Source organism: Sphaerodactylus townsendi, linkage group LG02 (genome assembly GCF_021028975.2).
Source record: "Sphaerodactylus townsendi isolate TG3544 linkage group LG02, MPM_Stown_v2.3, whole genome shotgun sequence".
Classification (NCBI taxonomy): domain Eukaryota; kingdom Metazoa; phylum Chordata; class Lepidosauria; order Squamata; family Sphaerodactylidae; genus Sphaerodactylus; species Sphaerodactylus townsendi.
The window spans coordinates 55,663,910-55,774,793 of NC_059426.1; the positions used below are offsets into that span (position 1 = coordinate 55,663,910).

General features: G+C 49.6%; 3 protein-coding genes across 3 annotated transcripts; 2 read left to right on the forward strand and 1 right to left on the reverse strand.

Annotated features, from left to right (window-relative positions):
* The first annotated feature begins 5,295 nt into the window (after window positions 1-5,295).
* TMEM37 (transmembrane protein 37) lies at window positions 5,296-13,841 on the forward strand. The gene is made up of 2 exons (XM_048483489.1): window positions 5,296-5,558; window positions 12,498-13,841. Exons 1-2 carry the CDS (start codon window positions 5,502-5,504, stop codon window positions 13,065-13,067), a joined length of 627 nt encoding a protein of 208 aa, XP_048339446.1. The 5' UTR covers window positions 5,296-5,501; the 3' UTR covers window positions 13,068-13,841.
* Window positions 13,842-41,784: 27,943 nt separating this feature from the next.
* On the reverse strand, window positions 41,785-65,852 carry SCTR (secretin receptor). The gene is made up of 8 exons (XM_048485773.1): window positions 65,544-65,852; window positions 57,996-58,125; window positions 52,123-52,233; window positions 46,603-46,721; window positions 44,221-44,318; window positions 42,567-42,702; window positions 42,037-42,190; window positions 41,785-41,938 (listed from the first exon to the last, which is right to left on the reverse strand). The coding sequence occupies exons 1-8, from the start codon at window positions 65,586-65,588 to the stop codon at window positions 41,874-41,876; spliced, it is 858 nt and encodes a 285-aa protein (XP_048341730.1). The 5' UTR covers window positions 65,589-65,852; the 3' UTR covers window positions 41,785-41,873.
* A 1,951-nt stretch (window positions 65,853-67,803) lies between these two features.
* Window positions 67,804-102,090, forward strand: CFAP221 (cilia and flagella associated protein 221). Its single transcript, XM_048486881.1, has 25 exons — window positions 67,804-67,933; window positions 71,063-71,247; window positions 72,717-72,817; window positions 73,009-73,095; window positions 73,208-73,303; window positions 75,154-75,254; window positions 79,145-79,248; window positions 80,394-80,553; window positions 82,018-82,144; window positions 82,241-82,352; window positions 84,549-84,660; window positions 88,980-89,067; window positions 89,757-89,846; window positions 90,313-90,408; window positions 90,846-90,945; window positions 91,408-91,538; window positions 92,980-93,060; window positions 93,951-94,058; window positions 94,464-94,625; window positions 95,248-95,406; window positions 95,525-95,625; window positions 96,776-96,868; window positions 97,235-97,345; window positions 98,334-98,399; window positions 101,543-102,090. The coding sequence occupies exons 2-25, from the start codon at window positions 71,109-71,111 to the stop codon at window positions 101,664-101,666; spliced, it is 2,649 nt and encodes an 882-aa protein (XP_048342838.1). The 5' UTR covers window positions 67,804-67,933; window positions 71,063-71,108; the 3' UTR covers window positions 101,667-102,090.
* The last annotated feature ends 8,794 nt before the right edge of the window (window positions 102,091-110,884 follow it).

The following is a 110,884-nucleotide window of genomic DNA, read 5'->3' on the forward strand; positions in this document are numbered from 1 at the left end:
ACTTTCACTGGACTTCCTGGAGTTTTTCCCCAATTACTGCCTCTTCCACAACAAACCCATTTTACAGCTACAAATTGAAGCAAAACAGGGAGTCTTGTCCAATTGAGCAAAAAAAAAAAGTTTGTCTTTTGCATGTTCTTCAGTTGATTCCTTCTGTGGCCTAGAGAGCAAGTCTGATATTCTCTGTCTCCATTCCCCCCAGATAAAACTGTGAACCCTTAAGCCTTCTTTATCTTATCTGCTTAGGTTGTGATAAGTGCATTCTAACAGCTATAGAATCTAAAAGCTGCAAATCTTACTTCAGACATGAACTTCTTTCCCAACCCATCCTATAACCAGAGACCCTGGGACCTTGTACGTGCCAAGCATATGACCTTATCACTCACCTATGACTTAATATACCATATGATAACAGCCCCTGCCTACATGAACAAGTAATACCAGATTATCCCTCTCAGTGCTCTTACTGGCACCCTTAAGCCTAAGCTGCTGTATCTGCAGGGCAAACTTTGGACTTTGGAAGCAACAAAACGGCATGGCCTGATAAGGAAGAATGTTTTTCTTTAAGATTTGCATGCCATCACACCTTTTGTTTGAAGGAGTGGCTACTTTATGAAATGATGAGAGCATGCAACAGCTGACTATCATAATTTGAGCAGTGCTTTTTTGTGATATATCAGACTGAAGAAGAAAAGTTGGTTTTTATACCTCACTTTTTCTCTATGTTTAATTAGTCTCAAAGTGGCTTTCCGTTCCACCTATTACAACAGGCACCTTCTGAGGTAGGTGGGGCTGAGGAGAGTTCCGCGAAAGAACTGTGGGCCTCTCCCCACTTTTCCTTCTACCACCGTCGCTGCGCGCTACTCACTGCACGTGTCATTTCTGGCGCGCGCTTGGGCTTCCCCACGACCCCGCGCTCTGTGCGGGGTCATCAAAAGGCGCCGTTTTCTCCAGCGCCAGGAATGACGTGCGGTGAGGGAATGCGACAGCAGCAGCGTCAGGGCAGCTGCGATGTCGCCGCCCCTGTAGTGGGGAGTGCCACTGGACCTCGCGCTACTTGACCCGAGTAGCGCGCAGAAGAAGGTAAGTAGGGAAAGGCCCTGTGACAAGTCAAGAGTCATCCAGCAGGTTTCACGTGGAAGAGTGGGAAATCAAACCTGGTTCTCCAGATTAGACTCTGCTGCTCATGTGAAGGAGCAGGGAATCAAACCCAGTTCCCCAGATTACAGTGCACCCTTCTTAACTACTACACCATACCAAAAGTAAATAAATAGTCAAAAACATTTGGGAATTTTTGCATATTCCCTGAACTGTATAAAACTGTATATAGCATCCCTCAAATATACTCTTAGAAGATCACCTTAATTGTTTCTGTTGATTCTGATAACTAGTTTATTTCAGAGATGTAATAATTTCCAATTTGTTGTACAGTGCTAAAAGAACGTAGAAAGATTGTTTAAAATAGTCATTCAACACTACATCCAAAGTGAGTCAGATGCCTCTGAACTTTGCAGTGGCATACCTAGGGCGGCATGAGGGGGCCTGACCCCCAAGTGCACTCACCTGGGTCACAGGGGGGCACATTTGGCCCCTCCCTCCCCCCAGGCCAGGAAGGCAGCTCAAGGCATCACAGCCTGTTTCTCACTGCCTGCCGCCAACACATCTTCCTGTGCCCCCTGCCCACCAGTCTCTGCCCGCCCCTGCAGTCCCTGCCTGCTTGCTCATCCCCCCACTTGCTCACCACCCACCTGCTTGCTTGTTCATTACCCACACACTTGTTCACTCACCACCTGTTTGCTTCCTACGCACTTGCTCACTTGCCATACCTCCTGCTTGCAGATGATGACCTTCTTGGGTTTGCAGGGGTTCTGTTTGCTGGCCCCTGTGCAAGGAGCTGGGACACTCCAGGCTGCGCTCAGCTGCCAAGCCCGGGGGCAGCTACCAACAAGGAGAAACCGACCTGCTCTTCCATCAGCTCCACCCCATCCATGCTGCTTTGAAGATGACATAGTCAAGAGGTTAAGGACACCCTTTCCTTTTGCCCCACTCCAGAGGTGCAAATTTAGCGGCTCACAATTTCAATACTTGACCCAGGCACCATTTTCTATAGGTACCCTCTAGAAATTTTCTTCAAGTCATATGGAAGAGGAAAAATAGAAAGGTCACTAAGCTGAAATGTGGAAATGGGATAATCTGAATAAATAACATAAATTATTGATTAAAAAGACTAATATTTCATCAAACTGGTTATGAGAAAATGAAGATTATGCCAACACTTAGAAGACAGAAAAGATAGATTTTTATTATACTGAAAAAACTATTTCGGAACAACAAAAGTGGGGAGATAAGCCAGCTCGAATGAAGATGGCAGCACCAAGAAATTGTTAGAATGTAATGAAAAGAGATTTTAAATCAAGATTTTAAAGCTCAAGTATGTGGAATTTAAATTAAATATGGCAACATTTCCAGTGTTCCAAAAAGTAATGTTTTGGAAAAGGAATGCTGCTAAAGAAGAAAAATGACTATTACAGAACTTGGGGGGCGTTTGTGTGTGTGTGTGTGTGTGTGTGTGTGTGTGTGTGTGTGTGTGTGTGTGTGAGCATGAAACTATGCAATCTTCCATTTTGTTCAAAATTTTACCTGTGAAAATAACAAACACAGATAAAATAGTGTATAAAATGTTATTAAGTTCATCAAAAATGAATGACATGTTCCAGTTGTCTTGCAAATGCAACCCCCCTCCCCCCTCCCCCCTCCCCCCCCCCCCGCAAAATGGAAGAATCTCTAATGCCACAAAAATGATGCTTGGGCTTAAATACTTTACACAACATGTCCTCAACAGTGAATAAAAGTAAATAGGCTTCATTATTTGAGTGGGGGAGAAGAACTAGCCTTAAATATCTCTCCTAATGTGCACATGAAGTTTGTCAGATTGGCCTGAACAGGACATTTAGCTTATGATGAACATCTGGTTTCAGGTGTGACAAATCTGAACTCATGATAGCAGGTCAAATGTCTTTGTCAGCACTATGCATGTGGCATGAAACAGGGTGCCTTTAACAACACAGGCAAACAAGTAAAGCTTCCTTAAAAACAAAATTAAAAATCAGAGCACTGCCAGAACAGTTCACTGGTGAATGAACATATGCATGTATGAAAAAAGAAACAAATACTCCTGATAAAAAGAGCTCCTGATAAAAAGAGTCTAATAAAAACTGCTCTGGTAACAGAAACTGATCAAGTAGAAAATGGGTAGGCACTCTGACTTTCTTTCAAATCTCAAACTATGCTATGGAAGGCACATAAGTGCCAGGGACAGAGTTTACCACTGCTTTTCCATACTTATCTCAATCTGATCAATCAAACATGAGCCACATGTTGGGCTTGCCTTAGATTCAAAAGACATAGATCTTCCACATGAAAATTGCAGGCAGCAGTGAAGAGGAAATGAATTCAAAAGTTTGCTCATTCTCTTGTGATTTTGTTTGTTTGTTTGTAACAACAATGGTCTTCAACTATTTTCTCAATTCATAAAGAAGTGGAGGGGAAAGTAATGATAGAATCTGTCCTGAGGATGAATGGGCACAGTTTGGCTCCCTTACATGTATGTTTTTGCAGATTTTTTTTTCCCAGAGCAAGACTATGGCAGCTGTCCGGTTTGGATTTTTTTTGTAGCACACACATTCTACATGGGCATCTGTCATCCATTGACATTTGCTATATTTTGCTTAAATGCAATTTAAAATTTGGTTATATTCAATTGGAAGAGAAACTGACTCTGTGCTGAACCAATCACAGCTCACTTTACCAGAGCACATTTTCTAGGTATGTGAACACAATCCTAAAAAGACAGATGATTCCCACTAAGGACTGAGAGACTAAAAGAGCTACAAGTATTGGGGAAATTAGGCCCCTATATCATCAGCCAAAAGCTATGGACTTCTGTACTTTTGCCTTTCAATTTTCATTTATTCGTACATACATATAAAACCTGAAGAACATTACAGATGAACTTTGAAGTTATCTCACTATTTTGAAACTTTTTCATTGGTCTTAATTTTTGTTGCCATTTAATTTTTTCCCCAAATGGACTGTGACTGCCAGCATTTTTCCTATAAGTGATGGGATTGCATAGGATTGTAGCCCAGCCTGGAGCCACATTCAGCAGTACATGAAGGGCCTGTGTTGGCTACTTTTTGCAACTTGAAAGCAGGGTGGGAGGTTTACCGCCACACTGTGCCATTTATCTGATTTGAATTGCTGTCTCTCCCATCCACATGCCTAAGGGGCAATTTCAGGGGAGATCTAAACTGAGAAAACAGTGTATGGAAAAGTGCTAATGCCCTTGTCCCCACATACGGAAGTGTGTGAGGGTCCCTTTTATGGATGCAAATGCAATCATTCCAAAACAGACTCTGGCTGGCAGTTGCAATTCTAAAGATGCTTTCCTGGGTGTAAGTCCCACTGTATAATACGGAACTTCCTTTTGAGTACACCTGCTTAGTCTGTGCTTCACAGCAGCATACAAAAAGGTTTCATCAGCTATAACATGACCTCCTCTATGTATAGCACACATGATTAAACATTATACCACCTGAGAAACGGTAGTGGGATTGGGTCTTAAGGCTTGGTTTTGTTTTTTGGCTTACACAAATCACAGCTGACTTGGCTTTTCAAGGCAAGGCAAGTCTTGACTACAAAAGCCTAAATCAGAAGTAGCCAACCCCTGCCACAAACAGCAACACACCAGAACCTTTTGCTTGGCACTCTGGGCCAGTTCTTCACTCAAGCAACTGAAGCCACCCTCTGATGTGCTGGCAGCCTGGCAATGCTGGAGAAGGCAACTGGCATGGCTTATCCCCATTGTTGCTTTCTGGACCCATGCAGCCACCTGTCAGATCCAAAGCCAGCCCCTGAGTTGCTGCCAGCAAATACAGAGCATCTAGCCAGCAAAATCATCATCACCGGAAAGAAGGAGACAAGAGAGACCCTCCTTGTCTCCCTCCTGCCTTTTGCCTACTGGCACGCAGACACGGTCACAGGTAGATGTGGCATTGAGGTGCTCCTGTCAGTGAACAATTGCAAAGCCTCTTGAAGTTGGCTTGCGTCCCAGCCAAACTCTTTCCCTCATCTGTGCACCTCTCCCCGCCGTTTGCTTTGGTACAAACTGATGGCAGCAGAAGAGCCAGCTCAGCTGCACTTGGCTGATGCCGTAATTCCCCCGAGCCCCACCGCCACCCCGCCTCTCTCTTCCCCCTCCTCCAGTTGCCAGCTCCAGCTCCAGCCACTGTTGCCTGCCCGCCTGCCTTCTCCTCCCCTGAGCTGCTGGGCTGCTGACTCAGCCAGAGGGAAAACTCAAAGGGCACCCAGCGGCCCTGCCTCAGCTCTTGCAGGATGTAGCCAGAGCGGCCGCTGCCTGCAGGACTCCTGGCTGGCCCTTCTGGCCCTGGAGTGGAGGGGTGGGGAACGAGACTTTCCTGTCCGCGCCACAAACAAAGCAAATGCTCAGTTCCTCTCTGGAAGGAGCAGAAGTCAGCATGACAGCAATAGCAGTGCAGGTAACTGGGGGCTAGGACGGAGAGCCAAGGAGCGGGGGGAAATCTCTGTTATTGGGAGCGAGAGATGGAGGTGGCTTTTTTCCCTTTTTTTTGCAATCCTCCAAGCTTGGAGCTGCGGTCCTTTGTTCTTCCATTGTAAGCAGCCTGTACATGTTTACTATTCGCCCTACAGGCAGAGCGGCTCCTCGCAGCCAGTTATTCTGGCTTCTCCCCACCTGTTGCTCTTTGTATTTTTTTTTTTTTGTGCTTAAAAAAAAGTTCTTCCAAATGCCAACGATAAATCCTTCTTGCTTTGGCTTTTCTTTTAAGCAGGCTTTCCATATAGGGACATGTTATCGAGGGTTAAAAAGAATGGAAAGCAGAAAGAGGCCCTTTTACCTTGCAAATGTCAGTCCTCTCCCCCCCCCCCGCACCCCCGCCCAGAAATCAGAGTTTGATTGCCTAATTCCTGAGCTTTATTGAAATCCATGCAATGGTGATAAGAATCAAGCGTTCATTAATTAGAAGACAAAAGGTAATTTTTTGAAACAGAGGAGATAGTTGAGAAATATTTTAGGATCTGGAAAAAATACACGAATGTCTGCAAAAATGCCTTGCTCCACTCTTTCACTGTGCGGGTTTTGTCAACAAAGAATTCAGATAGTGTGTTTTCCTTTCTGTCTTGGAATGCACTGAGTTGTTTACAGAGATCTGATTCCTGGCAGGCAGTTAGTGATGTTTCAGCGAAACTGACTCTCTTGCTTTCTTCCTCTGGCTCTTGGAAGGGTTTTGTACAAAAGCCTTGTATTTCAAAATACAATGTGTTGCAGGTGTAGCAGTTAAGAGAATGGGTAATGTAGGGTGATGGGCAAGAAAGGCATACTGAAAATAAACTGTTAGGCTGCAATTTGAAAAATGGAAATAGCATGGCGTCATCTGAGGGGCTGGCAAAATCATGTGCCTTGTTTGTAATGTGATAATGTTTGGCATGTATATAACACTTCAGACTCTTGAAAGTACTTGTTAGTACCATGATATCTAAAGTTCTTCAAAAAGTGTACTACACCCAAGTGCTGCATAAATGCTGAACGTTACATTATTACATGTTCTGTTGAAGATTTTGTTGAAAGTCCGATGATGGCTTGCTATTTCTATTACACATTAGATTAGTTGACAGGGTAACAGAATGTATAGGGAACATCTTATTTTTGTCTTACTTTTGTTTTTCCTCTTTCCTTAACTTCATATCTCTACAACAACCCCCATAAACAGCCCAGGATTTATTAGTGCAGTTAAAAGACCAAACGCTGAGGCGAAGGGGGCTTGCCCAAGGCCATCTAGTGAGCTCTTAACTGAGTTGCATTTTGAACTGCTGGCTTCACAGCTCAGTTACTGCACCAGGGAATTATATCTACCTATATGTGCATTACTGTTGTATTGGCAGCAGAGATGCTTGACTGCATTTAGACTAACTTCCTCCCTTGTGGAATGTCAACACATTCATTTAAGTACCATCAGCTGTTTTGTGTTGAATTCCTAATAGACCACAGAACCACTAGGAGGTAGTAATACTTACCCATTGAGAGAAGAAGATATAAGAGTTTGGATTTATATCCCCCCCCCTTTCTCTCCTGTAAGGGGCTTACAATCTTTCACTTCCCCTCCACAACAAACACCCTATGAGGTGGGTGGAGCTGAGAGAGCTATAAAGAGCTGTAACTAGCCCAGGGTCACCCAACTAGCATGTGTTAGAAGAGTGCACAGGCTAATCTATTTCCCCAGATAAGCCTCCACAGCTCAAGTGGCAGAGCGCGGAATCAAACCCAGTTCTCCAGATCAGAGTGCACCTGCCCTTAACCGCTATGCCACTGCTGCTCCTTTTGCCTATCCAGTTTGAAGTGGATTTTGTGTGACTGAAGCACTGCTGGACTGGTTTGTGCTGATGTGTGGGAAACAGATTCATAGGATGTGTTAGGGGACCCCTGGTTTAAATTATTGCTCAACCATAAAGTTGTTGAATGCCCTGAGGCAAACCGCTACCTGTTATCTTTTTGCCTTAACTTTCCCACCTGTATTGTGAGCATAATCATGCCAGCATTCTTTATAATGTGGTTGTGAGGATTACTGAAATTATTATTCAACATCTGCTTCAAGCGTTTAGGAAATGAATTGTATAAATACAAAATATGGGATTTTTATTATCAGACTGCAATTTCACTTATGCTTATTGTTCAGTTATGTAGTAAATATGAACCAAATCATAAAATTCTGGCAAAAGCCATCATGCATCAGCTGTTTAGCTACAATCATTCATTGGTTCACTGTATGAATCTTTTTGTTTTAATTACGGTAACCCATGCTAAGGGATTGTTCATGCAGGCTCTTGCTATGAACATAACACACTTGCTGGGTTTCAGAAATGAGGCTGTGGTTCCTGATCTCCTTCATGCACAAACACATCCCATTGCAGACAAAAAACCATAGGTTATCCAGGGCATGTTTATTTATACAACTCCAGTATAGTCAGTGCTCCTTGCAGAAGTTGTTCCACAGTTATGGAGTCTTGGACAGAATGAGGTAATTCTGTGGGTGCCAGCTGAGAGATAAATGTGCATTCCAAAGATATCATTCAAGACAGTGGCAGATGGAGTGCAGTACTCATGTAAAATAGTCACCCACTTTGCATTTGACAATCACATCAATATAAGGATCCAGATCTTCCTGGAGTTCTACTCATAGAAGAGTGAGAAGGGGCAATCTCACCTTATTCACATCCTTATTATTCACAACCCCTTACTTGCATGTTGTTTTTTGTCTGCAAGGTTCCCCTCCAGCCCCCAGCAATTCTTTTACAGGAATCACAAGGGGCTGCTGGGGAGAAGGGAAAGGCAGGAAGATCTGTTTCCATCAGCAGAATGTTTATCAGATTGCAACCCAATAAAATATGACTATTACGGTGAGGAGGGAATACTGGATATTTCCCCAATGCAGAGAAACTAGAAATTTGGTCTGCTTGTTTTCCCTGAAACAAGTACAGAATTGGAATACTTTGCCTCTGTTATTTGAGGGCATAACTGCAAGCAGCGATCCTGCAAAGAACAGGCAAAGACAGAACAGGATATATCAGAGAGTAGGGGTTGTAGTAACAGTCAGAAACACCATGCATGCATTGGACTTCTTCGTACACGATCCTTTAAAAACCCTGAGATGTGCACGTGGGGGTGGAATCTTAGTGGCAGTCCGGAAAATGACTATGCCTGCTAAATAAAAACTGTGACTAATTGTGTGAGAAAAACATGATGCCCCATTGCTGCTTTAAGTAGCTGTCAGCCAGGACACCATATACCAAAATCCAAAGAATGATGTAACATTAAAGTATAGCACTCTTGCGTTCAGTTGAATAGTTGGATTCAAATATTTAAGCATCCTTCTTCTTCTTTGGCCCCTTTCAGGAAACCAGGACCTCATTAAAATGTTGAGTGCTTCCTCCCACTTGGTAGCACAAAACAACTAAGACAGGAAAAAGTACAATGTGACAAGCTTCAGATGTTGAGGCATTCATCATTTAATCTCCCTCTCTCTCTTTATTCCAATATAATTTTATTTCATTGCTTACAGGCTTTTAAAATCACAACTCTTCATTCTTGCTAACTATCCATTCTATTTTAGTCAATTGCATAGAGAATTCTCACAGGACAGGATTCACACCTTTTTTGCCTCAACTCTGTCCTTTTCCCTTTACATAGAGAAGCTACACTTGCAAGACTGCACCTCAACTCCTAGTGCTAATTGGAGGGGCATGACAAATGATTGATGGGGCACTGCCCCCTTTTGCCCCACCACGCATACAGATCTGCTCCTTTTCCCTGCAAAACTTTCCCAGCAGGTTCAAAACCAACACTTCAGATCTTTAACTGCTGCTATCTGGAAATTCTGAATAAAACATATACATATTCTGATGTTGACAAATTGAATGAGACAGTTTGTAATATCTTAGAGCAGTGGTGGCGAACCTATGGCACGGGTGCCAGAGGTGGCACTCAGAGCCCTCTCTGTGGGCATGCACAAACAGAGTGGCCCCCCCCATCTAGGCTGGCCTGGGCTGCTGGGCTCAATTATTAGCATTGAACCTAAGACCTAGTTTTGGGGAAGCAGTGTAGGTAACCCTGTTAAGTGCTGTTAAACCCCACTGATTTTCATGCAAAGAATTAAAGCGTGATCCTTTACCTGGGAGTAAGCTCAGTTGCTGGCAATGGGAGCTTCTGAGTAAACCCTCCTAGGGTCGTGATTCACCCGTTCAAAGAGTTGCACAGTTGATTCAAAGCAAAGCCACCGACTACCACCAAGCTTATTCCTGAGTAACGCATGCCTCAGAGCCAACCATGCCTCGGAGCCAAGTTTTCTAAACTTAAACCTCAATATTCAGGTTAAATTGCCATGTTGGCACTTTGCGATATATAAGTGGGTTTTGGGTTGCAATTTGAGCACTTGGTCTCGAAAAGGTTCACCATCGCTGTCTTAGAAGGCACAGCAAGCACATACCGGTACTTAAATTTTAATTCCATTGATTCCAATGGTGAAGAAAATGCTGAACATTGTTATCAATAGAGTTTTTAAATGTGCAAACACAATCAGGACTTCCTCTTCATAAATTGAGCTTGAAGGTTGGCGCTCTGATCATGGTTCTGAGAAACCTCAAACTATGCAATGGAACAGGGCTATTAGTTAAAGAGCTAAAACCCCAATTTGATTATTGCAGAAGTATTAACCAGTTCAGCATCTGGGGAAATGGTTTTTATTCCATGAACTGAGCTTGCACCTACTAATACTGACATTCCATCTACCTTAAGAAGACAATTGCCTCTAAAGCTTGCCTTTGCTATGACCATTAGTACATTTCAAGGTCAAACACTGAAGGAAGTAGGTATCTACCTTCGTAAATTAGTCTTCAGCAATGAACAACTTTATGTTGCATTGTCAAGAGTCCAACAATTTGCAGATGTAAAAGTTTTAATTGTCCATGGGCCAGAGCAAGGCAAATTACTTCCCAATTCTGACAAAATCTTTACAAAAAATATTGTATAGAAAGAAATTTTTCAACATTGATGACTTCTCTGGAGAGATTCTGGCTCTGGCTACCACTAACAGTTTTTTAGAGCCTGTTGTGTTGTTTTGCACAATTTCTAGTAATGTAAATGAATTAAATGGAGTCCACAGTAGAGTAGACATCTGCCAATAATGATAATGGTTTTAGCTCAGAAGACGGTTGGCATAACTTTTAACTCCTTCAACCAGATAAGAGTTACAGAGCCATCATGTGACAGCACAATTGGATCACATTCATAAATTTTATCTATATCAGTTACACAGACATTTGTATAAAACAAATAATGTAATTTCCCTTCAGGTATGCAAATTAGATTATTTGCCTTTGCAAGTCCTCTACTTTTTTTGCTGTGCCATTTTCTGCTATGCGGTGGCTGCTTTATTTTCTTTCTTTTTAAAAGCATTATATGTTTTACTTACTCCTTAGAACACTACAAAATAGATATCACAATTCTCAAAACTGTCTTATCTGGAGAAAGTTGTAGCATTTGTTCTTGTGTCGTTTAGATATGTTAAAATTTTACCACTTTAATTCTTTTTTTTCTTCTTTCCTGTGTCAACATGCTCAAAATTGTATATAAACCTCAGGCATAGTTAATTGATTCTAAAGACCATTGTTGTTTTTTAATATTTTTTTCTAATCAGCCTTAGCCATTCTTGTGATCTGTTTGGGACCCATGGCAATGTGCACCCCCTTCACCTATAATTCTTCAGGCTGGGGAACCTTGCTGACCAGGCTTGTCAGATTTTCCCACCTTTTTCCCTTCAGGGACTGAGATGCTTCAGAAATGGTAGTGTTTGGTGACAGAAGCACGTTCCTTCAACCCTATTATAATTCCCAGAAAGCGGAGAATGTCTATTGACTTTTTATTCCTTTTCAGACACTCCCCTTGTTAGGCACACTAAAATAAATATACTGAGGTAAACTTAAACAGTAACTCAGATTTATTTAACAGACAGGGGAGATGGTAAAGGAAGGAGTATTACGGTAACTTGGAAATGGATGGATGAGGCAAATAAGGCAGGAGGCAAAGGGAATATATATTTACACTAATTATACAAAACTTGACACGGGTTAAAAAATTTTAAAAAATTGATTTCTTCAACACAGCACTTTTCTCAGTTATAGTTCAGCTTAGATGTTGATTTCATAGATGTTCTTCTGATAGTACAGTTACTTAGATTATACAATTCCTCTTATTTCAGGTGTTCTCTGGCTAATGGATTTCCCTCATACTCAGGGTCTAATTCAGGCTGACACTCAACACAGTGCCCTCATAAGCCTAACACAGTTAGATAACCCTAAAAATAAACATGAAACACTCGGAGGAACACCAAGCAAAACTCCATAGAGCAGACTATCTGGTCTTTAAGATTCTGCTTCCCTCCCTTCAAGATATATCCCTCACACTGAACTCTTCAATAACCTAACTACCAGATCCCCTGCTCAGGGTATATTTGCTTTCACCACAGCACACAGGGCTGTCACCACAATAGGGCAGGACACAATCTCACACTAACTGCTGCTACTTTCCTCAGAGAGGTAATGTTCTTTTTCTGCAAAGACAGATAGCTGTTCCAGTCCGGAACTCAAAACTTTCAGATTGAATTCACAAGGGAGATAATCTCCTCCTTCCTCTTCATCACACTGTTACTTGCCCAATCAGAGTGCAAGAGGCCAGCCAATCAGGTGACCTCTCCTGTTCCTAGGCTTCCTGTGCCACAGTCTGAAGGTAAACAATTCTTCTTAGACAGCAGTTTAAAATTACACTTTCCCTTGCAGTCCAGCATACCAATATATCTTTCTTTGAAATGTAAACAGCATGTTTAACTTGTTTTTCCTTTCTCTTTAAGGCGCAGCAGTTATTCCACAGACAACCCAAGAGATCATTCTTTGAGACGTTTATTAGGAGCCTAATTATCCTGTGTGTTGCAATAGCAATAGTCCTGTCATCCATTTCAGTGTGTGATGGTCACTGGCTACTTACCAAAGGAAAACTCTTTGGATTGTGGTATTTTTGTACCATTGGGAACAATAGTGCCCTTCAATGTACCACCGATTTTACACTGGCCAACATCAATGGACTCAGTGTTGGAATGATTCTTGCAAGAAGTATGGTGTCTTTTGCTGTTGTAGTAGCAATCTTTGGTCTGGAGCTTCTCATGGTCTCTCAAGTGTGCGATGACATCAGTTCAAGAAAGAAGTGGTCAATGGGATCAGTCCTCATTCTTCTCTCATTTCTGCTCTCATCCAGTGGAGTTTTGAGCTTCTTGATCCTTGTAAGAGACTACATCACCTTCATGGGCTTTACGTTATCCTACTGGTGCGAGTTCATTGCTACTTTCCTTTTCTTCCTCAATGGAACCAGTGGGCTTCACCTTAACACCATAACATTTCCTTGGAACAGGATGAGAAAAAATTAAGGATGTTGGATGTCAGGTCTGTTAAATACAGGATGTCAGGACTCTGTAGTGCTCAAAAATGACACCAGAGTTTTTAGAGCACGCACCAAACATTTTGCAGCTGCATGCTACATTCAGAAGACATGTCCAAGATTAGATGATAATGGATATTTAACCCTGGGAAGTTGGATATTAAAACCAGCTTGTGCGGAAGGGGGGTGGTTTAAACGATGTAACTGTCAATGTAATGAAACAACAAATGAATGATTTACTTAATTTAAAGCTCAGTGCATAAGCTGAAGAAAGCTAAGCCAGCTACTATAAACCATAAGTAGTATGGGGTCATGACCACTTTGGGGGTCGAATGACCCTTTCACAGGGGTCGCCTAAGACCATCGGAAAACAGTCTTTATATTTTATATATACTAATTTTATGGTTGGGGGTCACCACAACATGAGGAACTGTATTAAAGGGTTGCGGCATTAGGAAGGTTGAGAACCACTGGACTAGAGTAACGGTGCTCAGGGTTGTACTCTTAAGTTCTGTTGAAAATAATGTGATATTTCTATGATAAACAAATATCATTACTTTCAGTGAGACTTAAGTTACAACTATTTTTGTAAGCAGTCGGACCCCTTCACCCACTAACAGGTGCCACAAAGGGCTGAAGACTAGCAAGACACTGCTCCCCACAAAATGGATTCTTCTCAGAGGCCGTTTCCGCATGAAGGCGGAAGCGGCCGGGTCCCTGATATTTTACAACGCGCGTGCGACAACTGGCGGCAACTGGAGACCCGTCCCGCTTGCGGACCCGGTCCATGGAAACTTTAACCGGGCAGCCAGCGTAGCACAGAGCGCCTTGACACCCGGCCAACCAATATGTCCCGGGCCTCCGTGGCGTCGCCGAGGCCTGGGGACCGCGCCCCTGGCCCTGCTTGGCAGCCTGCTCCAGCGAAAGCGCATGGCAGGAGGCATGTCCCAGACACTGCGGCGGCCGTGCGGAGGCCCGAGGGACAAAGGTAAGTGCCAGGTGGGGGGGCGTCAGGCTGGTAAAGCGCCGCTGCCGTTAAACCGGCAGCGGCCGAGCTGGTAACTTCCCCAAAAAGAGCGCTTCCAAGCGGCTCTGCAGGGGAAACAGCTGGCCTGCTCCATGACGGGTGGAAGCGGCGCTGAGGCGGTAGCGGCTGCGATGCAGCTGCGCCCCCTGTGCAAATGGCAGCCTGGAGACGGCGTTTTTACCATCTCCAGGCCGCCATTAATTGCCCGTGCGGAAACGGCCAGAGAGTTTTGGGATCCATCTTATGGTCCAGCCTAGACAGGAAGGTAGTTGGCTATTGAACTTTTCCCCTGGTCCTAGCTAATCCCAATTGTGTTAGACTAAGATGATTTAATCAGTCTCCGAGCAGACAATTTCTGACCTTATGTGCACCCATCCCAGCAATAAATCTGTGTTCAAGAGACTAGTCCAGGCATTCTCTTGGGTCCTAATGACTCATCAGTCTTTTTGTTCAAATCCTGGAAAAGCAATCAATTCTTTGTCTCTGTCTTTCCTCCTAGCTTATTTCAGGACCCATTTTGGGGTATAAATACTGGTCTTTTGCCCATTCATAGTGTGTGTTCTGGATCCGTGTGTGCACCCCTGGTTTAATGTGGACCCTTCCTTTTGTTCCTGGAAATTCTGGTTGTTTTCCTCTTTAGCCCTCCTTTCCCTGGATGTAATTAACAGCCAACCCTGAAACCATATCCAACTTCCTGCCTTTTCTCTTAGTCAGCTCGTGTATACTTTGTGTACTTCTGTTCTTTGCTTAAATATATATTTGTTTTACTATTTTTATTCTTTAATAAAACAATGTTTTAATTGTACAACTGTGCTCATTTGAAAGTTTTCACCTAGGACTATCGTGGTATACATAGATTATCACTCTCAGTTACTTATCTCACTCTCCATGAGCTGATTCCCTCAACCAAAGTGAAGACTCCCTTGCTTAGGATAACCCTTTAAGATGTTTACACAAATTCAGTACAGCATCGGAGTAAGACCCCAATTGTATACATTTGTTTTATTCTTTTCCAAAATTTTGGTTTCTTTATTCCCGCATTGCTGTAGTTAGAACTGGAATAAACATTTTGCAAGGCAGAGTATAGGATAGCACAAACCGATAAACCTAGATATTTTGCATTTTAGCCTGGTCTACATTAAAATATTAGTTGAGCTTTGCTCCTCGTCAGTTCCTTCATGACAGTATAAAAACTTCATAAACGATAACCAGTACCCTATCATACCAATGATATGATTTTATAACACACTATATTTTGGGACTGTTTCTTCAACTGAGGTTTTCACAATGGCAATGTTATTCCACTTAATGTGGAGATGGTCTCATCTCTTGTCACCTTCTATGACTCCTTGATGGTCATTCCCTTCTTTATAGACTAACTTATTCTCAGCCATTAGCTATTGCTTCTGTTTTCTTCAGAATAGTCTGCAGAGAGAACTGTGTTTCTAAAAAGAACCAGAGGGAAAAAAGCATTCTAGAAGGTTGGGTTTAGTCATGACAAAGCTATTGCACTAATTTTAATTGTGACAGTAGCTTCAGTCTAATAATATCTGTAGACATGCCTGCGCTATGAAATACTATGGAATACTGTACATTTAAGTATGTACTATTTGGTTGTGTATATGTAATTGTACAAGGACACCTTTGAACTCCCATCTTTATTTTCATATAATTCTGGTTGATGAGACAGAAATCCATACAGTCCAATCAAAACATTTTCATTGGTTTCCATCAGTCCCCTACAGAACCAGATTGTGTGCTGTAGGTTCCTATATTGTCAATCTGATTATTTCTTTTGGTGATAAAAATAATTAATGGACCAGATCCACTTCTGACCTAGGAAAGGAAACTCCTCCAAGACAGCCCCTGGAAGCAGCCACTGTATATGCAGTTCTGACAGGAGACTGAAGAAAGATGTACTGAAAACTTTGTTAGTGTCTCTTCCTTGCTATAAAAAGCATAAGAAGTTCCTGTTTCCTGTCAAAGGACAACTATAACAATTTGAATCGGTAATATCAGTCCAAATCTTCCTCAATGTTTTTGTTAAACATGAAAGTTCATTCAAGAATGCTTGGAAAAAAATTAGTCAAGGTTCCAGGAGTGATATGTTTATTTTCTACTAGCAGGATTTTATCTCTGAGATTCATTTAAATATATCTTTTTTTCTCCATAGTCCTGTGTGTATCATTGGTAAAGCAACAACCATAATACCCCAAGGAGCAGCAGTGGCGTAGCAGGTTAAGAGCTCATGTATCTAATCTGGAGGAACCGGGTTTGATTCCCAGCTCTGCCACCTGAACTGTGGAGGCTTATCTGGGGAATTCAGATTAGCCTGTACACTCCCACACACGCCAGCTGGGTGACCTTGGGCTAGTCACAGCTTCTCGGAGCTCTCTCAGCCCCACCTACCTCCCAGGGTGTTTGTTGTGAGAGGGAAAGGGCAAGGAGATTGTAAGCCCCTTTGAGTCTCCTACAGGAGAGAAAGGGGGGATATAAATCCAAACTCTTCTTCTTCTTCTTTTGTTTTTCAGTGTTTACATTTACTTATTTTGAGTATATTGTAAGATTGTATCATTTCACAAGGCCAAGATCCACACAAGACTGACTAATGTGAGGTGGTTCAAGGGTGCAGATTTCATGTCATGTGAATTCATTCAAGACATAAAGAACACTGTCAAAAGGCTGGCTGGCTGACAGGCATTTATGCATGATTATTTTGCATAAATCTCAAGCAATCACCAACAAATGTTGCAAATATTCTGGATTTGGGGTCCAGTGAGAGAAAGTAATAGCATGTGTGAATCATGTGACCAGAAGCCCACAATACGCAGAAAAGTTTTCAGCAATTCAGGGGACAGTGACAGGGTCAGTTTAAAAGTAGCCATCAGTTGTTGTGTTTGCATGTTTCTGGCAGAAGGAGGAAACAGACTCCTAACTGTTAATTTGAAAAGCCAGCTGTAACTATTCAAGAATGCACTCAAAAACACTTTCCTTTTCCCCCTGTCTCTTACAGCCAAATAAATTTTAAATCCAATTTTAAACATGTTTATGTCTGTTAGAAGTTTGTCCTTCAGTGTTTCATAGAAGCCTTGTGTCCTTCAATAAGTGTGGCTTTATATTGTGTTTTATTATGGCAATAATGCAGTGTACTGGGAGGGGATATTCTTTCAGCATGGTGCAGGAGAATATTTGTAGTGCCATTATTTGTAAAAGCACAGCTATGCTTGGGAATCTTGGGCATCCCATGCTTTTCAGCAAGAAATTGGGGATTCACCAAACATGTAGACAGTAGTTCTAAATTGCCTGTAAAGGTATTGCAAATTTCTTTAGGGTGCAGTTTGAAGTCACAAGAATGTGGTTGTTCCTTTAAAAGTACAAGGTGGCTGTGACCTTGTGTACTTTTGTGTGTGTGTGAGGTGGTATCAAGTCGCAGCTGACTTTATAGCAACCAAAGGGTTTTCAAGGCCAGAGACAGGTTGTTTGTCATTGCCTGCATCCACATCACAACCTTGGCATTCCTTGGCAGTCTCCCATCCATATACTAGCCAGGACCAACCCTGTTTAGTTTTTGTGATGGGATGCCTGGTCCAACTAGAGTGTGTGGTCTTAACTCATTCCAACAATTTTTTAACCACATGTGTGTTTTCAGTGGCAGATACAAGGCAATCCTGAACTCTTGGACAAACTTTTTGTTCATTGTATTCCCTTCTTCCATCTGAAGGATACTATAAGAAAGCAATCTTTTACAATAATGACTAGGAATATGAAAGTGCCTGCCATACACAGAAGACTCCACTTACAGTCAGGGAACCTTATGGTCCCACCCAGTGTGCCTAGAAAGTATGTGATTGGGTAGCCCATTGGTTGTTGCAAATTTTGGCAGTAAAAGTATGCTTCCACACCATACTGAAGGAACCGTGCAAGTTGGCATTGCAAGTGCATCAACTAATATCCACAACTCTTCTCCATTCTTGTCTTTTGTAGACAGTTCTCCGCCCTCCTCTCAATAACTATTTATGAATGAGTCAACTTCAAACAGTTATAAAAAAGAATATGTTCTCAACTATTGCTGTAATTGCAATTAAGATCCTTTTGCAATAGAGCAGTGGTTCTCAACCTGTGGGTTGGGACCCTTTTGAGGGTTGAACAACCCTTTCACAGGGGGCGCCTAGGACTCTCTGCATCAGTGTTCTTCATCTGTAAAATGGATAAATGTTAGGGTTGGGGGTCACCACAACATGAAGAACTGTATTACAGGGTTGCGGTATTAGGAAGGTTGAGAACCACTGCAATAGAGATACCCTACATTTGACAAATTAATGTCTATTATTTGGACCCAAGGTAGAGGATGGTTTTGATTTTTGACTGTTGCTCGTTCTGGTATATGCCATTTTTGTGTGTTAAATGCCATCAAGTCACTTCCAAATCTTGGTGATCCTATGAATTAATGGCTGCTGAAGTCTTGCAAACTGAGGGCCATGGCTTCTTTTGTAGAGTCAGTCCATCTTATGTTGGTTCTTCCTCTTTTCCTGTTGCCTTCAACTTTCCCAGCATTTTTTACATTTCCAGTGACTGAGGCTCATTCCGCACACGCAGAATAATGCACTTTCAAACTGCTTTCAGTGCTCTTTGAAGCTGTGCGGAATAGCAAAATCCACTTGCAAACAGTTGTGAAAGTGGTTTGAAAATGCATTATTTTGTGTGTGCGGAAGGGGCCATAGTCTTCTAAAATAAAAGATGGGGGGGATTTTGATCTTTTAGAGCTGTAATGTTCTTCTATCAAGGGCAGCCCTTTAAAGTAATGGAGAACTGACAAATGGAAACCGTGTGATAGCACACTGTTAATTTTATCCAAGGGCAGCCCTAAATATGCCCAAGAAAAAATGATATACTAGGGCAATTGTGCAAAGATATGTTTGCTAAGGACCTATCCAACTGTTTTCCTCACAACACAACACTGGGACTGGGAGACCTGGCAGCCAGCTCATTTTTTTGCCTCCGGCCAGAGGTGCAAAGCTGAGCAGGCCACCAGGTCTCCCAGTTCTGCCTTCCTTGACTGGGTGTACAAAGAGTATAAGTGTATAAAGTGTTAGTTCTAACATAACATGACACTATAGTTTATTTTAATTATGGTTAGTGAAGCCAGGATTCAGCTCACAGATGGTGCCTCAAGGAATTTGTCTTGTTACACTGCATTTCTCTCCGAAGCCTTAAGAGGGCATTGCCAAAGAACAAATCATGATTAAATCATTATTCGGGTGAGGGCTTTGCTGTCAAGTCACAGCTGCTTTATGGTAACAAGAGAAAATTGTTGCTATGTGACCCGTTATTTGGTCCATGTCTCCGCCATTCTAGTGCTTTTATATTTTAGCATCTCAGCAAGAGAACAAGTGGTCACAGAACAAATGGTGTTGATCCAGGAGAAAAGTCAGGATGGTTCGTGTGCATTCTGACTATACATAATGAACAAAATTGCTATTTCCATTTTACTTTGCTTGTGAGATTCTCAGGGGCCTAAATTTGGCCTGTGCTAAAGACAAAATGCTGTACTAAATAGTCTAAACACTAGGTAGGCAGTTCTTAAGTTCTAAAACACCTGTTTGGCTAAAAGCAGTAGCATGTTGCATCAGCTTAGTCAGGAAGGGATAATCTCAGAAAAGATCTTTCCTTCCTACACACAGCTGGATTCAGCACAAGTTTGTGTGCCTGGAGTTCAGCCAGGCATACAAAATCTCTGCCATATGCCAGACCACATGCTGTTGGGCAGCCTTCTCAACTTGGGGAGGGGGGGAAATGCCAATGTTGGCTTGAATCTTGTTGGAAATTAATCTAACTTGTTGATTAGCAGAGTGCGGAATAAGAGACCATAAGACAGTTGCTGTGATTATAAAAATGAGTTTACTTACTAATAAGGGGGAAAAGGGTTACATGGAATAAAAACAAAAGAACAACTTTCTATTCTAGCACTAACTTGGTTATATTGCCTAGAACCTTGTGCTGCCACATGGTGCCTATGTAACAAGACAGAGATTCACCTCTTAAGGTGAATCTCCTCATGTGTGTGTTTGCTTGTGAGTGAGACAAAGAAACATAGTTAACTTTATAACCTCTGACCTACGTGACTAGTCCCACATAAGCAATGCTGGGTTAACTGACCAATGACTTAATCAATGAGGTGGTCCTAAAACTGTGACCTCAGTAACTAATTAGCATGCACACAGTTAACCCCATAATGTCAGGATTGTGACAGTCACTTGCAAATCCCAACAAATCTTCAGGCTAGATTTTAGCTGTTCCACCACTAAGAGCAGTTGGATCTACTCAGCGACTTCTCCTGTTGGATGAATTAATCTCCCTGAGGATGTGAGGAAGGATCCACAAACTTTTGTGATTCTTGAATAGAGGTTAGTCAGCATGATGAGCAATAAGTAACAGTATCTTTTATTTAGGTCTAATTCTGTATCAGGGGAAAAATGGATTTAGATGTTAAATAAATAAAACATCAACTCTCCTCACAGACCTTTAATGTAAGTAAACAAGATAAATGAATCCTGTGATCCATCTGTGGAAATGCTAGCGCCTGCAGGTTTTCCCAGCTTTCCCCCCCAGCAGCTATTTGTGACTGCAAGGAAATTTATTCCTGGAGTCATAGGACCTCTGTGAAGTGACAACTATGTGGGTTGGAAAGCTGCAGGGGCAGACTGATAATAGCAAAATCATTCTCTCCTGCTTCTGGGATGAGTAGAATTCAATTCAACCCATGGACTGCAGATCATAACGGTCAGCTAAGCTGCTTAAAATCCCATGAAATCAACTGACATATTATTGAGCACTGCAGCTAAGAAAAGACATGGTATAATAAAAATGATGATTTGCCATAATTTGTTGCCATCTATTTTGCTGCATGTCAGAATCAAGCCAGTTAATTTGATTGTATTCTACTGAGAGTATAATGAGGAGTTCTCCTATCCTTTCTTCACAAGTCACCAAAAATGTTTGCAAATGTTTTCAGTCTCCTCTCCCCTCCCCCCATTTTTCTGTGTTTTTTAAAAAAATCTTCATGGATTCAGTACTTCAGTGGTTTATGTTGCAATTTGCCATAGCTCATCTAAGCAAATTTATATGTGTAGATTTATAGCCAGGACAAAAAAATCCAGTGATAAGTTTCTGATCTTTGCCTTAAGACTGGTTTACATCATTTCTCATTTGGACATAACAGTATCTTTACTCTGAACTTGCTCAACTGAGCAACCAAATGCTGCCATTAGGTTATAGAGAAGAGGTGGCTGTGTTGATCTACTGCAGCAAAAACTGCAAAGAGTCTTGTGGCATCTTAAAGACGAACACATTTATTATAGCCCGAGACCACACTTCATCAAATGCATGAAACAGACAACTAAACAAGTAAATATTTAGAGCTAGACTACGGGCAGGGTGGGAATGTGATTTTAGTTGTTTGGTTTTTATGAAGCAAAACAATAGTCATAGGTGTATCACAGAACTAGCATAACTCTAATGAAGCACACTTTGGACTAATGGCCACTGATAATGAATAGCTAATGGCAAGATCTACAGTATAAGTGGAAGAGCAATTACTTTCCTTATTCAGCAGAATATTCTCATGATCCCTCAGGCAGCCATGGAGGGAAAAGGTGTTTTATTATTGTGTTTGTTTCCCCATACCCACAATGACACACACTACTCATACAAAACAGAATGTCTCATCTTCCCCTAGGTTCTTCCCCTACACTTGTGTCAAACATTACTTTTAAAAATAAATTTTTATACTGGATGTTCTCCAAGGAGCTCAGGGAAGTATACATGATCTCTATACCCTATTTTATCCACACATCAACTTTGTAGGTTAGGCTGAGAGAGAGCGGAGGTCCAAGGTGAGCTTCAGGGGAGTACAGGTGCATCTGTGTGGCACTAAACTAGGTTTACATGAGCTCTAGCCGATATTTTATGAGTATCTACATAGGCAGTTGCCGAAAAGATTTCTTCAACACAAAGCCAGCTGCAAAGAGACAACCACTCATGTCTGAGAGCTGGAATTGTGCAAGCAGGGACCTCCAACAAAATCCTATGAATTTTTCAGTCATCCTCAAAGTTGTAAAAGCACATCTACTGATTCAGTTCCTGATAAACTCTGGTTAACACCTGTTTTGAGAACCATTTTGGTTGCTGTGTAACTTTCAAACGCTATCCATTTCCCTCCCTAAGATCTGCTGATGCATCATGGTTCCTTGGGGAAGGTTGACACCATAGGTTTTCAGCAATTTCTGCAAAACAGGGGAAGTCTGCCCTAGCCAAGGTGGCCTCTTTGTATGGGTTTTTTACCCTCTTGGGAATTAGATATATGTTGATGGCATTGCCTACAACAGACAGCCCAGCAGGATGCAGTTATCCCATTTGGCCAAAATAAGATACTGCTTTAGCTGCGTCAGCAGACATCATTTGCATTTTTTTCACATTTTATGATAGGTTTATAAAAATACAGAAATGAAAGCAATATACAGATAACAAAGTACATACGGACACTTTGAATGATGCTCAAACAGTCACGTCCAAAATACATTCATCTCAGTTTTTGGCATGCCTCCCGGGGAAGGGAGTCATCATCAATACACATCTACACAAGTTGGATGTTCTGGTTTGATATAGGTCAGTTATGCACCCACATCTTATTCTGCCCTTTCTCAGCAGAAAATTTGCCTCCCTTCCATGTAGGGCAAGTAGCATGTATTCTGCTCTGCTGTCGTCCTCACCTCTTCAACTTTTTTCTGGTTTGGGGCAGGAGTAGCGCATTCCCTTACAAATCACATTCTCTTTGCCCTGGGTTTGTATGGTTGCCAACATTTGCATGGGGAATTAGCATGGGGAAGTTATATTGTGCCTTTGCGGTTCTGTGTCCTGCAGCACATGCATCATTTCTTCTCGCCTCATACAACCTTTGGCACTCTTTACCTAAAGCCTGGTTTTTTTGAGGGGTGTGTGTATGCAATACAAAACTCATTTAACATATTTACAAGGAATATTACATTAGTACATTGATACACAGATGTTGCTGCCAGTGGGAAATGGTGGATTCTATGACATGACGAAGAAAGAGGCAAAAACACTTCCCCCAGATGCCACAATAATGGGGCTTTTTCTGCTGGGAAACTGCACTGATCACAAATAAGCTCAGGGAAACCTGGCAAAGATTTGAGCTCTTCTGCCAGCATGCCTCCCAAGGGATGGCGAAAACTCCCAATGGAAGAAGATTTCACAGAATAAGTCTTTGCGTAGGATTTATGTAGTGATTCACTAATGGTCACTAGTTGAACGAAGGGTTTCAAGTTGGGATTGGTGGGATTTCCCAAGTTGGTACAGGCATGGCAGGCGGGCAATAAGCTCTCCAGACCTGGCGGAAGCCAGCATGGATCCCCGGGCAAACAGAAGTGTTACGGTTGCAGTTCAGATATTTGGCACATTTTCCATATTATTAATAAAAGAATAAAATTAAATTAAAATCCACCAGAAGCCACTTGACCAGAGAGCAGAACAAAATGGAGGTTGGAGGGTACAAGGAGAGGGCCAGCTGGAAAAGTGGGAGGAAGGTGGAATGACCCGATAGGAGGACACTGTTATGGGTGGGGAAAAGGAGGAGATGGGAGGGAGGAGAAAACCCAAAGGAGGCATCATGCAGACATTTACGTCATCTTCCATACAAAGTGGGAAAAAAGTTGGGGTTTCCCCATACCTGGAAAACACAGGCCTTCCCCTTAAAAAAGCGCAGTCACTTCAGAGCCAGTTATTCATATTAATGAACATTAGACATGAGAGACTCTTTTCTTGCTCTGTATTTTAAAGAAAACTTGTCTTCTAAGATGCATCTCCAGGCCACATAAAATTTCCTCAAGAATCACGTGCAGTTTATGGGTGATCTCTGGCCCAAATGACTGTAAGCCACATAGTATGGAACAGGAGAAAACCAGCATAAAACAATCAGTTTGGTTGGCTGAAAGAATCTAGAAAGAAAATCATTGACGTGTTAGCTTTAAAAGGAAAGATAAACAAGAATGGGACAGCAATAATCTTTGTCCTCCAGGAAACGAATGTTCGTGCATCTTCATCATAAAATAATCCAGGTGATAATAATATTCAGGCCTTAGGCAAAACTGGGCTCCAAGCAGAGCTAATTAAGAGTCACATTTAGCTTTCATATCCAAAATGGCACTGCCTGATGAGTCAAGTGAGAGTCTGCCTCCAAGCAAGAAATTAGCTCTTTTCTGTACCAGACTAGTTACATTTCACTCAGTTTGGAGACACCAGTTCTTCTTTGCTCCTGTGGGCTGGGCTTCATCAGCTGCAGCACCTGTGTGAATCCACTTACTTCGTTATGAGATGAAGAACTGTGATGCTTGCGTAAGTGAATGTACTTCCTTAAGTGCCACTGCCGCCATTTTCTGTGAATCTCCAGCTGTACCTAAGTGAAAAGTGTCAAAGTACTTCAGGCAGACAGCACATCTTATAAGAGCCAAAGAATTTGCTAGTGGGGCAGCCAAGTTCTGAGTGTGTGGGCTGAATGGAGTTGGTCACCCAAGTACCTCTAGCAGGGGCGTAGCTGCCAAGGGTGGGAATGGGGCGTCTTGCACCAGGCGCATGCCAGTGCATGGGCAGGAAATGGGCATGGCAGGGGTGTTCCAGGGTGGGGGCGCAGGGCAACACACATGTCCCGGGCACAGTTCCCCCTCACTACGCCCCGACCTCTAGCCTCATCAATGACAGCATGATTCAGTTGGTCAGCAGGTTCATCTCAGAAACTGAGTTTGGCTAATGGGAACCAGGACAACACAAGGCCCAAGTGCTACCAAGGAGCAATGAGAAAGACCAAGCTGGACAGCAGGACACCAAAGGCTAGGCCAGGTGCCTTGAAAATGATCACCATGGAAATGGGACTCCTGTGGAGCAAAGAAGCCACATGGGGACAGGGGACAGGGGACAGTGGCAGGGCCTGTAGAGCTTGGCTAGTGCTATATACCATATATACTCGTATATAAGTCGACCCATATATAAGTCGAGGCACCTAATTTTACCACAAAAAACTGGGAAAACTTATTGACTCATGTATAAGTCTAGAGTGGGAAATGCAGCAGCTACTGGTAAATTTCAAAAATAAAAATAGATACCAATAAAAATGTTTTTAAATATTTATTTCAAAGAAAAACAATAACTTTAAATGTTCTGAAGTGGAATATATAACTCTCACCAACAGCATCTCTTCAGAGTTTCATAGGGAAGATGCTGAACAAGATCCCCCTTTTAAAAAGTCCCTACAGGTTCTCCTTCAACACAGATAGCTTATTGTAGTAATGCACTGCTGACCCAGCAGCAGCATGGTAGTGAGCGTTGGGGCGTAGCGGACCTCTGACCATCTGGTCGCACCGCACCCCCACTCCTCATCCCCCTATGAGTCACGGGTCATGAACTGTCTGGCTCAGTCACCGGGCGCAGGGACAATGGTCTTGCCCCCAGGTGAGGGATTAGGAAACTCAGGCAGCTTACGCTCCTCATCCGCACGTGGCGCTGGGTGAGATCATGCATCACATGATGATCTCCCGACCTCCCGCCTCCCGCTCGCCCGGAACTCCCCCCGGTCCCTCCCTCCTACACGCCCTGGGGGGGTGGGGGGGGGGGGGGGTGGGGGGGGGGGGGGGTGGGGGGGGGGGGGGGTGGGGGGGGGGGGGGGTGGGGGGGGGGGGGGGTGGGGGGGGGGGGGGGTGGGGGGGGGGGGGGGTGGGGGGGGGGGGGGGTGGGGGGGGGGGGGGGTGGGGGGGGGGGGGGGTGGGGGGGGGGGGGGGTGGGGGGGGGGGGGGGTGGGGGGGGGGGGGGGTGGGGGGGGGGGGGGGTGGGGGGGGGGGGGGGTGGGGGGGGGGGGGGGTGGGGGGGGGGGGGGGTGGGGGGGGGGGGGGGTGGGGGGGGGGGGGGGTGGGGGGGGGGGGGGGTGGGGGGGGGGGGGGGTGGGGGGGGGGGGGGGTGGGGGGGGGGGGGGGTGGGGGGGGGGGGGGGTGGGGGGGGGGGGGGGTGGGGGGGGGGGGGGGTGGGGGGGGGGGGGGGTGGGGGGGGGGGGGGGTGGGGGGGGGGGGGGGTGGGGGGGGGGGGGGGTGGGGGGGGGGGGGGGTGGGGGGGGGGGGGGGTGGGGGGGGGGGGGGGTGGGGGGGGGGGGGGGTGGGGGGGGGGGGGGGTGGGGGGGGGGGGGGGTGGGGGGGGGGGGGGGTGGGGGGGGGGGGGGGTGGGGGGGGGGGGGGGTGGGGGGGGGGGGGGGTGGGGGGGGGGGGGGGTGGGGGGGGGGGGGGGTGGGGGGGGGGGGGGGTGGGGGGGGGGGGGGGTGGGGGGGGGGGGGGGTGGGGGGGGGGGGGGGTGGGGGGGGGGGGGGGTGGGGGGGGGGGGGGGTGGGGGGGGGGGGGGGTGGGGGGGGGGGGGGGTGGGGGGGGGGGGGGGTGGGGGGGGGGGGGGGTGGGGGGGGGGGGGGGTGGGGGGGGGGGGGGGTGGGGGGGGGGGGGGGTGGGGGGGGGGGGGGGTGGGGGGGGGGGGGGGTGGGGGGGGGGGGGGGTGGGGGGGGGGGGGGGTGGGGGGGGGGGGGGGTGGGGGGGGGGGGGGGTGGGGGGGGGGGGGGGTGGGGGGGGGGGGGGGTGGGGGGGGGGGGGGGTGGGGGGGGGGGGGGGTGGGGGGGGGGGGGGGTGGGGGGGGGGGGGGGTGGGGGGGGGGGGGGGTGGGGGGGGGGGGGGGTGGGGGGGGGGGGGGGTGGGGGGGGGGGGGGGTGGGGGGGGGGGGGGGTGGGGGGGGGGGGGGGTGGGGGGGGGGGGGGGTGGGGGGGGGGGGGGGTGGGGGGGGGGGGGGGTGGGGGGGGGGGGGGGTGGGGGGGGGGGGGGGTGGGGGGGGGGGGGGGTGGGGGGGGGGGGGGGTGGGGGGGGGGGGGGGTGGGGGGGGGGGGGGGTGGGGGGGGGGGGGGGTGGGGGGGGGGGGGGGTGGGGGGGGGGGGGGGTGGGGGGGGGGGGGGGTGGGGGGGGGGGGGGGTGGGGGGGGGGGGGGGTGGGGGGGGGGGGGGGTGGGGGGGGGGGGGGGTGGGGGGGGGGGGGGGTGGGGGGGGGGGGGGGTGGGGGGGGGGGGGGGTGGGGGGGGGGGGGGGTGGGGGGGGGGGGGGGTGGGGGGGGGGGGGGGTGGGGGGGGGGGGGGGTGGGGGGGGGGGGGGGTGGGGGGGGGGGGGGGTGGGGGGGGGGGGGGGTGGGGGGGGGGGGGGGTGGGGGGGGGGGGGGGTGGGGGGGGGGGGGGGTGGGGGGGGGGGGGGGTGGGGGGGGGGGGGGGTGGGGGGGGGGGGGGGTGGGGGGGGGGGGGGGTGGGGGGGGGGGGGGGTGGGGGGGGGGGGGGGTGGGGGGGGGGGGGGGTGGGGGGGGGGGGGGGTGGGGGGGGGGGGGGGTGGGGGGGGGGGGGGGTGGGGGGGGGGGGGGGTGGGGGGGGGGGGGGGTGGGGGGGGGGGGGGGTGGGGGGGGGGGGGGGTGGGGGGGGGGGGGGGTGGGGGGGGGGGGGGGTGGGGGGGGGGGGGGGTGGGGGGGGGGGGGGGTGGGGGGGGGGGGGGGTGGGGGGGGGGGGGGGTGGGGGGGGGGGGGGGTGGGGGGGGGGGGGGGTGGGGGGGGGGGGGGGTGGGGGGGGGGGGGGGTGGGGGGGGGGGGGGGTGGGGGGGGGGGGGGGTGGGGGGGGGGGGGGGTGGGGGGGGGGGGGGGTGGGGGGGGGGGGGGGTGGGGGGGGGGGGGGGTGGGGGGGGGGGGGGGTGGGGGGGGGGGGGGGTGGGGGGGGGGGGGGGTGGGGGGGGGGGGGGGTGGGGGGGGGGGGGGGTGGGGGGGGGGGGGGGTGGGGGGGGGGGGGGGTGGGGGGGGGGGGGGGTGGGGGGGGGGGGGGGTGGGGGGGGGGGGGGGTGGGGGGGGGGGGGGGTGGGGGGGGGGGGGGGTGGGGGGGGGGGGGGGTGGGGGGGGGGGGGGGTGGGGGGGGGGGGGGGTGGGGGGGGGGGGGGGTGGGGGGGGGGGGGGGTGGGGGGGGGGGGGGGTGGGGGGGGGGGGGGGTGGGGGGGGGGGGGGGTGGGGGGGGGGGGGGGTGGGGGGGGGGGGGGGTGGGGGGGGGGGGGGGTGGGGGGGGGGGGGGGTGGGGGGGGGGGGGGGTGGGGGGGGGGGGGGGTGGGGGGGGGGGGGGGTGGGGGGGGGGGGGGGTGGGGGGGGGGGGGGGTGGGGGGGGGGGGGGGTGGGGGGGGGGGGGGGTGGGGGGGGGGGGGGGTGGGGGGGGGGGGGGGTGGGGGGGGGGGGGGGTGGGGGGGGGGGGGGGTGGGGGGGGGGGGGGGTGGGGGGGGGGGGGGGTGGGGGGGGGGGGGGGTGGGGGGGGGGGGGGGTGGGGGGGGGGGGGGGTGGGGGGGGGGGGGGGTGGGGGGGGGGGGGGGTGGGGGGGGGGGGGGGTGGGGGGGGGGGGGGGTGGGGGGGGGGGGGGGTGGGGGGGGGGGGGGGTGGGGGGGGGGGGGGGTGGGGGGGGGGGGGGGTGGGGGGGGGGGGGGGTGGGGGGGGGGGGGGGTGGGGGGGGGGGGGGGTGGGGGGGGGGGGGGGTGGGGGGGGGGGGGGGTGGGGGGGGGGGGGGGTGGGGGGGGGGGGGGGTGGGGGGGGGGGGGGGTGGGGGGGGGGGGGGGTGGGGGGGGGGGGGGGTGGGGGGGGGGGGGGGTGGGGGGGGGGGGGGGTGGGGGGGGGGGGGGGTGGGGGGGGGGGGGGGTGGGGGGGGGGGGGGGTGGGGGGGGGGGGGGGTGGGGGGGGGGGGGGGTGGGGGGGGGGGGGGGTGGGGGGGGGGGGGGGTGGGGGGGGGGGGGGGTGGGGGGGGGGGGGGGTGGGGGGGGGGGGGGGTGGGGGGGGGGGGGGGTGGGGGGGGGGGGGGGTGGGGGGGGGGGGGGGTGGGGGGGGGGGGGGGTGGGGGGGGGGGGGGGTGGGGGGGGGGGGGGGTGGGGGGGGGGGGGGGTGGGGGGGGGGGGGGGTGGGGGGGGGGGGGGGTGGGGGGGGGGGGGGGTGGGGGGGGGGGGGGGTGGGGGGGGGGGGGGGTGGGGGGGGGGGGGGGTGGGGGGGGGGGGGGGTGGGGGGGGGGGGGGGTGGGGGGGGGGGGGGGTGGGGGGGGGGGGGGGTGGGGGGGGGGGGGGGTGGGGGGGGGGGGGGGTGGGGGGGGGGGGGGGTGGGGGGGGGGGGGGGTGGGGGGGGGGGGGGGTGGGGGGGGGGGGGGGTGGGGGGGGGGGGGGGTGGGGGGGGGGGGGGGTGGGGGGGGGGGGGGGTGGGGGGGGGGGGGGGTGGGGGGGGGGGGGGGTGGGGGGGGGGGGGGGTGGGGGGGGGGGGGGGTGGGGGGGGGGGGGGGTGGGGGGGGGGGGGGGTGGGGGGGGGGGGGGGTGGGGGGGGGGGGGGGTGGGGGGGGGGGGGGGTGGGGGGGGGGGGGGGTGGGGGGGGGGGGGGGTGGGGGGGGGGGGGGGTGGGGGGGGGGGGGGGTGGGGGGGGGGGGGGGTGGGGGGGGGGGGGGGTGGGGGGGGGGGGGGGTGGGGGGGGGGGGGGGTGGGGGGGGGGGGGGGTGGGGGGGGGGGGGGGTGGGGGGGGGGGGGGGTGGGGGGGGGGGGGGGTGGGGGGGGGGGGGGGTGGGGGGGGGGGGGGGTGGGGGGGGGGGGGGGTGGGGGGGGGGGGGGGTGGGGGGGGGGGGGGGTGGGGGGGGGGGGGGGTGGGGGGGGGGGGGGGTGGGGGGGGGGGGGGGTGGGGGGGGGGGGGGGTGGGGGGGGGGGGGGGTGGGGGGGGGGGGGGGTGGGGGGGGGGGGGGGTGGGGGGGGGGGGGGGTGGGGGGGGGGGGGGGTGGGGGGGGGGGGGGGTGGGGGGGGGGGGGGGTGGGGGGGGGGGGGGGTGGGGGGGGGGGGGGGTGGGGGGGGGGGGGGGTGGGGGGGGGGGGGGGTGGGGGGGGGGGGGGGTGGGGGGGGGGGGGGGTGGGGGGGGGGGGGGGTGGGGGGGGGGGGGGGTGGGGGGGGGGGGGGGTGGGGGGGGGGGGGGGTGGGGGGGGGGGGGGGTGGGGGGGGGGGGGGGTGGGGGGGGGGGGGGGTGGGGGGGGGGGGGGGTGGGGGGGGGGGGGGGTGGGGGGGGGGGGGGGTGGGGGGGGGGGGGGGTGGGGGGGGGGGGGGGTGGGGGGGGGGGGGGGTGGGGGGGGGGGGGGGTGGGGGGGGGGGGGGGTGGGGGGGGGGGGGGGTGGGGGGGGGGGGGGGTGGGGGGGGGGGGGGGTGGGGGGGGGGGGGGGTGGGGGGGGGGGGGGGTGGGGGGGGGGGGGGGTGGGGGGGGGGGGGGGTGGGGGGGGGGGGGGGTGGGGGGGGGGGGGGGTGGGGGGGGGGGGGGGTGGGGGGGGGGGGGGGTGGGGGGGGGGGGGGGTGGGGGGGGGGGGGGGTGGGGGGGGGGGGGGGTGGGGGGGGGGGGGGGTGGGGGGGGGGGGGGGTGGGGGGGGGGGGGGGTGGGGGGGGGGGGGGGTGGGGGGGGGGGGGGGTGGGGGGGGGGGGGGGTGGGGGGGGGGGGGGGTGGGGGGGGGGGGGGGTGGGGGGGGGGGGGGGTGGGGGGGGGGGGGGGTGGGGGGGGGGGGGGGTGGGGGGGGGGGGGGGTGGGGGGGGGGGGGGGTGGGGGGGGGGGGGGGTGGGGGGGGGGGGGGGTGGGGGGGGGGGGGGGTGGGGGGGGGGGGGGGTGGGGGGGGGGGGGGGTGGGGGGGGGGGGGGGTGGGGGGGGGGGGGGGTGGGGGGGGGGGGGGGTGGGGGGGGGGGGGGGTGGGGGGGGGGGGGGGTGGGGGGGGGGGGGGGTGGGGGGGGGGGGGGGTGGGGGGGGGGGGGGGTGGGGGGGGGGGGGGGTGGGGGGGGGGGGGGGTGGGGGGGGGGGGGGGTGGGGGGGGGGGGGGGTGGGGGGGGGGGGGGGTGGGGGGGGGGGGGGGTGGGGGGGGGGGGGGGTGGGGGGGGGGGGGGGTGGGGGGGGGGGGGGGTGGGGGGGGGGGGGGGTGGGGGGGGGGGGGGGTGGGGGGGGGGGGGGGTGGGGGGGGGGGGGGGTGGGGGGGGGGGGGGGTGGGGGGGGGGGGGGGTGGGGGGGGGGGGGGGTGGGGGGGGGGGGGGGTGGGGGGGGGGGGGGGTGGGGGGGGGGGGGGGTGGGGGGGGGGGGGGGTGGGGGGGGGGGGGGGTGGGGGGGGGGGGGGGTGGGGGGGGGGGGGGGTGGGGGGGGGGGGGGGTGGGGGGGGGGGGGGGTGGGGGGGGGGGGGGGTGGGGGGGGGGGGGGGTGGGGGGGGGGGGGGGTGGGGGGGGGGGGGGGTGGGGGGGGGGGGGGGTGGGGGGGGGGGGGGGTGGGGGGGGGGGGGGGTGGGGGGGGGGGGGGGTGGGGGGGGGGGGGGGTGGGGGGGGGGGGGGGTGGGGGGGGGGGGGGGTGGGGGGGGGGGGGGGTGGGGGGGGGGGGGGGTGGGGGGGGGGGGGGGTGGGGGGGGGGGGGGGTGGGGGGGGGGGGGGGTGGGGGGGGGGGGGGGTGGGGGGGGGGGGGGGTGGGGGGGGGGGGGGGTGGGGGGGGGGGGGGGTGGGGGGGGGGGGGGGTGGGGGGGGGGGGGGGTGGGGGGGGGGGGGGGTGGGGGGGGGGGGGGGTGGGGGGGGGGGGGGGTGGGGGGGGGGGGGGGTGGGGGGGGGGGGGGGTGGGGGGGGGGGGGGGTGGGGGGGGGGGGGGGTGGGGGGGGGGGGGGGTGGGGGGGGGGGGGGGTGGGGGGGGGGGGGGGTGGGGGGGGGGGGGGGTGGGGGGGGGGGGGGGTGGGGGGGGGGGGGGGTGGGGGGGGGGGGGGGTGGGGGGGGGGGGGGGTGGGGGGGGGGGGGGGTGGGGGGGGGGGGGGGTGGGGGGGGGGGGGGGTGGGGGGGGGGGGGGGTGGGGGGGGGGGGGGGTGGGGGGGGGGGGGGGTGGGGGGGGGGGGGGGTGGGGGGGGGGGGGGGTGGGGGGGGGGGGGGGTGGGGGGGGGGGGGGGTGGGGGGGGGGGGGGGTGGGGGGGGGGGGGGGTGGGGGGGGGGGGGGGTGGGGGGGGGGGGGGGTGGGGGGGGGGGGGGGTGGGGGGGGGGGGGGGTGGGGGGGGGGGGGGGTGGGGGGGGGGGGGGGTGGGGGGGGGGGGGGGTGGGGGGGGGGGGGGGTGGGGGGGGGGGGGGGTGGGGGGGGGGGGGGGTGGGGGGGGGGGGGGGTGGGGGGGGGGGGGGGTGGGGGGGGGGGGGGGTGGGGGGGGGGGGGGGTGGGGGGGGGGGGGGGTGGGGGGGGGGGGGGGTGGGGGGGGGGGGGGGTGGGGGGGGGGGGGGGTGGGGGGGGGGGGGGGTGGGGGGGGGGGGGGGTGGGGGGGGGGGGGGGTGGGGGGGGGGGGGGGTGGGGGGGGGGGGGGGTGGGGGGGGGGGGGGGTGGGGGGGGGGGGGGGTGGGGGGGGGGGGGGGTGGGGGGGGGGGGGGGTGGGGGGGGGGGGGGGTGGGGGGGGGGGGGGGTGGGGGGGGGGGGGGGTGGGGGGGGGGGGGGGTGGGGGGGGGGGGGGGTGGGGGGGGGGGGGGGTGGGGGGGGGGGGGGGTGGGGGGGGGGGGGGGTGGGGGGGGGGGGGGGTGGGGGGGGGGGGGGGTGGGGGGGGGGGGGGGTGGGGGGGGGGGGGGGTGGGGGGGGGGGGGGGTGGGGGGGGGGGGGGGTGGGGGGGGGGGGGGGTGGGGGGGGGGGGGGGTGGGGGGGGGGGGGGGTGGGGGGGGGGGGGGGTGGGGGGGGGGGGGGGTGGGGGGGGGGGGGGGTGGGGGGGGGGGGGGGTGGGGGGGGGGGGGGGTGGGGGGGGGGGGGGGTGGGGGGGGGGGGGGGTGGGGGGGGGGGGGGGTGGGGGGGGGGGGGGGTGGGGGGGGGGGGGGGTGGGGGGGGGGGGGGGTGGGGGGGGGGGGGGGTGGGGGGGGGGGGGGGTGGGGGGGGGGGGGGGTGGGGGGGGGGGGGGGTGGGGGGGGGGGGGGGTGGGGGGGGGGGGGGGTGGGGGGGGGGGGGGGTGGGGGGGGGGGGGGGTGGGGGGGGGGGGGGGTGGGGGGGGGGGGGGGTGGGGGGGGGGGGGGGTGGGGGGGGGGGGGGGTGGGGGGGGGGGGGGGTGGGGGGGGGGGGGGGTGGGGGGGGGGGGGGGTGGGGGGGGGGGGGGGTGGGGGGGGGGGGGGGTGGGGGGGGGGGGGGGTGGGGGGGGGGGGGGGTGGGGGGGGGGGGGGGTGGGGGGGGGGGGGGGTGGGGGGGGGGGGGGGTGGGGGGGGGGGGGGGTGGGGGGGGGGGGGGGTGGGGGGGGGGGGGGGTGGGGGGGGGGGGGGGTGGGGGGGGGGGGGGGTGGGGGGGGGGGGGGGTGGGGGGGGGGGGGGGTGGGGGGGGGGGGGGGTGGGGGGGGGGGGGGGTGGGGGGGGGGGGGGGTGGGGGGGGGGGGGGGTGGGGGGGGGGGGGGGTGGGGGGGGGGGGGGGTGGGGGGGGGGGGGGGTGGGGGGGGGGGGGGGTGGGGGGGGGGGGGGGTGGGGGGGGGGGGGGGTGGGGGGGGGGGGGGGTGGGGGGGGGGGGGGGTGGGGGGGGGGGGGGGTGGGGGGGGGGGGGGGTGGGGGGGGGGGGGGGTGGGGGGGGGGGGGGGTGGGGGGGGGGGGGGGTGGGGGGGGGGGGGGGTGGGGGGGGGGGGGGGTGGGGGGGGGGGGGGGTGGGGGGGGGGGGGGGTGGGGGGGGGGGGGGGTGGGGGGGGGGGGGGGTGGGGGGGGGGGGGGGTGGGGGGGGGGGGGGGTGGGGGGGGGGGGGGGTGGGGGGGGGGGGGGGTGGGGGGGGGGGGGGGTGGGGGGGGGGGGGGGTGGGGGGGGGGGGGGGTGGGGGGGGGGGGGGGTGGGGGGGGGGGGGGGTGGGGGGGGGGGGGGGTGGGGGGGGGGGGGGGTGGGGGGGGGGGGGGGTGGGGGGGGGGGGGGGTGGGGGGGGGGGGGGGTGGGGGGGGGGGGGGGTGGGGGGGGGGGGGGGTGGGGGGGGGGGGGGGTGGGGGGGGGGGGGGGTGGGGGGGGGGGGGGGTGGGGGGGGGGGGGGGTGGGGGGGGGGGGGGGTGGGGGGGGGGGGGGGTGGGGGGGGGGGGGGGTGGGGGGGGGGGGGGGTGGGGGGGGGGGGGGGTGGGGGGGGGGGGGGGTGGGGGGGGGGGGGGGTGGGGGGGGGGGGGGGTGGGGGGGGGGGGGGGTGGGGGGGGGGGGGGGTGGGGGGGGGGGGGGGTGGGGGGGGGGGGGGGTGGGGGGGGGGGGGGGTGGGGGGGGGGGGGGGTGGGGGGGGGGGGGGGTGGGGGGGGGGGGGGGTGGGGGGGGGGGGGGGTGGGGGGGGGGGGGGGTGGGGGGGGGGGGGGGTGGGGGGGGGGGGGGGTGGGGGGGGGGGGGGGTGGGGGGGGGGGGGGGTGGGGGGGGGGGGGGGTGGGGGGGGGGGGGGGTGGGGGGGGGGGGGGGTGGGGGGGGGGGGGGGTGGGGGGGGGGGGGGGTGGGGGGGGGGGGGGGTGGGGGGGGGGGGGGGTGGGGGGGGGGGGGGGTGGGGGGGGGGGGGGGTGGGGGGGGGGGGGGGTGGGGGGGGGGGGGGGTGGGGGGGGGGGGGGGTGGGGGGGGGGGGGGGTGGGGGGGGGGGGGGGTGGGGGGGGGGGGGGGTGGGGGGGGGGGGGGGTGGGGGGGGGGGGGGGTGGGGGGGGGGGGGGGTGGGGGGGGGGGGGGGTGGGGGGGGGGGGGGGTGGGGGGGGGGGGGGGTGGGGGGGGGGGGGGGTGGGGGGGGGGGGGGGTGGGGGGGGGGGGGGGTGGGGGGGGGGGGGGGTGGGGGGGGGGGGGGGTGGGGGGGGGGGGGGGTGGGGGGGGGGGGGGGTGGGGGGGGGGGGGGGTGGGGGGGGGGGGGGGTGGGGGGGGGGGGGGGTGGGGGGGGGGGGGGGTGGGGGGGGGGGGGGGTGGGGGGGGGGGGGGGTGGGGGGGGGGGGGGGTGGGGGGGGGGGGGGGTGGGGGGGGGGGGGGGTGGGGGGGGGGGGGGGTGGGGGGGGGGGGGGGTGGGGGGGGGGGGGGGTGGGGGGGGGGGGGGGTGGGGGGGGGGGGGGGTGGGGGGGGGGGGGGGTGGGGGGGGGGGGGGGTGGGGGGGGGGGGGGGTGGGGGGGGGGGGGGGTGGGGGGGGGGGGGGGTGGGGGGGGGGGGGGGTGGGGGGGGGGGGGGGTGGGGGGGGGGGGGGGTGGGGGGGGGGGGGGGTGGGGGGGGGGGGGGGTGGGGGGGGGGGGGGGTGGGGGGGGGGGGGGGTGGGGGGGGGGGGGGGTGGGGGGGGGGGGGGGTGGGGGGGGGGGGGGGTGGGGGGGGGGGGGGGTGGGGGGGGGGGGGGGTGGGGGGGGGGGGGGGTGGGGGGGGGGGGGGGTGGGGGGGGGGGGGGGTGGGGGGGGGGGGGGGTGGGGGGGGGGGGGGGTGGGGGGGGGGGGGGGTGGGGGGGGGGGGGGGTGGGGGGGGGGGGGGGTGGGGGGGGGGGGGGGTGGGGGGGGGGGGGGGTGGGGGGGGGGGGGGGTGGGGGGGGGGGGGGGTGGGGGGGGGGGGGGGTGGGGGGGGGGGGGGGTGGGGGGGGGGGGGGGTGGGGGGGGGGGGGGGTGGGGGGGGGGGGGGGTGGGGGGGGGGGGGGGTGGGGGGGGGGGGGGGTGGGGGGGGGGGGGGGTGGGGGGGGGGGGGGGTGGGGGGGGGGGGGGGTGGGGGGGGGGGGGGGTGGGGGGGGGGGGGGGTGGGGGGGGGGGGGGGTGGGGGGGGGGGGGGGTGGGGGGGGGGGGGGGTGGGGGGGGGGGGGGGTGGGGGGGGGGGGGGGTGGGGGGGGGGGGGGGTGGGGGGGGGGGGGGGTGGGGGGGGGGGGGGGTGGGGGGGGGGGGGGGTGGGGGGGGGGGGGGGTGGGGGGGGGGGGGGGTGGGGGGGGGGGGGGGTGGGGGGGGGGGGGGGTGGGGGGGGGGGGGGGTGGGGGGGGGGGGGGGTGGGGGGGGGGGGGGGTGGGGGGGGGGGGGGGTGGGGGGGGGGGGGGGTGGGGGGGGGGGGGGGTGGGGGGGGGGGGGGGTGGGGGGGGGGGGGGGTGGGGGGGGGGGGGGGTGGGGGGGGGGGGGGGTGGGGGGGGGGGGGGGTGGGGGGGGGGGGGGGTGGGGGGGGGGGGGGGTGGGGGGGGGGGGGGGTGGGGGGGGGGGGGGGTGGGGGGGGGGGGGGGTGGGGGGGGGGGGGGGTGGGGGGGGGGGGGGGTGGGGGGGGGGGGGGGTGGGGGGGGGGGGGGGTGGGGGGGGGGGGGGGTGGGGGGGGGGGGGGGTGGGGGGGGGGGGGGGTGGGGGGGGGGGGGGGTGGGGGGGGGGGGGGGTGGGGGGGGGGGGGGGTGGGGGGGGGGGGGGGTGGGGGGGGGGGGGGGTGGGGGGGGGGGGGGGTGGGGGGGGGGGGGGGTGGGGGGGGGGGGGGGTGGGGGGGGGGGGGGGTGGGGGGGGGGGGGGGTGGGGGGGGGGGGGGGTGGGGGGGGGGGGGGGTGGGGGGGGGGGGGGGTGGGGGGGGGGGGGGGTGGGGGGGGGGGGGGGTGGGGGGGGGGGGGGGTGGGGGGGGGGGGGGGTGGGGGGGGGGGGGGGTGGGGGGGGGGGGGGGTGGGGGGGGGGGGGGGTGGGGGGGGGGGGGGGTGGGGGGGGGGGGGGGTGGGGGGGGGGGGGGGTGGGGGGGGGGGGGGGTGGGGGGGGGGGGGGGTGGGGGGGGGGGGGGGTGGGGGGGGGGGGGGGTGGGGGGGGGGGGGGGTGGGGGGGGGGGGGGGTGGGGGGGGGGGGGGGTGGGGGGGGGGGGGGGTGGGGGGGGGGGGGGGTGGGGGGGGGGGGGGGTGGGGGGGGGGGGGGGTGGGGGGGGGGGGGGGTGGGGGGGGGGGGGGGTGGGGGGGGGGGGGGGTGGGGGGGGGGGGGGGTGGGGGGGGGGGGGGGTGGGGGGGGGGGGGGGTGGGGGGGGGGGGGGGTGGGGGGGGGGGGGGGTGGGGGGGGGGGGGGGTGGGGGGGGGGGGGGGTGGGGGGGGGGGGGGGTGGGGGGGGGGGGGGGTGGGGGGGGGGGGGGGTGGGGGGGGGGGGGGGTGGGGGGGGGGGGGGGTGGGGGGGGGGGGGGGTGGGGGGGGGGGGGGGTGGGGGGGGGGGGGGGTGGGGGGGGGGGGGGGTGGGGGGGGGGGGGGGTGGGGGGGGGGGGGGGTGGGGGGGGGGGGGGGTGGGGGGGGGGGGGGGTGGGGGGGGGGGGGGGTGGGGGGGGGGGGGGGTGGGGGGGGGGGGGGGTGGGGGGGGGGGGGGGTGGGGGGGGGGGGGGGTGGGGGGGGGGGGGGGTGGGGGGGGGGGGGGGTGGGGGGGGGGGGGGGTGGGGGGGGGGGGGGGTGGGGGGGGGGGGGGGTGGGGGGGGGGGGGGGTGGGGGGGGGGGGGGGTGGGGGGGGGGGGGGGTGGGGGGGGGGGGGGGTGGGGGGGGGGGGGGGTGGGGGGGGGGGGGGGTGGGGGGGGGGGGGGGTGGGGGGGGGGGGGGGTGGGGGGGGGGGGGGGTGGGGGGGGGGGGGGGTGGGGGGGGGGGGGGGTGGGGGGGGGGGGGGGTGGGGGGGGGGGGGGGTGGGGGGGGGGGGGGGTGGGGGGGGGGGGGGGTGGGGGGGGGGGGGGGTGGGGGGGGGGGGGGGTGGGGGGGGGGGGGGGTGGGGGGGGGGGGGGGTGGGGGGGGGGGGGGGTGGGGGGGGGGGGGGGTGGGGGGGGGGGGGGGTGGGGGGGGGGGGGGGTGGGGGGGGGGGGGGGTGGGGGGGGGGGGGGGTGGGGGGGGGGGGGGGTGGGGGGGGGGGGGGGTGGGGGGGGGGGGGGGTGGGGGGGGGGGGGGGTGGGGGGGGGGGGGGGTGGGGGGGGGGGGGGGTGGGGGGGGGGGGGGGTGGGGGGGGGGGGGGGTGGGGGGGGGGGGGGGTGGGGGGGGGGGGGGGTGGGGGGGGGGGGGGGTGGGGGGGGGGGGGGGTGGGGGGGGGGGGGGGTGGGGGGGGGGGGGGGTGGGGGGGGGGGGGGGTGGGGGGGGGGGGGGGTGGGGGGGGGGGGGGGTGGGGGGGGGGGGGGGTGGGGGGGGGGGGGGGTGGGGGGGGGGGGGGGTGGGGGGGGGGGGGGGTGGGGGGGGGGGGGGGTGGGGGGGGGGGGGGGTGGGGGGGGGGGGGGGTGGGGGGGGGGGGGGGTGGGGGGGGGGGGGGGTGGGGGGGGGGGGGGGTGGGGGGGGGGGGGGGTGGGGGGGGGGGGGGGTGGGGGGGGGGGGGGGTGGGGGGGGGGGGGGGTGGGGGGGGGGGGGGGTGGGGGGGGGGGGGGGTGGGGGGGGGGGGGGGTGGGGGGGGGGGGGGGTGGGGGGGGGGGGGGGTGGGGGGGGGGGGGGGTGGGGGGGGGGGGGGGTGGGGGGGGGGGGGGGTGGGGGGGGGGGGGGGTGGGGGGGGGGGGGGGTGGGGGGGGGGGGGGGTGGGGGGGGGGGGGGGTGGGGGGGGGGGGGGGTGGGGGGGGGGGGGGGTGGGGGGGGGGGGGGGTGGGGGGGGGGGGGGGTGGGGGGGGGGGGGGGTGGGGGGGGGGGGGGGTGGGGGGGGGGGGGGGTGGGGGGGGGGGGGGGTGGGGGGGGGGGGGGGTGGGGGGGGGGGGGGGTGGGGGGGGGGGGGGGTGGGGGGGGGGGGGGGTGGGGGGGGGGGGGGGTGGGGGGGGGGGGGGGTGGGGGGGGGGGGGGGTGGGGGGGGGGGGGGGTGGGGGGGGGGGGGGGTGGGGGGGGGGGGGGGTGGGGGGGGGGGGGGGTGGGGGGGGGGGGGGGTGGGGGGGGGGGGGGGTGGGGGGGGGGGGGGGTGGGGGGGGGGGGGGGTGGGGGGGGGGGGGGGTGGGGGGGGGGGGGGGTGGGGGGGGGGGGGGGTGGGGGGGGGGGGGGGTGGGGGGGGGGGGGGGTGGGGGGGGGGGGGGGTGGGGGGGGGGGGGGGTGGGGGGGGGGGGGGGTGGGGGGGGGGGGGGGTGGGGGGGGGGGGGGGTGGGGGGGGGGGGGGGTGGGGGGGGGGGGGGGTGGGGGGGGGGGGGGGTGGGGGGGGGGGGGGGTGGGGGGGGGGGGGGGTGGGGGGGGGGGGGGGTGGGGGGGGGGGGGGGTGGGGGGGGGGGGGGGTGGGGGGGGGGGGGGGTGGGGGGGGGGGGGGGTGGGGGGGGGGGGGGGTGGGGGGGGGGGGGGGTGGGGGGGGGGGGGGGTGGGGGGGGGGGGGGGTGGGGGGGGGGGGGGGTGGGGGGGGGGGGGGGTGGGGGGGGGGGGGGGTGGGGGGGGGGGGGGGTGGGGGGGGGGGGGGGTGGGGGGGGGGGGGGGTGGGGGGGGGGGGGGGTGGGGGGGGGGGGGGGTGGGGGGGGGGGGGGGTGGGGGGGGGGGGGGGTGGGGGGGGGGGGGGGTGGGGGGGGGGGGGGGTGGGGGGGGGGGGGGGTGGGGGGGGGGGGGGGTGGGGGGGGGGGGGGGTGGGGGGGGGGGGGGGTGGGGGGGGGGGGGGGTGGGGGGGGGGGGGGGTGGGGGGGGGGGGGGGTGGGGGGGGGGGGGGGTGGGGGGGGGGGGGGGTGGGGGGGGGGGGGGGTGGGGGGGGGGGGGGGTGGGGGGGGGGGGGGGTGGGGGGGGGGGGGGGTGGGGGGGGGGGGGGGTGGGGGGGGGGGGGGGTGGGGGGGGGGGGGGGTGGGGGGGGGGGGGGGTGGGGGGGGGGGGGGGTGGGGGGGGGGGGGGGTGGGGGGGGGGGGGGGTGGGGGGGGGGGGGGGTGGGGGGGGGGGGGGGTGGGGGGGGGGGGGGGTGGGGGGGGGGGGGGGTGGGGGGGGGGGGGGGTGGGGGGGGGGGGGGGTGGGGGGGGGGGGGGGTGGGGGGGGGGGGGGGTGGGGGGGGGGGGGGGTGGGGGGGGGGGGGGGTGGGGGGGGGGGGGGGTGGGGGGGGGGGGGGGTGGGGGGGGGGGGGGGTGGGGGGGGGGGGGGGTGGGGGGGGGGGGGGGTGGGGGGGGGGGGGGGTGGGGGGGGGGGGGGGTGGGGGGGGGGGGGGGTGGGGGGGGGGGGGGGTGGGGGGGGGGGGGGGTGGGGGGGGGGGGGGGTGGGGGGGGGGGGGGGTGGGGGGGGGGGGGGGTGGGGGGGGGGGGGGGTGGGGGGGGGGGGGGGTGGGGGGGGGGGGGGGTGGGGGGGGGGGGGGGTGGGGGGGGGGGGGGGTGGGGGGGGGGGGGGGTGGGGGGGGGGGGGGGTGGGGGGGGGGGGGGGTGGGGGGGGGGGGGGGTGGGGGGGGGGGGGGGTGGGGGGGGGGGGGGGTGGGGGGGGGGGGGGGTGGGGGGGGGGGGGGGTGGGGGGGGGGGGGGGGGGGGGGGGGGGGGGGGGGGGGGGGGGGGGGGTGGGGGGGTGGGGGGGGGGGGGGGGGGTGGGGGGGGGGGGGGGGGGGGGGGGGGGAGGGTGGGGGGGGGGGGGGGTGGGGGGGGGGGGGGGGGGGGGGGGGGGGGGGTGGGGGGGGGAGGGGGGGGGGGGTGGGGGGGGCGGGGGGGGGGGGGGGGGGGGGGGGGGGGGGGGGGGGGGGGGGGGGGGGGGGGGGGGGGGGGGGGGGGGGGGGGGGGGGGTGGGGGGGGGGGGGGCCAACGTTCTACTACGGCACTGCTGGGTCGGCAGTGCACTACTACACAACCCTCCACTAAGTGCTGTAACTGTGAGTTATACCTGATTTTTATAGACTTATATCCAATCATTTGTTTCCAATGAAGGACCTTCTGTCACTGGAGGAGGGGGACAATTCTTCTGATTGCCCACTCACACACTTATTTACCCCCTATGCTGTTCCTGATCCCTTAGGAAAAAAATTAGCATGAAAATGAAACAGGATGGAAAGTCATATTCCTCAAAGATCTCTTAGGTTATCACCTAGTTTTTCAGTAGCCTCATTGTTACAGTTTTTAATGTGCTTTTAATGTTCATTTGAGTTTTTACATGATTTTTGTTAGCCTTGGAAATTTGAATTGAAAAGACTAGACAGGAACATTTTGAAAAACACAATAGGTTTATATCTAAAGGTTGGTTCGCATGTGCATGTTCATCTTTTTTGTCACGATTTCTACAATACTATACTAATTTGCATGTCTGAAGAAGCCACCATAGATTAAACATCACTGTCAGAGGGGTATCAGACACTTCGATTCAGCTGAGAGAAACACAGGGGTGTGTCCCTAATAGAAGATAACAGAGCCTTAGACTTGGAAAATCTGGGTTCAAAATACCAGATCTATTTACTTGAGGTGGAATCCCTGCCAGCTTTTTTGCTCGTGCTAGAGAGAGAAGAGGAATGATTTCACCAGATTCCCTTCTTCCCATTCCCATTCCATTTCTGCCACAATTCCTGGCATACTTCCTACCTACTTCTTGCTCACAATCCCTGCATGTGTACCTTTGAAGACTGTTTTTTAGTGATGATCCTGAGTACTGGGAATCCCAAGCCCCTTCAGAACAATTCTTAGGATTCTCTGACTAGGTGTTATGATAGTTAAACAGGTTTGAAACTGAGCAAGGAGAAGAAAAGCATTTATGTGTTCATATCACTCATCTGATTTCATAATTTTTCTTTTGTCTCAAAATTTCTACATACTGCAAAATAAGATTACAGCTGTTTGAAACCAGCTGTGAAAAGCTTATTAGTAGAAAAGGCAGCACTGGTTTATAGACATAAAATGTGGGGAACAGTTATTAAAATTGTAGCTTACCCAATATTTTCATGGAATTCTCTGACTAGGGCCCATGTTGTAACAAACAGGATTGGGGTGCCTGTAGTGATAAGTTCATTTTTAATTAGTCCTTACTCATGCAAAAAAAAAGTCACAAACAAACTGAATGTTTTGATTGAAAACAAAAGTTATCCTTACCCCATCCCAAAACCACAAACCACCAGAAGTACTTCCGTTCCGAGAAGAAAGAGATCACTAACAAAGTCTGAAGGTACAGCCCTTCCATGAGAAGCCAACTGTAGTTAGACATAATACAGAAATGGAAGAAGACCATGGCAATCTTACATCTTACCTGAAGAAATACAAAGACAATATGACACATGACTTATCTCTGTCTCTTTACAGACTTCATCACAAGCACAAATCTTAATTTTCCTACGAGACTGTCAATAGATCTGAAATAAAATGCAATCTTGTAAGTCATGAACAAGACCCACACTTGCACATTTATTATAGTTTCTCCCAGGTTCACATTTACTTCTTGGCACTCCTAAATCAAAGGGGACTGGACATATGAACTAACTTTGCCCAGACCGGTGGGGAGGGTAGATTAGGTTTTTACTGTGGTTACTGGGTTCAGTTCTTCATAAACAAATTGAATGTGTCCATCTAGGATCATGTTCAGTCTCCTCCCACCCCAAAGCTGTTTCCAGACTCCCCTTCCTTACCATGAATAATCCACAGTAGACAGCATCATCAGAATCTTCAGACAGCACAGCATCTTTGATGAAGTTCGCCATGGCTCTCAAAATAAACGATGCAAACAGATGCATATGGATGTAATTTCTTGTACAGCGAAGTCTTCTGTGCTCCAAAACCAAAATATAAGGCCCGTTCTAAACAGGGAATTTCTCGATGATCTCATCATTCATATGAACATATACACTTACCCAATACAAGGATCCAAAGCTAGCCCAGTATCAGTCTCTCACAGTTTAAGATTTTAAAGATTTTAAACTGTAATCGGAGGCTTAATTATTTGAGATCCTTTAACTGGAGCTTCCAGAAATTAAACCCGGGACTTTTGTATGCACAGTAGGTACTCTTCTTTGTCCTCCAAGTAAAACTGAACCCTTATCTGCTCTTAAGTACCCCCATCAACGATGATCTGATGTCAGAACTAATCTGATTACAGTTTAATGTCATGGCATGGTAAAAACTGAAACATTCCAAAAGCTGCTACTGTTACTAATGAACCAGTTGTCACCTCATTTATAAGTAAAACCAACAGCATTTGGATTCAACAAATTATCTCTGTCTTTAGCATTTTGTTCTTATGATGGCAGAGATGGTTCTCTTATCCATCCCTTTTAAAAGTCCTGTAATGACCTTCATATACTTCACAAAAAAGCCCAGACATTCTTTTTCAAGTTACGCATTTAAAATAGCCTTTTTACTTGTGTGTCTACTTATTATCAATATGAAAGCTTTTCTTAAAAAATTAAGAAATGGAAACTAATTTAACCAAGACTGCTAAAGACACTGCTAAATAAGAGTTCCTTATTTGCTTCCTATCTCACAAGGCTACTTTTTGCTGTTTCTTCAATATATTTAAAAACCTTACACAGAGTAACAATCCACAAAACATAGTATGAAGTCATGTGCTAATGAAACTATAAGGTCATATGGTAATGAAAGGATGTTTCCATTAACAGAAGGCAGAGACTACTGCTGACCTCCCCGCCCCGCCCCCCAATTCAAAATCCCATATTACAGTTCCATGAAATTCTTGAGATCTCCCATAGAGGGGAGGATATCTTGATGGTAAGTGAGGCAGGGCAGGGGAGATGTCATGCCAATGTATTTTGAAGATTATGAAATCTGGTACTTTATAACTTTGGCTTGTACTCTCTCCTTTTTAATAGTTACACAGTCCTAATTTTTCATTTGTTCAAAAATTCATTCAAAAACTGCAAATATTTTTAGATAATTTAGATAATTTAGATATATTTAGATAATTAAGAAGAAGAAGAGTTTGGATTTATATCCCCCCCTTTCTCTCCTGTAAGGAGACTCAAAGGGGCTTACACTCTCCTTTCCCTCCCCTGCCCCCAAAACACCTTGTGAGGTGGGTGGGGCTGAGAGAACTCAGAAGAATGAACTGTGATTAGCCCAAGGTCACCCAGCTGGCATGTGTTGGAGTGCACAAGCTAATCTGGTTCACCAGATAAGCCCCCACAGATCAAGTGGCAGAGCAGGGAATCAAACCCGGTTCTCCAGATTAGTGTGCACCTGCTCTTAACCACTACACCACACTGTGTGAATGCCCCATACTTAACCAGAGAATAAGAACAAATGGAAAGGTGAAGAATTTTCCCTTACCTAAAAGAAGCCAAAATACCTGAGGCAACTGTCAGAGCCACCAGGGAGAAACTGTATCCAACAGTGTACACAATATTTAACTTCATAATATAAGATTGCTGTGAAAAGACATGAGAAAGCACCATTAGTCAGAATTGTGATTGTACTAGCAATTCACCTAGTTCATCATCTAGTGGTTGCCATTGTTGTTTCATAGCATGCAATGCCATTTTTTTTCTTCTCAAGCTGCCCCTACCATAAATTATCAGTCTTTTGGAAAGGTATGATCAAAGAGTATGTCACAACCAGACAAAGGAACATATCTATCTATGCAGGGTAGCCAACATCACATTTAAATTAGATCACCTGTACCTACACTTGGAGCATCAGCAGAGCTTTGCAGCATACTTCTCTAGGCCATTGGATTCCCAGGCCATAGGATTCTTTAAGACCAGACCCAGTTTAAGCTTAATGCCAGTCACAAGTAATCCTGAACAGATACATTTATTTTACAGATTCCACTTCATGTTTAAAGTGAGCTTTTGGAGGAAAGACTACAGTGAGCTAAACAAGTTGGAGGATCTCTCACACAACCTCTTAATTGAAAATGAGAATGATCACAATTTGCTTTAAAAATAGTCTTTGAAAAATACGATCAATTTTCCAGGGTCCAGGACCACAGCACAGAACTGCTAAAATCACAGACTTCCAATTGATCGATTGTTCTGGGCCATCAAGTAAATATCTGATGGGAAGCCTGCAAGACCATGAGCTCCTCAATCTCATTAGTACCGATTTGTGGACTTTTGGACCAGTTCTAACTCTTCTAATTCAGTCTGATCTCTGCAGTCCTGATTCTGATTTTGTGTATCCTTTTCCAGGTCCTGCAGACTCCTGCCCTATAGCAACATACATACTACCATTTTTTTTAAATCCAAGAAAAGAGCATTCCTGTGATTATTTGGGGGTGGGGGGTGAGTGCCAGGGAATGCCATGGATAATCTTCTTGTGTAGCCTTCATTGTGGATGAAAATGCATATCAAGGAATCTTCTACGTGTGAATATCTTAACTCAAATCCTGATGTTGGTATACTTGGACTCACCTCTCTGCTTAGTACAGTTATGGGGTTGAATCCTATGGCCTAGAGAAGCACACATACTAGGACTGTGGCGGCGAACCTTTGGCACTCCAGATGTTATGGACTACAATTCCCATTAGCCCCTGCCAGCATGGCCAATTGGAATGGAAATTGTAGTCCATAACATCTGGAGTGCCAAAGGTTCGCCACCACTGTACTAGGAGTTCATAGACTTGGACTCCCCCCCCCCTTCCCCAATAGTAGCCCTTCCAAAGTAACTTTCTTGCCATACAGCAAGTGAAGTTGAAGGGAGCGGAGGCAATTGGCCAAAATCCCTTCCCCTTCCCCCTTCTTTTTTTAAAAAAATTATTGTATCATTTGATACAATAAAAGCATGTACAGAGTTCTGTTTCATTTACAATGGAGTGGCTCTCCACAACTGAGCACAAGGTCTAAAAACACACCCCCTGCCGGCACCAATGACCTGGTGCAAAAAAAAATGGGTCTTGGTGGGGTGGCTGCCCATGGGGGGGGCATCAACTCAGTTTACCCAGGGCTCCAGTTTGCCTAGTTACACCCCTGGATAGCCCCCACCCCTCCACTGTAGCAGAGAATCTCCTTCCTTCCACAAGAGCATCTCCGAAGTACACGCTAGTTGCATCAAAAGAGGGGGCTCTCTGCCTCTTATGGACAGCCTCGCCCGAGTAAACGGCATAACAATGAGCCGTGTTCCCTTCCTTCCAATCCAACGAGTGCTACAGAGAGATAATGGAAAGCATGACCGACCACGAGGAGCAGTAAAAGGCGAGTGAGACCAAATTGAAACCTAAAAATCTGTGCGCGCAACTCCAATTCAGTAGTGCCTTCCGATTGGCTGGGTTGAATTGTGTCACAGCTTAGGCGGGCACCTTGAAAGTGGAGCAGCCACAAAAGTTTTACACACTAGCCGGGCACATCTGGAGTTAAACCAGGGTTTTTGAAAAAACTCTACATACATCCAGGGGCAGGAAAAAGTGGGGTAAACAGCCAGATGTGGCGCAAATCAGTAAGTGAGCAAAACTAATCCGTGCTACAGGGCTCGACAGTGTGGAAAACTTGTAGAATATGGAGGAGCCTCAAATAATTAATCTAGAGTAAACCTGTAGTGTGGAAAGGGCCATGGATTCACAACTAAGTTAATTCCACAATCTGGGGTCCATCATTGAAAAAGTAACGATGGTGGTGGCCACCAACCTGACACACCAAAAGATTGTTTGTACTGTATTTCAGTGGGAAGGTACAAACCGAGAAGATGCTTCCTGAAATACAAATCACTTGAACTCACCCGTGGTCTCTGTGAAATTAAAGTAGCATTCACTTCTTTCAGATCATAGTCGCAAGCAATGTGTGTTCTAGGGAATCGCTTTGACCAGCCTTCCTTGGTGCAGTTACGATACATATACCCTGAACAACAGTGACAGCAATAAAATAAATCATAAGAACTTCTTCAAAAACCACCAGCACTGAAGAAAATACTTAAAGATGTAAACATGGGCAGCTGCTCAAAGCCGGCAAACAGGATCCAGGTAAGGGAGGCTTGCAGCTTGCTTGCAGCCCACGGCTCTTGACCAGTTGGCACCAGCAGAAACTGGGCTCACTGTGGACAGGGGACAACATTGGCATGGCATGGGAGAATGGCCAGCCATGTTGTATAATTAAACTGAATGCCAAAATGTATTTTTACTTTCAAACAGAAGGGAGGGGAGTGAGGCTACTCAGGCACTAGGACCCAGGTGGAACATTCTACAGCAAAGAATGTCCCAGTGTTATTTTTATGTGGAACAGAGTATAGCTAGGTTTATGTAATGCAGTACTTTTCTACAACCAATTTCTTGATATCTGTTAGGTTTTGCTATGGTATTGTCCTTGAGAAGCGGAATATGATACAATCCACCACCAATTATAACCTTTTTTCACACATTAAATAAGAATGGCTCCTCAGTCTTTGATACTGAACAAGTAAACTCTGGCCTGTGACCTTTTCTGTATGCTGTTGCTGTAGTTTATTCCCGGTTTTCTTGGGAATCCATCCAGATACTTTGGAACTGGTTTGGTCAGGGTTCTTCCACACATCAGCCCCTCTGTGCATTTTTACAGTTGTGGATTCAGTTTATTTTCTTTCACACATGGTTTAAATAATGAGGATTTTCAAAGGAGGGTGCTGTTGTCATTGACGGCTTTAGTGGTGGCATCATAGTACCCCCGCTTTTTTAAATAGTGACCATTGAAGCAGGTTCTCAGAATTTCCAGCTTTCATTTTTATGAAGTATCTAATCCTTTCCCTTACAGAAATATACACTATTCTTTATATCTCCACAAGAGAAGGCACTAGAGACTTTAAAAAATAAATTAAGAGAACCTATTATTGTACAACTTCAGCATTATATCACTGTTCTAGGGCCTTCAAAAAAATGAAACCATATGAGGGGTGAGGGAATGGTTTAATGCAGTGGTGGGATCCAAAAATTTTAGTTACAGGTTCCCATGGTGGTGGGATTCAAACTGTGGCGTAGCGCCAATGGGGCTGGGCCGGGCATGACTGGGGCGTGGCCGGGCATTCCTGGGCGGGGCTGTGGCAAGGACGCAGCTGCTGTGCCGGTCCTTGGGCGGGAAACGAATGCACGCAGGCGCAGGCTGCCACGCACACCAGTTCACCTCCTGCTAGACTGCTTCAAGTTCTGCGTGCTACTGCTGAGAGGAGGGGCATAACTAAGGCAAAAATCATGTGGCAAAATCACCAATTAGTAACCCCCTCTCGGCACACACAAATATCATTATTATTATTATTATTATTATTATTATTATTATTATTATTATTATTATTATTATTATTATTATTATTATTAAACGCCCTCACAAGAGGAGCTCAGGGCAGCCCATGAACAAACCAAGATAGAGCACAAGAAATAAAATCCAAATTTTTTTTTTTAAAATGCCAGTAAATATGGCTCTATATGTTCGTCATTCGACCCCCATTAAAATGCAGCATCTATCAAAGTGCAGATTAAGTCCATAAGTAGTCCCCTAAGAAAAGAGGGGGGGAAGAAGAGGGGGGGGGGAACGGCAGGGTCCACAGATTTTAGAAAGGGGGGGGCATCCCGGCGTCCGGGCTCCCCAAAGGCCAGGATTGGAACAGCTCAGTCTTGCGGGCCCTCACGAAATTCATTAAGATCCCGCTTGGGGCAGCAGTAGCTGGAGGTAGAGCGTTCCACCAGGCAGGGGCCAGAGCTGTAAAGGCTCTGGCAGGTGGGAGCCAGCAGCATCATTGAGGAGCCAGGGATCACCAGTAAAATTTGCCTCATACTGAGCGCAGAGAGCCCGATTTAGAACATCAATGGGGACAGGCGGTCCCATAGATGCAGGGGTCCCAGGCCGTGCAAGGCATATGAAGGTCAAAACCAACACCTTGAAAGCGATTCGGAATTCAATCGATACTTCAGTGCAGGTGGCTAGCACAGGCGAGATATGGTCTCTGGCGGCACCTCCTGTGAGCAAGCGTGCCGCCGCATTCTGGACCAATTTTAATTTCCAAATGAGACGCAAGAGAAGGCCTGTGTAGAGTGAGTTGCAATAATCCAGTCTGGAGGTGACCGTTGCGTGGATCACGGTGGCCAGGTCCGGTTGAGAGAGGAAGGGGGCCAGCCGGTAGGCAGCGCCAGATGGAAAAACGCAACCCGGGTTACATGGGCCACCTGGGTCTCCACTGAAAGAGACGAATCCAGGTGGACCCCCAGGCTACGAACAGAGGAGGCTGGTGCCAATGTAGCCCCCTGCCATATCGGCGGCTGGAAATCCCCCACCCCTCCTTCCCGCCCCAGCCAGAGGATCTCCGTCTTTGACGGGTTCAGTTTTAACCTGCTCTGCTTCAACCAACCAGCAACCGCCTCCAAACAATGGCACAGAGCCACTTGAAGCGATGACCGTTCCCCTCTCCATCAACAGAATAGGCTAGGTGTCATCAGGGTACTGATGACAGGTCAGCAAAAGCTCCGTACCAACTGAGCAAGAGGTCGCATATAGATGTTAAATAATAAGCGGGGACAACGAATTGCCCCCTGAGGCTACCACAATCAAGCGGGCACCTCCGGGAAGCTTGGTCCCCGCACCAGACTTGCTGACCCTGGTCCAGGAGAAACAAGGCAATCCACTGAAGGACAGTGCCCCGCTTTTGAAGCGGCCAGGCAGTGGAGTCAAAAGGTCGTAGTTGGCCACATCAAATGCTGTAGTAAGATCTAACAACACCAGCAAGCGCCGATCCGCCTCAGTCAAGTTGCATCTGGAGTGTATCTGTGATGGCGACAAGAACGATCTCATCCCATGCCCAGCGCGGAAGCCCGGACCTTAAAGGATCCGAGAAGGCCGATGTTTCTTCCAGGAAGCCCTGAAGCTGCTCCAACACCACTCTCTCAATTACCTTCCCCAGAAGCGAAAGATTCGAAGCGGAAGGCTGATAATTGGCCAGATCTCCAGGATCTACTTGATGAGTCTTTTTAAGAGTGGGCGGACCACCGCCTGCTTCAACCCACCCGGAAAAACTCCTTGCTCAAAGGGGCTATTGATGATATTCAACAGGTAGGAGTCGTTTTAGTAAAACTTTAATAAGCCAGGAGACGCACGGATCCAGAGGACAGGTAGTAGGTCCCTAACAGCAGCCAGGACCCTGTCGACAGCGGCTTCAGAGAGCAGGGAAAACTGGAGTCAAACAAAGCCAGAAGGCGGCAAGGGAGCCTCCAGTTCATTTGTTGTCCCTAAGGTGGAAGGAAGGTCCTGGCGGAGCGACGCAACTTTATCCGCAAAAAAGCTCATAAATGCCTCTCACTAGCTAATAGCCAGGTGGTGATTTGTAGAGCCCTCAGACAATGAGGTGAGTGACCCGAGCGATACAAAATAAGGTATTGTACGAGGCGAGGAAATACAGCAGATCACGAGAAGAGGGAGGAGAAGAATGTCCTCTTAGCCTCCTTCGTCATCATCATCATAAGAACCTTCATAAAGCGTCCTATAAGATGTTCGCTTAGCCCCGTCACGAGATTTCCTCCACACTTTCGCTCTAGCCGTCTGAGCTCCCGTTTCATATGGCGTAGCTCCTCAGTATACCAAGGAGCTAGCCGTGACCGGGAGTGCAGAGGGCGCTGGGCATAATAACCTCGATGGCATTGGAAAGGCGGGAATTCCAGTCTTCCACTTGCTCATCGAGGGTGCCAGTAGGTTCAGGGTCCCGCAGAGCATTCAGGAATCCAATAGGATCCATAAGTCTCCACGGGCAGGCATAAATCCACCCGTCACCTAGACAGGGATGTCGCAGCATATCCATCCGGACCTTCAGGGCATAATGGTCAGACCATGGCACTCTATCAATAGAGGATATGACCATATCAATTCCCAACTTAAAGGCCGGAGTCTGAGTGTGTGCCCGGAGAGCCTCATGAGTGGAACCAGAATTTACCAAGAGGAGGAAGTAGCGTGTGCATGGATGACACTAAGGTCTGCAGCTACTGTACCACTGGTGTAGGCGCTGGACATTGAAGTCACCCAAGACAATAAGTCTGGGGAACCGCAACGCCCAGTCAGCCACCACCTCCAGCAACCGCAGCAGGCCGTCCCCCGGTGCGCTAGGCGACCGGTACACCAGGAGGACAGCCAACCTCTCCGAGGCCAACCACTCCTGCCGACACATTCCAGACCCACGATCTCTGGGACAGGAACAGGATAGTATCACGGATGAACATTGCCACTCCGCCACCACCACCCCCACCCCGGCTCTGTGTTCATGACCGGTGGAGGCACACGAAACCCGGTGGGGAGACCTCACCTAAGGCCACGGTCTCCCCTTCTCGTACCCAGGTTTCGGTAATGCAAGCCAGGTCCATCTGTAGGTCTCCGAGATATTCTCGGAGAACAGCGGTCTTATTATTTATGGACCTGGCATTTATCAACACCAGTGACGAAGCAGAGTAACCCTGATCCCTACTACCCACGTTCCTCGGGATAGATTGGAGGTCAGAAGGAGGGCGAGAATATCTGCATCTTGCCCATCTTCTCTCATGTGACCACCGTCTACCGTCATATTTGCCCCGTCCCATCAACACTGGGATCCCTAGACCCATAGGTGGCACCCCCTCTTCCCTGCCATCCCTTATCTCACCTAAAATCCCGGGGAGGGCTCCCCACTATGTGGGCTCGGGCTCGCCACTAAAATAACCTATCTGACTAGCAGCCTACAATGAAATCCCTGAAATTAGAAATATTAACAAAGGAATCACGGAGTCAAAGCATCCAATGAGAAGTTTCCTAACAAGCCAACCCCAAAAGAGTCCTAAAGAGCTAACTATCTACTTATGAAATTTAGTAGCTACACAATAAAATCAGAGCCGGAGATGTCAGTATACCAGCATTTGGGACGATAGCAATGTCCAGGCTTCACAGGGAGGCAAAATAATTAGTAACCTACTCTTGGGAACCTGTGAGAACCTGCTGGATCCCACCTCTGGTTTAATGATAGTGACAGTTCAGTCATTGAACATCAGGCTGGAAATAGCTGGGACAAAGAAAACCTACAGAAAGAGTATGTACTAGGAAAAGGCTGGCTCAAAATTGGCTTCCAGTAAAATATCAGCATAAAAGTGATCTCAAAAGAGATAGAAAAGGTCAGAAGGGAGGTGGGAAATGAAGCAGAAAATAAAGGGACAAAATGCATGGGGAAATCAGGAGACAAACTGAACTAGTATGAAACCTGAATGGACAAAAAGAAATCATGTGGAAAAGTCCCATGTTTCTTTAAAGTTTGTCTCATTTTTATCTTTACCTTTTTTCCCTGTTATGATCTGGAAGACTTTGGGGCAGGGAGCTCTAATGGTTTGCCCAACTGAAGAGGACAGCCAACACGTTATATTATCCCACATTCCAAGGCAACCACCTAAAATTCAATAATAAAAACACAGTTGTTTAAATTGCACAAACTTGGAGAAAATGCATTGAGGGCCGTTGGTAGAAACAAAGTTTAGGAGTTCCAGAGTTAGATGCAAGATCCCATGAACTGAGCAGACTTTTCTCATGCTTCTGTTCTCCCATAAGCACTTTGAATCTCCTGAAAAGTCATTTCTGAAGGTCAGGAAACCTTCCAGAACAATATACCATATGGCTCAGAAGGCTGCAACCGGGAATAGAAATGGGCCAAAACCAAACCACCCATCATTCTCACTCAAGTGGAATTCAAGCTCAAAAAGCATCAGGAAGCATGGGGTGTGTGTGTGTGCGTGTTCAATTCTGCTCCTTTTGATACAAAATCCCCCGCCCCTGTCCAATGCCACATGGCATATTATTCAAGAGGATTTGTTCTGAAAAAAAATCTTTAGCCATCAGCAGTGGCTTTTGGAGAGTTACAGAAGGCTGTTGGAAGATCTGCTTCCATTAACTCATTTGGTTTATTAGATCCTTTTGAATTTGTAAAATATAGAGGGTCTACAGTTTGGGTCCATCTTACCTTTGATACAATCCTATTGAAAATAAGAAACAAGGTTATAGAAACAAATATTCAAATAGCACTTGAATAGTACATGGCAGTCAGTGTGGTCGTGTAGTGGTTAAGAGCAGGTGGACTCTAATCTGGAGAACCAGGTTTGATTCCTCACTCTTCCACATGAACAGCATACCCTTATTTGGTGGACTGGATTTGTTTCCTGACTCCTCTACATGAACTCTGCTGGGTGACCTTGTGCTAGTCACAGTTCTTCAGAATTCTCTCAGTTCTACCTATTTCACAAGGTACCTGTTGTCGGGAGTGGAGGGAAAAGAAGCTTGCAGGCCACCTTACATGAGAGGAAGACAAATTCGTATTCTCTCTCCTACTTCCTCTTAGGGAAAACACTAACTCTTTCAGAATAGTTAAGCAGCACTGCTCCATTCAGGAAGCTCTTGTGAAATGTTTCCAATTTTACGCGGATCAAATGGCAGCTTACCATCAAGGATATCCATTCAGGCACCAATCCCAGATGACATCCCACAACATACTTTAAAAGAAATTCACCCTAGAGGCTGTCAAAGACCTGATCTGGCCTTTGGTGTGGTAGCAACACCAAACCGTGGGCTCTGAACCAGCACTCAGTTAACTACTAACATTGCTGTAACTAATTTATGGTTTAGACTCGCCACTCCATGAGTCATCAACTGATGAGAATATTCTGGAAAATGAGCAAACTACCCTTCCCTCCTGAAACGAAACTTATCCAATTAGTCCTTTAGCTGACTGGCTTCAGCTGGTCAAGATTAATGAAGATGAGAACATACTTTTAACAAACTATACAACCTTGGAGAAACAGTACGCACATTCCCAATTAGCAAACACCTGCAGTTTATGACTACTGAGCTCATGAGACAGAAAAAGAATTTTTCCTAGGCCTTAAAGCAACAAAATGGATTTTTCCTTGACAGAGGCATTCGAACAACTCCCTCCAAGGGTGCAGCCTGGTGTGTGACATCACGTCCTGGAAGAACTGCCACAAGCTAAGTAGAAGGGCCCAACTCCTTCTCACTTGCTCCGGGGTTGATAGGGTACTGGAGTCATCACCGAGGTCTATGCTTGACTAGGAGAGTCACCTTGGACATTCTGCTTGCACTTGTTATAATCAAGCTCCCCAGGTTCTTCTGGCTTCCTCCAACTAAGTCATACTAAGTAATTATATAGTGGGAGCAGCCATAAGGAAGACAATACACATTCCCTTGCTCTCTCCTCCACAGGCCACTTGCCAAGCAGGACTGGGAAAACAATTATACAGAGGACAGAACCTCAGCAATGTGGGGGTCACAGTGTGTGTGAAGTACTTCAGTGCACATCAGGTGTGAAAGGAAACGAAGGCTAAAAATGGAAAGAAAACATTATCCTGGGATTCCTGAAATCTCTGTCACAAGGACAATTTCACACAGAAAAGCATCACTTACGAGACTCCCATGGAAAATTATCCTGGTGTGGAAGTAGTCATCATCTGTTCAGACACCCAGCAGAGCAAGGACATAAAGCAAAAGGGAATCAGGCAAACCTCCTATCCTGCCTAAACAATGGTTAATTAAGGTTGGCTAGTAATTCTGGAAGGGCCACATTTAAAAGTCCATCATTGCCTGGTACTTCTCCCACTGATTTTCAACACATGGTCAAAATGGAATCCCCAGATAAAAACTTAGTCCTTTATTGGCTTGTGTACAGAGGAGTCCAGGAGATAAGAGAGCTTCTTCCTCCTGTTCTGAGAATTTATAACCTCCCACTTGAGAATCTGAGGTCAGTCTTGCTCAGTCTTGCTCTTTCTGCCTCAAAAGGAAGAAAATCACTATCTAGCCTTTGTGTTTTAAAAGTCTTTGTCCCTTTAGATGTGGTTTTCTAGCAAGGTGTAAGATGGTAAAACTTTTATTCTTACTTCAAGCTTAGCCACTTGCATCTGTAAGCACTGAAACACTGTGTTTGGGGCTTGATAACCCCTCCCCCCCCCCCCCCCGCCCAGCCACCCACACACACACATCCCTTCTTGCCAGCTTCAAGTTTGCAATCAGGATCCAACTCATCGACGGAGTATAATACAAATGGTTAAATTTTTGGATATATAAATAACTTTTTTCTACAGTCATTTTACATATATGGATTTTAATAATAATTTTAATATTTTTATTTTTGCTGCTTTAGGGACCATAGGTTGGGTAGAAAGGTTGCATAACATATTTAAAATAAAAATAAACAGAACAAAACAAAATAGCAGATTCTGTTCATGACCATCTAGGAGCGATTAGAGAGCTATAACAGTCACACACAAAATGTGTCTATCAAAAATAGGGTATGCACTGGCCTCTGCATAACACATTCATATTCTCTCCCCTCCAATGCTGCCGGTATCTTCTAGATGCTGGAAAAATACAAAGGGCTTCTTTTATTTACTTTGTGTCATACAATAATACGCTTTGGTTTAGATAATGCAGACCTGATTCCTGCACAACCCAAACATCAGAGGAACTGGCGGTGTACAAGACTCCATTAACTAATCCTGATGGATATTAATCATGGACTTCTAGGAGCATTTTTTAAATAAACCATGATAAATGTGCTGGGAAAAGAAGGGCAGGCTTACTTTGTACAGCCTACCTCTGTTTCACCTGCCCATGCGTACCCATTCCAGGTGTATTGAATATTTATAACTGAGTGTCCCTGACAGCAACAATGTACTGAGTCCAACCACAGCAAGGAACAGGTAGCCAACACAAAAGGCCATTACTGTCAAAGGTTCCCACAGACCAATGGTGGCATGTTGGATGGATATAATCTGAATTCAACTCACTGATAAACAGAGTGGGCAAGGCCAATGTGTTTTGTTTATCTAAGACACTAGTGTATCAATAAAATATCATTAATCAAGACCAGGAAGCAGCAAATATTACTCCTCAATCAACCATTGTTCTGAAATCTCTTTCCCAGAAGGCAGACCCTTCCCTAACCCCAGGAACATCTGTCACCTATAATAATTTACCTAAAAATGCCATAAAGAAAGGCATAAATCACTCTATGCACCAATAAAAGCACTCTAAACATACCAGATGTGATTACCACATGCAACGTTTCTTCTACAATAGAGGAAACAGTAGAGGTTTTGGAGATATGCCTGTGAGTCACATTTTTCAAACATTACCAAACAGGTGCAAAAATAGAAAAGTCATAAAATGAAATTAATTTGAAGTGCCAATAGCAACATCCATTGACAGCTACTAAAATGGGGTTCTGTATGTATTTTAATATTGCAGCTATTAATGGAGGGGTTTTAGTTATGTATAGGGTGTTACTGGCCATTTTTGCATGGCACAATTACACCAGGGTTGATCTTATATACTGGGGCTATTTTATCCTGGTTCCTGCCTACGCATGGCTCCCCACTTCTGCCTAGGAGCAGATCTAGGACCAGTAGGAAATGCTCCAGTTTACTCCGCATGAGCCGGACTTCTGTATTTACTTCAGAAGCATACCTGAGCATGCCCAGTGTACCGTGTTCTAATTGGCTATTGTTTTTGAGTGGCAGCTTGAATGGATGTCAGGCAGGGGAGGTCAGGTGGCTGGGCGGGAAAAATAAATTTGATCTGCTCCCGATTGGTGTTTTTGTGCATGTGCTATGGGAATGGAAGAAATTGATCTGTGTTTTTAATGGTTTAAAATAAGATTTTGCTGTCAGAAGGAGAAAACTAGTGAATAGGTCTGCAAATTGATTTAAAATAAAGCTTGTACTGAGGAAAGTAGACCAAGTGATTGTTCTGATTGGCTGTTGCTTTTGAGTAGCAGCTGCAAGCACCAGTGAGTTTGCCCAGTGTCCTGCATTCTGATTGGATATTGTTTTTGAGAGGCAGCTTGAATGAACATCAGGTGGAGAGATCAGGCAGCTGGGTGGGAAAAATAAACCAGTTCTGCTCCTGATCGGTTTTTGCACTGTACAGACACAAGCATGTTCACACCGGGACTTTTTAAAAGAATCTCCAAACTGGTCATTTTTGAAAATCCCAGGCTAAGGTAAATATCGTGGGGCAACTCTGGGGCAGACCCTGTGCAGCTTCGGGAACTGTGCGGAATTCCGAGCTGCACAGGGATATTTTCCATGCTCACCCCAGGATATTTTGACTGTGCAAAAACGGACACTGTTAACAGGCGATAAGAAAGAAAAGTGCAGTGATACTGGAAGCAGGGTTTATTCACCTCATTCATTTTCCAAAGAGATTTCATCTCCCACCAGACACAACTGAAACACAGCTTCTGAGAGATGATGCCCTAGTTTGACAAGAGTTCCTTCTGGTGTGTGGTACATTTCTTCCCTCTAGAGGATGTGTGGATGGCAAAAAGTTCAATGTGACCAGGGGACAGGAGAAGTAATGTGTTTCTGGTAGCCAAACCCATAGGAAAATCAAGAGTCTCTTTGCCTATGTCCTGTTCCCATTTACTTCACAGTAGTGGTGGCAGCTTCACTGTGAGAAAAGCTCTGTAAGCTGTGATGCTAACCCAGTTAAGAGAAAAGGGGTGGATGCTTCTTCCCAGCCCTGTGTGTGCAGAAAGGTCTCCAGAATGCAGTCACATTTGACTAGTGTTGGGCAGTAATACCAAGAGCACATAATGAAGAATGGGATTGCACAAACTGGTCCCACCACCAGATTCCACACATTCAGGTGAGCATTTGCAAGAAAACTTATGAAATTACAAGTGCATACACCTAGACAAGGAACTGAGGAAGCTTACATCAAGCAATCAGCACCAGAGCTTCATACTTAAGAAGAAAGAAGAGTTTGGATTTACACCCTACTTTTCCCAACCATAAAGAGTCTCAAGTGGTTTACGAAGTCCTTCCCTTCCTCTCCCTACAATAAACATCTTGTGAGGTAGATGTGAGGCTGAGAGAGTTCTGAGGGAACGTTGACTAGCCCAAGGTCACCCAGCAGCCTTCATGAGGAGGACTGGGGAAATAAACCTGGTTCACCAGGTAAAAGTCCACCTCTTTTAACCACTACATCACACTGGCATAGAATCTCTTTGAATGCTACCCTGAGTTCGGTGGAGGGAAGGTGGGATAAAAGTGTGAAAATCACAGGAAGAGAGGAGCGGGGAGGACATTTTATTTAAGAGAATTACCTGAGTATGAAATTGTTTCTTCTATAGAGTTAGTATTTTACCTGAACTTCCAAGGTGTTCATTTTCAGCTGTTCTATTCACTTCTTCCTGGGAAAGGATCAATGTGCAGAGTTCTTCTTCCCTTTTCATAATTTTCAGTACTTCACATGATGTAATCATGGCTTCGATCTGCTATTTTTAGAAAGTAACTGCATTATTATTTGCCAGTAGCTAATAATCTACACAATATAACATGGACATAAAGTTGTATGTGACACATTTGATTGTAATATATGACCCTTAAAGTACAAGGTTTCACAGTGAGATAATGGTTTTTTGATATTATGCGTGCCTTTCTGGGTTTTCTCAGAGCCAGAAATCACTAGAGTTTAGAACTAGGAACTGTTCAGTATAGCAAAATAGTTCATGCATTGGCCTAGGTTTGGAGAGACGCTGGTCCAAATCCCTACTCTTCTGTGAAGCCCAGATTAGAACAGAGGAGTCGGATTCTCAGTTGTTTTTTATAAATGAGTTTACTAACTATAAGGGAGGGTTACATGGAGATAAAATAAGAAATCCTTTCTTTCCTGTTACACATCTACATTACTGTATGTTTGGTTACACCTTACTACCTATCTGCTGTCTCACATGATGTTGTCTACCTCATGTCTCCTCTCTGGGGTTGTGTCTGCTCAAACAAAGAAACAGAGTTAACTTTATAACTTCAGATGTACCGGTATGTGCTCACTGCTCACTAACATGTAAGCAATGGCTATCTGGCTGACCAATAGCTAATCAATAGATCAGGTCATAAACAGTTACTTCAGCAACTTATTTACATACAAACAGCTAACCTTTTATAACTGAATTGTGACAGACACTTGCAAAATCCCAACAAAGGTGAAGAAATCACAAATAAAACAGAGACTTTGAGCTTGTGCAGATTTCCCCTCCTTCATCAGCGAACAAGGAACATATGGCCTTACAAAACATCACAGAGAGTCAATTTCCTCTTTTTTTCTCTGCTAGAATCCCCCAACTCTCATGAGCTTCACTGTTTAGTATCTAAGTATGGATTCCCCTTAGAGAAATCAAAATAGCAATCCTTGTGTTTCGTTAGTGTGACTGTTCTGTTAAATCAATGATTTGGTACAGACTGCTCTTTAAACTGACTCTCCAGCCCCTCAATGAGAGCAGCTTTAAAACTACCATAGAATGGAGCTCATGCCATGATGCCACACATGCCATGATGCCACACATTCACTAGCAAATGCTGCATAGAATTCCCCCAAATCTCTTCAAATTGACTAAAGAACTCGGCTTCTATCAGTCAGCCAATCACAAGCAGTTCTCCCTTAACTCCTTGTGTGCTGCATTCCACCTGCAATAAATATGGCTAAGTGGTGGAATTTGTTACACTTGTCATGAGATTGCTGCATCTATGTGTATCAGGAAGAAAGAGGGAAATGATGGTACCAACTGCAAGCAATGCAGGAATAGGACATGTAAATACCATCCCCACGCACTTCAATCCTGCTTGCTACTGCTGGCATAGCAGGAATAGCTTTTCCTGCCCTGCATGAAAGCAGCTATAGTGCATTTCTTCATCTCTATGCGCATTTTAAATAAAAAAGGGAATAATTCCATGAAAGAAGAAACAGGTGGCAAGCCTAAAATCAGCCCTAAGAGAGTCTTCTTTCTGGAAGTGGGTAGGTTCAGTCATTCCATCCTGACTAGCAAGCAGCAGAATACAACTCTCTCCTCTAGCCTGCAGATGCTGTGACAGAAAATATACAGGCTGAAGCCTGCTTTGTTAATCCCCTTTCAACACTCTATGCATCTTTACGAGGGAATTGCCTGACATTTTGAGAATCACCCATTCAGGCGCCTACATTTCATAACAAACCAGAATTATTTAAATCAAGCTGTGACTTACGACAGACCTGTTTATTTCAGAGCTAGATATTTTTCCATTCAAAAAAAGCTCTAAAGCCCTAACTTTATCTTGTTGGATGTAAAAATTATTAGAAAATGTAAACTCTACATAACATTCCTAGATGTTATTCAAGGGGTTGAAATGATGTCCATGTTTGTTTCTTTAAATGGATTTTTTAAACAAATGTAGATAAAAGCTCAGATTGTAAAACTTTGCTCTGCTGCACAGTATCACCATAGAGTAGGACTAGGCACAGATATCATCATGCAAGAACATAGCATTCCTTTGCTCTAACACAGTGGTTCTCAACCTGGGGGTCAGGACCCCTTTGGGGGTCGAACGACCCTTCCACAGGGGTCACCTAAGACTCTCTGCATCAGTGTTCTCCATCTGTAAAATGGATAAATGTTAGGGTTGGGGGTCACCACAACATGAGGAACTGTATTAAAGAGTCGCAGCATTAGGAAGGTTGAGAACCACTGCTCTAACACTAGGATAGCATTTCCCACCATCACTGTTGCACCAGTGCTGGGGAGAAGCATCTGTGGAAGAGAGACGGCGACTATAGCTCCATGGCAGAGAACGTGCAATACATGATTGCATATTCTTGGGTAACAGAGCTTGGCAGGAATGACAAAGCTGTTAACAGACCAAATAGGTAATACTGGGGTTAATGAACCAAGGATTTCATTAAATGTAAAACAGATCCTTATAGCCTAACATCACCTTTCATGCAATGAGCTTTTTCCAGGTCAGGAATACTCATGGACTTCAGCTTGAAAACCAAGTAGCTAGAAAAGTTTCTATATATACCTAGTTCTGGAGTTCAGCTGCCCCAGCAAAAAAATAAAGACAGATGGAGAGGTTATGAGAGGCAAGTGGGTTATGAGAGGCATTTATATTAATGATGTATTTATAATGAGTAATAGTCCAGCCTAGGTAGTCATAGTTCAAACATGGTCTCAGCCACAAACTCACTCCAGGGGTTTCCTGCTGTCCATGAGGAGAAAAATCCCAGTGCGGAGGCAGCATTCAGTTTCAGCCAGTTTGGAACAACTTGCTGCTGCTCTCAGGAACCCAGGAAGCATCAAATCAATCTATGCATAGACATTTTTTTCTCTATATACATTCTGTGTTTTACCTGGATTTTGTATATAGTTACTTTGAAGTTTTAAATGAGTATCCATTGTTGTCCTGCTATCACAGTCCAGTAATAGCAGAACAAACTTATCTTGCAAGGTTGTTCTAAGGATTCCTTGCTCTATTGCTTTTGCATCCCACCCATTTGTCCCATGTCCGGTCAAGAAGATGTGTACTGGAGTTCTCTATTGAAACTTAATTCTCAAGTGTGTGAGAGCCCTAATTGTATCAAGATCGTACTGCACAGAGAGAAAGGACTTAAGATTTCCCATACACACTTTTCTGGATCTGAAACAACCCCAGGTACTGATACATTAAACATGCCCAGCCTAACATGGAATTTTTAACTGTGGTGTAGAAGTTAGAGGATCAGAACAAGATCAGGAAGATTCAGGTTCAGATCCCCAAACAGCCATGAAGCTCACTGGGCTAGACTTAGGCTGGAGTAATTCTCTTTAGGATTCCGCTGAGAGTTGTCATGAGGATCAAATGAGGAGGGAAGATTGTATATTACCTTGAGTTCCTTAGATTAAAAGATCAATCAAGTATGCTTGACTTGTAGCGTGTGTGTAACAGCAGGAACAACTAAAAGGATTTGTTCATTTTTATATCTTTGCCATCAAATATTTTACCTTTCCTCAAATGTCAGAACTGGAATAATTTTACACACAGTGTGAACTGGAAATATGGTTTCTGCAAGAGAGTTTTTCTGCACGTGCCATAGGGTAGCCCTGTTACACAAGGCTTCACAAAGTTAATTGGATAAATTATTAAAGACTGTGATCTAAATAACTGTGTATACTGGATGTGGTGGGTTTTCCAGGCTGTGTGGCCGTGGTCTGGTAGATCTTGTTCCTAATGTTTTGCCTGCATCTGTGGCTGGATCTTCAGAGGTGTAACCAATGGTAGGATTCAGCAGGTTCACACCACTTCGGCAGAACCGGTTGTTAAAATGGTGCTTGTAAACAACCAGTTGTTAAATTATTTGAATCCCACCACCGGAACCGGTTGTTAAATTAATTGAATCCCACCACTGGGTGTAACATAGAGAAAAGTCTGTTTCATACTGTGCCTAGTGAAAAGGGAATGTTTAGTGGGGTATATTGTCCATGTCCCAGCGTGGGGAACCAATCAGTAAGTGTTTGGGTGGAACTTGCTATGCAAAGGTGTGGTTGAGTGCATGGTATTGCGGGTGGGGTTATCAGTCCATTTTTAAAGTAACTTTTTAATATAACTGTGTATAGTTTGCTGTGAGTTGAATTCTATCATGCAATTTTGCATCATTTAATGTGTCATATTGAATACTTATGCCTTGCTTTAATTTTCTTTTTTTTTTTAGATTTCTGGTTGGTTCTACCATCCCAATCCTTTTCCACTGTTTATTGAATTTCCCACTCTCTTGATTGCATTGACTCACTCTGTGCAATCCACCTTGAGTCCCTATGAGAAAGGCAGACTATTAATAATGTAAATGAAATAAATAAAATAAAATATCTGATACACCTAACCTGGGAAGGAAATGCTCTTGACTAGGAAAATCACACATACCCTCCCCAACACGTCTATGATACACAGAAGAAAATCACAGTTGCAGAAGTCACTGCTACAAGTCACTGCCACAGCCAGAGGTTTAACAGAGGTTTTTAAAAGGTACTAGGCAAAATTAATGGAATGGGAAGGATATTAACTGGCTTCCTGGTTTACTTTACTGAATGGGCTGACTGAAACGTGTGATTTCAAAGAGTCTGCACAGGTCAAAAATATTCTTGTTTCCATGCTAACAGTTTGGAACTTGCTATAATTTAATTTCACCAAATTGTTTTATATAACTTTCAGAATATTTTGTCAGTTTTTAAATATTTCAACTTTAACTAATTTTGAATATTTAAGTTATTTCATCTGCAAGAGGTACATATTTTAATCATATTTGCTGCTTGTTTTGTATTCTTTCTTGCTTTGTCCATCTGTTAATAGTATCTGTTCCTCCATTTGTACCAATAACAAAGTCAAACTGAACAATACTGTATTATGAAAGAAAGCAAACGAGAAGGTTTGTAACAGATGCACATAGACACTGCCAGTAATTTGACAGCAATTTGGTTGTTATCTATTACAATCAATAATTATTATGTTAAAGATAAGAAAATATTTATTTTTGACTGACAACTTTCTCCATCTGCTTGATGAAGACGGACAACCAACAATTATATGACTTATATTCTCAAGTATAAGTCTACTTTTTCAGCATGTTTTTTGTGCTGAAAAAAAGCCCCCCTCGACTTATACGCGAGTGAATGGGTGGCGATCGGGTGGGGGGAATGGGTGGCAAGCGAAAAAAGGCTGGGAGCTGAGGGTGTTTTTCTGCACCTGCTCCCTGCTATGTGGACACAAAGGCAGCTCCCAGGTAAGCCTTGGGCTGTTGCTTTGCTGCACTACAGGTGGCCAGTAGCTTCATTCACAGTGAATATTCAGTGAATAGGTGTGAATATTAAATATTAAATTTATATGTTACAGAGTTTTTGTTCAGGCCAGGATGCTCCATGAATGCTAGGGAGCCATGCTCATTGGGAAATCCGCACTATTGGAGCCGATGGTGGCAGGAATCCCCGACACACACAGGGTGCCCTGGGGAGCAACCACTGCCAGCACCTTTCTCGGCCCCCACCCAGTGTTTTTGGAAAGCAGGTGGGACTTCTGTCCAGCTGAGCTTGCAGACCTGCAAAAAAAGACTTGCTTTGGGGCAGCAGCTGCCATCACCACGCCAGCATCTTCACTGTGTAATGATAAGCTATCTGTGTTGAAGGAGAACCTGTAGGGACTTTTTAAAAAGGGGATCTTGTTGAGCATCTTCCCTATGAAACTCTGAAGAGATACTGTCTGTGAGAGTTATATATTCCACTTCAGAACTTTTAAAGTTATTGTTGATACCATACTGTTTTTCTTTGAAATAAATATTTAAAAACATTTTTATTGGTATCTATTTTTATTTTTGAAATTTACCAGAAGCTGCTGCATTTCCCACCCTAGACTTATACATGAGTCAATAAGTTTTCCCAGTTTTTTGTGGTAAAATTAGGTGCCTCGACTTATACGCGGGTCGACTTACACATGAGTATATGGTATGTTAAGATATTAAAAACAGCAGTGCAATCCCATGCAGAGCTACTCTAGTCTAAGTCCATTAATTTCAGTGGGGTTAGTGTGGAATAACTTTGCACAGGATGCGATATGAGAGTCTGATCCAATAAACTGGGAATACCATGGCTCAGTAGAGGAGCATCTGTTTGGCATGCAGAAGGTCCCAGGTTTAATCCCCAGCACTTCCGATTGGGTAGTAGGTCACATGAAAGACCTCTGTTTGGAATCCTGGAGAGATGCTGCCTGTTACCAACTTTGAAGGACTTTTGGTTTGAATCAGTGTAAAGCAGCCTCATATGTTCATGAGCTCACCTCACCAGCATTGTCATTCAGGATCTTTAAACCCACTGGCCCCTATGGTACACAGGAACCATATTTTGGCACCAGAATGACTATATTATATTAAGCATAGATGACATTCTGCTTTGAGCACTGCAGAGTCTTTGGGGAAAGCGAGGGAATTTTCCAGCAAAATCAAAGCATTCCCAGCATGAATATAGTGAACCTGGAAGTTGCCAAAAAGTGCCAGTCCAAGGATCAACAATCTTAGATGTGTCTTGAATGGAAGCATATCAAACCATTCTGCTTGGCACATCAGCTGGTTTTCTGTGCAAGCAACCAAGATGAACCTCTGAGGTTTTGACTGTTAGCACCTCCGTAAGCAGCAGCAAGGAATAAAAGGATGGGTATGGTTTATGGTTATCAATGCCTCATGGACCAACATGGCTCCTAGCTGGGGCTAAGTTCCTGAGACACCACCAGAGCCACTTGGGCTTAGCTTGTTCTCAGTGTGTTTCGCCAAATCCAGTTCTCCTCTTTCCCCCATCTTCCCTTTGCTTCTCAGCACATCAACATTTTCACAACTAGATATGGGTTTTTCCCCCCAAAAAAGATAGTGTGGTGTAGTGGTTAGTGTCAGACTAGGCTCTGGGAATCCCTAGTTTGAATTCTCACACTGACATGGAAGACTGCTGGGTGACCTTAAGCCAGTCAACCTACCTCACAGGATTGTGGTGGAATAAAATTAACAAGATGGGAATGACAGTATAAATGCATAAATGAAGAGTATAAAAATGAAATAATGTGTTACATTCTCACCTTTCTTTTATAGTCTCTGTAACTGCACAGCCTTGCTAATCATCACCCTGAGTGTTTGTTTTAATTTTTTTCTACAATGACAATATAAGACACTGTTAATTCTCCTTTTTTTAAAAAGCAAGTTTAAAACCCAAAGTTAGACCTGCATCTAGGGAATGAAACCCAGATTCCTTCAGCCTTTGTGTAAACCAAACTTCCCCTTATATATCCTTTCCCCTTCTGATTGTATACACTCTGTTGGAAAGGGATTTGTTTCTGTGCCCAAAGATATACCATAGAAACCTCTTTTGTTACTTACAGTTAGTGATGAAGTTGAGAAGATAATCATTAGGATGGTCCACATGGTCAGCTGTAGTCCCTTCCTTGCATTCTCAGGCACAGGACTGGGGGCTACTTCAGTGGGCTTCTGAGTGATCCCCAGCAGGTTATCAGAGTCCCTTTCATTCAGTTCTCTGCTCTTTTTCTGATCCCATTGCGCTTCTCAGCCTGCGCCTGTGCTGTTGGATCGGCTGCTGAACACTTGCAGATCCCTCAGTGCCTCTGATGCTCTTCTACTAGCCCCAGAGTCACAAGTATCTCTACAGTCCACGTCCCAGATATCTTCGTCTCGTTCATCCATTACTCATTGTTATCTCTCACGCGTCAGTGAGGAATGATCATGTTCTACGCTCTCCCAGTAAGGGTACAAAGAATGCTCCTGCATCAGTTTCAGAAAAGCAAATACTAATCCATCAAGGGGAAAACCACGATTCTTATGGGTCCTAGAAGGAGTAGGGCAGACACGCCTATTTCCAGCAGAGGAATGAGAGTTTTGCAGAGTGCGATTCAGACTGTATGTACTTATTGTGCTTTCCTGAATCTGAAAGCTGTGAAGAATTCAGACGTTTGCAGTGTTTGGTGTCATTTTGATTGGTCTTAGTAAAAGGTATTATGGGACTATAAATAATGTAATGCTTATAACAATGTGTAATAGAGATCTTTCATTAAAGATCTTTGATCTTTTTAGAAATTGGACAGCCCAGCGTTGAGTCAGGCGCGAAGAGGACTGGCTGGCTTAGGGCCAATCGCTCTTTCTCTGGTTACCTAATTGGGCATAAGAATTAAGGGGGCTTTCAGTACCCCCTATTTCAGATACTCAAGGCTGGAGTGTGTGATACACAAGGACGTAGGTAAGGGGGGGTGCTCGGGTTCAACCCCCCCATTATATCCCCCCCTTTCTCTCCTGTAGGAGAGGAGCTTACGATCTCCTTGCCCTTCCCCCCTCACAACAAACACCCTGTGAGGCGGGTGGGGCTGAGAGAGCTCTGAGAAGCTGTGACTAGCCCAAGGTCACCCAGCTGGCGTGTGTGGGAGTGTGTAACCTCAGCTTGTGGGTTCTGTGGGGCAGTACTTGGAATGAGTTGCAACAACAATTTTTAAACAACAAAATGGTTTACTTTTCTTTACAATTAACACTTTTAAAACATCAACATTTAACGTTACAATTCAAGGTCCGAGTCTGGTACCCTTGTCTTCTGCAAAGAGCTCTTGCAGCCTTTCTGCTGCTCTGAGTCTCCACCCCCTTACTGGGTCAACCCATTCTGGGCCAACCCATTCTGGGCATGGGGGTTACAAGTGCACAGGCTAATCTGAATTCCCCAGATAAGTCTCCACCGCTCAAGCGGCAGAGCTGGGAATCAAACCCGGTTTTTCCAGATTAGAATGCACCTGCTCTTAACCACTACGCCACATTGAAAGTGATGCTGTTTCAGGGTGGGGGGATAATCCACCCCAAAACAGCATCACTTTCAATGTTGTTTAACTGGGGACCCCAGATTAAGGTGGATTTAAAAGGAGAATTTGGGCTCTAGTTTAAACACCATTGAAAGTGATGCTTTCGGGGGGGGGGGGGGGATTCCAGCATCACAACAGCTGCTGGGGGCGGGGGCAGGGGGGGGGGCAAACTCAGATTTTGCACTGGGCTCCATTTTCCCTCTATGCCTCTGCCCTCTGGCTAGCTGTCAGCTAGGAACCCCGCTGGTGGGGGGCAGGGGAGGGCAGGGCAGTCTGCCCTCCCTGGCCTCCGAGAGCTGCTTTTATAAGCACTAGGCCAGGGGCGAGGCTTGGGGAGGCATGGCCATGCCCAAGAGGCGGGTGGGGATGTGGCCCCCCCTGACCCCCCCCCCAAAATCTATACCTACGTCCCTGGTGATACATCTTTTGAGGAGTAGCTTAAAGTGCGGCTTTCAAACTCTAATGTAGTTCACCTATCTGCTATCTTTGAAATGCGCTCCAAACCCCTCCAACAAGCAAGCGTTCCTCCTCCCACTTAACTAATGGTACTGTCCCACTGGAATTATTCTACCAACCCCCAATAAAATCTTTTTGGAAGCTACTAGCACATACATCTAGATTTTAAAACCTAATAGGCTTTTCTACATTACCGAGGGAAGAAAAGAAAGCACAATCTTTCTTGACCTGCAGTTAGTACTTTGCAGCTCCCCTACCAAGATGCGAAGATGGTACGGTCCGATGCCTGCTTTGTGCCCTGGAACTGTGAGTTGATCCTGAGCCTAGCAACCAAGGCAGCCGGGCACTTTGCTAACGGGGTTGCTTTACTACTACCCTTTCTGCCCTTGCTTCTTAGCCCCCAGCTCCACTGGTTCACACAGGGCTGTGTGGAGTAAACTGCACACCTGCATACCCACGGTAGGTTCGCCAGTGTGCCAAAATAGGAAAGGGAGGGGGGTTACGTCGTGGTTTCCACCTTTTACTGACGACCCATTTCCAAAGTTGCTTGGTTGGGAGAAGCAGCTTCGTTTCGAAGCAGGTCTTGCCATGTCGGCGGGACGGGCAGAATTTGTGCCATAGTATCTGCATATAAACCTCTAGAAAGGGCATTGCAAACGCCCTTTATGCGATATAGCCCACGATATTTTTGAAAGATATTTGTCACTTGGACTTGTACCTTCAGACTGTTGCAAAGAGAATGGAACACCTTTTTCAGCAACCATTTCTGGAGCATGGATGGCTAAACAGTGGTGAAAGTGTCCCTAGTGGTACATGAGTAGACGTTTGTGATGCTGCTAGGCAGGATCAGGAGAGCAGCTGGATTTAACTGTGACACAGGACCAGAACTATTATTGTATGTATATGTGTTTGGACAGTTCCCGCATGCTTCTTTGAATTTCCATACATGTGCCCCAAATGGCTGGCTATGACTATTCTAGAATCACCATGGGAAGGACATCCGATGTGTGACTTTTCTCTGGAAATGCTATATTAAATACTAGTCCTTACATTTTAACATGTAGTTGTGTCTTTTTCCAAGTCATACAGGATATAAAATTATTTCATTTTCAGGACATGATTATTTCATTGTCGCCAGTACCGGATCAAGATATATGCTGAGGCCCTAAACCATGTCAAGAGGCCCCATAGTATTACAAATAAATAAATAGTTAATTTGGTAATCTTTAGAATTTACAGGGCCCTCATAATCCGAGGCCTCAAACTCAATTTTACTTAGTTTGTAAATCAATCAATCTCTGGTTGTCATATGCCATCCTGTTTAAGATGGGGTCGTTGTACACCTCAAGAATTAGGTTTGCAGCTGCTTAGTAGTGTCCCTTCAATGTCCAGCATAGCATTGCTCCTGAATGCTCTGTTGGCAGGTGCAGCTAGAGCATTTTTTGCTCAGTTTATATTGGGGCACCAGCTGGACTCTGTCTGATTTTGTTGTTGTTCTGCATATTTTGGTTGGTTCCATGTTAGACAAATGAAATCTGCTTCACAAAAGGCTGCCTCAGAAGAGTGTGCTCAAAAATTATATCTGCAACAGTACAGATGGAGGCCAGTTTATATTTTGGATATTGCATCCACAGACTCTTTGGATATTGCATCCACTGACTTTCAATTTGTTCTGAGCTCAATTCAAAGCACAGTTCAAACCTTTATTGCCCCAAATGGCTTGGGACCGGGATATATAAACCACTGTTTTCTTCCTTTTTAAATCAAGCCTTGTTGTTGTTCCATCACAGTCTGAGGCACAGTTGGTTCACACACAAGACAGGGCCTTCTCGCTGATGACACCCAAGTTGTGGAATTCTCTGTCTTGAATGAAATTGGGTCTATCTGCTCATGTTTAGGGGACTGATTGAGATGCTATTCTTTTGGTCCAGGATATTCTTTCTGAATATTTATTTCTTCTGCTACTTCTTATTTAACATACTATTTGAAAATGTTTTCTGTGATAGGTTATCACCATTTCTTATTGGTATTAACATAATAATTGGTACAAACTGTGAGGGTGGAAATGCACAATAAATATATTTGAATTAAATAAACTACAAAATAAACAAAGGTATAGAAACAGGTTCCTTTTGCTTTTTTACTATAAACAGCTCCTCATAAGTGGCAGTAGTTTGTCAGTATATTGTGTTGACTGTGTGTCTATAAAATCTGTTTCTAAACTATATAATATATTTACACATGTTACATATGTTGAGTTTAATTATAAGCCGCCTCAGGCAGGACTCTAAAGAGGTGGCAAAGAAATATCCTTAATTAATTGTACAGTGCTGTGCCCATTGTGCCAGGCATAACAAGAGACAAGGAAGGTGTTGCTAGAGAAGGAGTGGAACTATACTTGCGTAAGGCTGCTGCCAAAATCTTCATCCACCTGTTGAATTTCTCTGTTAACAGGATCATTTTTTCGATGGCCTATAATGTTATCCAGTTGTGCATTATACAGTTTTTCCCACCAGCAGCCAACAACCTGGACCAGCAATAGGGCAAGAATTCAAAAGTCACCAAGACACAGTGTGACTGATGCTACATGGGGAAAGGGAGATACAGAAAACCATATAGGATCTCACTTTCAGCATCAGCTCCGTGTTGAGTGTAATGGATGGTTACAGTTGACAACTGCCTGGAGGGGGAAAATTCCTGTCCCTCTAATGTTGGTTTAATGGGGTGTTATTTACTTCCATGCCTGAAAAGCTATGGATGCTCTCATCCACATGCTAAGCTTCTATTAAAGGTACAAGACATTTTACTCCAGGTCTTTTGGCAACCCTGCTGGTTGTTCCACCCGAGACAACTTCAACATGTTTGTTGCTCTTCTCTTCCTTACTTTTGCTACAAGGCTTGCCTTGGTTTGGTCCTTTGTGAAGGACAGCACTGACAGCCCAACAGAGTAGATTTTGCAAATAGAGCAGACAGCTTATTGCTTAATATTCCGTAGCAAGACTCAAGAAGTATTTACATTTAGATAACTGTGCTTATTTCAACTGGCCCTGTAATCCTTTTTTGCCCTGGCTGTGTTATGCATCTGTCTACATTAACTAAACAAGTCATCCTAAAATTATTCAGAGCAAAAAAAATGTTTAGTAGTTGAAGAATCTGGAAAGATGCCTTTGAAGATTTCCAAGGAAGACTAGTTTACCAGATTCGGGGGGTGGGGGGTCATATTCCCTTTCCCTGGGGGATAAAATCAGGGAAAGAAAATTCTTTGTGTGCACATTTATTTGTTTCCTAGGGATAAATATAATGATAGTTAGGCTGAATTATCATCCATCCCTACAACAGAAATGTATAATGTTGCATGGGTAAACATTCTGACCATTTTGAAATTCTTAAGAGTAATTCAGCTTTGCTATTTGGATTTCTAAGATAAACCTGGATGTGTGCTGATGTGTTAGATAGTTGACTGGTAAATGCGTTTTAGTCCATTTCTAGAAGGCAGAAATTTGATCTTTCTTGAGTTTACACAACAGGTGTGTTTGTGCATGTGAGAATTTTCATATCTCCTTCTATCTGTTTTGTATTTGATAACAGGAAGTAACCTTTTTGATGCCCAGAAAGCTGCACTTTCCACAAGAGAATGGAAGTAGTAAATACTCCTTGTTCCGATTTCAATAATGCCAAAGATTCTTTCAAGGAAGTATCGCCCCTTCTTTTGGACAGCTTGGTGGAGGAGCCTAAGAGAAGAACTGATGTCCCTAATTACCTCCTGGAATCCAGTAAGTGATTGAATGGCTTGGCAAAAGGAGCTGTTGATTGTAAGCTTTTGAAGGGCTCAACCATGTCTCAAATATAGGTTAAGCCTTTCAAAAGCCTGTAATCTACAAATGATCCCAGTTGCAGTTGTCAGCCAAAAGCATGGTAACTCAACCCTGTGTGTGTTCTTTAAAGAAGTATGTCTTGCCAGAAGGGGAAATACATTGAAAATGCTGGAAGGGGGGCGGGGGGGGGGTTAGGACTAATAAAAGGAAACATTTATTCATGCAACATGTGATTGGTGTTTGGAATATGCTGCCACAGGCCACTAACCTGGATAGCTTTAAAAGGGGCTTGGACAGATTTATGGAGGAGAAGTCGATCTCTGGCTACCAATCTTGAGCCTCCTTGGTCTGAGATTGCAAATGCCTTAGCAGACCAGGTGCTCGGGAGCAGCAGCAACCTCAGCAGGCCATTGCTTTCACATTCTGCATGTGAGCTCCCAAAGGCATCTTGTGGGCACACTGCAAGTAGCAGAATGCTGGACTAAATGGACTCTGTTCTGACCCATCAGGCTTCTTAAGACAGTCCTATTCTGTCTGTCTTATTTTTGCCCGCCGTTTCTTCAAGAAGCCTAGGCCAGCATACCCTGTTTTCCCGAATATAAGACATCCCTTGAAAAAAAGACGTAGTAGAGGTTTTGCTGAAGTGCGAAATATAAGGCATCCCCCGAAAGTAAGACGTAGCAAAGTTTTTGTTTGGAAGCATGCCTGACAAACGGAACACAGAAAAATAAGACATCCCCTGAAAATAAGACATAGCGCATCTTTGGGAGCAAAAATTAATATAAGACACTGTCTTATTTTCGGGGAAACACAGTAGTAGTTCTCTCCTTCCTTTTAGCCTCACAACAATGTGAGGAAGCTTCAACTAACAGAGGATGACTGGCTCAATTTCCTCCAGGAACTTCATGTTTTAAGTGAGGATTTGAATTCAAATCTCCCCCATCCTAATTCACACTCTGACCACAGTACTGGCACACAGTATGGCCTGGCATGCTCAGCATTCATTTGGAAAAGATAGAAAGACAAAGAGTTTTATATGTCTGTACTTGAAAACCTTGTTAGCAAATGTTTGAAGATGAGGTCTAAAGTGGCTGCTGGCTTAGAAATTCAATGAATGTAGCATTAGTATTACATGAGAGTAAGGTTTTATTAGTAGAAAAAATGGTTTAAACAGTTGGGAACAGGGTGATTGTTTTTGGTTACAATATTTGTGCAGTAGCTAATGCCTTCTTGTGCAGAAAAGTAGGTCATGGCCTAGAAGTGCCTAATGTTAATCTTGGCTAAGTTCTGTACAGTTCAAATCTATGGAAGAAGTCATCCCTTTTATGTTCAATGGAAATTAATTTCAAAATGCTTTAACTGGATGAAACCCATTGATAGGATACAGTATGTTAATTATTGCTTTTTGTTTTTTCTTATAATTTCAGAAATTTATTCAAAGCTCTTAAGAAATAATGTGATACAGGCTAAGCCTGCTATAATGCATTATGGAGGGTATGAAATTGAAAAACATCACCAACAAACTCTGGTAGGTAGTAAAGGTGTTATTATAGTCAGTAGAGGGAATGAGGTAACACAAGTAGCCAGTGACTTTTTCTGCGTAACTTGATATGTTTGCATGGTTGTCTTGTTAGTTATGAAAAGACTTATTCAATAAAAAAAGTCCCAGATCATAACTATATTTTGACTTAAAAAAAAAATTCCTATCTTGTTCTACAGAAACTTGTGAATATTTCTGGCAGTCTTTTAAACGTTCATATTATTCCGCCCCAGACAAAGTACTTCCAGATTAAATACAGCAAAACAGTAAGTGTGGGCAACAACCTTTCAAGTTGTTCCTCTTTCATTCCTTTCTTCATATTGCAGCGTCAATGACTTTGGAGCACTCTATGGAAAACTGTTCTGCTCTGTTTTATAGCACCGGCTTGTGCCTGGCCTGTCCTTTACAATTACGGTTGACTTCTGTCCTGATGAATGGCGGTATTATTATGACTGCATCCGAATCCATTCTGAGGTGAGACACCACAAAGGGTGAGCTTGTGCTCTTACCTTCTGCCTCTGTACATGAAAAGAAAATATGTCCTTGTTCATAGTATTCTCAAATATTGTGTATTTCTCACAAAGATTTTATGTTTCATGATATTTGGAGTAGTGAGTCTGCATTATTCACTTTTTTCCTTCATAGTATTGAGTTCTACTATCAGTCAGGTGGCAACACACAAAATTTGGGAGTAGGGATTTAAAAAGGCCAACGAAGTGATGTAGATCTGTTTTTAAAAAGCTGTGAGAAAGTTTATTGTGTTTTGAAACGTGAAGTAGAATAGGTGTATGCAGAACAGTAATTTTGGACTGGTTTTTTTCAGCGAATTGGCCAGCCATGAATTGCCTACATGATATTTGAGGAATAATCTCATGAACAAGATCCTTGTTTCCTAGTGGAGTCTGTTTATGGAATAATTCCTGGAAAAATGATACGGAATATTTATCCCCATTTAATTTTTTTACACAGTCTTGCTTCAAAAAACAAAATTACATTGAAATCTATCTTGTATGTTTGACACATATTTTAATGCCAAAAATAGAAATGAGTCATAATTCCTAAAAAAAACCCTCCACCCTAATCCAGGCTAAATTGATAAGGTATGATTGTGGCCACTCAAGCTACTTTGTTTCTGCAGTCCCATCTTTGACTGCTTGGACATACTTGCAAGTAAAAAGCATTGAGTACCAGGCTAGAAAAGTTTTTTCTGCAGGTCAGATTTTCCTGTAATGGAAATTGAGATGTCTCCTTTACAGTTTGGGACTCCATTAAATGCCAGGTACTCAGGAGATGTGCCCTGTAGCACAGTGTGGTAACCTGCAGTCCTGTAGTTAAAGCTCTGCTCACAACTTGAGTTTGATCCTGACAGAAGTCACTTTCAAGTAAAATCTGTCTCAGCAACAGAAAGTAATGAGATCATGCTTGGTGCAGCAGAAGTGACAGTCACGTCTTTCCGCAGTTCAAAGAAGTGCAATTCTCCAGTTGCATGTAAAAAGCTATTTTAAGTGCTGCTTCTGTTAAAACATTTCTTCTGTGCACTATTAAACTTGCTACTTTTCTAAAACAGCATTTTTAGTGCATCTAAAGTGCATCATGCATAAGCTGACACAAAATGGTGGGCACAATGATTGCAAAAGGCAAGTTCTGCTAATAGACTTTAAATGCACCAAAAATGCTCCTTTATCGAAGGAGCAAGCTTAATAGTGCACAGAAGAAAGGTTTTGACAGAAGCGATGCTTTAAATAGCATTTAACATGCAACTAGTGAATTGGGACTTTTGTGGGGGGAGGGGAGAAATGGGCAGGCACTAGGACCACAGCAGAGCCTTCCACTGCAATGAAGGTCCAGGAAGTGGCTGTAGATTGAGTCCACATTGTGTTTCTTTCTTTTGTTGAGACAGAGTATAGCTGGCTCAAGGTTGACTCAAGGTTCTATCCTTCCGAGGTTGGTAAAATGAGTACCAAACTTGCTGGGGGAAAAGTGTAGAGAACTGAGCAAGACAATGGCAAACCACCCCATAAACATAGTCTGCCTAGTAAACACCGTAATGTGTTGTCACCCCACATGTCAGTAATGACATGGTGCTTGCACAGGCAACTACCTTTACCTTTTACCTTCTTCAGAACCCCTGCGCCCAAGCAGGCTATAACTTAACATTTGGTGTATATGTTACCATCTAAAAGGAGGGACATGCCCAAAGTACAAAGTTACCTCATTGTTCCTTGATTGTATAAGAACAGATAGGTAGTTTGTTACCCCTTGCATGTCAAACATTATTAATCCTTGTAAACAACTTTGCAATTTTCTTCTTATTTTCCCCCGAGGGAGATGAAACTTTGCTGGTTCCCATACACGCCTATCCTGTGATGAATACTGTAGAATTTCCATCTTATATTAGTTTTTCTGATGTTCCACTGGGACAGTGGTAAGCAGTTATTAAAGCAATGATTTCTTATTTTAAAGTGTTCCTCATGCTAAAATAATTACCATAATGGGAACTTGGGAAAAAATATGTAAAGGCCAGGTAATTCTGTTGAAAATATTAAGTTATTCAATTAGGATATAAGATTTTATCTGGTTTTAGCATAACATATGTGCAAATTTTTGTTTTCAATACCCAGTGTGACATTGGGTCATTCTGTAAAGTTATCAGAGGCTGTCACTTGCCATGTTGTTTCTCTCTGGAGCCTATTTTGGACTTTGAAATGATGTTGGACTATGTTTTGCCAGCTAATGTCTGGATTTAGAACCAATGTTTGTATTTACCTTTATTATTTTGTCCTTACTGTTCATATATGGTGTATTATTGTGGGTTCTTGTAATAAACCATCCTAACATATAATTCATTAAGGGAGGGAATGTCATGATGATGAACCCCAAAGTGAGTCCTGCTTGCCCATTGGTGGCCAGCATCCCATCTACTCTCCCATCCACCTTCCCCAACCCAGGAGCAAGCCAAGCTCCACCGGTCCCGCCAACAGCTTCCCAGTTCTTCACGATACCACCCCCAAAAGCTTAGTCTGGTCAGTAAGTCAGTGGCACCTTGGTGCCCATTGCTCTGCCGGGCTTACCAACAGCCTCCCAATTCCACCACCCCCAAGCCGCCAGTGCCCCACAGGGCCCAGCAGAAGCCCTCCCCATTCCCCCACGCAACCTCCTCCCACTCCAAAACCTAGCCGGGCAACCGGGACAACAGCAGCAAGCCACTCTCCCTCAGGGCCAGGCAGGAGCCCTCCCCATTCCCTTGTGTATCCTCCCCCTGGGTGAACAGTGAATTGGGGGAGCATGATAACTGTGGGGCGGGGGGAGAGTAGTCGGGCTAGCAACTTGGCCAGTGCTTTTCCTCTTCAGTGCCATGTCTAGAGCTCATTTTATTGCCTACGTTCCTTGCTAATCAGATTGGACAGGATTGCAGTCAAAACAGTTTATAAAGTGAATGAGTTGTTTGAATAAAATGTATTTTTAATCGTGTGTGAGGATATGCAGTGTTTTCTTAAGCTGTTTTGTTTTGACTAGTTAGATCCAGAACACCCAAATTGCCACAATTGGAAAATACACTAGGGTGTCCTATAAGAATGAGGCTGCTGAAAATCCAAACATACCATGTACTAAGAATACAGGCTTTTGGCAGACTTAGGCTACACCTGTCCTCTGGATCCGTGCCCCTCCTGGCTGATTAAAGCTTGCCGGGAGGAGTTACGACCCCACCTGTTGAATATAGCTAACTGCTCCCTTGAGCAAGGAGTATTTCCGGGTGGGTTGAAGGAGGCAGTGGTCCGCCCACTCTTAAAAAGACCATCTTTGGATCCTGGAGATCTGGCCAATTACCGTCCCGTTTCGAACTTGTCGTTCCTCGGGAAGGTAATTGAGAGAGTGGTGTTGGAGCAGCTTCAGGGCTTTCTGGAGGACACATCGGCGCTCGAGTCCCTTCCAGTCCGGCTTCCGTGCTGGGCATGGGGCGGAGGCCGTTCTCATCATGCCATCACAGATATGCTCCGCATGCAGCTAGACCGAGGCGGATCGTAGCTGCTGAGTGTTGCTTTCCGATCTTACAGCAGCATTTGATGTGGTGCGATCCGCGACCTTTTTGATCCACCGCCTGCAGCTGCCTCTGGAATATGAGGCACTGTCCTTCAATGGATTGCCTGCGTTTCTCCAGGGTGCGAGGGCCAGCAGGTATGGTCGCTTGAGGGATGAGGCCTCCCATAGACCCCCACTTAATTGTAGGGGTTCCTCAGGGACCTTGCTCTCCCGGCTCTTATTCAACATCTATATCGCGGCCCCTTGCTCAGCTGGTCGCGGAGTTTTGGGCTGGTTTTGTCACCAATATGCGGATGACACCCAGCTCTCATTCTGTTGTTGATGGAGGGGGGGGAGGCGGCCTCCGCCCTGCAGCTCTACAGCATTGTTTGGAGTCGGTTGCTGGTTGGTTGAGACAAGAGTAGGTTAAAGCTTGAGAAATCCAGCGAAGCCGGAGGTCCTTTGGCTGGGCCGGGGTGAGAGACCGAGGGAATTTCAGCCGCCTAATCTGGAAGGGGTCATGTTGACCCCAACATCTCTGGCCTTTCGCCCAGCCTGGGGTCCGCCCTGGACTCTTCATTATCAATGGAGAGCCAGGTGGCCCCATCATTACCAGATTAGCGTTTTCCACCTTAAGCCAGGCGCTGGCCCGGTACAGCTCCCTATCTCTCCCAGTCCACGACCTGGCCACTGTGATCCATCGCGATGGTCACCTCGAGGTTGGATTATTAGTAACTTCGCATCTACGCATGAGCCTTCCCTTCGCGACTGATCCGGAAGCTGAAGCTGGTCAGAATGCAGCGACGCGGCTTCTAACAGGTGGTGGTTATTCAGACCATATCACCCCTGTGCTGTGCCCGTCTGCACTGGCTTTCGGTGGAGTTCGGATAAGATTTTTCAAGGTGCTGGTATTAACCTTTAAGGCCTTCGCAGCGGCATGGGGCCCACATACCTCGCGGGACGCATCACTATATGTCCCACATAGGTCGCTGCGTCTTCGGCAGCACGGCGGATTTACTGGTGACCCCTGGTCCTGCAATGATACGGCTGGCCTCAACCCGGGCCAGAGCCTTTACGGCTCTGGCCCCTGCCTGGTGGAATGCTTTACCTCCGGCGGTGCGGGCCCTGCGGGACCTTAACGAGTTCCGTAGGGCCTGCAAGATGGAGCTCTTCCACCGGGCTTTTGGGGAGGCCAGCCGTGGATCTACTGCCCCCTACCAACACTGATATTGAAATCGAAATTGAGGCTGCCGTTCCATCCTATTATAGCTGGGCCTGCTTTACTTATAAATGCCATCGTAGGCCCGGTCTACCTCCTCCCCTCCTTTTTTCTTTTTTGGCCTTGACAGGGGGTCTGTCTTAAACTATTTTATAAATCGGGTTTGTTGACTTACAGTTTCTCGCTGTAAAGTGCTGCTTAGGTTTTAATGATTTTAGTATTTTATGCTGTTGACCTGCTGTTTGATGTAACAGCCATGTTGTGAGCCGCCTTGAGCCCTCCGGGGATAAGGCGGCCTATAAGTTCAATAAAATAAATAAATAAATAAATTCTGAACGTGATGCCATATTGATAGCAAATGTGGTTAACCTCCCAAGTAGAAGCCGATGTTCAATGTCACATGGAAGAGCTTTGCCTGGATCCTCCTCCTTCAGACTTCCTATTTCAGAATGTGAGCTTTGGATGCTCTGGAGTATAGAAAGTCTGAATTTAGACTTAAGGGAGAAGTTTTATCTGACAGACTCTTTCTACATTCTTTTTTTTTTATGTGAGGAAGGGTTTTGAAAACTATAACCCTCCGCCTCAACCTAAATGGTTCTGCTCAGTGGTGGGATTCAGCAGGTTTGCACCACTTCGGCAGAACCGGTTATTAAAATGGTGCTTGTAAACAGCCAGTTGTTAAATTATCTGAATCCCACCACCAGAACCAGTTGTTAAATTATTTGAATCCCACCACTGGTTCTGCTACCTGATTTTGCTACACATGTAGATCACCTCTGGTCTTCCACAGCGAAAGTGGGTTTGAATGGACAAATGTATATTTGTGTTTTGGCTGTTATTGCCATAGGTCTGGTATTGCTGTGCAGCATTCTAAATACCCGCTGTACAAGGCTGCTTCGGGATGGAAGGTTTTGTTTCTACAATATGTATGTCATGCTAAACCATTGATTTATACCCATTTTAAAAATTGTCTGTCTTTTCAGTATCCTTCTATGAGGATGTAGATGAATAAATATGACAGAGAATAGGAATTTAATTATTTTTAATTCTTTCATCTATTTCAACTTTTTTTTCAGTAAGGAATATGTGATCCCTTTGCAGTGCAGCTGTCCCATTGATTTTGAGTTCCACATTGAATATCTTCAGCCTCACAAAGCCTTTACAATTCATCCCTTCTCTGGTATGACCTCAGACTGGAAGTACTGGTTCATTAAATCTTTACACAGGTGTCAAACTCATGGCGGTCCAGATGTTATGGACTACAGCCAGCATGATGCTGGCAGGGGATGATGGGAACTGTAGTCCATAGCATCTGGAGGGCCACGAGTTTGACACCTATGCTTTAAGATTATCTGTCTAGGAACTTCGTGTAAAAATGCCTTGTTTACAAATTAATGATAGAACTCCTGTTGAACAGATCTAACCATCCTGGCCTCATTGCCAGTTATAACCTGTTGAAGCCTTCTTCTAAATATGGTTACTTGGGAGTTACTCAGGACTTATTTCAAGGTTAGCCTGCTTAGAGCGACATTCCCAGACTCAATCCACAATACTGCCTGTACTGTAGATCACAAGCAGAAGCAACTGTTCTGTTGCAAAAAAAAATTGTTATGCTCCAGCAAAGTGGTAGAAAGGATTCAAAGACCTGCATGCATGCATAAATGAAGAGAGTTTGGATCATGAGGGGTGGGAACTGTTCCATGATTTTTGCTGAATCCTCTTCCTCCATTTCCAGTCCTCTATACATTCCACATTTTTCCTCTGGATCTGCTTTTTAGCAAGCAGGTGAGGGTTTTCTGGTGCTGGCAGAGGCGTAGCAAGGGAGAAAAGCGCCCAGGGCACCAGTGTGTCCTCCGCCCACACCCTGCCCCAGAATGCCTCCACCACGCCCCCACAAGGGCGCGCGCCTGGTGCATCGCCCCCCCCACCCCGCCCCCTTGGAGTTTCACCCAGTGCATCCAGAAGCAGTTGTTGGTGGAAGGGGAAAATGCAGACTACATGCACATTTTTAAGATAAAAAAGAGTGAAAATAATGAGGCTGAATAACTGCAGCAATAACACTGAGAAGTTCCAAAAAGAATGAGCTGCAGAGATAGTCACATGTTTGACAATAGGCGCCACTGACTTTTTAACTACCCATAGTGTAAGCACATCGCTTTCTAGTCAGTTGGATTATTATCTTTGCAGCATCTGAAGCTGGGCTCCCCAAATCTGTGGTTGTAGATAACTCCTTAATCTTTCTCACTGCATTTCTTTCAGTTAAAATGCTGATGCCGTAACTTCATGGCGATTGCTGGATTTAGTTCATATTTTTATTTATTGCAGGAATAATCCCAGCCAATGGGAAAGCAGAAGTGGTCATTGCTTTCATGCCACTTGAATATGGAACCGCCCAGATCAAAATCCAGTTGTGGATTTCACAGTTTAACTCGAAACCTTATGTATGTGAATTCTCAGGAACTTCAACACCATACCCTAGTTTAATGTATGTCTAACGCCTTTTCTCATTTGTATTTTCCTGACATAACCTTATAAAATAATGTTTCTTATTAGGCATTGCCCATTGAAACAGTTCTATTCTGATGCACATTCAAAGTTTCTGCAATCCTAATCCTATTGAACTGTTTGTTGAATAGCCCATCCTGTTGATTGTATTGACTGTGTAACCAGCCTTGAGTCAACGGTGATAAAGGCAGGCTATAAATAACATAAATAAATAAATAGGCAGCTTACATGGTATCTCATATAAGTAGTGACTAGCTCTATCTATAATTCTTTGTCTCCCAAGACAGAAGTGCATCAGCCACCTTCAGACAGTTCCTGAGGCACCTCTGTATTTTGTGTGTGAGTAACCTGAAAAAACACAGTATGGCCCCAAGATGAGAAGGTTTTTCATTCCACAAGATTACCCGTTGGCCTTTATTGTTTGATGCCTTGAGCAAATGATGTCCTCAGCCTCCATGGCAATACAAGAAGAGCCCACAGCTCAGCATCCCAGTAGTCAGAAGATCCTTTGAGATCCAGGGCTATATCTAAGGAATGATGGACACAAGGATCTCCTCCCTTTCTGAACTCAGGAAAGTTTATTCCCAGGGTCCCTGAACCTGCATGTATTAATGTACATGTGGGGAGGGAGGCTGCCATGGGGAGAGAAAAGAGGGCTAAATTGCCCTCTCTTCCAACAGCAGAGTTGGCCTGACAGAAGAGGTTATTAGTCCAAATGGCTCCTTTCTCAGGGTTTGAAAGGACTGACGGGTGGTCAGGATCTGTGACCATCAGCACTTTTTGTTCACAGAATGCTAGATCTAGTCCTGGTATTCTGCGTTGAGGTTTTAAGTAGATGGGCCGTTATACTCCTCAGCAATTACTTGCCTGGTTTTATGAAGAGGTTTCTGTAAGCCATTTACTGGTCCTTTCTTTTAATCAGGCTTCCCCTCCCCCTTCCCCCCCTCTTTATGTCTGCCTTAATACTTCATGTTGTTCTACGTATTGCTGAAATGCAGACATAAACTTTTGGCAATATCAAACCATACGTTAATACAAATTCCTATGCCAGTTTTTCTTCTAGCCATCCATGCCCCATACAGCTTGTCAGTGGCTTCCATTTTATTTATTCAGAACATATATACTCACCCCTCCAAAGCGCAGGGCAGCTTACAACCATACACATTTAAAGAGAAGGCGCAAAAAGCAGTATTTGCTTGGATTACAGAGATAGGTAAGTGAGTCATTAGCTCAAGCAACTATAGTTAGAGTTTGTTCATTATGTTTCCCTTCAGTGGTCTAGCAAGGCCCTGACTAGGACGGAATGGGCATCTCTTGCTTGCCAGGCAGAGAGAGGTGAGGAGATACCCCACGTTTGGGACTCCCAGCTTTTTGTGATCCACGTCCCCAGTACTTTCCCAAAATGTTGCTGTATTTTTGCTCATTGGCCTTTTTCAAAATCCAGAAAAGGAGACTTTAAGAAGAAAGAGACAACTGGGCAAAGAACATCAGTTCCTGCAGAAAAAGTAGCGACATGCCTAATGCAGAAGATGGCACCACCAACACGTAAATGTCCCCTTCCAAAATTAAAGGTACAGAATTTCTGGCAGGGAAAAAAGACCCCCGAGTGTTGCTGAAATGAAATCTCACCCATTGGTTGTTTTGACATGTTGTATTTTCTTTCATAGACCATTGAATATAAAAACCTACAGTTCCCAACAGATCTGTCAAATCCCTGTGCTGTGGCTACTGTTTTAATTCAGGAGCCAGGCAAACTGAAGATAAAACAATTAAGAGAAGGTAACAGTACTGAGTCTTGGGTGTTTGTGTGGAGTACATCGTGGGTGGGCTGTCATTTCTGGGCATGGCTGTAAGAGACAGAAATGGCTGCAAACTTAATGTTTGCTGTGTTTTTAATACAGAATACTTAGATTGGAAAATACCAGCTTTCAGGGTCAGATGTAGTAACAGGCAGGGGACGGGGGACGGGGGGGTCAAATGACCCTAGGCGCAACACCGGAGGGGCAAAATCTCCCCCACCCCCCCTTCTCCCCCACACTGACCCGGCTCAGAAGAGGCACCCAAAGACAAGACAGCCTGCTGCCAGGAGCCAGCCTGCTGCCACGGCGCCCGTCCGAGCAGCCTCCTTCCCTCCCCAGGCCCTCGGGGGTGGGGGAGGCTCGGATGGGCACTGTGGTGGCAGGCTGGCTCCTGGGTCACCTGCCATGGTGCCCTGCCCCCACCGCCTCCCTGCAGGTCTGCTTTTGCCCTCCCCAGGTCCTGGGGATAGTAGGAGGCAGCCTGTTAATACAATACATTACACAGCCTACAGGGAGAAAGGGGGAAGCTTGGATGGGCGCCATGGCAGCAGGCCGACTCAGGAACCCACCTACCACTGTGTTGCCCGTCTGAGCTATTCCCCACCCCCAGGCCCCACCCCTGAGTGTGGGGGGTGGGTGGGCTGGGAGGCGCCGAAGCAGGTGTTGTCCCCGGGCGCCATTTCCCCCCAATACACTTCTGGTTACAAGCTTGATTGTCAAAAAGGGAGAGAAATATGCTGTTGCATCCTTGGTTGTTATGAAGATGCTCCATTGACAGGGAAGTAATCTCTTGACTGTTACAAACTTCTGCTCTCTGGACTTCCACTGTCACACCTTGACCCCCTCATTTCTGTCTAGCAGGCTGCCACAAAATTCATTCTCATCACTTGTCTATCTGAGCACATGACTTCTCTCCTAAAACCCACACACCTATACCAGGTCTCCTGCCATATTCAGCATGAGCTCCTCATCCTTGCCTTTGGAATTCTTCATGATCTCTCTTGTCTGGACATGCCTGGAACCACTTTTTCTTCAGCTCCAGTATCCTCAAGACTCCTCTTCCCATAAATGACTTAACCCTTTTTCTTTTGCTGTTCCTTTTGGTCGCAGTTGCCTCCAGGAAGACCTGCCTACTGGCACCTCTCTCATGTCCTTCAAATATTATGTAGGAAGCCTCTGGCAGAATTCCTAACCCCTGTTTTGAAGCCTGAATATGTAGTTGAAAGGAATGCATATGCTTTTCATAATATTCCCCGTTCTCTACCTCCTTCCATTGCCTCTGTAATTTTCCTTTAAATCAGTTTTTAAAACTGTAAGATCATTGAGGCAGGAATCTGTCTTCTTGTACTGTGCAAAGCACCAATGATGCCAAAATTTTGGAACTTCCTCCCCAGGGAATTCGTCTGTCTCCCACAAGCAGTGACTTTCACTCGCAGGTGAAGATGGTTGTGTTTCATACAGGATATCCCAATAAGGATTACTGGGCTTCCTTCTAGTGTTGTTTATGTGTTTTAATGGAATTTTGTAATTTTAACGATATTTTTAATTGTCTAAATGTTTTAATGTTTTTATGTTCACTGTATTTTGGGCTCTGATTGAATGGAAAAAATGGTGTTTAAAATGTTTTAAATAAACATATATATTTTACAATGTTAACTGTTTTCCAAAACACCTAAATTTTATTTCATATTTATAACATGTCCTAAAACTCACTATTTTCTTGTATAAAAGTTTCAATTAATTTCAGTTTCATTAAAACTCTTTTATACTTTCCAAGGTGATAAATGCTGCTGCACAACACCATAAGGCAGGTTTTAGCTTGTGTTAAGAACTGGGGAAAGCATTTTCAAAATGGAATATGCCAGACCCTAATTAGGAATTATGATTAGAATTTATGTTCCACTTTGTGGTTTAAGGTGTTATTATACAGTACTGAGCAGATATGATAGTTTAGATAGCTCCTTATTGTCTGAGGCATTATTCTATGATGGGATCTTGTTTCTTTTAAACAGATTTTTGTGACAATCTAATCTGTGCAGTTTCCATGTCAGAAAATCGCCATTCTAAAATGAATAATTAATCATTTGCAACTGAGGCTGTTGGTGATACAGAAGGGGTTATTTTATGTCGACTCTTGAATGCCCCATCTACTAGCTGTTGCTATTTGTGTCTGCAGTTTTAGAAGGCCAAGGTGATGGAGGAATTAAAACAAGGCAGGTGAAAGAAGCTGTCTTTGAGTTGAAAGTCAAGCAGAACATCCAGGAAGAAGAAATGAATCAGCTTAAATGGTGAGTAATGTCTTGCATTGAGCAAGAGGAGAGAAATGAATTTAACTATGTGGAATGTACCAAGTCTTTTTTAATATAAATTCTACCTTTATTATATTTATTACCAACAGTACACCACAAGTCAACTCTAACACATCAGACATCAAATACATTACATACAAAACACCTTTACACAATCTCCCAATAACAGAGAACAAAAAGAGAAAGAAAGAAAAATAAATACATCTGGTTCACGTTCCTTCCCACGAGCTTAATGGGAAGTGGGACAGCATGTACCAAATCTTTGTGACTTATTAAATACTGCTGTTTTGTACATTGGTAGTGGAAAAGTTTTTTGTACTGCAGCTTGTATCTGATTTTAAGTAGTACAAAGTAGTTTACACTAGCAAGGATTTTAAAAATATTTTCTTGCTCAGTAGATGAGCAACAAACGTCAATGATGAAACATTTGGATCCTTGGTCTATAGATAGTTCATGTACTGATACAAATGGCTTTAGGTTGTATTTCAAACAGTGCAGTGAAGAAACACAGTCCAGCCCAAATTAAGTAGTTTAAATCCTGTTCCATACATCTGATGAAATGACCTGTGATTCACCAACATTTTTGCTGGAATACTTTTTTCAAGGTGCTGGAATAGATTTTTTAAGCGCTACTAGATTCCTGTTTAGTAGAAGAAAGTTAAGCACATGGTACTGGATCCTGCGTCTCCCTTTTGCTAAGTGAGGAGTCTTCCTCTAGTGAGTGGAATCCTTATCTAGCAGAGGAAGGTTGTCTGATCCAGCCCTACTTAATAGTTCCATTCAAATTAATGAGAATTATGCACTTCAAAATTTGATTGGATCTCACGCATGTCTGTTTACTCTGAAACATATATGTGTACAATGTGATTTAATAATATACCATAATTGTATGCTGTCAAGTTGCATCCAGCTTATATCTCAGGACCATGGGGTTTTCGAGGCAAGAGGTGGTTTGACATTGTCTTCCTTTAGTTAGCAACCCCAGTCTTTCTTGAAGTCCTCCCATCCAAGTACTAACCATGACCAATCCTGTTTAATTTCCGAGCTCTGATGACGTTGGACTAGGCTGGGCTATCAGGCTGATATTCAATATGATAACTGGCCAAAATCAGGACATTACATGACCATCCTTGATCTGCATTTGTGCTATATTTGTTTGAGAATATGATGATGGAGTGATTGTGGGCAAATCCTTGACCCAAGCACATGGGAGATTCATGAATGGATCTCCAAACATTTGTATGTGAACAAACACCTACTGGGAGCCACAAATTAGGTTGGAATAGTGACTCTAGGGAGAGAGTGTTTAATGCTGTCTGTTCTTTCAGTGTAATCCCCTCCAGCTACTGTTAGCCATTCTTTGGCCTTTCCCCCCACCCCACCCCCCAGCAAGGCAAATAGTGGCTTCAGGGATGTGGTGGGGAAAAGCTGATGACTTCAGTCTGGTTGAAAAGTAACAGTGGTTGACACACACAAAAAAAATCATCAGGTAGCATAGGTTCGCTCTCACACAACCACCCCTTAAGACTGGACAGTTACTCACATAAAGCAGCTATTCAGCACATTTTTTCCCTCATCAGGATCACATTAAAATTGAGCCATCAATTGGGGAAATGGCCTGAAACAAAGAATTAAGCGGTTATTCATTGTCACGGGCGTTCTGTGCAGTCCCACATTGGGTCCGCCCTTGCTTAGGGCCAACCCATTAGGCTCTGACGATCTTCTGAATGGGATGTGGAGGTTCGGTACCAACACGTGGATGTCCTGGCACCAGGTGCACCCCAGCTCTTTTTTGCTGATTACCCCCACTTGATCCTGCATGGGCCCCTGGTTGGGATCACCATAAGTGACAGGTTATTGTCAGGACAGGGTGATGATATTCGCGCTCCCACCCCCGCCTCCAGTTCGGAGTCAGAGGGGGAACTGGGGATTTCGGAACTGAGCCCTGATGGCATGGTTGGCACCTTTGGCCAGACTTCACCTGCGTCACCCTCGGATGACTTTCGTCTGTTCTCAGAACAGTTAATTTGAATGGCAAAAACTTTAAACCGTCCTTATCAGTCTGCTCTGCCTGTAGTAATTGGTGCCTCCATGTGGGGCTGGAGTGCTCACTGTAGGGACAGGTATGCTCATGTTGAATGATTCCCTGGGGGATGCGTTTCAATTTCCTTGGGGTAGCAAGTTCCTCTACATTTTCCTTTCCCTCTCCTGAGCAAGGTTATGGCAAAGGTCCAGGCAGACTATTCTCACTGCATACTGGCGCATACCCAGTATGGCCCATGTACCCTTGGTTCTCAATCCTTCAGTGCCTAGCCAGGGGAATGATTCACAAGTTTCCCTCGGCCCCAGATCTACTACAGATGGGAGACCTGCTGTGCCAGGATATACAGTTGCTCAGCCTAGTATGGCTGATTCTCCCCTAAGTGAGTGACCTGACAGAGCTAAGCATGTCTTATCAGCCTCGAGGCATCCCTCTACTAGGGAATCTTATGTAAATAAGAGTAAGAGGTTCTGTATTTGGGCTACTTGCCATTCTGTCATACATGACTCATGTTCGTTGTTGGTTATATTTGAGTATATGTTGTATTTCTTAGACTCTGATTTATCCTTTTCCTCCATTAAAGTTCATTTATCTGCCATTTTGGTATTCCGGGTAAGATTTCTTACTTCTTCCCTGTTTTCTGTACAGTAAAGCAATTTCTCAAGGGACTGCAAAAGTCCTCTCGAAGTGCCCGCTGCCACAGTGGAGCCTTATTTTGGTGCTTACATCTCTTATGGAGACTCCCTTTGAACCTCTTTTATCAAGTAATATGGCTACTTTGACTTACAAAGCTGCCTTCTTGGTGGCCATCACATCTGCTAGGAGGGTGGGAGACCTTCAGGCATTATGGTCTGACCTCACTTCCTAGAATTTCACCCAGACAAGTTGGTTCTGAGGCCTAGCCTTTTTATTTTTTATTTATTAATTAGATTTTTATACCGCCCTATCCCCGAGGGGCTCCCTAAGGTGGTTTCCCATTCCCATGTCAACCAAGATATATTTCTGCCAGTCTTCTTCTCATATCCCACCTCGCAAGCAGAGGAAACACTACACACACTTGATGTTCGTAGGGTTTTATTGTATTATGTTAGCAGAACTACAGGCATCCATAAAAGCAATTACCTATTCTTGGTATTCAAAGGTCCTCACAGGGATTATCCAGTCTGTACATAGGCCTTCCCTATGGAAGGTGATCCAGATGTTTTATTGGGCCACTGGTGTGGACTGTCCTGTGGAATTCCGTGCTCACCCGACCATAGTGGTGACCTTGTCAGCAGCCTGGGCATCCAGAGTGGATATTATTGACATTTGCAGAAGAGCCACATGGTTCTCTTTCACTAAGTTTACTAGACATTATGCTATTGATATAGACTCTCGCAGGAAGACAACTGTTTGGGAAGGCTATTTTGCAAGCCATGTTTAAATAAACATCCTCACCCACCATCCTCTGGTGTCTTGCTTGCTAATCTCCCAATGTGGGACTGCACAGAATGCCCATGACAATAAAATACATGGTTGCAGTTGCCTATATAGCTTACAGAGTGGGCTTCTGTGCCGGCACTCATCCACCCCACCCCACTGTGGCTGTTCACTTGCCCTTGGCTTGGGCACAGGTAATGGTCAGCAATGGCAGCAATAGGAGAACTGAGGGGATGGCACTCCTCTCCGTCCCACCACATGACTGTTTGGTGGGACAGTTCCCTCATAGCTGTAAAGGAGGGGAGTGAATGATATTTTTCTGAATGGCAATAGCAACTAATGACGTTTGAAGCTTATTAATCTACTGTGGCTGGCCCTGTGAGAACGTGGACCCAATGCAGTGGTGGCGAACCTATGGCACTCCAGATGTTCATGGACTACAATTCCCATCAGCCCCTGCCAGCATGGCCAATTGGCCATGCTGGCAGGGGCTATTGGGAATTGTCGTCGATGAACATCTGGAGTGCCATAGGTTCGCCACCACTGACCCAATGTGTGCCTGCACAGAAGCCCACTCAAACTACAGTTGCAGGTAAGTGAAACCTTGTATTTACATTTCATGTTTGGATTTCTAACTTCATGTAATCTCAAGAACGCATCTGCTTTGGGCTTATGGGGCCAAATTGGTACCAGCTGTGTGTTTGGTTGATTTTGTCCACGTGAAATCATTATTATTTTTTGTAAGAACATTATGATGTTGTTTTTTTAAGAGTACATCTGATTCACTTTCCTGAGCTGAACTTTTGAAGTGAAAAAATTGTCTCCATTTTGAATGCAGGCAAGTTCATTTAGGAAAAGATCCCATGCCTTTGACTCTTTGTGACCAGATTCTGGAAGATCGGCAGAGAGCTGAAGAGCAGTACCTGGTTAGAATACATTTCAAAATTACTGAATAAAATTGTATGTTTCATGCATAGTTAGGCTGTATTTAGCTGAATACCTCCCTCTGAAACCTTTTCCACATGCTGGAGAAGAAGAAGAGTTTGGATTTATATCCTGCCTTTCTCTTCCTGTAAGGAGTCTAAAGTGGCTTACGAACTCCTTTCCATTCCTCTCCCCACAACAGACACCTTGTGAGGTGGGTAGGACTGAGAGAGTTCTGAAGACTTTGTGCCGGTCCTTCAGCCCTCAACTTGAATTCTCCATCTACAAAACAACCCCTGCTTTTAAAAATCATTTTGGGAAGCTATTAAAAATAAGCACGCTGCCTATTAAATAAATGATTGTGTCCTTTAGAGCCGATACTGCAGCTCATATTTATATACCCTGTAATAAATTGTTCTGGCAAGCATGAGATGGGGGTGTATGAATTAAATTTAGAAGCCCTAGCATGGAACATCTTACCACTGTGTTCTACTTGTGCTCTAAAACTTCCTAGAAAATGTACAAAATGCAATCCTAAACAGAATTAAAACCTTCTGAGCCCATTGACTTTAATGGACCTAGAAGGGTCTAAGTCTGTTTAGGATTGCACTGCTGCTCATTAAATATGCAACTTTGATTGAAGATCCGTTAATACACTGACACAGATCTATTTTTATTGGTGCCAAGCCAGATTAAAAGAGGAGATCCCATTTTGGCATTGGAGTTTGAAAGGAAGAAAGTACAAACTTCGGTCAAGCGTGTCATCCGAAACGTGGAGGAGGTATGTTATTGTGCCAGAACTGAATGTCAGATAGGGACTGCAGCAGAAGGAAACGAGCTCTTCACATTCATGCCAGCCAATCAAATGAAAATTGTCTGCTGCCTTTTGTTGATTTCTCTTGTTGGGGTGGGTGAGGAGCATCCCTGGGCACTTGGGGATTGTATGTGGCAGAGTGTTAAATGTGTGCACAGCTTAAATGATCAACTGGGACACAGCAGTAGAATAAAGAGCTTGCATAACTGCTTGTCATTTAGAGCTAATTGATAATAAGTTGATGAGGAAGAAAATACCATATTGTTGTTTATTTGTTTATAACTGCAATCCTTCAAAATAGGTTCCAGTGAAATCAGTACAGTGTACGTGGATATAAGTGCAGGTTGGATACTATTCACCAGTCTAAGTATGATGTTAATGAGAAAGTGAAGTCATTCCAAAGAGTCACTTCCACTTTTTACATTTGGTGCAGTGTCCAAACTTTGAGCCTACATTTGACCTCCTGCTCAACAACCCTTGGGACCACAGGAATTGCAATCTGCGGCGGTTCCAGCAAGCTGCACGAAAGGTACTGAAACAAATTGCCTTAGGTAAATATCTATGAGTAGATGCATATACATGTTGTGCAGGCATAGTTTTCACTTCCAAAGATCATATTGATTTTGCTGATGTGCTTCATAATTTTTATAGCATTCTTTAAAATGAAACCAAACAATCCATTTTGTCCAGCCTCTGTTGTGGAGCTGATATATATTAAAACTTCTTCCCCGCCCACAAAAACCCTGATTCGTTTTTGCTCAAAAGTACTTCTCTTGTGAAAATCCTCTGCATAAACTTTATAGGGGAACTTGTTAATCTTTTAAACAATAACATGAATGTGAAGGAAAATGTTTTCATTTGCAGATGCTGATGCTTGGATAGGTGTCAAACTTGTGCTTCTGTGTGCCAGGTCTTTATAATAATGACAAATGCTGAAAATTTAACAGTTTTCCTTCATTCTTTCAGATTCTGATTTGCTGTCGCCTGGACCGTCAGCTAAATGTACTGTATGAACTATTTAAACCTAGAGATCAAGACGAAACATTCATACCAGATAGCCCCTCAGGTATTTTTAAAATATTTGGTTTCCCTATAAATAGATGTGATTTGACTTTATGAATCATAATTACAACAGTCCAAAGAAGATGTCTCATCTTTAAGGCCTAGTATTCACTATTAAAAAAATACTTTAAACAAAAAATCCTTTAAAAAATCCTTCAACAAGATTTCTTTGGTAGTTTGGTTATGCAAGGCTTTGTGTGTGCAGCATCCTTCTGTCGTCTTGGGGTGGGGAAATCACAAGCTCTGTAATATCAGTAAGGAAGCAGAGGCATCTGCTGTGGTTCCAGAAAAATCACTGGCTCTCACTGAGGTTGCTGTTGGGGGATGTTTTCTCTTCACTCAGTTAGATCAAGACGAGTTGGTTCTCTACAGCTCATCTTCAGTGAGGGACATGCCACTGTTCTGTACTTGCTACACTCATGAGCTTAGCATTCATCCAAATTGTTTGTCTGTCCTCATTCAACAGAAAACAACAAAACAGTCAGCACAGACGTAATAAGTGAGCGCTATCAGAGAGTGTCATTTCTGTTAACCGCACATCGCATCCTGCCTTTTGAATTCCCCACTTACAGTGCACCACGGTGGGCTGATGAGTTAGTAAGTACCACCTTGCCATCAGTGTTGAACACATTGTTCTTGATGGTGCTGCAATTAGATTGTCTGACTTCAAACCCCCACTCTGCCATGGAAGCTCGCTGGGTGACATTGGACCAGACACTCCCACCCAGCCTAACTTCTTTCATAGGGTGGGAGGTTGTGAGGACAAAACAGACCAGGAGAGAATGATGTTGTAAGCCAGTTTGGATTCTACTGGGGAGAAAAACAATGTGTAAATATCTAAAATAAAGCGAGAGCCCAGCATGTATTTCCATTTGACTTGAGCATCAACAAGACTGTCAAGTCCAATTTTGACAAGACCAAAGGGATGGAGAGTCTATTCTCTGAACCGAGGAAAACTTGTGCAAATGAATTCCATTTCAGTCTACCTGCAGCAAGTGACTTAGGGGAACGGATGGGCAGAAGAAAGGATGATAAGAGGCAGAAATACTAGAACCAGGGGGCATACATTGAAAATGCTGGGGGGAAGAATAAGGACTAATAAAAAGAAACATTTTTTCACGCAACGTGTGATTGGTGTTTGGAATATGCTGCCACAGGAGGTGGTGATGGCCACTAACCTGGATAGCTTTAAAAAGGGCTTGGACAGATTTATGGAGGAGAAGTCGATCTATGGCTACCAATCTTGATCCTCCTTTATCTGAGATTGCAAGTGCCTTAACAGACCAGGTGCTCAGCAGCAGCAGCAGCAGAAGGCCATTGCTTTCACATCCTGCATGTGAGATCCCAAAGGCACCTGGTGGGCTACTGCAAGTAGCAGAGAGCTGGACTAGATGGACTCTGGTCTGATCCAGCTGGCTTGTTCTTATGTTCTTATGTAAAGGGAAGACCCTGCATTGTAAATAGAAGTGTTGAGAATCCAAGAGGGAAGGAGATGCATCTCTGGAATGCATCCTTTACTGGGGAATAGAGGAGCTGCTATTGGATCTCTGAGTTGACCTTTCATGACAGAAAACAGGAGATCCAAGGAACCAGAAGTACCTGTCCCCAGAAGCAAGGAAGGCGTTACTGTAGGAAGGCCTGGGGCCTACTAGATTGCTACACACACCCTTTTGCACCCTTAGAAGGGCCAGCACTGGGTAAGGTAACTCTGGAGATTTAGGTTCACTTCTGGAAGGAGTGAATTAGATCACCACAGCCACTGCATCTGTTATTGCAGGCCCCAGTCTTTTACTTGTTGCAGCAAATGCAGTGAGGTGCAGCCAATTGTTTGTATTGTCTTGCCAGCTCTTTCACCACTGTGATCATCCCTCTGTGTCATGGATGATATATTTTCCCAGGTGTTTTTGAGCAAATGTAGTAAATAAAGCAAGCAACAAAAGTTAACAATTGTGCAAAATGAATGCCAGCCTGTTTCATACTGATGAGCTAATAATAGCAAAAACTGGTTATCAACACATATACTGTTTTTATTTTCCAGTTACCTGAAGTTCTTGGTACTGTTCCTGTTAAATCTACCGAAGCTGAGATTAAACATCTTCACCACTTCTTTGAACTAAAGGTCAAACACAACAGCTCACTAATCCCTGGGTTGGATCTAGACTAAAATGGCAATGTTCATAGCTCCTCAGAAGCAACATTTCATGGAGATGAGCAGGGTACAATTCAAGGGGGAAGGCAGGAAACCTCTGTTCTACTGACAGAACATTTAATTTCAGTCTAACCCCTTGTCTGGTGTTTTGCTTAACACAGTTCAAAGGACGAAACACCAGAGGTTGTCCACAGCACATTCAGGAGTGGATAAGCGACTATGGCTTGTATCAAGTTTTATTGGATCTTTTTTATTTTTTAAAGCAAAGCTTAAATATCAGGCAGGAGTGTTGATTCAGAAATATTTCCTCTGTGTCTGGCTAACTGCTATGCTTAGCACAACTTAATCAAGTTCTGGATCAGTAGAGCCTTTTTGAAGGCCGTCAATCTAAATTGGTCTACATGCTAATACTGTCTTTTAACCGAGTTATGGAAAGGGATGACCATGATCTAGCTAGCCCTATAGCCAATTGGCCATGCCAGCAGGGGCTGATGGGAATTGTAGTCCATGAACATCTGAAGTGCCAGAGTTGGACACCTCTACCCTATAGCATAACTCTCTGTACTTGAATCACCTGGATTTCTCTGTATTTAAGATGAACTGTTCTGGATATTTTATTTTAATGCATAGATTTTCAGATTTCTGATATATGCACAAGATGTGCAATAAACCTTTTGAATCAACCTCTTCAGTAGCATATAGTACAATCAGATTTAGCCCAAATAATGTGAGGGGACTGAAAATGAGGATCAATTCCTGTGTATTGTGTAACATGAAAGCACATGAATATTGATAAGGATAGTTTCATTGGATTATGAGGAATGTTTACCTTCCTACAATATTTTTCCCCTTTCCCCCAGGTCCCTCAGCATTTCAGGCTTATGGGATATCAGCCATTCTGCATCCATCATGCAGCAACCAGCTACAAAGTTCCAAAGTATTCTCAAATTCTGAGGAGAGGTGCAGAGGTAACAAGATGGTCAAGCATTGTTTCTTCGCTTTAAACAATTTCATCTTTTATATCATCTTTTATGCATTTCTACCCTGTTTTCCCCACTGGGGACTTGAAACAGTTTACAAAGAAACACAACAAATGATATATAGATAAGCAGAAAATATACAACATCAACATCTCGGGTTAGTCACAAGTCCATGACTCACTCAGGACCACAAGGCTGTGTGGGCTGAGAGCCAAGGACCAAGATTCTTTTTTTACTTTCCCCTTTTGGCTCCCATCTCTCACCAAACCAAGGTTTAAATACTTGTCATACTTGTAACAGAGAAATGCCCAACCTGTATTCCCAGGTGATGGAATAAATACAAAACAATACAGAAGTGTCTATCCTAAACATTTCCTTTCTCCCTTTCGTCAGGAGGAGCTGATCCCAGTACTGCCTGCTTCAGAGGAGAGGCTGCGCCTTGCCTTGTTCCAATCAAAAGAGGATGAATCCTTGGAAATAGAAACCTCCCTCCTAAACTTTAAAGCTCCTGAAAATTTGCTTCATGCTCCACAAAACCACCCACTTCAAATTTTTGTAAGCTTTTTTAAAAAACAGATTACTCTTTCAGGAAAGAGCACATAGTATGTCATTAATATTGTTGATGATGTTGATGCTGACTTTTAGAGTAATTATCTTGAATGTTACACATTCATGTGTTTCTAGGTCTCACTCCCTGATGATGTATCAAAAGATACTTCCACAACAGATTGTTGCGGAAGGAGCTGCCTTAAAAGGGAGTCAATTCAATGATCCATCTTGCCCAGGATGGACTGGTAACAGTTCTTCAAGGCCAAGTCTGTCCTGTTCTTCTCCTGTTGGGATGCATATCTTGGCCAAGCTTCCTGCAGGTTCATGTAAAGAAGGGTGGCAGACATTGGACCAGAATCTTGCTGTTCCTTAATGCAGACAGCTAAAAATACTTCCTACATGAAATGTTACTTGAGGCAGCAGTGCATCTCTTCGGGTTTTTCAATTTCTTGCTTTGTCATTTGTTGGTATCCATTGAGTTCAGAAGAAATTAGGATTGTGTGTGCAGCACAAGACTAAAATAGTTTTAAGAAAGAAATGAAAAATGTTTGTGATGGATGATACAATAATGTATGTTAATTTAGCTTAGAATTTTCCTTTTCAGTCTCACTCTTTATTTTCTGTTCAGAATCCTTGCCCAGGACTGTGTGAATTCAAACGGCCACTCCCTTATCCAGAAAGTAGCATTGACTATCACCTTTGCCCTCATCCAAAATATGCACTCACCAAGAAATACCCATCGAAGTCCAGTGTTCTGACTACACAAAAGAAATTTCTCCATTCCAAGGTAAGATCTTCTGAAGTCCATGATGTCGCTGGAGCCCTAACAATTGAAAGAGTGACTCTTTAGACTGGCAAAAACTGTCAGCAGCTTATTTTGTTGGGTGTGACCGCTGTCATTTCAGGAAGTCATTAGTGGTGTAACTAATTGGAGAAAATTCCCACCAATTATTCATTCAACCTTGCCCAACGTTCCTGCTCTGAACAGCCCAGTGATCCCATTCTGGTAAGAAAGAAAGGTATTTTTTTTTTGGTCAAAGCATCACTGTTTAGAAGATACACTTTGAGAAAAGCTGAGAAACTCTAATAAATAAAATCTGCTAAATAAATCTAGGAGTGGCTGGCTTCCTGGCAGGGAGCTAAAGAAGTTTGGTTGTGGTGGGTTTTCCGGGCTGTGTGGCCGTGGTCTGGTAGATCTTGTTCCTAACGTTTCGCCTGCATCTGTGGCTGGCATCTTCATCTTTAGATGGAGGCAAAACATTAGGAACGAGATCTACCAGACCATGGCCACAGAGCCCGGAAAACCCACCACAACCGGTTGAATCCGGCCGTGAAAGCCTTTGACAGCTTGTTGAGACATTTCTGCCTGCTAGCAAGCAACTTCTCTCAGAGTTATCCAGTGTCTCACCTAAGCAAGAAAACAGCAGGCCATAAGTTTAAAGCCATGGCTGGTAATTTATTCTAGCTGATTAATTGAAAATAACTTAATGATTCAGGCATTTAGCATTGGGACTGAGATTTGGAGGGCAGGATTCCTGTAACCCACTCTCCAACTCAGCTGATGTGATGTAAGACTAGGACTGGGGATTGTAACGTAATCTAATGTATCTGACGGAGTTGCTGTGGGTCCAGGAAGTTTGTCCACCATGTGCACCACCAAAAGCTCCTTGGAGAAAGTATTAAATTTTTTAAAAATGCAATACAGATGAGGGAAGAGGGAGATTGTTGATGAACTGCTCAAGGAAAAGTGTGGCTGAGCAGACTGAAGCTCATCAAATAGTACTGAAAGGTAATTGGACTGACTCAGATACTTAGGGCAAAGGGCTGTAAGCCATGATTTATAGAATTTCACTGTTGATGGAGGCTAAAACATGGAAGGATGCAAGGTGGGTGTTGGTAAGGTAACAAGAGCCACACTATTATCTTTGCACTTGTTTTGCTTTTTTCTTGTTAAAAAAAATGAATCGTGGTTTTGAGTAAAAACACTGACGTCATATACATTCAAAAATCCTTCATGCCATATTCTTGCTTGTATGTATATTGAGTGATTTTTTTAGCAAATGAGAGTAAGTGCACTAGAAACAACCTTGTGAATATGTAGGTGCCGCTTACTGTATTCTCTGCTTGACCCTTTGTCATGGTTGCGTTTACCACAGCATCGATCCTTATAATACCGACATGCTTCCAAAAGATGGACCTCCCATTGTGGATAACTTGCCAGAGCGAGATAAGGAAAATGTCATGGATGAGTAAGTTTGCTTTCTGGGGTTTGTTCACAATAAACATCAAACATCAAAATTATTCACAAGTTACTTCACTTTTACTGCACATAGTCAGTCATATCTGATGAAATAAGCTTTTACACAGATAAATTTATACCTTGAAAAATGTTGTTGGTTTTTAAGATGGCAATGGAATCTATCCTGCTACTACAGACTAGCACTGCTATCCTCCTAATATAATCACATATGTATTCAAAGGATGAAATGCATACAGGATAGTTCGTCTTTGCCTAGCACTTATTTGTGTATTGGGGAAATAGATGACAATTAATTTGCATTGTCCTTTTAAAAAAGCTTCAGAAATAAAGTGAATGTCAATTTATTAATTTGCAGAGATACTGGCAGAGAAGCCACTGTATTACTTACACCAGAGATGATAAAAGCTGAATTTCCACAGCCTGCTCAACTAACTGATGATAAAAATAAAACACAAAGAGAGGGAAGGTAAGAGAATATGCCCAGAAGACAGGCAAGGCACTTGTGCTCTGATTCCCAAAATACTGCCCACTGGGTACATATGGTGCGCCTATTGTCCTACTTCTTAAGCATTGTAAATAGTCATCTTTAGCATCCAAGAATGGTTTAAATAGAGGACACTGACTTAGTCCATAATCATTATGACTGTTGTAATTACACTGACAGGAGCTGCATGGTGTAGTGGTTAAGTGCTTGTGCTGCCACTCACACGACCAGGAGTTCAATCCCCCTGCGGGTCAGATATCCTGGCAGCTGGCTCATGGTCAACTCAGCCATCCATCCATTTCTTGGTCAGTAAATGAGTACCTAGCACCTAGCTAGGGGGTAAAGAACAGCCGGGGAAAGTAATGGCAAACTACTCCACTAACAGCTTGCCTATAAAACCACTGCTCGTGGTGGTCGGATATGACTGAAGGGGAAATGTTACCTTTTACTTTAATTACGCTGAAGGAACAGCTTAGATCCAGATGTGAAATTTTATTGGATGGCCTGTTGGGAGGAAGGTAAGATTTCAAGTTGTACTTAATTATTCTGCTTGAAGAAGTGGTCTGTGCACTTTGAAAGCTTGCTCTGATTTCTGTAATAAAGCAGTTGAATTGCCAGTGGAAACAGACTTACTGTATGTATCCCTTTAACTAAGATCGTATGTTCTTAGGACCAAGCTATATATTTGCAATGTTGATGATGAATTAGCAAAGATAATGGTGAGAATTATCCCTGAGAGTCTGTTCCTCTGGCACTAAATTGTTTGATAGGTAAGATTATCAACGCAGTCCTAAACAGAGTTGCATTCTTCTTAGACCATAGAGTTCAATGGACTTAGAAGGGTATGGCTCTGTTTAATACTGTGTTGTTTGACTGAAATCTATGCACACTTACTTGCAAGTCCTGATGAATTCAAACTCAGTTTTGAATAGGAGTGGGCTGTTAGTAATTAATAATTACTTCTTTTTAGTGACACAAGTCCAGACTTTAAGACTGCTTCCTACACATCTCTGAATATTTCTGAACCCGCTTCCAGGTAAGTGGCTTTGTGACTGAAAAGCAGCATTCATGTTTCAGTTGACTGGATGCAGTGACATGGGGGGGGGGGGCGACGCCCAGGGCAAAATGGTGCCTATCCCCACACCCCCACTTACCTTAGTTCAGCTGGCTGCACAATTGCTGTGAAGAGAGTAGCTAAAGTAAGAGACTATTTCATCCAGCTGCACAATTGCTGTGAAGAGAGTAGCTAAAGTAAGGGACCATTTCTCCAGATGATTTATAAAGAATTAGCGGGCCCGGCCACGCGTTGCTGTGGCTCAGTCTGGTGAAGTGAAAAAGAAAGAAAAGGAGAAGCGAACGGTTTGAACATGTGTCATTGCACAATGCTTGCAAGGGAGGGGAGGGGCAAGGGGCCCTTCCCTCCCCTCCCTCTCTCCCATTCCCTTTCATGGCACCCTGCCCCGTCCCTCCCTAATGTTCCCCTTCCTCTGCTAGGGTGGGTGGGCCTTGTCCAGGTGGCAGACCCCGTCTCTTTCACTCCCTTCCCTTGCAGGCGAATTACCCAGCTTAAAACACGCTGGGAGGCATGAGCTACATTGTGTTCAAATTTCAGACCGTTTGGTCCAGCAAACCCCTGGACCCTCCCTCACCTTCCCCTTCCTCCGCTAAGGTGGGTGGGCCATGTCCAGGTGGCGGACCCCATCTTTTTCACTCCAGATGGCAGCAGTTTTCAAGGAAGGCATGGTTGTTTCCCTTGTATCAGAGGGTGTTGCTTTGACGGCCAGAAGATGTCGCTGTTGCAGAACAGAACTGTGGTTCCAACTGTCACAGGTGTGGCATGTACACAATAACTGGCACAGTTGTGACATGTACACAACAGGAGGTGTGGAAGCAGTATGAAAACCTGGCCGCACGCGAATGTGACGTTGTGTGAAAATTTCAAAGCAATCGGTACAGTAGTTTGGGAGATTACCTATCAGCAGAAAAACGCACTGATAGATTTTTATATATATAGATTTGGGGAATAACCCATCTGGGCCAAGAGCTTTCCTCAGTTTAAGATGTTTAATTAAAGAAGTAATTTCTTCTTCTGAGACAGGGGGCCGTTCAGGAGTTCTCAAAAGCGAAGGGGCTGGATCGACAGAACTGTTAGTAGCTGGGTCAAAAAAAAAATAGTCTTATAGTAATCCATCCAGGTGTCAGTTGATATTAAAGGGGAAGTAGAGGTTCATTTCGTATTGAGTGCCCTAGAGACAAGCTGCAAGAAGCACCTGGAATTTTTAGAATTGGTTTCATTTATCAGAAGCTTTCAGTTCTTTTGAAGAAGTGAATTTTTCTTCTCTAAGACAGTTGATTGGAATTGTTTCTTTTTATTAAGATAGTCTTCGAGTGCTGTTGGATGCAAAGTAATCATTAAGAAACAGTGGCGAGCACGGAGGTGAACTTTTAAGTTTAAACATTTGGAGTCAAACCATGGGTTTAAGTGGTTTGCTGAACCTGGTTTACTCTGTTTTGCCTTGTACAGAACAAGCTGTCTAAGTGAGGTCACTAGTTTTTCAAAAAGGAAAAGGGACTGCAGAGGTAGAGGAATTTATAATGACTGAAAAGAGATAATCAAATTATCCTTTTAGCATTTCTGCATGTAACAATTGGTCAAGTTGTCGAGTCCATTTAAGAGGTAAATGTGCCTCGGTGTTGTCCTTGATTGGACACAAGACAGCTTGATATTCTACGTGGATTCTTGGGCAAGTGGTCACTTTCAGTCCTGTTAAGAATCTGAAAGTGAGTAATATGTTTAATCAAGGAGCTGGAGGTAATAGCATAGTCTATAATGCTCCTTCCTTTAGAGGAAATATAAGTAAACTTTTTTTTTACTCTGTAGAGGTATATATATTATGACATATATCATTTACATAACATATGCCATAATATATGTCATCTATATCTATAAATGCAAAATACCACTGACTCACTGACTCATCAAAAGAAATAAAAAACCACCTAACCTACAAAGTTGAAATTTGGCACACCGGTTCATTATGTGGTTTAGGTGCTCACTAAGAAAGGATTTTTCAAAATATTCAGTTTTACTTGAGTTATTACACATTTACTGTTGAACTCTGACCATCTTCGTCACTGTTGAACTCTGGCCATCTGCACGAACATTCTACAGGTGACAGTTAAAAGCCTGCTTGCTAAGCTAAAGGATGCCAATCTAAAGGGGAGTAAAAATGATTCGTTTCACAGGAGATTTTAATGAAGGGCACTTTGACGCTCTACTTCCATGTGTCGAATCGACAAGTTCTGATAATGCCCACCAAACAACAAGCACAATTGAGCCAATGGTGGCCCAACTGGATTCTACCACTGACCTCCTCAACACATACAAACCTGTTCCTTCTGTTGAAACAGCTAAAGGAAGGAAAGGGATTGAACGCAGAAAGTGATTTACAGATTCGATTTAAAAAAGACAAGTAAGGGAAGCTGCTGCAAAATATGCGAAAAACAACCCAGAAGTTCACAGACAGGCTGTGATGAGGTATGCTGAATGTCACCCCGAAGTTAATAGAGAGGCTGTGATGAAGTATGCTGAATGTCACCCCGAAATTCATAGAGCCTGTGATGAAGTATGCGTAGCGAAGCATGGGTGCCCTGCTAGTAATATATATACCTCTACAGAGTTAAAAATAAGTATTGAAGTTATGGAAATGCCAAATGTATAGATGAAGTGAGATGTAAAGGGTTTTTTTTTTACAGATGCCACTGTTATCACAATTTAGACAAGAAAGGAGCAATATGACAATTGGGAAGTTCCAATTCAAGCATCCTATGATGTGTGCCACTGTTTTTTATAGGGTGCTCCCTGCCACTCAAAAGTGCTTCTTAAGGGCTTCTGAAGCACCTCCTGCTCCATTGAGGCCTTTGCTTTGTGGATGAGACATGATAGGAGAAGAAATAAAAGCCACCAGTAAACCAATTAGGCATCTTTGTACCAATGGGAATCCCATTTGAGATCACTTTCCTGATTGATATAAGATGGACCTCTGGGGGAGAAAATTCAGCCATAATGCTGCCCAGCAAGTCATGTCCAGTTATTGTAGAGGACCTGTTTATTGAAGACTTTCTTTCCTCAAGCTGTTCCAGAGATTAGGGCTGAATGTTTTCTTTATCCTTTTGCAGAGATGTGAGAGATACACTGGAGCAGTATTTTCAAGCTCAGAGAAATTTATATGGTCAAAGGATGGAAGAAAACCTAGAAAAACTGAAAGAAAAAGCTGTTCAGAAACACCTAATTCTGGACTAAGTACTGTCTCTCTTGCAGCTTTGTGTGGAAATTGGATCTGCTTTTCCCCTATGTAGTTTGTACTCCGGAAATTTAGTTGTAGATCATAAAGGATCAGCTTTGCCCATAAAGATAGGGATCAGCTTTGCCCATAAAGATAGGGAGGGATGGTGATTGGGTGAAAAGCCAGAGTGACCAATACATATCACTTATTGCCTGCCATCTTGCTATTTCATATGTGATAGTTCTCCTTGGAAGCTGTCATGACCTCCCATGTGTTTTATATATATGTATATATTTTATATATTTGTCTAAAAATAAGTTTACTACTTGACCTGAATGTAAATACACATACACACCCGTCCAATGTATTTGATTATTTTTATATCTGTTTATGTACAGAGAACATGATTGCTTTCAATTAAAATGTATATGAGCTGTTATATTCTATATTTATATTTATTGCTTACATGTTTTGTTGTTTTAATGGTTATTGCCCTCATCTCCACTATAGACTATTTGGGTCACTTGGTTCAAGTATTTCCCTCAGTATCTCAATGGCTATAGCCATGCAGGCATAGAAAAAGAGTTCTTCTGAAGTCAAGAAGACTGGGAATTTGTGATCATTCGGGACCACTGGGTTCAAAGAAAATTGGGGAGCACACATTAGGTGGCATAAAAAGGCAAACAAGTTCTGTAGATCTTAGTTTGTAATATTTTGGATGATCTTCCAGTATCTGTTTGGCTAAGGGGATGCTGAGAGAACTTACCCCAATGTTGTTGAGCCTGTGTGGACTTTAAGAATACATTTTGGGCACCACCTCCATATGGCTGCTATGAGGTTCCCATTTTTTTTTACCTCAGGTCATTTCTTTCACCTCAGGTCACTTAGATAATGAATTAATAGGCAGAAAAATATTTAAAACTGTCATATTTCTTGTTCAGGTTCTGTTCATGTTTACCTTTTGCCATTGTATTGTTGACCTTCTCCTCCAAAAGAATCTGCAGATCTTCCCATCCCACCATAGGTTTTGATCACATATGAAAGGGCAGAGATTCTCTGTTATGTCTCTATGAAACCCCTCCCCTGTCTTCAACTGTAAGCCTGACAGGACATCTCTGTCTTGTGAGGCCTTTGAAACTGAGCTAAGCCTTCAGGGCTGTGGTCTCTTTGGATGGTGAGTTCCACCAGGTGGGGAGCAAAGATGAGAAAGGTCTGTCCCTGGTCAAGGAAAACCAGGGACAGGGATCACCAGATAGTTGTTCGTTGAAGAGCATAAAGCTCTCTGGGGGAATATCAGATGAGGATCCCAGACTGTTTAAGGCTTTAAAAGTAAGTACCAGCACAAAAGCTACAAATATGAAGTTTGACTATGGAGTGGCAACAGAGCTTGAGGAAATTACACATAAATGAATGGTTCCAAATAAGTTTGCTAATGTTCACGAGATGTCGTCTAAGTTTGCCATGTTTTTAATGGGATTAACTGGATAGGCAATTTTTCCCTCCATTTTTTATTCCTTACTTTGATCTGCTTTACCTAGTAAATACTGTATTAGGTAGCCTAATATACGAATTTCTAAATCACATGTTTTCACTGACCTCCATTATATAAAAAATGGCCATTTGTGGTCCTTATTGAATTTAAATGTACCTTTTGAAAATGGTTAATGGTTTTCATATGCTGATGTCCATGGGAAAACATCATACACTTTGGACAACAGTATTAAGTCTTGCAAAGAGCGACAGATGTTCCCAGCCTTTTAAATGAATTAAACATTACGGGGAGAAAAGAAAAATGCAGTATCAGCTCATTTTATGAGAATAGATATAAAATCTGAGGCAGAATAAATTTTCTTTTAAATAGCATTATAACAATGTCCAAAATGCTGATTAACCAAATTAATTATTATTGTTTTAATGGACCAGTTATTAAAGTTGTTACCGTTCAGCTTTAATAAGGTAGTGATTAATTGCTATGTCAAATCAGTTAAAAGATTCTGAGGCATCTCTACAAATTCAATCAGGTTTTGCTAGATGGCCACCTAATACAGCCTCGTTAATATTATTTTGCTATTGACTACTGGCCACGTGTACTGCTTGATTAAATTTCTTCGGTCTGCAGAATGATGCACAGGTTTAATTTCTATTCTTCCCAGCCGGATTTCTTTATTTAATTTCCTGCGATATTCTGGAGGTGGAGGAGAGTTTTTTTGTGTTATAATATACTCCATCATAGCACTACATGGTAATTTCTTCAAGTCATAAAAACAATGATTTGTGTTCAAGTTGTAACCTGTCTGTGCAACACCTGGATTTTTCTCCATTATCCCCTTTCTCAGCAGTCCCGTTTGACCTCTGGAAAGATAATATCTGCAGTCTCAGGAGAAATATCTAAAAAGCCATGCAAATATCGAAGGCTGCAATGAGGAGGGGGAATTAGGAAACAGCCCCTCTTCCGCCAACTACTCCATGCAGAAGAGGGGCAATGTCATCTGTCTTCACCTTTCTAGCTTCAGCCCTTGGTCCACGTGCTTGTTGTTTGAGGTTTCACTGCAAGGGTCTCCACCATAGTGCCTGCTAGCATCTTTTGTGGCACCCGCCAGATTTTGTTTAGACATTTTAGAAATTGGGCATGGCCACATGAGGTTTTTGCTGAGCAGTGCTTTTGATTGACCACTGGAGATCTGATTGGCTGTGAAGATTTTTGTTCACGTTGCTTTGGCAGCAACGTCCATCACAGCAGAAGGATCTTTGACTCATGGTAAGCTGTGTGTATGCAAGAAAATATTCTTAAATTGTATGTTCATTTTAAAAGGAATCCTGTTAAACAGGACTTCTGCTTGTAATATTAAGCAGTGACTATTAGAGTTATGCATGACATCACTCCCTGGCATTTTGTGGTGGATTATGTTCCTTGTGGCGCCCATTCTGTGGTTGGCTCTGCCTTCTTTGGAGGCCATTTTGTAGTTGTGCCCACCACTTTATGTCAGAATCCCAAAGGTGCCTGCAGACTCCTAAAAGCTTGAGACCCCTGTTTTGTTTTATTTTGAACGTTTTAAAATGTGGTGGTGTAAACCACTTCGAGTCACAGGGGAAAGGCATAGTATACATATTTCAATAAGTAAATAAATTGTGACTTGCTTTAAGTGCCCTTACAATGCAGAAAGGCATCCATATATAGTCAGTAAACTAAACAGAGGTGTCAAGATACAAGTGACAACCAGAAATTTAATTCTAATTACCAGTAGTAAAAGCTACTTCTTTCAAAACAGCACCAGGCTGTATCTTGTACTAGAATTACATGTCAGTAGAATGAGTTGGAGGGAAAGGGTTGCTGTATCACACCACACACCACTTCTCCTCTGTAAAACCCTATACAAAAAGGATACCCTTTTACCTTCTGGAGTAAGAAGCCAAGATGCACTAGGTGTTAAAAATATTGGTTGGCTACCAAGTCCATTAAAAATTTGTGGGTCTTTGCATGGACAGCAGCATTTCTTGAGAGCACATGAATTCAAGGTGTGCCTGTTGTGGTAGCATGGCACATCCACTTGCCTATGAAGTGATGCCCAGCAATGTTCAGATCTGTGATATTCAAGTGTGGCTAAGACCTAGATGATAAACGTTGTGACGTCTCTAGTGTCTAGTCTCAGATTATATCCTGTGACAAACTCACTAGGCCTGTTCTATCTCTGATGTAAGAGAAAGAGAAATAGCATTACAAGCCATGTGCTAGAAGCTACATTCAAAACAACAGAGGTAACAGACAAAAGAATTTAAGGAAGCTTGGCCAGCTTTCAAGTTCATCGGAACAGGAAGCTGGAAGAAGAAGAAGAAGACTTTATTTACAGTCAATGACCAAATATATTACAAATCTCCAAAATATCTACAACAAAACAAGAATGCATATCTCTCTCGTATTCCAGCACTATCCAAACAGGAAGCTGAGCATTACACTGATAAAGAGCAGGCCCACTAACTGCTGATAACCTGGGTACACAGAGCATTATTTATTATGTCCCTGAAAGGGCATTATTTATTATGTCCCTGAAAGAGTGCAGTTGAACCAGGGATGGAGCGAGGGGGAAGTACGCCCAGTGCACACATGCGTCATGTGCCCCTCCAAGCCCCTGGAATGCCCCAACCCGCCTCCTGGAACGCCTCCACAGGGGCGCCTGTCTAGTGCATCGGGCACCCACCCACCCGTTTGGCGTTGCATCTCTGAGTTGAACACAAATTTAGAAGGAGGCTTCCCAGACTCGCTTGTGGCAGGGCAGTGGCCTCCCAGGCAACAACCATCACAGGGGGCATCTGGTCTCTGGAAGTATGAGCTTTAACTGGTAAGGTGGTGGCAGCACGAAAGTTATTTCTGCTGGCAGTTCCAAAAGTGGCAGATGGTGGCTGAGGCCCCTCTAAGGGGGTGGAAACAGGGGCCTTGAACCAACAGGTGCCTTCGTCCTACTGGGGCATGTTTGGAGGTTGCTTGTGGCAGCAGGCTGTGTCTTATTCCCCTCCCTTATTTGTTTTTCTTGCTTGGGGGCCAGCACCTGGGTCAGGGCTGATAGGTTCCCCCTACTCGTTTTACTGCACACATACATGTTTTCCTCCATATGCTCCTGAGTTCTCCTCTTCTTTTTAATTCTGAAAGCGGCTGACTTGCAAGTAGAGAAGTCATGAGATGGAGAGAGGTTACATTTGAAAGGAGAAATCACATTGTACTCACATTATAAGCATGCCTTCCAAGTGATTTGGGGACGGACAGCGGGGGCATAGGGCCACACTGGGGCAAAGAATGTGGCTGCAGGATCAGGGACTGCACTCAGGGGCCATGCAGCCAGCTTTAAGGCCAGATGGGTAGCTGCAATGGGGACATCCAGGGACAAATGTCCCAGACACCCACCATTGGGGGCGCAGAAAAATTTGGGCTCATTTCTAATTTGGGGGGGAATTTTTAGTGTTTTTATTTTGTCGGCCAGCAAGGGGCGCTGTTTTTAGGATGGGGCACCAAAATTTCAGACTATTGTCAGGTTACACTCCTGATGATACCAGCCAAGATTGGTGAAGTTTGGTTCAGGGGGTCCAAAGTTATGGACCTTGATCTCCCATTGTTTCCAAAGGGAGCTAATGGTAGATGGGGATACCCTTTTGAGGATCCATAACTTTAGACCCCCTGAACCAAACTTTACTAAACCTGGGTGGTTTCATCATTATAAGAGAAGTCTGGACACAGTGTATAACAAACTTCTCTCTGTGATACACCTCTGAAGATACCAGCCACAGATGCAGGTGAAACATTAGTAACAAGATATACCAGACCATGGCCACATAGCCCAGAATACCCACAACCACCAACATTGAAAATGATGCTGTTTGGGGGGGGGGATCTACCCTGAAACAGCATCACTTTCAATGTTGTTTAAACTAGGGAGCCCAGAGCCCTTTAAGGTGGATTTAAAAGGAGAATCTGGGCTCTCAAGTTTAAACAACATTAATAGTGATGCTGTTTCAGGGTGGATTCCACCCCCCTTCAAAAATAGCATCACTTTCAATGTTGTTTAAACTAGGAAGCCCTGGGTGTGTTCAAATTTGTGTGTTGGGGCATGTTCTATAATGTGATGGTGACTTTGAGATGACCTGGTGCAAAAAGTGTTGTTTGGTCATGGCAGGAGAGGGTGGTTGCCCATATGAGGTGGGGGGCGCAAAACTCAGATTTTGTTCCAAGCTCCATTTTCCCTAGCTATGCCTCTGCCCAGGGCCCCTGCAGTGCAGTGAAGTCAAGGAAGGGCAGGAGGTCAGTGGCCTTGGGACAAGGGTTCCTACCAGGGATGGATAAGAGGCTGTCACCTGCCTCATACATTAAGGGAGAGGTTGCTGGATATGTTGATGTTTTCACTAGTTTTCCCAAGAGGGACAAAAATGGTTAAAAAAGGGTTTTAAGAGAGTCTGTGCTGACAGGACATTTGACAACTGGTTAAAAGGTTATGCAGTCTATTTAGCCATGATATCAGCCACTTTTCCAAAGAGGGGTTGGCATCTCTCCACACACATACATACATACATAATGTGCTGCAGGCACACACTTTTCCTGGCAACGTGGCTGCCATAGATTATGATGAGGCCTTTTGCAAGTGTGCTTCCCATAAAGAAAGGCCCCAATGGGACCTGATTCACAATCAGACTGGGCTATTGAAGGTGAGGCCCCATATAAGGATGCAATCTGACTGGGATAAGCAAAAGCCTTCAGCTAGACACCAGGGTTCCGATGGGACATGTTGTCAGTTTAACCAGGGGTCATGTCATAGGATTAGGTGTAAATATGATCACACCTGCAAGGTTTGCTTCAGTGCCCACTCCAGGCTCTTTTGTGGAAGAGTGGAGACACAACAATCCTTTCAGGGAATCTGACCTGCCACCACTGCCAGTGCCGGAAAAGACAGGGGGTCGGGCAAGCCGGGTAACGCACCTGCATCAGCAAAGTAGTGCAGTCACTGGGCTGGAGTCATGGAAGCTTGCCATGTCTCCAATTTATCTCTCCTCACCTTTTATCCCTGTTATGCATGTAGCCAGACAAGGAGGCAGCCCAGTATCTCTGGGAAGGTTTTAGCAAGATATTCTGCATCCCCTCTTCAGAGGAGCAGGTGGCCACAGACTGTGGAAACTGAAAATCTGCCCAGGAGTTCCCAGGAGTGGTTGACACAAAGATACACAAGGAGTGCACAGCAGCCAGAATGGCAGGCCCCTTCAACCCCCGCCCGCTCCATGAGTAATTTGAGAGAGTCCCATCCAGGGGTGGTCCCCATTAGACTCATTCACCATTTGTCATACCCAAAAGGTTTATCCATGAATAACACAATTGATCCCAATCTCTGTTGCATCTGCTATGCCTCTTTAGAGCATACCATAGGCAGTTTGGTTGGAGTTCTTAGACCATTTCTATAAAAAGACCAGAAATATAATGAAAGGCAAGTAACATAAATATGCAGATAGGGGAAATTGCAAATGTAGATTAGAGACAGTATTTTCAAGTACCAATAATTTATCCCACTCAGATGGAAGAACAGTGAAGATAGTCTGTGTGTGAGGGAGATGGACGGACGGACGGAGGAAAGAAAGTGCAAGACATTCCTGGGGCCCAATGAAGAATCCAACACCAATGAATAGGGTCCAAGTGCCTGGATAGCAAGTAGATTCAAAATGGGGACACTTTCCGCATGGGCCTCACAAGCGAGGGTTCACTGGCATACTTGCAGCTGGTGCAACCCCCAGGGCCGTTCACACATTGTCCTGCGAACGGCTCCAGTGCCCCAGCAGCCCATGGGGCCATCTTCTCACCGGGCCTGCAGTTTTTCCCCTTTCTTACCTCCACTCAGCTGCCGTCATTCAGCAGAGGCCAGGGGACACACCCCTGTGGCTATGGCTATGCCTCCTGGGATGGAGGCCAGGAGGCGTGTCCCCTGGCCTCTGTAAAGCAACAGCAGCCAAGGAGGTAAGAGGTGGAAAAAAAGGCATGAAGAAAATCCCGCCTTCCACCTGGTGCCATTCGCTAGGCACTGGGTGGAAGGCGGCATTTTCAACAAGCAAGTCAAGAAAATGCCTGTGTGGGGGATATTCAGCAGCAGCAGTAGTGCAAACACCTCCCCCACACTGGCGTTTTTACCAGCCCCCCAACACTCAAAGTGGCTGGTGCAGAAGGGACCTAAGTTCAGAGGGAAGAGAAATTCTGAAGATAATGGAACTGATACAGACCCTTTCCAGCCATCATAATCAAAGCCAATAGAAAACTCCACCCCCCATCCCCACCCAGATTGGCATTTCTTTCCATGGTGCTTTCAGCAGTCACTGCTGGCTTGAAGAGAGCTTTCTGTTTTACTGCCCCACTTTTCTCCCCAATGAGACTTAAACAGCTTACAAAACCAAAAATTTAAAAAACAAAACAAACACAATATGTCTGGACTCATCCAGGATCCACTGGCTGGCTCAGTCAGGACCATAAGCTACAAGGGGCACATAAGGGGGATCTGTCCTTTTGGGATGAATTGTGAACTCTATGTTTAAATAAATGAGATCATTTCAGTGAATAATTCCCATGTCTGAAAAGCTGAACATCTTGCTAGAATAAGTAATAATTAAAAGATTTCTGGTTGTTGAATCAACTGCCTTTTAGATGATTCGTGAGTTATTTCCATATAAATATATTACTACTACCAGAATCTTAACAGAAATACCTTTTGGGGGTAACTGAAGGAACATTACCTGCCTCTGTGTAGTGACTCTGGACCTCTTTGGTGGTCTCCCATTCAAATAGTAACCAAAGTCAACCTTGCTTAGCTTCTGATAGATCAGGCTTCCCTAGACTATCCGGGTCAGGGCACAGAATCTTAGGCCCCTTCTGCACACGCAAAATAATGCGTTTTCAAACCACTTTCACAACTGTTTGCAAGTGGATTTTGCTATTCCGCACAGCTTCAAACAGCACTGAAAGCAGTTTGAAAGTACATTATTCTGCATGTGCAGAATGAGCCCTAATGTGTGAAAATGGGTTGTTCAAAGCCAATAATATCACCTAGTAAATAAGATCCCATTAAATCTCTGTTCAAGACACAGGGAATTTTTATTCCAGGCAGTTGTCAACCCTATCAATAACTTTAATCTATCTGCTGTTATAAGACAAGTGCTTCCTTATTTTTCAGCTCCACTGGTTAAAATAGCCCTAATTCAACATATCACATTTTTGTTGATATATTTAGCTATTAATGCATGATAGATACTACAGAAAAACTATAAACCAACTAAGTGGTTTGAAGATTTCTTGTAGAGGCAAGAATGTGCATTACTCACCACTAAAGACACTGACATATTACATCCCATATGGTGGTGAGTTGCAGAATCCTCCTGTGAAATTACAATTTTCATGTGCAAAACTGCATGCAGAAATATGTGTTTGAAGGACACTATGAATGCAGAAGCTGTGGTTTGCCAATCGTTCACCAGTGACTATATTGGAACAATTTCTCAGTCTGTAGCTCTAGCATGTAATCCAGTTGCAGAAAGGACACAATCTCTGCATTGTTGCACAAAGTTGTGGCCACAATTCAGTCCAAAGATATCCCATGAAAGGCACAGAAAGCTAGCTTCACAACTATATGCTTTACAACTCCTTGCTAGCTTCACAACTATATGCACATACACAGTTGCTTGGGGGGCGGGATCTGAAAATGTAAAGCAGCCCTTAATTAAA

Coding starts and splice junctions, on each gene's coding strand:
- TMEM37 (XM_048483489.1), top strand. CDS start 5,502: ATGCTCAGTTCCTCTCTGGAAGGAGCAGAAGTCAGCATGACAGCAATA. Junction 5,559..12,497: donor TGACAGCAATAGCAGTGCAG/GTAACTGGGGGC, acceptor TTTCTCTTTAAG/GCGCAGCAGTTATTCCACAG.
- SCTR (XM_048485773.1), bottom strand. CDS start 65,588: ATGTGGACCATCCTAATGATTATCTTCTCAACTTCATCACTAACT. Junction 42,191..42,566: donor TCTACTGTGGATTATTCATG/GTAAGGAAGGGG, acceptor GTATTTCTTCAG/GTAAGATGTAAGATTGCCAT. Junction 41,939..42,036: donor GTTTGTGGTTTTGGGATGGG/GTAAGGATAACT, acceptor TTATCACTACAG/GCACCCCAATCCTGTTTGTT.
- CFAP221 (XM_048486881.1), top strand. CDS start 71,109: ATGGAAGTAGTAAATACTCCTTGTTCCGATTTCAATAATGCCAAAGAT. Junction 79,249..80,393: donor TACAATTCATCCCTTCTCTG/GTATGACCTCAG, acceptor TATTTATTGCAG/GAATAATCCCAGCCAATGGG. Junction 94,059..94,463: donor TTCTGAGGAGAGGTGCAGAG/GTAACAAGATGG, acceptor CCCTTTCGTCAG/GAGGAGCTGATCCCAGTACT.